The sequence below is a fragment of the Oncorhynchus tshawytscha genome, linkage group LG33 (assembly GCF_018296145.1).
Source record: "Oncorhynchus tshawytscha isolate Ot180627B linkage group LG33, Otsh_v2.0, whole genome shotgun sequence".
NCBI classification, from domain to species: domain Eukaryota; kingdom Metazoa; phylum Chordata; class Actinopteri; order Salmoniformes; family Salmonidae; genus Oncorhynchus; species Oncorhynchus tshawytscha.
Window position 1 is genome coordinate 6,311,619 of NC_056461.1, and position 121,633 is coordinate 6,433,251.

At 42.3% G+C, this 121,633-nt stretch overlaps 2 protein-coding genes and 1 long non-coding RNA gene across 8 annotated transcripts; 2 read left to right on the forward strand and 1 right to left on the reverse strand.

The window, feature by feature from the left end:
• Positions 1-22,846: 22,846 nt before the first annotated feature.
• LOC112230792 (TNF receptor-associated factor 2) lies at positions 22,847-52,103 on the reverse strand. 6 transcript variants are annotated; one of them, XM_024397092.2, is made up of 19 exons: positions 51,984-52,103; positions 50,537-50,627; positions 49,779-49,881; positions 44,207-44,446; positions 43,916-44,007; positions 42,924-43,008; positions 38,691-40,563; positions 36,462-36,672; positions 35,061-35,139; positions 33,347-33,385; positions 32,914-33,012; positions 32,489-32,650; positions 32,266-32,340; positions 31,984-32,058; positions 31,741-31,827; positions 30,548-31,024; positions 26,853-27,030; positions 26,468-26,616; positions 22,847-26,233 (listed from the first exon to the last, which is right to left on the reverse strand). In XM_024397092.2, the coding sequence occupies exons 8-19, from the start codon at positions 36,647-36,649 to the stop codon at positions 26,015-26,017; spliced, it is 1,827 nt and encodes a 608-aa protein (XP_024252860.1). In that variant the 5' UTR covers positions 36,650-36,672; positions 38,691-40,563; positions 42,924-43,008; positions 43,916-44,007; positions 44,207-44,446; positions 49,779-49,881; positions 50,537-50,627; positions 51,984-52,103; the 3' UTR covers positions 22,847-26,014. The 6 variants fall into 6 exon arrangements, with proteins under 6 accessions (XP_024252860.1, XP_024252861.1, XP_024252862.1 ...); XM_024397093.1 differs by lacking the exon at positions 51,984-52,103 and adding an exon at positions 51,018-51,109; XM_024397094.2 differs by lacking the exon at positions 38,691-40,563.
• A 6,518-nt stretch (positions 52,104-58,621) lies between these two features.
• Positions 58,622-65,775, forward strand: LOC112230549 (ankyrin repeat domain-containing protein 34A-like). The gene is made up of 2 exons (XM_024396821.2): positions 58,622-58,795; positions 63,809-65,775. Exon 2 carries the CDS (start codon positions 63,874-63,876, stop codon positions 65,590-65,592), a length of 1,719 nt encoding a protein of 572 aa, XP_024252589.1. The 5' UTR covers positions 58,622-58,795; positions 63,809-63,873; the 3' UTR covers positions 65,593-65,775.
• A 41,604-nt stretch (positions 65,776-107,379) lies between these two features.
• On the forward strand, positions 107,380-110,785 carry LOC121841686. The gene is made up of 4 exons (XR_006080725.1): positions 107,380-107,983; positions 108,366-108,512; positions 109,492-109,589; positions 109,741-110,785. It is a non-coding gene; the product is annotated as an uncharacterized LOC121841686 (long non-coding RNA).
• The last annotated feature ends 10,848 nt before the right edge of the window (positions 110,786-121,633 follow it).

A 121,633-nucleotide genomic window follows, 5' to 3' on the forward strand; every position in this document is an offset into this window, starting at 1 on the left:
TGAGCATTGAACATTGTTTAGACATAGTAACATTTTGTCAGTGTATAATGAGATGAAGTGATCAGTATATTTTAGGGAAATTGGTGTTGTTTCCTTCGATTAACAAATTGCTTGGGCCAGGGGTTCCATGGATAATAAAAATAGCAAAGCAGAAATCGGATCGCCTTGTCTGCTGCTTCTAGTGATTCTGAACTGAGCAGAACCGATATTGCCTGGTATAACTATGGCTAAGAGACTGTCATATATTATTTTAATCATATTAATGAAATTGGAGCCAATTCCAATATGTTCCAAGACAGACCAGATATATGACCATTCTAGTCTATCAAAAGCGTTTTCTGCATCGAGAGATAAAACAACCCAAGGAGCTATTGTTTCTGATGAAGCATTTAAGATATGTAATAGTTAACTAAGTTTATCCAACAACGTTTTTTTAACTGCTTTGGTCAGTGTGGACCAATTCGGGTAAATACGTTTCAAGACAGGATAACAACATTTTGGAAAACAGTTTATCTGTGTTTATCAAAGATAGGGTGTGATAGTGAGTACACTGGGTGGCATCCTTGTCTTAAAAACAGGTGAAATCTCTCCCAAATTAATAATTAAAAACTGGATGTAATAAATGTATCACCAGTCACTTTAAACAATGCCACTTTATATCATGTTTACATACCCTACATTACTCATCTCATAAGTATACTGTACTCTATACCATCTACTGCATCTTGCCTCTGCCGTTCGGCCATCGCTCATCCATGTACATATTCTTATTCATTCCTTTACACTTGTGTGTATAAGGTAGTTGTTGTCAAATTGTTAGATTACTTGTTAGATATTACTGCATGGTCAGAACTAGAAGCACAAGCATTTCGCTACACTCGCATTAACATATGCTAACCATGTGTATGTGACCAATACCATTTGATTTGATTTGAATTTTTACAACCAGGTAATGGTAGGGCCATTTCTGCCATTGATGATTGTTCTTGTGAGGAGATAACCACGCCTCTAAGTGATGCTGATTGAAGAGAGGAGGGTGCAGCCTTCAAATTTGACCGGACACTCAGCAAGACAAATAAAACAGACAGCAATCATTGGAAAATAGCAAATGGTAATGATAAATGATTGTATGGATTTTATTCTATGGTGACATTTGGCTCCTTCTACAGTGCATTCAGAAAAAATTCTGACGCCTTGACTTTTTCCATATTTTGTTACATTACAGCCTTATTCTAAAATGGATTACATTGTTTTTCCCCTCAATCTACACACAATACCCCATAATGACAATGCAAAAACAGGTTTCTAGAAATGTTTGCACATTTATAAAAAAAAAATTAAAAAAATGAAATATGACATTTACATAAGTATTCAGATCCTTTACTCAGTATTTTGTTGAAGCACCTTTGGCAGCAATTACAGTCTTGAGTCTTCTTGGGTATGACGCTACAAGCTTGGGACACCTGTATTTTGGGAGTTTCTCCCATTCTTCTCTGCAGATCCTCTCAAGCTCTGTCAGGTTGGATGGTGAGCTTTGCTGCACAGCTTTTTCCAGGTCTCTCCAGAGATGTTTGATCCGGGCTCTGGCTGTGTCACTCAAGGACATTCAGAAACTTGTCCCGAAGCCACACCTGCATTGTCTTGGCTGTGTGCTCAGGGTCGTTGTCCTGTTGGAAGGTGAACCTTCACCCCCAGTCTGAGGTCCTGAGTGCTCTGGAACAGGTTTTCATCAAGGATCTCTCTGTACATTGCTCTGTTCATCTTTCCCTCAAGCCTGACTAGTCTCCAAGTCCCTTCTGCTGAAAAACATTCCTACAGCATGATGCTGGCACCACCGTGCTTCACCATAGGGATGGTACCAGGTTTCTTCCAGATGTGACGCTGGGCATTCAGGCCAAACAGTTCAATCTTGGTTTCATCAAACCAGAGAATCTTGATTCTCATGTCCTTTAGGTGCCTTTTGGCAAACTCCAAGCAGGCTGTCATGTGCCTTTTACTGAGAAGTGGCTTCCGTCTGGCCATTCTACCATAAAGGTCTGATTGGTAGAGTGCTGCAGAAATGGTTGTGCTTGTGGAAGGTTCTCCCATCTCCACAGAGGAACTCTGAAGTTCTGTCAGAGTGAAAATCAAGTTCTTCCTCCCTGACCAAGGCCCTTCTCCCCTGATTGCTCAATTTGGCCGGGCTGCCAGCTCTAGAAAGAGTCTTGGTGGTTCCAAACTTCTTCCATTTAAGAATGATGGAGGCCACTGCGTTCTTAGGGACCTTCAATGCTGCAGAAATTTTTTGGTACCCTTCCCCAGATCTGTGCCTCGACATAATCCTGTCTCAGAGCTCTACGGACAATTCCTTCGACCTCATGGCTTGGTTTTTGTTCTGACATGCACTGTCAACTATGGGACCTTACAGTATATAGACAGGTGTGTGCCTTTCCAAATCATGTCCAATCAATTGAATTTACTGGACTTGATTGGTGGACTCTAATCAAGTTGTAGAAACATCTAAAGGATGCTCAATGGAAACAGGATGCATGTGAGCTCAATTTTGAGTCTGATAGCAAAGGGTATGAATACTTATTTGAATACATTTGCAAAATTTTAAATCGAAAAACTGTTTTCGCTTTGTCATTATGGGGAATGTCCAGTCTCTAGATAACAAGGTCGACGAAATTAGGGCACGGGTTGCTTTCTAGAGAGACATCAGGGATTGTAACATACCCTGTTTCAAGGAAACATGGCTCTCTCGGGATATGCTGTCGAGGTCTATACAGTCACCTGGATTATATGTATGTCGTGCAGACAGGAATAAACATCTCTCAAGGAAGAAGAAGGGCGGGGCTGAATGTTTTATGATTAACTACTCATGGTGTAATAGCAACAACATACCGGAACTCAAGTCCATTTGTTCCACAACGGTTCTCAAGGAACTTCACTGGACTTTATGCAAACTGGAAACCGTATATCCTGAGGCTGCAGTTATTGTCGCTGGGGATTTTAACAAAACAAATTTGAGAACACGGCTACCTAAATTCTATCAGCATATTGACTGTAGTACTCGCACTGGCAATACTCTGGATCACTGCTACTCTAACTTCCATGATGCATACAAGAACATCCCCCGCCCTCCTTTTGGCCAATCTGACCACGACTCCATTTTGCTCCTCCCTTCCTATAATCAGAAACTCAAACAGGATGTACCCATGGAAGGACAATAAGAGATGTAGTACCCACTGCGACTATTCACGCAAAATTGAAAGCGTGAACCACCTCATTTAACCATGGAAAGGTAACTGGAATTATGGCTGACTACAAACTATGTAGTTATTCCCTCCGCAAGGTAATCAAACAAGCAAAATGCCAGTGTAGAGACAAAGTGGAGTCGCAATTCAACGGCTCAGACACGAGACGTATGTGGCAGGATCTACAGACAATCATGGACTACATAAAGAAAACCAGCCACGGACACCAACGTCTTGCTTCCAGACAAACTAAACACCTTCTTTGCCCGCTTTGGGCTCTCCTTCTCCGTAGCCGATGTGAGTAAGACATTTAAACGTGTTAACCCTCGCAAGGCTGCCGGCCCAGAGACCATCCCTAGCCACGTCCTCAGAGCATGCTGGCTGGTGTGTTTACGGACATGTTCAATCTCTCCCTATCCTAGTCTGCTGTCCACACATGCTTCAAGATGGCCACTATTGTTCCTGTACCTAAGAAGTCAAAGGTAACTGAACTAAATGACTATTGCCCCATAGCACTCACTTATGTCATCATGAAGTGCTTTGAGAGGCGAGTCAAGGATCATATCACCTCCACCTTACCTGTCACCCTAGACCCACTTCAATTTGCTTACCGTCCCAATAGGTCCACAGACGATACAATCGTCATAACACTGCACAATGCCCTATCCCATCTGGACAAGAGGAATAACTATGTAAGAATGCTGTTCATTGACCATAGCTCAGCATTCAACACCATAGTACCCTCCAAGCTCATCATTAAGCTAGAGGCCATGGGTCTCAGGAGGTTGAAGAAATGAAGAAAGAAATGAGGCTTGTCACCTAAAAGCCACACAAAATTTTACAGATGAACAATCGAGAGCATCCTGTCGGGCTGCATCACCGCCTAGTACTGCAACTGCTCCGCCCACAACCGCAAGACTCTCCAGAGGGTAGTGCGGTCTGCAGAACGCATCACCGGGGGCAAACGCATGCCCTCCATGACACCTACAGCACCCGATGTCACAGGAAGGCCAAAAAGATCATCAAGGACAACTACCACCCGAGTCACTGCCTGTTCACCCCACTACCATCCAAAAGGCGAGGTCAGTACAGGTGTTCAATGCTGGGACGGAGAGACTGAAAAACAGCTTCTATCGCAAAGCCATCTGACTGTTAAACAGCCATCACTAACACAGAGAGGCTGCTGCCTATATACCGACATTAAATCATCGGCCACTTTAATAAATGGATCACTTGTCACTTTAATAATGCCACTTTAATAATGTTTACATATCTTACATTACTCATCTCATATGTATATACTGTATATACTGCTCTGTCATTGCTCATCCATATTATATGTATATATTCTTATTCCATTCCTTTACTTAGATGTATGTTTTTTAGGTAGTTGTGGAATTGTTAGATTACATGTTAGATATTGCTGCACTGTCGGAAATAGAAGCACAAGCATTTCGCTACACTCGCAATAACATCTGCTAACCATGTGTATATTGACCAATATCATTTTATTTGATTTCTTGTGTGTAGATTGATGAGGAAAAAACGTTTATTTAATCCATTTTAGAATAAGGCTGTTATGTAAGAAAATGTGGGAAAAGTAAAGGGGTCTGAATACTTTCCGAATGCACTGCATACTCTACTGTTTGAATATTTTCTTAACTTCTTCCAAAGGCATGATTGAGCCCTAGACTGATACCCACATAATCCTTCTGTCTATGATTCCAACCCAAGGACACACATTTTGCCAACGCAAGTCTATTTGGCAACCTTTCCCTGACAGTCTTACAGCGTCGGGGCTATGACTGGAAATCACCTCAGATGCCCTCTAACATCTCCCAGAGAGTGATACTCTAGCCTAGTAGTGGTTGGATGAGTCATGATTCATGATGAGACCGTGGAACTGAACTGGCAGTGCCAAGGCTTTCCTACAGGAAGTGATGGGAAGGGAAGAGGACTGGCCCACACAGATGTTGAGGCTCCTGTAACTTTATTATTGGCAAACCTCCCCATTGGCCCTGGACAGTTTTTGTCTCCCAGGGAGCAGTATGTTCATTGCCTAATTGAAATGAATGAATGAGTTTGAAAAATGTCTAAAGATTCATTTTTTCGACTTTGTTCTGGACATGCTAGAAAGGATGAAAGTACACTATATTACAAAAGTATGTGGCCACCCCTTCAAATTAGTGGATTCTGCTATTTCAGCCACACCCATTGCTGACAGGTGTATAAAATTGAGCGCAGAGCCATTGAATCTCCATAGACAAAAAATGGCAGTAGAATGGCCTTACTGAGGAGATCTTAACGCAACAGCATACAATTACCTTCTAGACGATTCTGTGCTTCCAACTTTGTGGCAACAGTTTGGGAAAGGCCTTTTCCTGTTTCAGCATGACAATGCCTCCATGCACAAAGCGAGGTCCATACAGAAATGGTTTGTGGAGAGTGGTTTGAAGAACTTGACTGGCCTGCACAGAGCCCTGACCTCAACCCCGTCGAACACCATTGGATAGAATTGAAAGTCCCCGCAGCAATATCCCAACATTTAGTGGAAAGCATTCCCAGAAGAGTGGAGGATGCTATAGCAGCAAAGGGGGACCAACTCCATATTAATGTCCATGATTTTGGAATGACACAAGCAGGTGTCCACATACTTTTGGTCATATAGTGTATGTGTATGATGCATAACTGCGGTGGTCTTGTTAATAGCGCCACTTCTGTCTATTCTAGCATGGCCTGTCTGTTGAGCCAACACCCAAGCCCTGGATAGGAGTCCAGTCCTCTGGCATTTTGTTGATGGGTAGGAGTCAGGGAATAATAAGGTTTGCAGGACTGCCTTCCAAAAAGAGATAAGAGTTTGCTGATGATAATTGATTAACTCTGTAAGAGACAAGTGGATGGAGGGGACAATGAACTCACACCTGGTACCTATCATTTACAGCACCAACTGGTTAGCAATGAGTCAGTAAGACATACAGTTGAAGTCCGAAGTTTACAATACACCTTAGCCAAATACATTTAAACTCAGTTTTTCACAATTCCTGACATTTAATCCTAGTAAAAATTCCATGTTTATGGTCAGTTAGGATCACCACTTTATTTTAAGAATGTGACATGTCAGAATAATAGTAGAGAGAATGATTTATTTCAATTTTAATTTCTTTCATCACATTCCCAGTGGGTCAGAAGTTTACATACACTCAATTAGTATTTGCTAGCATTGCCTTTAAATTGTTTAACTTGGGCCAAATGTTTCAGTTGCCTTCCACAATAAGTTGGGTGAATTTTGTCCCATTACTCCTGACAGAGCTGGTGTAACTGAGTCAGGTTTGTAGGACTACTTGCTCGCACACACTTTTTCAGTTTTGCCCACAAATTTTCTGTAGGATTGAGGTCAGTGCTTTGTGATGGCCACTCCAAAACCTTGACTGTTGTCCTTAAGCCACTTTGCCACAACTTTGGAAGTATGCTTGGGGTCATTGTCTATTTGGAAGACCCATTTGCGACCAAGCTTTAACTTCCTGACGTCTTGAGATGTTGCTTCAATATATCCACATAACTTACCTGCCTCATGATGCCATCTATTTTGTGAAGTGCACCAGTCCCTCCTGCAGCAAAGCACCCCCACAACATGATGCTGCCACCACCGTGCTTCACTGTTGGGATGGTGGGCTTGCAAGCATCCCCCTTTTTCCTCCAAACATAACGATGGTCATTATGGCCAAACAGTTCTATTTTTGTTTCATCAGACCAGAGGACATTTCTCGAGAAAGTACAATCTTTGTCCCCATGTGCAGTTGCAAACCGTAGTCTGGCTTTTTTATGGCTGTTTTGGAGCAGTGGTTTCTTCCTTGCTGAGCGGCCTTTCAGGTTATGTTGATATAGGACTCGTTTTACTGTGGATATAGATACTTTTGTACCTGTTTCCTCCAGCATCTTCACAAGGTCCTTTGCTGTTGTTCTGGGATTGATTTGCACTTTTCGCACCAAAGTACGTTCATCTCTAGGAGACAGAACGCGTCTCCTTCCTGAGCGGTATGATGGCTGCGTGGTCCCATGGTGTTTATACTTGCGTACTATTGTTTGTTTGAACGTGGTACCTTCAGGCGTTTGGAAATTGCTCCCAATGATGAACCAGACTTGTGGAGGTCTACAATGTTTTTTCTGAGGTCTTGGCTTATTTCTTTTGATTTTCCCATGATGTCAAGAAAAGAGGCACTGAGTTTGAAGGTAGGCCTTGAAAGACATCCACAGGTACACTTCCAATTGACTCAAATGATGTCAATTAGCCTATCAGAAGCATCTGAAGCCATGACATAATTTTCTGGAATTTTCCAAGCTGTTTAAAGGCACAGTCAATTTAGTGTATGTAAACACCTGACCCATTGGAATTGTGATACAGTGAATTATAAGATAAATAATCTGTCCGTAAACAATTGTTAGAAAAAGTACTTGTGTCATACACAAAGGAGATGTCCGAACCGACTTGCCAAAACTATAGTTTGTTAACAAGACATTTGTGGAGTGGTTGAAAAACGAGTTTTAATGACTCCAACCTAAGTGTATGTAAACTTCCGACTTAAACTGTATGTGGTTCTATGCTAATGATAATTGATACGCAGATCTGGTTTCCCTACTCTGGTTGGAGGGCATTCTACCAGCAGATTACACCCTCAGTGGGCAGAGGCCATATGCCATTATGTCATTATATCATTCATGTTTGTGTGTGTCTGTGTGTGTCTGTGTGCATGTCTGTGTGTGTTTGTGTGCATGTCTGTGTGTGTTTGTGTGCATGTCTGTGTGTGTCTGTGTGTGTCTGTGTGCATGTCTGTGTGTGTCTGTGTGTGTCTGTGTGTGCATGTCTGTGTGTGTCTGTGTGTGTCTGTGTGTGTCTGTCTGTGTACATGTCTGTGTGTGTCTGTGTACATGTCTGTGTGTGTCTGTGTGTGTCTGTGTGCATGTCTGTGTGTGTCTGTGTGTGTCTGTGTGTGCATGTCTGTGTGTGTCTGTGTGTGTCTGTGTGTGTCTGTGTACATGTCTGTGTGTGTCTGTGTACATGTGTGCGTACATGCATGTTTTGTGTGCGTGTTCGTGTGAGAGCCACTATGACAGTGAGTCAAATCAACATCAAATCAAATGTTATTTGTCACAATAAGGTCTACACAATAGGTGTAGACATGACAGTGAAATGCTTACTTACAAGCCCTTAACCAACAATGCAGTTTTAAGAAGAAAAAAAAGAAATAGAAATATAACAAATAATTAAGGAGCAACAATAAAATAACAGTAGCGAGGCTATATTCAGGGGGTTCTGGTACAGAGTCAATGTGCGGGGGCACCGGTTATTCGAGGTAATTGAGGTAATATGTACATCTAGGTGGAGGTAAAGTGACCATGGATAATAAACAGAGAACAGCAGCAGCGTGGGGGGGGACAATGCAAATAGTCCGGGTAGTCATTTGATTAACTGTTTAAGAGTTTTACGCCTTGGGGGTAGGAGCTGTTAAGAAGCCTTTTTGACCTAGACTAGGCACTCCGGTACCGCTTGCCGTGTGGTAACAGAGAGAACAGTCTATGACTAGGGTGGCTGGAGTCGTTGGCAATTTCCTGGGCCTTCCTCTGACACCGCCTGGTATAGAGGTCCTGGATAGCAGGAAGCTTAGCCCCAGTGATGTACTGGGCCGTACGGGGTTTCTGTGACAATGGTGTCGATGTGTGCCATGACCAGCCTTTTCACTAACTCTGTGCAGCCTATAACCTCTTCATCTCATGCTAGCGGACAATTATACAGGCCCAGTATGGCTGTGGAATGGAGCTTTTATTTTAATAGACATGTAAGTGGAGATGATCCTCCTTGTGCATTGTGGTGGCTATTGTTTGTGAAATTGTTCCATTCCATGACTTATTGTCCATATTCACATTAACACATATTCATCTTTTAACATCCAGCCAAAACAATGTACTGCAACATACCGTAAATCACCAACCCCATATACCAGCCATAGCAAATTAACCTGGGTTATATCAAGGCGCGTCCAGATTTCTTGCAGTGTAGCAAAGCTGCAGCCAGATGCCGGCCAATTACTTTTACTATTTGTTTCTGGGCAAACTTGAAAGGAGTTGGTCTGACCATCTGCGATGTATATTTCAAAATGACAATGTTTTATTAGAGAACAACGTAAATTGTTTTTTTGAGGGTGAAATTTAAACCACAGGATTATGTCATCATCAAATCAAATTGTATTTGCCACATGCGCTGAACACAACAGACCTTACAGTGAAAAGCTTACTTACAAGCCCTTAACCAAAACAGTTTTAAAGAAAATAAATGTTAAGAAACTATTTACGTAAAATAAACCGCAGTAAAAAATAAATATATAAAAAAGTAAAGGAGAAAATAGAACATAACTAATAATTAAAGAGCAACAATAAAATAAGAGTAGCAAGGCTATATACAGGGAGTACCGGTACAGAGTCAGTGTACGGGGGCACAGGTTAGTCGAGGTGATGCAACCATGCTCTCGATGGTACAGCTGTAGAACATTTTGAGGATCTGAGGACCAATGTCAAATCTTTTCAGTGTCCTGAGGGGGAATAGGTGTGTCGTGCCCTCTTCACGCCTGTCTTGGTGTTAGTTTGTTGGTGATGTGGACACCAAGTAACATGAAGCTCTCAACCTGCTCCACTACAGCCTCATCGATGAGAATGGGTCCAAACACACCAAGACAGTCGTGAAGAGTGCTCGACAACACCTATTGAGTGTGGAGTGCAATAGAGATTACATCATCTGTGGATCTGTTGGGGCGGTATGCAAATTGGAGTGAATTTAGGGTTTCTGGAATAATACTGTTTCTGGGATGTTGATGTGAGCCATGACCAGCCTTTTCAAACACTTCCTGGCTACAGATGTGAGTGCTACCGGTCATAGTCATTTAGGCAGATTACCTTAGTGCTTGGGCACAGGGACTATCGTGGGCTGTGCTTGGGCACAGGGACTATCGTGGGCTGCTTGAAACATGTTGGTATTACAGACTCAGTCAGGGACAGGTTGAAAATGTCAGTGAAGACACTTGCTAGTTGGTCAGCTCATATTCGGAGTACATGTTCTGGTAATCCGTCTGGCCCTGCGGCCTTGTGAATGTTGACCTTAAAAGGTCCCACTCACATTGGCTACAGAAAGCGTGATCATACAGTTAGTCGTCTGGAACAGCTGGTGCTCTCATGCATGCTTCAGTGTTGCTTGCATAGAAAGTTATTTTGCTCATCTGGTAGGTTTGTGTCACTGTGCAGCTCGCGGCTGTGCTTCCCTTTGTAGTCCGTAAAATTTTGCAATCCCTGTCACATCCAACGAGTGTCGGAACCGATGTAGTAAGATTCAATCTTAGTCCTCTATTGACACTTTGCCTGTTTGATGGTTTGTCGGAGGGCATAGCGGGATTTCTTATAAGCGTCCGGGTTTGAGTCCCGCTCCTTGAAAGCGGCAGCTTTACCCTTTAGCTCAGTGCGGATGTTGCCTCTAATCCATGGCTTCTGATAGTGGTATATACATACGGTCACTGTGGGGATGACATCATCAGTGCACTTATTGATGAAGCCAGTGACCGATGTGAAGTACTCCTCACTGCTATCGGAAGAATCCCAGAACATATTCTAGTCTGTGCTAGCAAAACAGTCCTGTAGCTTAGCATCTGCGTCACCTGACCGCTACCATATTGAGCGAGTCACTGATACTTCCCACTTTAGTTTTTGTTCGTAAGCATGAATCAGTAGGATAGAGTTATGGTCAGATTTGCCAAATGAAGGGCTAAGGAGAGCTTTGTATGCCTTTTTTCCCTCTGCTTGCACATGTAGCATGCTGGTGGAAATGAGGTAAAACAGATTTAAGTTTCCCTGCATTTCCCGGCCACTAGGAGCACCACCTAGGGATGATCATTTTCTTGTTTGCTTATGGCCTTATACAGCTCGTCAAGTGTGGTCTTAGTGCCAGCATCGGTTGGTGATGGTAAATAGACACCTATGCAAAATATAGATGAAACCTCTCTTGGTAAATAGTGTTGTCTACAGCTTATCATGAGATACTCTACCTTAGGTGAGCAAAACCTTGAGAATTCCTTAATATTAGATTTCGTCCATCAGCTGTTATTTAGAAATAGACACAAACCGCCACCCCTTGTCTTACTGGAGGCAGCTGTCCTATCTTGCCGATGCACAGAAAACCCAGCTAGCTCTATGTTATCCATGTCGTCGTTCAGCCACAACTCGGTGAAACATCAGATATTACAGTTTTTAATGTCCCGTTGGTAGGTTAGTCTTGATCGGAGCTCATCCATTTTATTATCCAATGATTGCACGTTGGCTAATAGGACTGATGGTAGAGGCGCGTTACCCACTTGCTATCAGATCCTTACAAAGCACCCCGACCTACGACCCCAATATCTCCTTTTCTTCTTCATGCGAATGACGCGGATTTGGGCCTTGTCCGGTGTCTGAAGTATATCCTTTGTGTCCGACTCGTTAAAGAAAGAATCTTTGTCCAGTACAAGGTGAGTAATCGCTGTCCTGATATCCAGAAGCTATTTTTGGTCATAAGAGATGTGTCACGCCCTGGCCTTAGTATTCTGTGTTTTCGTTAGTATTTTGGTGAGGCCAGGGTGTGACATGGGGATTTATGTGGTTTGTTTTGTCTGGTGTTGTTTGTAGTCATGGGATTGTGGTTAAAGTAGTACTCTAGGTAAGTTTATGGTTGCCTAGAGTGGTTCTCAATCAGAGGCAGGTGTTTATCGTTGTCTCTGATTGGGAACCATATTTAGGCAGCCATAATCTTTAGTTCTCTTGTGGGTGATTGTTCCTGTCTTTGTGTTTGTGGCACCAGATAGGACTGTTTCGGTTTTTTCACGTTTCTTGTTTTGTAGATTGTTGTATAATTCAACATACCTGGCCATCACACTTACTACTGCCAACTTCAAATCTAAGAATCTATGAAAAGAGTCACAAGATGGCGTTTCATGTTTAATTTCTACAAAATCCTACATTCTGTGATCAATTTGAAACAAACTAAATGAATTCATAGTGATCAATAAAAATTAAGTTGATGACCCCCAGATTCAATAGGAAGCCACCAAAGGTATAATAAAGAATAATGCAACTACATTTGCATCTGGCTTGAATAAATCACAATTAAAGAAGATAAAAGAATTTGAAATGTTAACTGCATTAGAGCATTCTCAACAAACACTATTTTCAGACCAGGTAGCTATTACTCTTTCCAAAGTCAAGACAGAACTTAATTTACTGATAAGACAGAGAGCAGCATTTTCCATCCATCAAGTTAGAAGACCGTCCTAGTCATTTACCGGCCAACAAGCTATGCAGTAATGATATAGTAATGATATAGCAACTATTGCATCTGAAACGGGGGAATTACTGATTACAAATGAATCAATCTAAGATTGATCACACTAAGCCAGACGAAGAATTTTCTAAAATAATTAAGAACACCTCTCTCAACAGAGGAAGCCACCTCACTGGGAACCCAAATCTCTCTCAATAAACTCCAAAGGGCATTGGATAGCATGAATAAAGGCAAAATGTTTTGTGCGTGTGTCTTTGAGTGTGTGTGTGTGTGCGCATGCGAGTGTGTGTGAGTGAGTGAGAGTGAGAGTGAGTGAGTGAGTGAGTGGTGAGTGAGTGGTGAGTGGTGAGTGGTGAGGTGAGAGAGAGAGAGAGAGAGAGAGAGAGAGAGAGAGAGAGAGAGAGAGAGAGAGAGAGAGAGAGAGAGAGAGAGAGAGAGAGAGAGAGAGACATTATGACATGATCTCACTTGGGTCCCTGCTTATACTCACAACGTGGCGTCTTCAGTAACAGGCTACCAGTGAGTCACTTCCTCTGTGCAGCCGACAACCTCTTCATCTCATGCTAGTGGACGATTACACAGGCCCAGTATGGCTGGGGAATAGAGCTATAGAGACATGTAACTGGGGATGATTCTCCTTGTACGTTGTGGTGGCTATTGTTTGTGAAATTGTTCCATTCCATGACTTATTGTCCATATTCACATTAACACATATTCATCTTTTAACATCCAGCCAAAACAATGTACTGCAACATACCGTAAATCACCAACCCCATATACCAGCCATAGCAAATTAACCTGGGTTATATCAAGGCGCGTCCAGATATCTTGCAGTGTTGCAAAGCTGCAGCCAGATGCCGGCCAATAGGTTTTACTGTTTGTTTCTGGGCAAACTTGAAAGGAGTTAGTCTGACCATCTGTCATGTATACTTCCATATGACAGCGTTTTATTAGAGACCATGAGAAGGAGCTCCCCACTGTCCACAAACTGGATGAATAAACATTGTTTCAATGTAATTTGTCAATGTATTGTGACGTGGAATCTACACGGATAATAAATTGGATTTGAAAAAAGTGTCGTTTTGAGGGTGAAATTTAAACCACAGGATTATGTCAACATGGTAACCAATTTTAACCATAGACACTTGTACAGAGAATTTGTACCTTTGAAAAAATGTCAGTTATTCAACGTTATATCATTATCAGAAAAAATCTATAGTCTATCGTTAGAATTAACTGAATTGCATCTGGTTATAGAGACAGACATGAATTCCATTTTGGATATGTGAGACAAACCTAATAAGACAAACTACAATCTACACGCAACCAAGGCTCTCTAGCATATGCTCTCTAATTACAACCTCATTGATGCCTGGCGAGCACATAATCCTAATGCAAAAGAGTACACTTTCTACTCAAACAGGCACAAAACATCCTCACGAATTGATTTCATGCTATTATCTTCATGCTATTATTTAATCAAGAAAATAGAAATTCAATATATGAGCTTGTCTGACCACCACGCTTCCTAAGGCCAGCTTAAGTCTTAGAATATACTAAAAGAGCCACAAAATGGAATTTCAATGTTTCATTTCTACAAAATCCTACATTCTGTGATCAATTTGAAATTGGACTAAATTCATTCACAATGATCAATAAAAATTATATGGGATGCTACCAAAGGGTTTAATTAATCAATCAAAGATTATCCCGCTTCTATAAAGAACTGTACACCTCTGATTGTAAATCACACCAAGCCAGACTTTCTAAAATAATTAAGAACTCCTCTTCTGTCAACAGAGGAAGCCATCTTGCTGGGAGCCCATATCTCTCTCAATGAACTCAAAAGAGCACTGGACAGCATAAATAAAGACAAATCACATGGATGAGATGAGATTCCTCCTGAGGTCTATTGACAATTTGGGATTCAGTTAGGTCCACTATTGCTCAAAATGATTAATACAGCCGTTCACAAAGGTTCATTTGGGAGAGATGTGAATACAGCACCAATTTGGCTTTTATATAAAAAAAAAAAAAGTAAGGATGCCACCCAGTGTTGTCATTAAACACAGATGTTAAACTGTTTGCCAAAATGTTGTCCTCCTGTCTCAAGACTTACTTACCCAAACTGGTCCACACTGACCAAAGCAGGTTTGTTAAAAAGTGTTTATCCTCAGATAACCTCCATTGACTATAAATTATCTTAGATGCTTCATCAGAAACAACAGTTTCTTGGGCTTAATATTATCTCTCGATGCAGAAAAAGCTTTTGATAGACTAGAATGGTCATATCGCTGGTCTGTCTTGGAACATATGGGAATTGGCTCCAATTTCATTAATATGGTAAAAAATGTGTATATATGTCAATCCCTCAGCTATAGTTATAACAGGCAAAATCTGCTCTGCTCCATTCAGAATCACTAGAAGCCGCATACAAGGCGATCCGATTTCCCCTTTGTTTATTACCCATGGAGCCTAGGCAATTTTTCAATCGATGGAATTTACAGCAATTTCCTCAAATGTACTGATCACTTCATCTTATTACACTCTGATGATATTTTACTATGTCTACACAATGTATCTCAATTGCTCCAAAACACATTGAAGATCATAGATACATGCAGCTTCATCTAAAATGATAAAGTTCATTTTACAAATTCTGCCCTACTGCCTCTCAAGACCCTCTTGGAGGACCATCTCTACTTAAGGAATCCCAATCGTTTCCCATTTTAAATATTTGGGAGTAGATGTATTTCCTTCCTAAGATAAAACCATTGACAGAAATAACAGAAAGCTCAAATCAATTAAATCCAACCTCAGTAGATTGAATAACATCCCATTTGTTTTACCTGGATAATACCTATTGACAAAATGTATTTCTTGCCAAGGCTGAATTTCTTTCGTTCAATGTTTACCATGGCTCCCTCTTCTGGCTATTGAGATGAAATTCATAGAAAAAAACAACTGTTATTTTCTATTTTTTTGTACCATCATCTTTGAAATGCAAGAGAAAGGCCATAATGTAGAATTCAAGCCCAGCTGCAATTTAAATTTGTGTCACTAGATGGCAGGAGTGTATGCGCAAAGTTTTAGACTGATCCAATGAACCATTATATTTCTGTTCAAAATGTTGTATCAAGACTGCCCAAAAGTGCCTAATTTGTTTATTAAAGGGTTGTTCAGATTCAGCTAGATCTGTGGACCATACTTGTTAAATGGCTAGCTCAGAGTATGAGCTTTCCAAAAGTTGTTTATATATTATAGAGATCAGTCCTTTCGGGTGCCCAGATAATTTATTTATAAATCCCATCATTAGATGGTTCAGGAGTTTGGTTTCTCAAGGGACTCCATAGACCAGCATAGCTGACCTAAGATGAAAATACAGAAAAAAAGGAGTTGCCTGGTAATGTGCATGTATCTTTCAAATCTTGGAATGTTCTTTCCATGACATTGGTATGGATTACACATTTTGACCATTGGGGGGATGCAAAAGGCCACCCTCCTGATCGCAAGGCATTATTGTGAAATATTGGAGTATGGGCATATCATTTAGAATCCGGTCTTATTAACTGGAACAGAAAATTGAAAAATCTGACCTTGGCATCCCATAATCCGAACCATAAACTTGTACATTTTAAGTTGCTTCTGGGGCAAAGTTGGAAAATGTATTTCGAAGTGCATGAATTAAAATATTGAATGCTTTGCATCTATTATGTTACTTAACGACATCAATCAATCAGAGAAGATGACTGCTAGCAGGTAGCACTGCTGCAAAGTTTTTTGTTGTTGACCAAAACCAAAAGTAAAACGTTTTGGTACACCAGCTTCAAACAGCTGTGAAAAACATATTTTTTTGTTATTGAAAATATATTTCACGGCGGTTTAGACTTTACGATGATTCCATACACTATTCAGTGTTTGTTTTCTCACATAAACTGAAATTGAAGTGTAGAATTTTTTCAAACAGGAAATGATTTCCACTAAATAACACAGTCACAAAGTCAGAACAGCATTCCCATTTTGACAACATATGATGCTCCGGTGGGAGAAATCTTTCTCTGAAATTACAATTAAAACATTTTTTAAATATTCTGTGTAGCACATTTAAAGAATAGGACTTAATCAAGTCAAACTTGATTTAAAGTGCATTTCAAGTTTGATTTAGAGAGGGGGGATACATGATGCTGTTTGGATAATGCATTGGAATGATAGAACCTTTTCAGCTAGTTGTGCCTGTTATACAGATCATGGGAAAAGAAAAGCATGTGTGTACGTGCGTGTGTGTGTGCTTGTTTGGAAAGGCAAATGAATAAGTGTGGAAATGATGTGTCTAGTTACACTATTTGATTCAAACTGCGCACTGTAAAGTTCAAACAAGTTCAAAACACCTACAGCAACTCATCCTCTTCAAAAGTGACATTTAAAAACAGCTACAAAAAGTGCACACAATATGAGACTGTATTGAAGAAGCAGTTGCTTAAAGTTTTCTAAGAAAATGTCCTTTCCTAAGGTTCTACACAAAACTTTCAGTCTCAAATCACCTTATTATGCAACACCCTCAGTCGCCAACCCCCATCTTTATTAGGGCAATAACCAGCCCCAGGTATGCTCATTAAGAGGCGCGGCTCCCTCTAACAAGCACTCTGATTGGCACTCAGAGAAAACGTGATATCACAGACTGCCCTCTATATTACTGCCAGGTCACAGGTCAGCCATGAAATTGGGATACAACTGAGCGTTTGTTTTCAAAGAGGTAGTTGTTTCTAAACTGTCAGCAGGTTTCTTGGAGTTGAGGGACCTTGGTTTTGGGATAGGAGAGATACCTAGTTGGTTTAGAGGACCGGTGTCTTTCATGAAATGGAGTTGAGGGACCTTGGTTTTGGGATAGGAGAGATACCTAGTTGGTTTAGAGGACCGGTGTCTTTCATGAAATGGAGTTGAGGGACCTTGGTTTTGGGATAGGAGAGATACCTAGTTGGTTTAGAGGACCGGTGTCTTTCATAAAATGGAGTTGAGGGACCTTGGTTTTGGGATAGGAGAGATACCTAGTTGGTTTAGAGGACTGGTGTCTTTCATGAAATGGAGTTGAGTGACCTTGGTTTTGGGATAGGAGAGATACCTAGTTGGTTTAGAGGACCGGTGTCTTTCATGAAATCAAATACAATTTTATTTGTCACATGCTTCATAGACAACAGGTGTAGACTAACAGTGAAACACTTACTTACAGGTCCATTTCCAACCATGTAGAGTTAAAGATAAGATAAAGAATTTAATACAAATAATACAAAAAAAGTGACACAAAGAATAAATAACCAATCAAAATGACAAGTGGAAGAAAACAGACTGAAACAGAGGACTACTGGATTTGTCCAATTAATTAACATACAGTATATATTTAATTTTTTTAAATGTTCCATTGCATGCCCTAATGAACACAATAATGGCTTGCTGGGTTTCACTTTCTGTTCGAGAGAGAGCGAGACTAACTTGATCTGCAGCAGTCAGAAGCTAAAGGCTCTACTAAATCCATTCAGAGTTACAGGATGATTTAAAATTAAAGGCAATGTTCCCACGTTAGACTGCATTCACAGCTGCATATGACGGCTCAATCGGAAATTACCTTTAAAGCGTCAATCAGCAGTTGAAACAATGACAAAGCTTATTCCCCGCCCCTGTTTCAGTAAAAAACTGAGGGATGGGGCTGGAGAAATGTAACCACTCATAGACAGAGCACTGGATGCAAAGTCTGCCCATCCATGATATCAAAATTCTAGTTTTTATCATGTTTTTAGGCTACATAGTGTTTGTTTACATTTACTTTGTTTACCAAAAATGGGAGTAAAACAAGCTTATGTTTTGGGTTCTGATGGGGCACGACAGTTTAACTAATCTCATAAATTATATTCTTCAAGAGTAAATGGGCACATTTCAATAAATGTATGTAGCAACTGCAGATTTCCCCTTTCAATCTGTGATGCTTCAGCGGTACAGATGAAATAGTCCCAAGTTCCATAGGAACACTTCTTGCAAAGCCATACTCTTCATGAAATCTCTATGTAACATGGTTAGCTGGCAAAAATAGGGATATCTTTGAAGTGTGCCGTATGTCACTATAATGAGACAGTCGGAAAATGGAAAAACAGAATGCGTGTAAGTCCCTAGTGCGATAATGAGCCCATAAGACTGCCATACATCTATGGTTCCACATGCAGGGGCCGGGTGGGAAACCTCAGTTTTTTCCCTGCATCCTAGACCTACGGGCCCTCCTCAAATTAATGAGTGGAGCACTGGGGTGATAGGCCCTGACACAGTCCCCCAGTCCTCATGGAAATAACACACGGTTACCCATAGCAACCACTTTTACAAGCCCTCTTCCCAAATGTAAAACACCTGGCTGAGTTTTCCAGTGCTTTGGGTCTCATTTTAGACCTCAGTAGAGAGAGGCGAGAAGGAGGGTCAGTCGCTCATACACTATCAGCGATTCCTAGACCAAAAAATGACATGTCAAAGGCAATAAAGCATGAGTTCCCCACTGTGAGGATTGGGTACTTGTTCAGGTCCAGGCACCAGATGTACTGTACTGAGGTGAGGAGGGCTATAGAGGGTACATTGTTGATTTATTTGCCAGCATTTTAAAATTGGTTTCACTGTCGATTATTCATACATGGCTATGTTCCAAAAGGAATTAAAATGTTTTATTTACCGTAGATGGTTATTTGAGAAATACTGTTTCCGTCTGAATTCTCAGTACAGTTGAGTTATTTAGGGAAAAATGAAGTCAATGTTTTTCCACTTCGAACCGACCGGTTCCTTGTCTTAATTCCCTGATAATTCCACCACCTTAACGGACAAAGGGAATTATGAGTCAAGGAACCTGTCGGTTCGAAGTGGAAATACATTGACTTTCTTTTTTCCGAAATAACTCTAATCTCCATGCACTGTCATTTTTAAATTGATAAGAGCTAGGTAAATGGGTAATCTGTTTGGATACAGCATTATTCTTTTCTCCTTTGAGAACTTTACTTAATTGTTTTATTTATTGATACCTTAAAGGGAAATCAACGTCATATTCATAATCTCCAGCACCAACCCTAAATCAACGTATGTGAAAATGTTTTGTATTAAAAAATATAGAGTATATACAGTAACAGTCAAAAGGACTATTCCAAAAAAGTTAACAGTCTGGTGGCCTTAAGATAGAAGCTGTTTTTCAGTAGGTCGGTCCCAGCTTTGATGCACCTGTACTGACCTCGCCTTCTGGATGATAGCGGGGTGAACAGGCAGTGGCTCGGGTGGTTGTTGTCCTTGATGATCTTTTTGGCCTTCCTGTGACATCGGGTGGTGTAGGTGTCCTGGAGGGCAGGTAGTTTTCCTCCGGTTATGCATTGTGCAGACCTCACTACCCTCTGGAGAGCCTTGCGGTTGTGGGCGGAGTGGTTGCCGTACCAGGCAGTGATACAGCTCGACAGGATGCTCTCGATTGTGCATCTGTAAAAGTTTGTGGGTTTTTGGTGACAAGCCTAATTATTTCAGCCTCCTGATGTTGAAGAGGCGCTATTGCGCCTTCTTCACGTTGTCTGTGTGGGTGGACCATTTCAGTTTGTCTGTGATGTGTACGCCGAGGAACTTAAATCTTTCCACCTTCTCCACTACTGTCCCGTCGATGTGGATAGGGGGGTGCTCCCTCTGCTGTTTCCTGAAGTCCACGATCATCTCCTTTGTTTTGTTGACGTTGAGTGTGAGGTGATTTTCCTGACACCACACTCCGAGGGCCCTCACCTCCTCCCTGTAGGCCGGTCTCGTCGTTGTTGGTAATCAAGCCTACCACTGTAGTGTCGTCTGCAAACTTGATGAATGAGTCAGAGGCATGCATGGCCACGCAGACATGAGTGAACAGGGAGTACAGGAGAGGGCTGAGAACGCACCCTTGTGGGCCCCAGTGTTGAGGATCAGCGGGGTGGATATGTTGTTTCCTACCCTCACCACCATGGGGCGGCCCGTCAAAGTCCAGGACCCAGTTGCACAGGGCGGGGTTGAGACCCAGGGTCTCGAGCTTAATGACGAGTTTGAAGGGTACTATGGTGTTAAATGCTGAGCTGTAGTCGATGAACAACATTCTTACATAGTTATTCCTCTTGTCCAGATGGTTTAGGGCAGTGTGATTGCGATTACGTCGTCTGTGGACCTATTGGGGCGGTAAGCAAATTGGAGTGGATCTAGGGTGACAGGTAGGGTGTAGGTGATATGATCCTTGACTAGTCTCTCAAAGCACTTCATGATGACGGAAGTGAGTGCTACGGGGCGATAGTCATTTAGCTCAGTTACCTTAGCTTTCATGGGAACAGGAACAATGGTGGCCCTCTTGAAGCATTTGGGAACAGCAGACTGGGATAGGCATTGATTGAATATGTCCGTAAACACACCAGCCAGCTGGTCTGCGCATGCTCTGAAGACGCGGCTAGGGATGCCGTCTGAGCCGGCAGCCTTGCGAGGGTTAACACTTTTAAATGTTTTACTCAAGTTGGCTGCGATGAAGGAGAGTCCGCAGGTTTTGGTAGCGGGCCGTGTCGGTGGCACTGCATTGTCCTCAGAGCGAACATGAAGTTGTTTAGTTTGTCTGGAAGCAAGACATTGTGGTCCGCGACGGGGCTGGTTTTCTTTTTGTTGAATTGCGACTCTACTTTGTCTCTATACTGACGCTTGTATGATTGCTTTGCGAAGGGAATAGCTACACTGTATTCGGTCATGTTTCCGGTCGCCTTGCCCAAATTAAAAGCAGTAGTTCGTGCTTTCAGTTTTGCGTGAATGCTGCCATCAATCCACAGTTTCTGGTTGGGGAACATTTTAATTGTCGCCATGGGTACAACATCACCGATGCACTTGCTAATAAACTCGCTCACCGAATCAGCGTACACATCAATGTTGTTGTCTGAGGCTATCCGGAACATATCCCAGTCCACGTGATCGAAGCAATCTTGAAGCGTGGAATCAGATTGGTCGGACCAGCGTTGAACAGACCTGAGCACGGGCGTTTCCTGTTTTAGTTTCTGTCTATAGACTGGGAGCAACAAATGGAGTCGTGGTCAGATTTGCTGAAAGAAGGGCTTTTGTATGATCCGCAGAAGTTTGAGTAACAGTGATCCAGAATTTTCCCAGCCCAGGTCACTCATTCGATATGCTGATAAAATTTAGGGAGCCTTGTTTTCAGATTAGCCTTGTTAAATTCCCCAGCTACAATAAATGCATCCTCAGGATATGTGGTTTCCAGTTTACATAGAGTCCAATGAAGTTCTTTCAGGGCCGTCAAGGTGTCTGCTTGGGGGGGTCGAGGGTGTACACAACTGTGATTATAATCGAAGAGAATTCTCTTGGTAGATAATGTGCTCGGGATTTGATTGTAAGGAATTCTATATTGTTCACCTAACTCTTATATAATTCTATATTGTTCACCTAATTTCAGTGTATGTGAAAAAACAACAAGCAATGTGTAGAGAATCATAGTACCATCTAAATCGCTGTGAAATATATTTTCAATAACCGAAAGTAAGACTGAAAAGTGTGGGAGGGGATGGGGAGTAAATCCAGGAGGGGGAAGAGTTCTTTGAATTCAGGTAAATATTGTTGCAACTTGACTAGCTTCCACAAGGGGCTGCGTGGAGACAAAGGGCTCTATTCAATCCACATCTTGGAAGTTCCGCTTTAATATGGTAATTTAACAGCAACGTTCCCGCTTTTGCAGAGATTACATTCCTGGTAAATGCTGCATATATCAATCAGCTCAATTGGATATTACCTTTACATTTCTATTGCATAATCTGTAACACCTCACTCAGTTTTACAGATTGAATAGAGCACATAGTTCCTTTAGAAGGTACAGAATACGGTCAAGGGGATATTTGCCTCAGAGTGAATCCGAGATTCTCAGAATCTCTGGCAGATGACCAAATCTCATCAAAAGGAATGAAATAATTCCTGTTTGAAGATGATGCATGATAACTGTAGTGATGGTAACCAGTGACAAATAATGGTGAGCAGCACCCCCTTCTGGTTGAATACAGGAACAGCAAAATCAATGACAACTACCTCCCTCTAACATGGAGGAAGAGATGGAACTCAGAGGCTGGCCTACTGTAAATGGCACCCTATTGGCCAGGGCCGATAGGGGTCAGATCAAAAGTAGTGCACTATAGTTTCCATTTGGGACACAGGCAGACAGTTGGTAAAAGACAAACAAAACCCAGAAATCCAAAGACAAATATATTGCATACTGCATGTTCTGTAAGAGCCTTTATAGCGTATTTAGAGAACATCAATGAACACATTAGAATGTATATAGATCTGTCTTCAAAGTTTACCAATCACAGAACAAAGTTGTACCCTGTGGATACCTTTTAAATTATACAAAGTGCACAATTACAGTTAATTCAATTCAGCTGCATCAACAACTGTTAAAACGGAACTGCCAAACTGTTTTCCCCTCACAGAAACAGTGGAGAGGACCACTGCATTAAGGCTTTACATTCAGACACCTAAAGATATGATTGTACTGTAAGGAGATATTTTGCTTAACATACTAAGTTGACGTCTCCATCAATCTAGCTGGTTCCAAAAGTGACCCATGCAGTATACTGGAATGAAACAAGAATACAAACCATAGACCTTAAATACACATTATTCTTCAAGCATATTTGGCACCATATTTGAGCATAGAATACAAGTACAACTTACAATACATCGTTTGTAATAATATGGAGGTAATATAGCATTTTGGCACAACACAAGAATAAGTATTTATGCAAAGGAGTGATCGTTATGTGCACTATACTTACTGATCAACTTCCCGTTTCAAGCTAAAAAGCTGTAATGAATGAACATGGTCAGAATCTACAGAACCAAACCCTGTCTATAACCATCAGAGGACCAAACAACAACGTATTCACTGACTGAGGCCAAATACTACCCATTTAACAACCAAAGCACCCTTTCTCAGAGGAAAATTATATCAGTGGTCCTCAAACTCTGGTCCGAGGACCAGCACTGCTCTCTGGGATGCTGCTGACTGGTCCCTCAGGTTGTTAGCTGACAACAACGTAGCCAGAAGTGCCTTCAAGGACCATAGCAGCTTGTCAGTTCTTGGTACAAGAGGGTCCATTGTTTTCCCAGTGGCATATAAAAGGTTGAGAAACAGAGTTAAATTACACAGAATTACTGCAGGAACCTTTAAAGGGTCATTTTGATGAATGTAAATATTGTGTTTTCCCCCACCCACAGTTAACCCAGAAGAATAGGGTGCCATGGTTGGTATTATGTGGCAGAGCTTTTGTTGTTGCACCATAATATGGCAATTCAACTTTAAGGGGGTTTCCAGACCTGTCTTAAACCATCTCATAAAAACAAAAAGTAGGTATATAGATATCATTAATAATATATTCAACAATACTATGTTTATTAATAACAATATGTGTATAGTAACATCAATATATTGAATTGCTCAACATTATGATATTATATGTATACATTCTTATGAATATATATAGGCATCTGCTTGTGTTATACAGAAGCAGTGAGAGATATGACATAATAATAACGCTATCTTTATTTATACTCCTCCAAACTAATGCAAATCAATGCGTTCGCCATTGGTCTACAAGGTAAGACAATAACGAACTGCGATACTGAATATGAATTGAACCCTCCCATGCACAGAGAGGTTTCAACACAGGTCAAGACTGGTTTCAAAACAGGTCTGTGAAAACCCTGACGCAAGTCCAGAGGGGGAAGACTATTGGGGTAAATCAGCACCCCCTGGTGGACATGCATAGAACCTACCTATATTCAGATCTAAAGGATTTCCTCTGATTTAGCATTTTGGTCAGCGTCATTTGTGGGGCTTCATGAATAATAACACCACCTAGGCTAAGAGGATTCACTGTCACCCACAGGTTAATGGGATTTATGTAGAGTTACATCAAACATCAATTAATGATTTTCAACCACTGTGGTCCAATGAAAAATTATACCATCACATTCACTTGTTTTCACTTCGAGGCTACATCCCTCATTATCCTTCCACTTTAACCTCTTCAACTAACGCTCAACTGTCTATGCTAAAATTCGCATTGATCGCCACACATTTGTTTTACACCGGAAACAAAGCTGAGAGAGCAGCAAAACTACATACAAATGTACCGTACTGTAATATGGACAGAAAACAAGGAACACACCATTCCTTCAGTTCATTGAACCTATATTGACCTCCATCTGTGGTGGGGCACAGCACTATGTGTTGAGATGTGAGCTACTGTACTAAGCATATCCTGGGGGGGAAAGCTCTTCCAGATTGGTGTATTTACCAGTGACAGAAATACACTTGTCGTATGCCTCAGGCTTTGATTGGCAAGCTGCCTTTTAACACCCTGATAACTCCACTGTATCTTCCACAGATGTACCGAACCACCAATCCCGTAACCCTCGACCCCTAAAGAGAAACAAGAAACGCAACACTAAGTATATGTAAAAAGTATATGCCTGGATACAAGACATGCAGGCAATGTCCACCATCACAGGTGGTTTAACTCACTAACAAGTGTAACAACTAACAAGGAAGAGCCCTCCAGCAACTCAATGAAGGGAGAGAGAGCACTTCGACACGAACAGGCCAATAAAAGGTAGCAGGCATGCAATTTGCGCAAAAAGGCAAACAAATGCCCATATTCTTATTCATAACATAACTCCACGTTTGTCTATGCAAATGTACTCAACAATGGCATTGAGAAGCTCACGATATCCACAATCAAAATCACTCGCGTTGAGATCGGAAACAAGAAAGAAAATGTTAATACCCTGCTACGCCAAGACCCAGCTCTACTTCTACGATAAGGGTCAGTTGTATACACTGACAGGGAAAACAGGGTTCATATCCCTCTTTTTACTATCCTCTAAAGGCTACAAGTCACTCACTCCAAGGTCTTATGAAAAACAAAGAGAGAAAAAAGATGCCCTCCAACCGCAACATATCCCCAATTCAATACCACAGGTTCTGTCCTACTCAATATTGGGACTATATTCTGGAGTTACTTGTTTGTTCAGTTGCCTTTTCCATGGATTCAAATAATATAGAGCTAAAGTGGGGTTCAAGCACCATGAGGAACCAATATGTAGAGCTACAACAGAATTGCTCTGCAAAGGACCGCCTTGTACAACAGTGCAAGGGCCTCCGGAGCTGGGCAATCTGGAGCCGCATGCAGCACACAGTAGCAAGCATGTCAGTCTCCCTAACAACTGGAGGGGACTGAAATAGGCCAGAATGGATCCCAAATGGACCCAAATGGAGCCAAAATGGTGACCAACAGCAGCCAAAATGGAGCCTGGCTGAATTGCCACAATGCTGCTTAGTTGCCTTGCACTTCCACTTCAAAGGTTGCATCTAAAGGCCTGTGAGATCCACAATGGCCTTGATGAAGATTATGTCATCGCGGATGTAGGAGTTCTTGGCGTCAAGCTTTGAGAGCGGGCAGAACAGCGGGCAGCCGCTGGCGATGTTCATCTCGCTCACAGGCCTCTGGAAGGAGGAGGAAGTGATGTCAGGCCGGAAGGCGTCGATGATGTGCTCCCTGCTACTCTGGTCCAGCAGCATCAGAGTCACCTGGTGAGAGGGAGAGAAAGAAAGAGAGAGAGAGAGACAGAAAGTGTGAATTCCACATGAGCATGTCTGATTTATTCATCAGAAATCTTCAATAAATCCACATCATTTTCCTTCCTCATAATCCACATTTATTATACATTTAGATTTATAAATTACAAGATTGCCGTGAATTTCAGTATGTAAAAAAATCCGATCAAATCTGTGCATTTTATAAATGAGTTCACCGGTCCTTGCCTTCTGGTTAAAGGGCCATTTTAGCAGAGCATCACTCAGTCCTCTCATCACCACAAAGAAAAGAGAAAGGTGACTGCCACGCCCTGTCCCGTCCCCATTCAGGTAGATCCGCAGACACATCTTATAGCCGTATTTACTGGTGTAGAATGCTGTTGGGGAAAAATACATATTTTATAGCCATATTTATTGGTGTGGAAGGCAGAAAGAGGAAAATTGGGATCGGAAACACAATAGACTACGTTGTGTGCTGTCCTCATGACTTGCTCTACTACGGAACAATATAGTCTCGAATTAGACTCCGTTTGTTCTGGCTCCAGTCTTGACTCGGACTGGAATAGCTCTGGTCTCACTTAAGCTGGTCTATAGCACTGGTTCTGGGAGATACCTGGTGAGAACATGGCGGGGGCTCGGCCAGCGATGGCGTCCTGTCTCTTCTTGGTGAAGTCAGAGATCCTCCAGACGAAGACGCCGTCGAACGTGGTGGCCGACATCTCTCTCAGCCTGCCCTCCATCTCCGCTACCGTCAGGTCCTTCAGTCCCACCGTCCTCTCCAGCTGCCGCACCTGAGACACACGCACGCACGCACGCGCGCACACACACAAACAACAGTGAATCTCAACTCTAAATCTCCAGCTTTATACCCCATTATACAACACGTGGTTTGGAATTCCTATTGTTAGAGCCTCTCCCACCCATGATATATGAGACAACATACACATGGCCACATTCATATTAAGTGACATCGTTTAAGTCGTGACCTAGAAACCCCACTACCACTAGTCTTAGCACCTGTAATTCGTCATGGATGATTTTAAAGTTACTTTTGATTTGTTTTATCTACTAATGTTTAATGAATGGTGCCAACAAGAAGAGGAGGAGGATTTTAAAAGAAATTAAAACAAGAAGAAGAGGAAGTGGACCAGCAACCTGAGCCTAGCGTTAACATTAGACATGCAGAAATCAGTAACATTAGCAGAAAAAGAGAGAAGATTAAGAAGCTAGCTACATCAAGACAGAACAACTAGGCAGTGTAGTGCTTTCTGGAATGGCTATCAGACAAGTTTGTTCTGGCTCCAGTCTTGACTCGGATTGGAATAGCTCTGGTCTAGCTACATCAAGACAGAACAACTAGGCAGGTAGTGCTTTTTGGAATGGCTATCAGACAAGGGAATAAACATCGATCTGGCAACCGTTTCAAAACATGAGATGGGTAATATTCTCCGGAGTTTCTACGCCACCTACTGAATAAGGTGTGGTTTGATTTGCAGTTGCACTTTGGCCGAAAAGGCAATGAAGGAAATCGCAAACTGAAGCCAGACTCATTCGTAATAAAAGAAGACAAAAATGAAGAAACCAGGAACCACAAAAATCCAAGAACCACAAAAATCCAATGGAAAGAGAGAGAGAATCGTTGTGCCTGCATGTATGAGAAACTAGGGGAATGAGCTCTGTCCCACATAGAAATGTGCAATTCAGCATCAGAAATAAAGCTGTCGATGCTGTGATCATCTGAAAAACGATGTCATTGTGGTTTCTTTTCTGATCTGCCTCATCAATGTCTTTGCTACAATGTTTCAGCTCTGTATTCAGATCCATGGTCAGCGCCCCCATAAAATGTTTCAAACTCGCATTCAATTTCCCTATGGATAGACCAGACGTGCACTGTTTTCAGAACCATGGACAGCGTCCGTAGAAACCAAAGTTCTGGAACTATCAACCAGCGCCTGGGTAGTTTTGCTTTACAGGACAGTCAACGAATAGAACTAACAACCAGAGAACGCCTAAAATGTCACTTGACAACCAGTGTTAGTGAATATAGCATCACGTATTGTTGAAAAATGTATGGTTTGGGAAATAATCTTGATTTTTAATGCTGGTAACCCATTGTATAAAAGCAATAACACACTCAATGCCATGTGTTATGACATTTTTATCATGGCTGTGGTTTGTACGCCCCTCGGCTTCGCCTCGGGACTGTGCTCATATCATTGCCATGATAAAAATTGTATAACACTTGGCCTCTCATGTATTATTGCTTAAGTGAGTCATGCCATTGAATTTAAAGTGGCACTGCAGTCCCCTTTCACCATATTTAACACCTGATTTACTTAACAAAAAGGCACATCTCAATAGTTGGTCCAGGTACAGTTGAAGTCGGAAGTTTACATACACTTAGGTTGGAGTCATTATAATTAGTTTTTCAACCACTCCACAAATTTCTTGTTAACGAACTATAGTTTTGGCAAGTCGGTTAGGACATCTACTCAGTGCATGACTCTGTGCATTCCAACAATTGTTCACAGACAGATTATTTCACAATTCCAGTGGGTCAGAAATTTACATACACTAAGTTGACTGTGCCTTTAAACAGCTTGGAAAATTCCAGAAAATTATGTCATGACTTTAGAAGCTTCTGATAGGCTAATTGACATAATTTGAGTCAATTGGAGGTCTACCTGTGGATGTATTTCAACGCCTACCTTCAAACTCAGTGCCTCTTTGCTTGACATCATGGGAAAATCTAAAGAAATCTGCCAAGACCTCAGAAAAAACATTGTAGACCTCCACAAGTCTGGTTCATCCTTGGGGGCAATTTCCAAACGCCTGAAGGTACCACACTCATCTGTACAAACAATAGTACGCAAGAATAAACACCATGGGACCACACAGCCGTCATACCGCTCAGGAAGGAGACGCGTTCTGTCTCCTAGAGATTAACATACTTTGGTGCGAAAAGTGCAAATCAATCCCAGAACAACAACAAAGGACCTTGTGAAGATGCTGGAGGAAACAGGTACAAAAGTATCTATATCCACAGTAAAACGAGTCCTATATCGACATAACCTGAAATGCCGCTCAGCAAGGAAGAAGCCACTGCTCCAAAACCGCCATAAAAAAGCCAGACTATGGTTTGCACCTGATCATACTTTTTGGAGAAATGTCCTCTGGTCTGATGAAGCAAAAATAGAACTGTTTGGCCATAATGACCATCGTTATGTTTGGAGGAAAAAGGGGGAGGCTTGCAAGCCGAAGAACACTATCCCAACCGTGAAGCACTGGGGTGGCAGCATAATGTTGTGGGGGTGCTTTGCTACAGGAGGGACTGGTGCACTTCACAAAATAGATGGCATTATGAGAGAGTAAAATTATGTGGATATATTGAAGCAACATCTCAAGACATCAGTCAGGAAGTTAAAGCTTGATTCCAAATGGTTCTTCTAAATGGACAATGACCCCAAGCATACTTCCGAAGTTGTGGCAAAATAGCTTAAGGACAACAAAGTCAAGGTATTGGAGTAGCCATCACAAAGCCCTGACCTCAATCCTATAGAAAATTTGTGGGCAAAACTGAAAAAGCGTGTGCGAGCAAGGAGGCCTACCTACAAACCTGACTCAGTTACACCAGCTCTGTCAGGAGGAATGGGCCAAAATTCGCCCAACTTATTGTGGGAAGCTGGTGGAATGCTACCTGAAACGTTTGACCCAATTTAAAGGCAATGCTAACAAATACTAATTGAGTGTATATAAACTTCTGACCCACTGGGAATGTGCTGAAAGAAATAAAAGCTTAAATAAATCATTCTCTCTACTATTATTCTGACAATTCACATTCTTAAAATAAAGTGGTTATCCTAACTGACCTAAAACAGGGAATTTTTACTAGGATTAAATATCAGAAATTGTGAAAAACTGAGTTTAAATGTATTTGGCTAAGGTGTATGTAAACTTCTGAAAGTCATGACATAGGACCAGTTAGGGGGTGGGGCCTGTTTTGCTCTTTATTTCTCCTCTTTGGTTCATCAAGTAAGGAGAAGGCTGATGACATCACAGATTCCAATCAGACCAACTCCTTGAATGCCCTACTGTTTGAGGTTTGCAGTTGTGTAAAAAAACAAAATACCTATTTTTCTCAAAAAAACTTTTTACCCTAGTGTGTGTACTTTACTGTATTTATACTTGGGAAATCGCTTCTCAACAATAAAAGTAAAACAAATCACTGGAGGACATCTTTAAATGTTGGAAAGGGACTCTATAAAGCAAATGACAATTTAATCTCTGCTTCAGGGTCCTCATTCCTACCTTGTTGCTCAGGGCCTCAATCTTATCCTGGTCCAGTCGATGCTGTCTGTTACCTGCCTCCATGGTGGTGGTGAAGCGTTCTACCTCTCGGTTCAACACACACACCACATTCTCAAACGTCCCCACCTTCACCTCCAGGTCAGTGCACCTGCGTCCCAGCTCCGCCACCTTGGTCTTCTCACTGTGGAGCTGCAGCTCCAGGGCCGCCCCCACCGAGCTAGGCAGGGGGGTGAAGGAGGTGGACACGGTCAGGGTTGGGACCGGGGCGGGAGGTGGAGGCAGAGGAAGAGCCGGGGTAGGAGGCCCCGGGAGACCTAAGGAGGAAGAGGAGGAGGTGACCCCCTGCACGGGAGGCCCGATCGAGGTGGTGCTGATCTGGGAGACGCGGACCTCCAGCTCCCTGAGGGAACGGTGGAGGTCCAGGAGCTTGTGTCCGGCTAGCTCCAGTCCCTGCGGCTGCAGGCCCTCCATGCTCACCTTCAGGGATACATAAGTAAACACTGAGAAAATAACCACTCCCTCAACAAAATAAAAAGGAGCTGATCGTAGACTATGAGGCAGAAGATACTGTGTATTTAAATACTGTATTCTCGACAAAGCTCATTCTAATACTTCTACAACTGTACATTGCATTTTAGTTACACTGTTTATACACACCAGATATTTATTTATATACTGTATTCTCGACATAGTTCACTCGAATATATCTACTGCGTACATACCATTTTTAGTATATCTTGGGAGAACACATCCGGTGTACATACATATAGATTGCATTTGGATTACTGTTACTGTGCTATTTCATGTTAATTCAATTTGTTTTCCGATGTTTCTTGATTTACAATTTTTTATTTTAATTATTTGTCTACGTCATTTACATTTTACTGCATTGTTAGGAGCTAGTAACAAACATTCTGCTGCACCCGCTATAACATCTGCTAAACTGTGTACACGACCAATAAACTTTGATTTGACGAGGCAAGTAAATGCTAAAGCTAATCTAAATGCTAACGCGAACGTAACTGCAAAGTAAATGTTAAAGCTAATCTAAATGCTAACGCGAACGTAACTGCTAAGTAAATGCTAATGCCACCAACCATAATTTAGCGTAATAGGTGTGTACACTGCTATTCACCAAACAAAAAGGTGTACAACCAGCATTTCCGCTCCACTACATCCATGCTCACCCTCACCTTCATGCCCATAATGTAGTGTAGCAGCAGGTTGAGGTGTTCGTAAGCGCAGGCCCTCTCGTGGTCGTGGATCCTCTCCTTCTCCACCTGCACAGAGAGCGGGGGAGAGGACAGCTGTTTTAACAGTAGCACCTTAACCAGGTATTAACTAAGAAATAACATGGTCAAATGGAAATTACACAGTAACAACCATGTTTGTTTCATTAGGAACCATAGCTCTGAAAAGATAAAAAATCTACTTACTGACATATCACACCCAACAACATGGAATCTGCACGGCGTTCTGAATTTGCTGCAGAACTTAATGTGGTCCACATACTTGGGGAAAACGCCAAAGAAGAAAAAAAGACAATGATTTGACAAGTTCTACAGCCATTTCAAACATCATCCTTCTTAAAATAGTGTGGATTATTTTTCTCTCAATACTGTGCTTCCTTTTCTGTCATGCATTTTCCAAATGCATTCAGTCACAAGTTCCCAATGACAATCGGCTATATTGTGTGTGTTGAAGATTTAAGAACTCACCTTCTCCCTGGGGATTTTCTTCTTGGCACAGCCTTCACAGATCATGGGGTACTTGGGGCAGATCTCGTCGTGGGCCTGAAAAGGACATGTTTTTGTATAGCTTCTTACACAAATTGATGCTAATACTCCTTGCAATCTTGACGCGATCATAAACCAGCCATTTGAGAGATTTAACAACCAACAGACGGATGGGTGTTCTCTCAGAGCCTGCATTATTTCTCACCTTGATGTTTTTGAAATGAAATGGTTCCTTGCAGTACTTGCAGTTGAGGGTTCTCTCAGGGCACTCTCGCTCGTTGTGGCGTTCCTGTTCGTTGAAGCGGATCCGCTCTTTACAGGAAGGGCAGGGGATGATCATGAACTCACACTTCTCTTCGTGGCTCAACTGTAAGAGACCGAAAATAAAGTTAGGATTCACTTGGCTTTAGTATACGTTCATAACAGTGTAACCAAGGATCTTCGGTCAAACTGATCGTGACAAAAGAGCAAAGCAAAACCCAGACATACACTACAGTACTGAGATGCATTGCTTACAAGCATTTCTGGCACATTGGTGGTGCTCCTTCTTTTCAATAATGCATGTCTGTCTAAATGCATCGTCTGAACGATGAAAAGGTTGATAATCAGTCTAAAAAACAGGCAACTAACCTCGTATTCTTTAATATTGCCTTTCCAAGTGCAACCTTCGTTGATGCAGACAGCAGAGAGGTTTTCGACCTCTCTTCGAGCTGCGTTGTCAGGAAAAGCCTGCAGAAGTGAGAGCAAACAAAAATGGAGGCTTTTGCTGTTACAGTTAATCTGTCCTGTTTTCCAAACGCATCATTTATGATTGTGGTGTGTGTGTGTGTGTGTGTGTGTGCGTGTTTGTGAGATAGAGATAAGTGCACACGCTCCAAATAGCGTGGACGCACTGGCACTACCTTTGCATTATACAACACAAGGAGAAGCTACTGTACACACGGATAACACCAGCTAGACATTACTTCTGAATGACAGGGCTTTTATAAAACCAGTGTAAACAAGGTCCGATTCAAAAGTTGAATGACATCACCAGTATTTAAAGGATACATTTAGATCTCACTTTTTCTTTGGGACGATGATCTGACACTGGAATAAAAGACTGAAGAAGAAGCTCCTAGAGATTAACATCTTTTAAATACATTGCATTTGAAAACCCCTTGATTTTTTCCCACATTTTGTTACGTTATAGCCTTATTCTAAAATGTATTAAATTGTTTTTTCCCCCTCATCAATCAACAAACAATACCACATAATGACAAAGGAAAAACTGTAAGATATTTTTGCACATTTCAAAAAAATGTTTTTACTGAAATATCACATTTACATAAGTATTCAGACCCTTACTCAGTACTTTGTTGAAGCACCGTTTGGCAGCGATTACAGCCTCGAGTCTTCTTGAGTATGACGCTACAAGCTTGGCACACCTGTATTTGGGGAGTTTCTCCCATTCTTCTCTGCAGATTCTCTCAAGCTCTGTCAGGTAGGGTGGGGAGTGTCACTGCACAGCTATTTTAAGGTCTCTCCAGAGATGTCTGATCAGGTTCAAGTCTGGGCTCTGTCTGGGCCACTCAAGGACATTCAGAGGCTTGTCCCAAGACCTCTTCTGTGTTGTTTTGGCTGTGTGTTTAGGGTCATTGTCCTGTTGGAAGGTGAACCTTTGTCCCAGTCTGAGGTCCTGAGCGCTCTGGAGCAGGCTTTCATCAAGGATCTCTTGGTACTTTGCTCCGTTCATCTTTCCCTCAATCCTGTTTAGTCTCTCAGTCCCTGCCGCTGAAAGAAATCCCCACAACATGATGCTGCCACCACTATGCTTCACCGTAGGGATAGTGCCAGGTGTCCTCCAGACGTGATGCTTGGCATTCAGGCCAAAGAGTTCAATCTGTTTCATCAGACCAGACAATCTTGTATCTCATGGTCTGAGTCTTTAGGTGCCTTTTGGCAAACTCCAAGCGGGCTGTCATGTGCCTTTTACTGAGGAGTGGCTTCCGTCTGGCCACTCTATCACAAAGGCCTGATTGGTGGTTGTCCTTCTGGAAGGTCACCCCTTCTCTACAGAGGAGCTCTGGAGCTCTGTCAGAGTGACCATCAGGTTCTTGGTCACCTCCCTGAGGCCCTTCTCCCCCGATTGCTTAGTTTGGTTGGGTGGCCAGCTCTAGGAAGAGTCTTGGTGGTTCCAAACTTATTCCATTTAAGAATGATGGAGGCCACTGTGCTCTTTGGGACCTTCAATGCTGCAGACATTTTTAGTACCCTTCCCCAGATCTGTGCCTCGACACAATCCTGTCTCGGAGCTCTACAATTTGTTCGACCTCATGGGTTGGTTTTTGCTCTGACATGTACTGTCAACTGTGGGACCTTATATAGACGTGTGTGTGCCTTTCCAAATCATGTCCAATCAATCGAATTTACCTCAGGTGGACTCCAATCAAGTTGCAGAAACATCTCAAGGATGATCAATGGAAACAGGATGCACCAGAGCTCAATTTCAAGTCTCATAGCAAAGGGTCTGAATACTTATGAAAATAATGTATTTCTGTTTTTTAATTTTTAATATATTGGTAAACAATTCTAAAAACCTGTTTTCACTTTTTCAATTATTGGGTGTTGTGTGTGGATTGATTAGGATTTTTGTTTTTCTTAACATCCATTGTAGAATACGGTTGTAACAAAATGTGGAAAAAGCCAAGGGGCCTGAATACTTTCCTAATGCACTGTATGTATTCAATAGCAAGTGTGCCTATATGTTCACAAAGACCAACATTGTAGACACTTACACAGCATTGTTTTAGAATTGACGTGGGCTCTTCAAAAATGTCCTCTTTGATACAAGCATTGCATTTCTGAGGTCCATCTCTGCAATGGGAATATGTTGTCAACAAACAGTACAAAAGAACAGTACAGTGTGTCATGTTGTCAAATGTGTAATATACACTGAGTGTACAAAACACTCCTTACATTGAGTTGCACCCCGCCCCCCTCTTTTGCCCTCAGAACATCCTCAATTCGTCGGGGCATGGATTCTACAAGGTGTCGAAAGCATTCCACAGGGATGCTGGCCCATGTTGACTCCAATGCTTCCCACAATTGTGTCAAGTTGGCTGGATGCAGTGGTGGAAAAAGTACCCAATTGTCATACTTGAGTAAAAGTAAAGATAACTTAATAGAAAATGACTCACCCAGTAAAATACTACTTGAGTAAAAGTCTAAAAGTAATTGGTTTTACATATACTTAAGTATCAAAAGTAAATTGAATTGCTAAAATATACTTAAGCATTAAAAGTAAGTAAAAATAATTTCAAATTCCTTATATTAAGCAAACCAGATGTCACCATTACATTTTTTTTTAATGTACGGATAGCCAGGGGCACACTCCAACATAATTTACAAACGAAGCATGTGTTTAGTGAGTCTGCCAGATCAGAGGCAGTAGGGATGATAAGAGATGTTCTCTTGAGAAGTGTGTGAATTGGACCATTTTCCTGTCCTGCTAAGCATTCAAGATGTAACTAGTACTTTTGGGTGTCAGGGAACATGTATGGAGTAAAAAGTACATAATCGTCTTTAGGAATGTAGTGAAGTAAAAGTTGTCCAAAATATAAATAGTAAAGTAAAGTACAGATACCCTAAAAAAAATACTTAAATAGTACTTTAAAGTATTTTTACTTAACTACTTTACACCACTGGCTGGATGTCCTTTGGGTAGTGGACCCTTATTGATACAGGAAACTGTAATGAGTGAAAAACCCAGCAGCGTTGCAGTTCTTGACACAAACCGGTGCACCTGGCACCTACTACCATACCCCGTTCAAAGGCACTTAAATATATTGTCTTGCCCATTCATCTTCTGAATGCCACACATACACAATCCATGTCTCAAGGCCTAAAAATCCTTCTTTAACCCGTCTCCTCCCCTTCATCTACACTGATTAAAGTGGATTTAACAAGTGACATCAATAAGGCATCATAGGTTTCACCTGGATTCACCTGGTCAGTCTATGTCATGGAACGAGCAGGTGTCCTTAATGTTTTGTACAATCAGTGTATTCATCAAGCATCATATGTTGGGGGGCATTTCAATAGTCTAAAGTTTTACCAGACCAGCACATACACATTACAGGGAAAGGAGACAATAAAGACGATTGTATACAATTGAGATACACTCTTTGAACTCCTACCTGACAGTCATAGTGAAGCAGTAGGAACAGAAGCGGTGTCCACACTGGGCTTGGAAGGGCCTCCGCAGCAGGTTGTGACAGCAGTTACACAGGTGCTTATCCTCCAGCTTATTGGCCAGTATCTTCTTGGGGAAGCCGGGTTTGTTGCTCTCCATGGACGATGGAGGGGATGGTTCTTGCGTGGCCATGTTTCACTCAGTACACCTCAGACCTGGCAACAACAATGTCACAGAGTCCAAATAAATATGAAAAAACTACTATGAGGTATTGACATGACAAGGCAGGTTTTTCTATGTGTTGATGACATGATAAAGCTAGAATGATCAGTGTGCGCAGGTCTCCATGTGCCATCTTCTTCTGGGTCTCTTTTTGAAATCAAACTATAATACTGTTTAATAAAGGTGCAGAAGGTACACTACATACTGATTTTTCTTGATATGACACTAGGGTCATTCCAACAATTCAGTGCCTTTTGAGAAGCATAACTTTGTCCATTTGTTTTCTAAAAAATACATTTTCCCATCAAGGGGTTAAAGAAAGAAAAAAACTATAGTAAGTGACAATTAAGTGCCGAAAAAAATAACAGGGTTGACTGTAACAGGTTTGACAAATTAATCTAAATAAGACATAAATCCCCTTGTGACAGGGGGAACGGAAGCATGTTGTGTGCAACAGGGAGGGGCAATAGAATGCAAGCTTCACAAACGATTGTTAAAACATTTATAGCCTATCTATAGGTAACAGGGTTGATATGTTATGCTCGACCCACTCAGCTTTCCACTGCTACAGGCATTGTGTTTTCCATGTATATGTTTGCACCACTTTTTGGTTTGCTTCCTGTCTTTAAGGTGTGGGTAATTATTTTGTTTGCCTGTTCTTGGGAACATTTTGTGGGTGCTTGTGGTAGGTCTTTTAGGTCCCAGATGTTGTTGCTAGTCAACTTCAGTGGATACCCACATGAGTCTATTAGAACTCCTCCTAAAACCCTACCTTTTCTGTTTTGGTTGTTGTCAGTGACTCTGTTGATAGTTCCTCCTTCTGTTTGAGTGACAATTTTTCATTTTCTTGCTGGGGAACATAATACCACAAAATACTAGAAAATGGCCAATATGAGTAGAACCATCTAACCTGCTTTTACACTATGATTTGACTATTAGATGTTCAATGTTTTTTTGAAAAACCAATTTAAAAATGATATTATAATGAGCAGTTCACGTAACTGGGTTAACCTTACAATGAGACAGGAGTAAATTAATCACATGATAAATAATACTCTTCAGAAATGACTCCAAGCAACAAAATAACCAGGGCTTTACGATGATGGTGAGAACTTGGGAGTTGGGATTCAAATCTTCCTAGAAGGTGCAGAGGGTGTGTGGAGAGACATGTCAAAATGCTGAGATTGTATTGAATTCTTCATGAGGTCTATATTAAATGGCACTTCATTTAATATAACATGCTTTTAAAATTCAAGAATTGTGCACAAGTTCTACTTAAAATATCAAAGGGAGGCAAAATGCACTCTTTTCGTGGAACGACCCACTAATATAATACTACTTCAGTTATGTCAGAGAGAGACAATTGGGCAGATCTGATAGGTTACAAACGCGAGCCAATATTGCTTGTTTAAATGGTGGCATTATAGCCAAATAACTGCAAGGTATGGCATCTAGCCTAATCCTTTGACATTCCAAAAAGCTTGTCATTGTTGCACTAGAAAATATAGAAAAAAATCATTTTAACACCCATTTGAAACATTACGGTACAACTGACACACGATCCATCACATGGTATGCTTGTACTAGTACATGCACCGTGCATTAAGACAGTCACTGACACTATCAACGACAACTTCAATGCAGCTAGCCAGGCCTATAGAGAGAGATGGCATAAGGCCCGTCTCCCTTTGTTTACATTTCGAGTCAGCAGTCATAGCGCCATGTCGCTCGAGCTACATTCGTGTCGGGAACAGTTGATCTTCATGTCACGCACAAACGAAATGCTCGGCGTAGTCAGACAATCCGAATGATGCTTACAAATCGTAAATCCATTGTTGTCGCCCTCCGCTTTCCCCTGTTGTCGTTGCTATAGCTATCAGCATCTTTAGCTGGAAGCGGTACCCTACACGTCTAACCGCCACGCCCCTTTAAAAAGCAGGTGCACAAACCAGTTTGATGTCGAAAAGGTTTCCTATTGAAAATGGACGAAGGGCAATTACATGACGTTTACCAGCGTTTTAAACCCTCATCGCTTGCAGGGGTAGTAGAATGCTCCTTCTCGTCGCAGCCCCGCGGGCGTTAAATGTACAAATGTTGCATGTGACTCTGCAGAAGAATGATTCAGTTTTCTTTAACGTTAACGACATAATACATATGGTACGGAGAAGCTAGCTAGGGCTGTTATTGTTCAACTTCGCCATTGCACTGTGCTGTGTGGGTGTTACGTCATGTGCAGCCTGAACATGGGTTGACCAATGATGTGTAGGCTACATATAAATCATTAGGATTGACTTGACAGCCAGACCAAACGTGAGCCTGTATAGGGGGGGTGCATTCCTAACCGTATTCCTTTTCTAAAAGTTTCATATTAGACTCAAATTAAAATATAGAGATGGATCAATTATACAGTTATAGATTTGCATAATTATATATGTTATACATTTTATAACTCTTGACTATTATTTCTACCAAATTCCAGTATAGTTACTATATAAGCATACCTCATGAGATACAGTTCCTCAAGTCAGCATTTGAGGTAGCTATAAATTGTAGGCCTAGCAACTGCTACCGCAACTGGTAAAAGAAAAACATTCAAAGTAATAGATCAACGGGACTATCTTCAGAAGTGAAACGTGACCTGTATCAAGGTTGTGTGAGGTGTTTCCCTGGTAAGTCAACAGTGCTCTGTGTATTCAGAGATATGGACACTGAAAGAGGATGCAAATATTTCATTCACTTGACACTGTCAAAAAGTACTAAGTCAATATGAAGCAAGTCTATAGTTTGCTCTGTGGGGTTGTTCAGAGGGGTTGTGTTAAATGAGGACAACATTTCAGTTGAATGCATTCAGTTGTACAAATGACTAGGTACCCCCCTTTCCCTGCTTTGCCTGAATGCAAATGCTACTCAAAGTAGGGGACCATTGTTGGTGAGGGAGCCACCTAACACTATTGAGATGCACCCCATCCTCCTATGCATCTGAGCCACTCCAGTAGAAAGGGGAGTAGTAGGGTCACTGACAGGACAGAGGTCCGTATCTGGGCTTTCACTCTGACAAAGATTTTAAAAGGAAATTAGGAAAGGAGTAATGAGAGAAACAAACAAAAAACATGAATAAATGAGAATTAGCCACATCTGCTGGTTCGGAGGTGCTACGCCTCGACACATGGCATTGCACTATTATGTTAAATCCTTAAGTGCTTATTGAAAATGCAAGCTATTCACCGAGTTATTAGTGGCATTTAGGCATGTTGAATGACAGTTTAAGATGAAAAATGAAGCAAGAACTATAAATATTGTATTGGCAATGCATCCGTAACAAAAGGGAACATGAACAGCAGGCATTACATTTTGTCTTTAGAAAAACATTGAAATAGATGGGTCCTTGGGACCTACTCATACCTGACAAAATCCCATTAATATTGAAAATGTTCAGATACAGTACTACACATAGGCTAAAGCTTATGGCTTGTCTTCACTAAGGGTTGCATCTTGACTTCAAATCTGCACACTAATCGCTCATTTAAATGACAATCTCCCATTGACCTCCAGGCATGATTTAAGCGAAATTCTGAGTTATTAGCCGCATGAGTTTGAAGTTAGGATTCGGACCAAACTAGCTACATTTGCTGAAATGTCTCGATTACTCTGGCACGCAATCAGATACAAAATAATGGGTTTTGTCCTGAGTAGAGAGAGAAGGAAGATACTGCTATTGCACAATTAAGAAATGCTCTCTTTTCCAAAGTGTCCGTCTGTTATTTGGCAACAGATTGCAGATCAAATCTGCAGTGTTTTCACCAGAGTTTTAAGAAGGAACTGCTTCGGTCCAGCGACGCGATCAGTCAGGTCTCTTCAAGTAGCTTCCTGAGATTTCACTGAATCTGGTTTGGTTGGATTATAGACAGGTTAAATGCATATAATTTGATAACAATAGAATGCATTAGAGGCTGATGAGCGAAGAACACTCCCACAATGGACTCTTGACAATCCCCAACAAGATCATTATACTATTCACCCATTATGTAACCTAATGGAGAATGGTCACACAAAAAAGATGCTATTGTGAAAGCAGAGCTATTGTCCCACTTAATTAAAAGTTGTTAGCTCAGTGACAGAGCTGACTGCGTGGCATGTTTGAGCAGTTTCATGGAGAGTGGCAAGGTGACAATGACAGTATTTACAGTACCTTCAGATAGTGTTCACACAACTTGACTTCCCACATTTTATTGTGTTACAGCTTGAATTTAAAATCTATTTAATTGAGATTGTGTCACTGACCTACACACATCATGTAAAAGTGGATTTAATTTTTTTTTTTTTTTTTTACAAATTTGTTAAAAATGAAAAGCTGAAATGTCTTGTGTCAAGTATTCAATGCCTTCATTATGGCAAGCCTTAAGTTCAGGAGTAAACATGTGCTTAACAAGTCACATAAGAAGTTGCATGGACTCACTGTGTGCAATAATAGTGTTCAACATTTTAAAAATTATGACTACATCATCTCTGTACCCCACACATACAATTATCTGTTCGGTCCGTAAGTCGAGCAGTGAATTTCATACAGATTCAACCACAAAGACCAGGGCGGTTTTCCAATGCCTCACAAAGAAGGGCAGATGGGTAAATGCGGCATGGTGTTGTTATTAAGTGCACATTGTATGTTGTATCAATACACCCAGTCACTACAAAGGTAAGCATCCTTCCTAACTCAGTTGCCAGAGAGGAAGGAAACCACTCAGGGATTTCACCATGAGGACAATGGCGACTTTAAAAAGAGTTCGCATTTAATGCCTGTGATAGGAGTGTTGGATTTTGGGTGAAACTTTGAACATTGTTATACTGAGAAGTATAGGAACATTAGGTACTAAAGAGACATGAGGGGTGCCATAAAGAAGCTTGGGAGGGGCTGAGTGCAGGGAACACCATTGCATGTGGCAGTACTGATAAGGGAGAAATCGTTGAAGGCTCATATGACTTAGCTCCCTGTTCAGCAATAATGATGCAATGTTTAGAGATAAGGAGGAGACTCCACCCAAAGTGGGGTATGAATGCCACCACGGGGGAAGCCATGTCTGTGTCTGAATTACAGCTGAATCGACCATTTGGGAAGAATTCAACTTGGTTAAGCTTCTCTAGTGTCCGTGAGTTATCTACTCTGAAAACAAGAACCTAACAGGAGAAATCAGAGGATGGATCAACATTGTAGTTACTCCACAATGCTAACCTAAATAACAGAATGAAAAGAAGGAAGGAAGCCTATTCCAAAACATGCATCCTGTTTGAAATAAGGCCCTGGAGTAAAACTGGCAAAGAAATTAACTTTATGTCCTGAATACAAGTGTTCACTTTGGGGCAAATCCAACAAAACACATCACTGAGTACCACTTCATATTTTGAAGCATAGTGGTGGCTGCTTCGTGTTATGGGTATGCTTGTCATCGGCAAGGACTAGGGAGTTTTATAAGGATAGAAATAAATGGAATAGAGCTAAGCACAGGCAAAATCCTATAGGAAAACCTGGTTCAGTCTGCTTTCCAACAGACACTGGGAGACAAATTCACCTTTCTGCAAGACAATAGCCTAAAACACAAGGCCAAATATACACTGGAGTTGCTTACCAAGATGACATTGAATGTTCCTGAGTGGCCTAGTTACAGTTTTGACTTAAATCGTCTTGAAAATCTATGGCAAGACTTAAAAATGGCTGTCTAGCAATGATCAACAAACAACTTGACAGAGCTTGACGGATTTTCAAAGAATAATGTTGTACAATCCAGGTGTGCAAAGCTCTTGCAGACTTACCCAGAAACACTCACAGGTGTATTCACTACCAAAGGGGATTCTAACATGTATTGGCTCAGGAGTGTGAATACTTATATAAATTATATTTCTGTATTTAATTTTCAAAAAAATTGAATTTTTTAGTTTGTTGCAAAAATGTCTAAAAACATGTTTTCAATTTGTCATCATGGGGTATTGTCTGTAGATTGAAATGTTTTAAATCCATTTTGAATTTAGGTTGTAACACAACAAAATGTGGAATAAGGCAAGGGGTATGAATACATTCTGAAGGTGCTGTACACACCCACCCAAACATGGCACAGGAGCTGGGTAAACCAGGACAAGCTAGATTAGTAACTATTAGCTACTCCCAAAGAGTAACTTTTAATGAAGTGGATGAAACAAACAGTAGCAAACAGTGAGCAGATGTTGACAGTCTTTTGTTGGCAAGGCGACTAACCTTTTCTAGCTTGAACAGGTTTGTCAACAACTCCCCATAGATTTCTGCATTGAAGTCGGCCTGTGATCTGTGTTGCACAACATGTCTGAAACAAAATATGCTCCGAATTAGCCTTCATGTCTGAATCCAGGTGAATTCAGTTTCAGCTCATTCCCATGGCATGATGCAAATGAAAGACAACAAACGCAAAGGTCCATTTTACTTTATCCCGTCATTAGGATACATTTACGTATTAAGTATTGTAAAATAGTGCTTAAACTTAAAACCGAAAGCAATTAACATTTAAATAGTATGGATTTTTAACACAAGTGGATTTTTACAATTTTCTATGGGAAATGTTTGGGAAAATGTCATCAAAACCCACGTATTACACATATTCATAACATGATATAGAATGACAGAGATTCTTGACTGACCAAGTCATTCTTTGGGTTTTCCAACTGTTTGTTAAGATACATTCCAGATTTATCATGCATTATAACGCCATCTACTGTATAGCAGGGCTAATATGGCTGGATTCTTATTGGATTGCAATTGTTAATATGTTAACTAATGCCCATTGCTGCACTGTTATCTCAGACAAAGCTCTAGTGGCAGCTCTTACTTGGTGCGTGCCCTACGGAACCCAACAAGTTCAACTGCTTCTCAAGAACCACAATCTTGAAGTCCATGTAACACGAGGACAAGACAAGGACACTTACTCTGCAAAGACAACTCAAAAACGTCACACACCCATACGAGGGCTGGAATCCCCAGGAACACTTTGGCTTTCAATAAGTAACAAGTTTTTACAATTCAACTCCCATTGTTGAATCATCTCCCACATGACACAAACACACAATCCCACAACCAAGTTAACACCCAGGCCGGGACAAAACGGCCAGGTCACTTGCCTTGTTTCGACATGCCTAGCGACAAGTGGAATGATTAGGGAAATGACTTGTCAGGTGACCTCGACACCACCTTATCACCCATAATGAGAGGTTACTCACAGGAACAAAAAGACAAGTAGATGGGTGTTCAATGATGTCGGCTGTGGCGATTTCACTTTGAATTCAACCCCCCTGGGCAGGCTTGGACAGCCCTACAGATGAGACACGATTAGTGCACAGGTCAGCGACACAGATGGACAGATTTACTAAGCTTTTGCACCTGTGAAATGTTTCTTTTTTTTCTCTCCAGAATGGATTAAAATCTCAAATAGAAAAAGCTAAACAAATCTTTATCGACACTTGCAGAACTGCATCTTTACGATCTTAACCTTTCTATTAATGTGTATTTACATTATGTTCCACTCTTCAGCTTCCTTTCCCTCTGGAAAATGATAGGTGCCTGGCCCGGAGAATGGATCGTTATCAAAAGAGTCTGTTTCCATTGCGTCGAGCTCATGCGTAGGGGCATCATGTAATTCTGGTGAGCGGCTCGGTGCTTTTGGTTCGGGGTCTAGAGGTGGATGTCCGCATGCACCGCCATCTCTCTGTTCTTCACCGCGCCCAGGAGCGTGCCTGGGATGCTGGGAAACTCTGCACAAACAAACACAGAATGCTCTCTGTGAACACTACAGGCCGCTAAGCATGTAAACATTATTAACGTCGCTTCTCATCTCCTTTCGATTCAATAGGCCTAACTACTAACATTACCAGATGTGGCCTTGTTAATGGGTATCTAATCCGGCTCGCTTGTGCGCACTGACACCATGTTAGCCCACTGAGCTAAAGCCTAGGCATTCTCTTGGGGGGCGAACAGGAGTCTTTAGGTCTCAGGCAAGATTACACTTCCCGTGCATGTGGCTCACTTAACCACCTTTGTGTTATACTCAGCCCTCCAATAAGCACATGCAGTGAACAGGTGAAATTACGTACAGGTCTTGATAGTTGTACGAGGACAATCCGCCTACAACCAATCAATACTTTATCTTTGCAAATAGATGTTATGGGTATGTATGGATGAGTATGGTAGATGAGGTAGGTAGATTGGGTGGGATATTTACAGATGGACTATGTACAGCTGCAGCGATTGGTTAGCTGCTCAGATAGCTGATGTTTAAAGTTGGTGAAAGAAATATAAGTCTACAGCTTCAGCGATTCCAGTCACTGGCAGCAGAGAACTGGAAGGAAAGGCGGCCAAATTAGATGTTGGCTTTGGGGATGATCAGTGAGATTTTCCTGCTGGAACGTGTGCTACGGGTGGGTGTTGTTATCGTAACCAGTGAACTGAGATAAGGCGGAGCTTTACCTAGCATAGACTTATAGATGACCTGGAGCCAGTGGGTCTGGTGACGAATATGTAGCGAGGGCCAGCCGACTAGAGCATACAGGTCGCAGTGGTGGGTAGTATGAGGTGATTTGGTAACAAAACGGGTGGCACTGTGATAGACTGCATCCAGTTTGCTGAGTAAAGTATTGGAAGCTATTTTGTAGATGACATCGCCGAAGTCAAGGAATGGTAGGATAGTCAGTTTTACTAGGGTAAGTTTGGCGGCGTGAGTGAAGGAGGCTTTGTTGCAAAATAGAAAGCAGATTCTAGATTTGATTTTGGATATGAGTCTGGAAGTAGAGTATACAGTCTAGCCAGACACCTAGCTATTTATAGTTGTCCACATATTCTAGGTCAGAACCGTCCAGGGTGGTGATGCTAGTCGGGCGGGCGGGTGCGGGCAGCGAACGGTTGAAAAGCATGCATTTGTTTTTACTAGCGTTTAAGAGCAGTTGGAGGCCACAGAAGGAGTGTTGTATGGCATTGATGCTCATTTGGAGGTTAGTTAACACAGTGTCCAAAGAAGGGCCAGAAGTAAACAGAATGGTGTCGTCTGCGTAGAGGTGGATCAGTGAATCACCCGCAGCAAGAGCGACATCATTGATATATACAGAAAAGAGTCGGCCCGAGAATTGAACCCTGTGGCACCCCCATAGAGACTGCCAGAGGTCCCAACAACAGGCCCTCCGATTTGACACACTGAACTCTGTCTGCAAAGTAGTTGGTGAACCAGGCGAGGCAGTCATTAGAGAAACCAAGGCTATTGAGTCTGCCGATAAGAATGTGGTGATTGACAGAGTCGAAAGCCTTGGCCAGGTCGATGAAGACGGCTGCACAGTACTGTCTTTTATCGATGGCGGTTATGATATCGTTTAGTACCTTGAGCGTGGCTGAGGTGCACCCGTGACCGGCTCGGAACCGGATTGCACAGCGGAGAAGGTACGTGGGATTCTAAATGGTCAGTGATCTGTTTATTAACTTGGCTTTTGAAGACTTTAGAGAGGCAGGATAGGATAGATATAGGTCTATAGCAGTTTGGGTCTAGAGTGTCACCCCCTTTGAAGAGGGGGATGACCACGGCAGCTTTCCAATCTTTAGGGATCTCGGACGATACTAAAGAGAAGTTTAACAGGAAGGTAATAGAGGTTGCAACAATGGCGACAATGGCGGCAGATAGTTTTAGAAATAGAGGGTCCAGATTGTCAAGCCCAGCTAATTTGTGCGGGTCCAGGTTTTGCAGCTCTTTCAGAACATCTGCTATCTGGATTTGGGTGAAGGAGAAGCTGGGGAGGCTCGGGCGTGTAGCTGCGGGGGGGGGGGAGCTGTTGGCCGGGGTTGGAGTAGCCAGGAGGAAGGCATGGCCAGCCGTAGAGAAATGCTTATTGAAATTTTCGATGATCATGGATTTATCGGTGGTGACCGTGTTACCTAGCCAACAGTGCAGTGGACAGCTGGGAGGAGGTGCTCTTGTTCTCCATGGACTTTACAGTGGCATTTACACTATTTACACTATTAGGCTATTGGATGCTGTTAGTACTGCTCTTTGTTAATCTGTATAGATAAGATTCCTAACTCAGGGACAATTTCTTCAATTTCTCTTTTAATCTTTCTCTCCACTTATGTAAGGGTATAGTCATCGTTTATTTCTGTCTCCATGATGTTGCATATCTCTGTCTTTGTGTGTTATGATTGTATTGTCTTTCACCCCTGCCATCATAGAGGGATAACCAACCGGCCCTTTTCTCTGGGGTCTGAGAGCCCGAGCTGCTGCTCTCCAACATGTCCTGCATCCTGTGGCGCACCACCCCATCTAGGTCTGAGAAGTCTCCAGAGAAATCTTACACACACACAGAATATTTACGTTATTTTGATCCAATTGAAATTTTTTTAAAGTTCAACTGTCCAGACACAGAGGGTACAATAGAACAATTACAACACACAAACACACTTTGCTGTATGGTCATATATGAGGAAGATTTGGGAGAAAGGCAACAGTCTCAGTACTGACCAGAGGAAGTGATGAGGGACAATCAGCTCTGAAGCTGTTCTCAGCAGAGGAAGTTATGGGGCTGCTCCCTGTATTGTCCCCCTACAATGGTGTCCAATGAGTTAGACTTGAAAAGGCCAACTGCACAATACTAACGCTATAGTTTAAGAATATGTTAAGCCTCACAATGCTGTTGTCTGTGACAAAAAGACTGTGAAATCATTTTAAAAAAGGGAGGAAGAACTTACATCCAGATGAATGCATCTGAAGCATGCACGAGAGCACCAGCTGTTCTGGATGACTGTGTGATAACGATCTCGGTAGCCGATGTGAGCAAGACCTTAAAACAGATTAACATTCACAAAGCCGGGCCAGATGGATTACCAGGATGTGTACTGAAAGCATGCTCGGACCAACTGGCAAGTGTCTTCACTGACATTTTCAACCTCTCCCTGACCAAGTATGTATTACCTACATGTTTCAAGCAGACCACCATAGTCCAAGAAAGCCAAGATAACCTGCCAAAATGATTACCGCCCCGTAGCACTCACGTCTGTAGCCATGAAGTGCTTTGAAAGGCTGGTCATGGCTCACATCAACAGCATCGTCCCGGATATCCTAGACCCACTCCAATTCACATACCACCCCAACAGATCTCAATCGCATTCCACACGGCCCTTTCCCACCTGGACAAAGGGAACACCTACGTGAGAATGCTGTTCATTGACTACAGCTCAGCGTTCAACACCATAGTGCCCACGAAGCTCATCACTAAGCTAAGGACCCTGGGACTAAACACCTCCCTCTGCAACTGGATCCTGGACTTCCTGACATGCCGTCCCCAGGTGGTAAGGGTAGGCAACTACACACTGATTCCCCATCACTAGGGCCCCTCAGGGGTGTGTACTTAGTCCCCTCTTGTACTCTCTGTTCACCCACGACTGCGAGGCCAAACACGACTCCAACACCATCATTAAGTTTGCTGACGACACAACCGTGGTAGGCTTGATCCCCGACAACGATAAGGCAGCCTATAGGGAGGAGGTCAGAGAACTGGCAGTGTGGTAACAGAACAACAACCTCTCCCCTAATGTGAGCAAGACAAAGGAGCTGATCGTGAACTACAGGAAAAGGCGGGCCGAAAAGGCCCCCATTAACATCAATGGGGCTGTAGTGGAGGGGGTCGAGAGTTTCATGTTCCTTGGTGTCCACATCACCAACGATCTATCATGGTCCAAACACACCAAGACAGTCACGAAGAGGGCACGCCAAAATCTTATCCCCCTCAGGAGACTGAAAAGATTTGGCATGGGTCACCAGATTCTCAAAGAGTTCTACAACTGCAGCATTGAGAGCATCCTGATCAGTTACATCACCGCCTGGTATGGCAACTGCTCGGCATCTGACCGTAAGGTGCTACAGAGGGTAGTGCGTACGGCCCAGTACATCACTGTGACCAAGCTTCCTGCAATCCAGGACCTATATAATAGGCGGTGTCAGAGGAAAGCCCATAAAATTGTCAGAGACTCCAGTCACCCAAGTCATAGACTGTTCTTTCTGCTACCACACGGCAAGCAGTACCGGAGCTCCAAGTCTAGGTCCAAAAGGCTCCTTAACAGGTTCTACCCCCAAGCTATAAGACTGCTAAACAATTAATCAAATGTCCAGCAGACTATTACATTGACCCCCCCCCTCCATTTGTTTTGTACACTGCTGCTACTCGCTGTTTATTATCTATGCAGTCACTTCACCCCTACCTACAAATTACCTCTAACCTGTACCTCCGCACACTGACTCAGTATCGGTACCCCCTGTATATAGCCTCGTTATTGTTATGTTATTATGTTATTTTTTTGAATTTTTTTACTTTAGTTTATTTGGTAAATATTTTCTTAACTCTTCTTGAACTGCACTGTTGGTTAAGGGTTTGTAAGTAAGCATTTCACGGTAAGGCCTACACATGTATTCAGCGCATGTGACAATAAAGTTTGATTTGATGTTGTCTCTCGGGACAGGAAGGATGCAAATACATGCTGGAAAAAACAGATGTCACATGACAAATTACAATGAAAGAATAATATTGTTACTAATTAAGAACAAACTTGACGATTGAATATCTACAAATAAAACTGGTCTAACCGCTCATTTGTGGTTGTGATAACGAGTGCATTTGGCACCAAAATAGCAGTTTTAGACTTTAAAAAAAAAAATTTTTATTTAACTATTTAACTATTCAAGTCAGTTAAGAACAATATCTTATTTACAATGACGGCATACCCCACAGCCACTGGGACTACCGATCACAGACGGCTGTGACACAGCCTGGGAACTAACCAGGGTCTGTAGTGACGCCTCTAGCACCGCAATACAGTGCCTTAGACTGCTGCACTACCGCTGCGCATCTATCGCTGTCCGACAGGCGATATTATTCTGCTGAAAGGCTCTGTATGATAAGACATGGGCGAACTAACGAAAATACACACTCGGCAATTTGATTCCACAAAAATTTGCTAACCTATAGACCGATAAGCATGACTGGTCACATGTATTTTCGTCGGCTAACCGATTGACATCCCTAATTGACTGTATAGTATTCCATTGTTATACCGTACCTTTAGTATCTCTGCCGAAGACCTTGGATTAAAAACTGATCCAGTTATCAGGGAAACATTTAGCCCTGATACAGCATGTTGATCTGCGGTGCACAGGTGTAACCTGAGAAGAGACAGAGCAGAGGATGTCAAGCAAAATGTATTCTGCAGACACAACAACACCGTGTGCAATAAGAACGCAGTTTCTTTTAAAGATGAAACTGGAGAAAATAGTCACCCTATGTCTTTTGTGTGTGAAACGGCATGATTTATTCATTGATTAACGTTTTATTGTAATTCAATGGACTCCTCCACTTACTTTGTCTGATTAATTCTTACTGATTTATTTGAATATGTCACTGTACTGGGAATTTGTCTTAAATATCTACATTTAGACAATACATGAAAATGTTGACAAATTAGACTTTAAAAAAAAAAAAAAATGTATAGGACTTTCTTTACACCCTAAAACCTAACTTTGCAAATGACCAAACCTATCGACATTGAGGTGCATGTGCAACTAGGTCTTGTCAAATATATCCACCCAAAGATCATTAGGGTTGTCAGTTAAACCTGGTCAGGATACCTTTATTTACAAAAAGACTATTGTGAGCTCAAATTTGTAATCAGTACCTCAACCTGGGATAGGGTTGAAACACAATGCTAGTTTTGCAAGTCGCTACTAAGCTACCATGCTAATTCTGAACAAACATATTAACATTGTGGAGACCAATTGAAAATGTGTGGATGGCCCGATATACAGTGCAGTATAAACACACCTGGTTGGACTGGGGTTTATTTCTTCCTTGAAACTTAGTTTCACTGTCACTTAGAGTTTGCATTGGGGAAAGCTGTTCCACAGCTTTAGATCTGAAAAGGGGGACAAGATTTACACACATAAGCACAGTGGCAAACCATACATCAAGTGCTTGGTACAAAAACAACGATGTAGACAGACAACTTCAGTAGAATAGCTCAAAACAAGTTGACTTGGCTGTGTCCTTACTCTCAATGACACATCCACTTTGAATGACATTTAAGTAAAATATTGTTTCCACTAGGTCTACTGAAGTCAAAAGGACTTCTCATGGGGACAGCCGGTCACGTCCCCTGCAGCATGGTTGTGTAAACGGTGTTGTTTTTAGAGCAACGTCAAGGCTCGTCGACACAACACCGGGCCAAGCTTCTGCAGGGTTGCGAACAGGTCACAAAAAAGGACATACAAAAAATGTGTGTTTCTTATTAGTAAAAACAACTCACACGTTTATGGTATTACAACAAATGAGAAAGTCATTGACTAAAGCACGTGTCAAAGTCATTCCATGGAGGGCCGAGTGTCTGCGTGTTTTCGCTCCACTTAATTAATCAATCAAGGTCACTAACTCCCCCAGGTCTTAATTGAAAGGAAAAAAGAAAAACACCTCTGTGGAATGAGTTTGACACCCCTGGGCTAAAGCAATGTTTCTGGGGTGTGCCCATTTTTATTCTAGACCAGGACTTTTTTACATTTATTTTTTTATTTTACCCCATTTTCTCCCCAATTTTCGTGGTATCCAATTGTTGTAGTAGCTACTATCTTGTCTCATCGCTACAACGCCCGTACGGGCTCCGGAGAGACGAACGCCCCTACAGCGCCCTACTATCTTGTCTCATCGCTACAACTCCCGTACGGGCTCCGGAGAGACGAGCGCCCTTACAGCGCCCTACTATCTTGTCTCATCGCTACAACTCCCGTACGGGCTCCGGAGAGACGAACGCCCCTACAGCGCCCTACTATCTTGTCTCATCGCTACAACTCCCGTACGGGCTCCGGAGAGACGAGCGCCCCTACAGCGCCCTACTATCTTGTCTCATCGCTACAACTCCCGTACGGGCTCCGGAGAGACGAGCGCCCCTACAGCGCCCTACTATCTTGTCTCATCGCTACAACTCCCCTACGGGCTCCGGAGAGACGAGCGCCCCTACAGCGCCCTACTATCTTGTCTCATCGCTACAACTCCCGTACGGGCTCCGGAGAGACGAGCGCCCCTACAGCGCCCTTAACCACTGCGCTACCCGGGAGGGTAGGACTTAAACACTTGATTAAACTAATCTACTGACACTTGCAGGGAGATTAGTTTAATCAAGTATGTCAGTGCTGGGCTAAAACAAAAATGTGCACCCAGTTTGCTAAAGCAGACATATTCACATAATTACACATAATATGGTATGACATATGAGTCTCACCTCATGAACGACAGTTTCTTCCTGCTCTCTAAAAGGTCTGACTCAGGAGCCAATGACAGCTGAGTGCCCCCAAACAGACCTCCCACTGGCAAGCGTCCTGGGCCTGTCCTCTCCTCCATTCTCTGCCTCAGACCTAGACACAGGATTGTGACAGTCAATGATATCTTTTAGCTAGCTGAACTCAGGTTGTTTCTCATTTCAGACCTGTAGAGATGTACTACTAAAACATTTAGCTACTTTTAAATCGTGGTGTTGAAAACAGGAGGGCAGAAGTGATAGAGATATGGCACCTTTGGATGTGGGACAACACAGTCAGTAAATGTCGAATCTATTTCACTTCTTGCATGGACATTGATTCAACTTACCATGGGGGAAACATTTTGAAAAAAAATCTCAATTTAAACTCTTTCAAAAAGAGGTTCAAATCTGTATACAGTGCATTCGGGAAAGTGTTTGTTACATTACACAGCCTTACTCTAAAATGGATTAAATCATTTTTCCCCTCATCAATCTACACACAATGCATCATAATGACAAAGCAAAAACAGAAATACCTTATTTACATAATTATTCAGACCCTTTGCTATGAAACTCAAAATTGAGCTCATGTGCATCCTGTTTCCATTGATCATCCTTGAGATGTTTCTACAACTTGATTGGAGTCCACCTGTGGTAAATTCAAATGATTGGACATGATTTGGAAAGGCACTCACCTGTCTATATAAGGTCCCACACAGTTGACAGTGCATGTCAGAGCAAAAACCAAGCAATGAGGTTGAAGGAATTGTCCGTAGCACTTTGAGACAGGATTGTATCGAGGCACAGCTCTGGGGAAGGGTACCAAAACATTTCTACAGCATTGAAGGTCCCCAAGAACACAGAGGCCTCCATCATTCTTAAATTTAAGTTTGGAACCAACAAGACTCTTTGGCCGCCCGGCCAAACTGAGCAATCGTGGGAGAAGGGCCTCAGGGAGATGACCAAGAACCCGATGGTCACTCTGACAGAGCTCCAGAGTTCCTCTGTGAAGATGGGCAACCATCTCTGCAGCGCTCCACCAATCAGGCCTTTATGGTAGAGTGACCAGACGGAAGCCACTCCTCAGTAACAAAGCTCCGTTGTCATGAGTCTGCGCAACACTGCCAGGACCTAGGATCAAAGGAGACACTCGAGGTTTTTAATCCTATATCTCTTGACACACTCGTGAAAATAGTCATGGCTTCAGTGAAAATGTTATTGAAATAACGGCGCCCAGTGAATTGAATGTTTCATTCCATTTGAGTTGTGGGTCTAGACCTACCCTCGGTAGTTTATACGGTCTAGAAAGGCAGGCAAGTCTGGCTGTATTTTAACTTCTGATACTGAGATGCACTGTCTGTTGTGGCTCATCATTCTCCCAAGTAATTCTATATAATGTGGCCACATATGCTCCCAGCAGGCCCAGTTATTCAGGAAAGCTTAGTAACACATGCTCTGCCTCCTCTCCAAAATGAGTGGCTATTCCTCACGCACCTAGAATCTAACATTTCAATATAGCCTAAATATTTGTCAGTTAACTTTGAAAACGTATTAGCTTTTTATATATGACATAAACACAACCGGTCACAATCTTTAAATCAGATTAGGTTCCTTCAAAAGTCCCCTGTAGGCTACCTGCACACGTCCGTCCAAAATACATAGCCGTGGGAATTAACAATTAACAATTCTTTTTTTTTAAATGGCTCAAAGGGTATTATGTTTTGACACCCCTGTTTTCAATACTTCACGAGGATAATTTTTTATTTTTCTAAAATGTCTTATGTGTTGGAGAATGCAGAGGGAGGGATCTCAGAACAGTCCTCCATACAGAATCCTTCCAGATCCTTGATATCCTTCGTCTGCATTTATGGACTGCCCTCTTCAATTCAAACCACTGGTTTTCAATGGGTTTCAAGTCCGGAGACTGAGGTGGCCATTGCAAAATTAGATTTTGTGGCCAATTAGCCCTTTCTTTGTGTATTTAATGTGTGCTCTGGGTTATTGTCTTGCTGGAAAATCCACTTGTGGCTCAGTTTCAGCTTCCTGGCAGAGGCAACCTGGTTTTTGGCAAAAATATCCTGGTACTGGGTAAAGTTAATTTAAGCAATAAGGCCCGAGGGGGTGTGGTATATGGCCAAGGGCTGTATCCAGGCACATCGCGTTGTGTTGTACATACAGTGCCTTGCGAAAGTATTCGGCCCCTTGAACTTTGCGACCTTTTGCCACATTTCAGGCTTCAAACATAAAGATATAAAACTGTATTTTTTTGTGAAGAATCAACAACAAGTGGGACACAATCATGAAGTGGAACGACATTTATTGGATATGCCAAAGTTTTTTAACAAATCAAAATCTGAAAAATTGGGCGTGCAAAATTATTCAACCCCCTTAAGTTAATACTTTGTAGCGCCACCTTTTGCTGCGATTACAGCTGTAAGTCGCTTGGGGTATGTCTCTATCAGTTTTGCACATCGAGAGACTGAAATTTTTTCCCATTCCTCCTTGCAAAACAGCTCGAGCTCAGTGAGGTTGGATGGAGAGCATTTGTGAACAGCAGTTTTCAGTTCTTTCCACAGATTCTCGATTGGATTCAGGTCTGGACTTTGACTTGGCCATTCTAACACCTGGATATGTTTATTTTTGAACCATTCCATTGTAGATTTTGCTTTATGTTTTGGATCATTGTCTTGTTGGAAGACAAATCTCCGTCCCAGTCTCAGGTCTTTTGCAGTCTCCATCAGGTTTTCTTCCAGAATGGTCCTGTATTTGGCTCCATCCATCTTCCCATCAAGTTTAACCATCTCCCCTGTCCCTGCTGAAGAAAAGCAGGCCCAAACCATGATGCTGCCACCACCATGTTTGACAGTGGGGATGGTGTGTTCAGGGTGATGAGCTGTGTTGCTTTTACGCCAAACATAACGTTTTGCATTGTTGCCAAAAAGTTCCATTTTGGTTTCATCTGACCAGAGCACCTTCTTCTACATGTTTGCTGTGTCTCCCAGGTGGCTTGTGGCAAACTTTAAACAACACTTTTTATGGATATCTTTAAGAAATGGCTTTCTTCTTGCCACTCTTCCATAAAGGCCAGATTTGTGCAATATACGACTGTTTGTTGTCCTATGGACAGAGTCTCCCACCTCAGCTGTAGATCTCTGCAGTTCATCCAGAGTGATCATGCGCCTCTTGGCTGCATCTCTGATCAGTCTTCTCCTTGTATGAGCTGAAAGTTTAGAGGGACGGCCAGGTCTTGGTAGATTTGCAGTGGTCTGATACTCCTTCCATTTCAATATTATCGCTTGCACAGTGCTCCTTGGGATGTTTAAAGCTTGGGAAATCTTTTTGTATCCAAATCCGGCTTTAAACTTCTTCACAACAGTATCTCGGACCTGCCTGGTGTGTTCCTTGTTCTTCATGATGCTCTCTGCGCTTTTAACGGACCTCTGAGACTATCACAGTGCAGGTGCATTTATACGGAGACTTGATTACACACAGGTGGATTGTATTTATCATCATTAGTCATTTAGGTCAACATTGGATCATTCAGAGATCCTCACTGAACTTCTGGAGAGAGTTTGCTGCACTGAAAGTAAAGGGGCTGAATAATTTTGCACGCCTAATTTTTCAGTTTTTGATTTGTTAAAAAAGTTTTAAATATCCAATAAATGTCGTTCCACTTCATGATTGTGTCCCACTTGTTGTTGATTCTTCACAAAAAAATACAGTTTTATATCTTTATGTTTGAAGCCTGAAATGTGGCAAAAGGTCGCAAAGTTCAAGGGGGGCGAATACTTTCGCAAGGCACTGTAAGAACAGCCCTTAGCCGTGGTATATTGGCCAGTTACCACAAACCCTGAGGTGCCTTATTGATATTATAAACTAGTTACCAATGTAATTAGAGCAGTAAAAATGTTTTGTCATACTCATGGCATACGGCTGTCAGCTAATCAGCATTCAGGGCTCGAACCACAGTTTTTTAAATGCAGTTAACCTTAACAAGGGCCCCAGGACTAGTATAAGTAAAATAGCCCCATAACATCCAAGGCTGTGACCCAAAATGCCCAGTTTTAATCAGTATTTGTTTATTTTACAACACATAATTTTGTACTTATGTGACGCAAGAAAAGTTTTCACAATGAACAATCAATGAATCAGAAGATAAATTGGGAAATATTTGCTGTAGGACCCTATATTGCCACCAGGTGGCACTATTGTCCAGTTTTGTGTGCTAAGGAAGATGACGTTTGCCCTGACAAACACTGACCTAAGGTCTGTTTAGGTTATTCAAATCAATCTATCTTTCTCTTTCTCTCTGTCATATCCAGAAGAAGTGTGAGGCTTCTTACGGGAGGGTACTATAACCAGTTCTCCAATGCCAAGTCCTCCAAAGACCAGACCTACTCAAGCATCTCCTACAGGGAGAGCCCAGTGAAGAAGTGGGTGTGTCAATGATATATATACATACACACACACACACCAGGAGGTTGATGGCACCTTAATTGGGGAGAACGGGCTCATCGTAATGGAATACATGGAATGATCATCCAACTCATCAAACACAGGGTTTCCATGTGGTTGATACTATTCCATTCCATTCACTTCATTTCAGCCATTATTATGAGCTGTCCTCCCCTCTGCAGCCTCCTGTGATGTACACAGCTATGTACCGCAAACTCCTGTGTGTGTGTGTCATGAAATCTACCCCAATCCCAGAATTATTACTTTTTAGTGTAGCATATAATTAAAGCCTCTAATTAAATCTCTCTATTTGGCCGAATTTGTGTGGTTTGATTATTGTTCCAATACTGCTGTGATTAAATCAGATTTTATCAACCAAAGCCCCAAAATATGCTAATTCCACTTCATCTGCTGAGGCAGCCAGGTGGGTGATTTTCATTCGGACTCACTATTGTTAATAATACAGATTACTCATTCATGTGTGATTTACATGTGGCTTTATGTGGCTGGCTGGCTGTCTTTTCAGAGTTAGTGAAAAGAAGGTGTTGTGCCTGTCAGGGTCTTTCAGCGGTGGAGCAACAGTTTCCACTGCATCATAGACACAGAGCAACAGTTTCCTCTGCATCATAGCCACAGAGGAACAGTTTCCTCTGCATCATAGCCACAGAGCAACAGTTTCCTCTGCATCATAGCCACAGAGGAACAGTTTCCACTGCATCATAGCCACAGAGGAACAGTTTCCTCTGCATCATAGTGACGGAGCAACAGTTTCCTCTGCATCATAGCCACAGAGGAACAGTTTCCACTGCATCATAGCCACAGAGGAACAGTTTCCACTGCATCATAGCCACAGAGGAACAGTTTCCTCTGCATCATAGCCACAGAGGAACAGTTTCCTCTGCATCATAGCCACAGAGGAACAGTTTCCTCTGCATCATAGCCACAGAGGAACAGTTTCCTCTGCATCATAGCCACAGAGGAACAGTTTCCTCTGCATCATAGCCATGGGGCCAACAAAGGACTGATCTTAGTCATGCACAGCACAGAGCACTGCCTGCCTGTCTGTCTGTTCATCCATATAGCACTATGCCAGTGAAGCCTTACTTGATATTGTCATGAGATCTCCTTGAAAACCACTAATTATTCACGATGACCTACCCACACGTGTCCAGGAAACCTTGAGGATCTATTACCAAAGGTAACCTACACATGCATGAGCAAACACACACACTACGGGCTCGAGTGTGTCTGGTAGAAGTCAAATATCAGTGAACACAACCTGCGAACACAATCTCCTTGCAGACTGTTGTCATGGAAACATTGATGAAATGTACAAACAAATGTCTTTTAGCCAGTATATTTCACCCCTCTACTGCCATTTCACCGCTCCAAGGGCCCTGCTTAATTCTAGGGCTGTAAATAGAAAGAGTAGTTTGGCCGTTCTGCTTTCAATCAAAAAAAACATGATGATGCTCTCTCAGGTGACAGTATGTCAATCACAGGAGGTTGGTGGCATCTTAATTGGGGAGGACGGGTTCGTGGTAATGGCTGGAGTGGTATCGGTGAAATGGTATCAGATACAGTACACCAAACACATGGTTTCCATGGTTTCCAGGTGTTTGGTGCCATTCCATCTGCGCCGTTCCGTCCACTACTCTGAGCCGCCCTCCCCTCAGCAGCCTCCACTGACATCCATCCATAACAGACACGTTTAATGAGATGGACTTACAGGGCAGAAGTGAAGTGCCCCTCTGTAGGTCTCTCTCCTGGTGAGTGCAGCTGTTTAATGCAGACCTCCAAAGGACAAGCCGGGATAACACTGTAATGTTGGTAGTGCAATAGAGCGTGGACAGAATACATTTTATATGAGTCTGAATTGATCGTCGTTTATCTACAGCTGGTACGTAGATGCCACAATTATTATCCCCCCCTCTTTTTTTCATTCTTCCGCTATTTCTCATCTCCTCCCTTACCTCATCACATCAATCTCTCTCTCTCTCTTTCACCCTCTCTCTCCCCTTCTCTCTGTTCTCCTGAGCAGCTCGCAGGCAAGCGATTGATTGCTTCCCAGACCTGACTAACGTCACAGCTGTTACTCTCTCTCTCACACACACACTCACTCAATCACTCAATCACTCACTCAATCACTTACACACACTCGCACAGAGAAAGAAAGAGGCACACACACACACATCCTCCTAACTATCTTCTCACGCATTTCCAGGTACACAGTCATACACACAGCACTGTCCTCCTCTCACAAACTGGATAGTTCCTGCAAGATTTCTACAGTGTGCACGAAGTGTCAAGGAGCGCTGCTGCCTGCTGCCGGTAGACTGGTAAGTAACAATAACATGTCACGAGCACAATGTTACTGTTCCGAATAATTCAGGCAATTGTTTTTGAGTCACACACAATAATTAGAATCTTGATGACGACTTGAGATTGAAAATATCCAGCAAAGCTTCCCATTGAGTTGCCCTTGTGTTGTACTTCTCGTTTTGTCCTTGGATAACCACGGTACAATTACATGTATATATTTACAGTTGTAAACGGCAACTGCATAACGTGTAATACAACTACCGCTGTATGGTAGTGACCACCATCCACTGGTGGAGAATGTAGTGAAACCCTGGGTGCTGATCTGCATGTTGTTGCCAATTGAATTGTTGTGTTGTGCCAATCATGACAACTACAAAGCAGTAGGCTATAGCAGAAAAGACTAGCAACCAGGCTAGTGAGCGATTCTCTCAGTGGCTCTGAATGCTATGCCTTTTGAGTTTGGTTAGGGAGAACAGCATGAGAGGGCTCTAGGGCCCTCTTTACCACACACACACACACACACACACACACACAAGTACACACACAAACTGTTTGGTGCGTTCTTCTAACATTAGAGCTGGCCTCTTCACTCTGGAGTGGATCTTCCCACTGAATCCCCTACAGAGGGGTGGAGCGTGACATTACTCTGCTGACAGGGCAGGTAGTCACACACACACACACACACACACACACACACACACACACACACACACACGGATGAGTGGAAGACACACACACACACACACAAACACATACACACGGATGAGTGGAAGACACTCACACACACACACACACACACACACACGGATGAGTGGAAGACACTCACACACACTCACACACACACAGGCCAACAGGGCTGGGGTCAATTTGAATTGAAGGCAGTCCAATTTTGGAAGTCCACTTAAATAACCGTTCAAAATAAATAAAAAAACAGCATCTATTTTCAATGACTTCTCAATAAACTGACCCTGCAGGCCAAAGAGTCCCCAGAACAGTCACGTAGCTGCATAACTCCATGGAAACCGGAGCACTGCTAATCGCAACATGTGTTATAAAAACAAAACAGTGTGCTGAACAGCATGTTCTAATGAAACATATTGCTATTCAACTCCAGTAAGAACATAGTGCGTCGGACAATGCGGTAAAACAACGCTGTGTCTGATTTGAACACCCACACACACTATTTGCTAATATCAAATATACAAGAGATGAAAGTCATCAGCAGCCATCACCCTTCTCAGAGGAGAAATAGAACTTCATTATGTCAATACTTAACTGCATATATTTCGGCAACGACTTCAACTTGCCTTTGGAAAATAGTGACAATAGCCTTTACATCGTTGTAAAATGATCATTTGACTTTTTTTTGTGTTTTCCCTGTTTAATGTTCAAGAATATAATGACAGAAATGAATTCACCGTTTTCAGGAGGAAGCATTACATAATAAGACAGGGGATGTTAGATATGTTTGTTTTGGTTGAATGTTGCTCTAGGCCAGGAGACATCAGTTCTGCTGGATAGCTTTGCATACAGGGCCTTCGGGAAGTATTCAGACCCCTTGACTTTTTCCACATTTTGTTACGTTACAGCCTTATTCTAAAACTGATTAAATTACAATCTACACACAATACCCTAACTGACAAATCAGAAACAGCTTTTTAGAAATTGTTGCTAATTTATAAAAATCAAAAAAATTAAATATCACATTTACATAACTATTCAGACTCTTTACTCAATTCTTTGTTGAAGCACCTTTGGCAGTGATTACGGCATCAAGGCCTGATCACCGAGAACAATAAGACCTATAGGGAGGAGGTCAGAGAACTGTCAGTGTGGTGCCAGAACAACAACCTCTCCCTCAATGTGAGCAAGACAAAGGAGCTGATCGTGGACTACAGGAAAAGGCGGGCCGAAAAGGCCCCCATTAACATCGACGGGGATCTGTAGTGGAACGGGTCGAGAGCTTCAAGTTCCTTGGTGTCCACATCACCAATGAACTATCATGGTCCAAACACAACAAGACAGTCGTGAAGAGGACACAACACAACCTTTTCCCCTCAGGAGACTGAAAAGATTTGGTATGTGCCCCCAGATCCTCAAAAAGTTCTACAGCTGCACCATCGAGAGCATCCTGACCGGTTGCATCACCGCCTGGTATGGCAACTGAGGGTAGTGCGTACTGCCCAGTACATCACTGGGGCCAAGCTTCCTGCCACCCAGGGCCTATAAAGGCCTACAAAGTGACAAAGTTTGATTTAAAGGGTATGACGCTACAAGTTTGGCACACCTGTATTTGGGGAGTCTCCCAGAGATTTTAATTTTTCCTTTATTTTACTAAGCAAGTCACTTAAGAACAAATTCTTATTTTTAATGACAGCCTAGGTAGGTTAACTGCCTGTTCAGGCGCAGAACGACAGATTTGTACCTTGTCAGCTCGGGGATTTGAACTTGCAACCTTTCGATTACTAGTCCAATGCTCTAACCACTAGGCTACCCTGCCGCCCTGGCAGATGTTCAATCAGGTTCAAGTCCGGGCTCTGGCTGGGCCACTCAAGGACATTCAGAGAATTTTCCCAAAACCACTCCTGCGTTGTCTTGGCTGTGTGTTTAGGGTCGTTGTCCTGTTGGAAGGTGAACCTTTGTCCCAGTCGGGAGCAGATTTTCATCAAGGATCTTTCTGTACTTTACTCCGTTCATCTTTCCCTTGATCCTGACTAGTCTCCCAGTTCCTGCCGCTGAAAAACATCCCCACAGAATGATGCTGCCACCACCATGCTTCACCTTAGGGATGGTGCCAGTTTTCCTGCAGACATGATGCTTGGCATTCTGGCCAAAGAGTTCAAACCTTCTCCCCCGATTACTCAGTTTGGCCAGGCGGCCAGCTCTAGGAAGAGTCTTGGTGGTTCCAAAATTCTTCTTGACCTTCAATGCTGCAGACATTTTTTGGTACCCTTCCCCAGATCTGTGCCTCGACACTATCCTGTCTCGGAGCTCTACGGACAATACGACCTCATGGCTTGGTTTTTGCTCTGATATGCACTGTCAATTGTGGGACCTTATATAGACAGGTGTGTGCCTTTCCAATCAATTAAATTTACCACAGGTGGACTCCAAGTTATAGAAACATCACCAGGATGATCAATGGAATCAGGAATCACTGGAGCTCAATTTCGATACCCAATAGCAAAGGGTCTGAAAATGTCCGTAAATAAGGTATTTCTGTTTCTGTATTTCTGGGGAAGGGTACCAATTCCTAAACCTGTTTTTTTTCGCTTTGTCATTATGGGGTATTGTGTATAGATTGTTGAGGAAAAAAATATTTCCTCAATTTTAGAATAAGGCTGTAACAAAACAAAATGTGGAAAAAGTCAAGGGGTTTGAATACTTTCCGCAGCCACTGGACACAGAGTGTCAAAAACATGAGGAACAGCATCCTAAAAGGGGTGAGGGCACCCCTTTTTGTCCTCAGAACAGCCTAAATGTGTTGGTACATGGACTACAAGGTGCAGAAAGCGTTCCACAGGGATGCTGGCCCACGTTGACTCCAATGCTTCCCACAGTTGGCAAGTTGGCTGGATGTCCTTTGGGTGGTGGACCATTCCTGATACACATGGGAAACTGTTAAGCTTGAAAACCCCAGTAGTGTTGCAGGTCTTCACACACTCAAGGCCTTGCGCCTGGCACCTACCATACCCCGTTCAAAGGCATTTAAATATTTTGTCTTGCCCATTCACCCTCTGAATGGCACACATAAACAATCCATGTCTCAAGTCTGTCTCCTCCCCATCATCTATACGGAAACGGAAAGAGCAGGTGTGAATCACATCTCTGTGTGCCCAGAAATGAGACAAAGGTGCCTTCCCCTCCTCTCCTCTCCTGACGCCCACACACGACACGGTGCCTGAGTCTCCTCCATGCTGCTTGTCATCCATTCTGCATAGGAAATAGTGATTACCACTTCTCTATGGCCTGCACAGACTCATGGCCAGAGAGAGCGAGAGAGAAGTAATGACAAGAGACACACACAGACACACACATATTTTGGAATGTCAATATCATAAAACAATAACTAAATTATCCAGATCTATCCCCTCATCAATCTCTCATTCTTGCCGAACTTAATTGGTATTTTTTTTACTTAAAAAAACAAACAGAATCATCTACTTATTTATTTTCAGTTCAAATGAAGGTTCTCCCACAATGCACAGTTTTCTCCCTCTAAAAACATGTCTCACTGCCATCCTTCAGACCCTCAGAAAAGGCAAGGACGAGTAGCACAATGGCCTATAGAAACCAGCTGCCTCTGGCTGAGGCTGGAGAGGACGGGCGCAGAGCTGAATAGGCTCCCCATGAAAAGAAGCTGTCGCTTCAAAGGATCCTTTCTGTCCAGGTTGGAAGACAATTAGCCCAAGGCCTCCGCATCTTATCCATCTGGGGTTTTAAACAGTAAACTGTTCTGACATGAACAGCTAATACATTGGGAGGTTTTGATTGTGGTTAAAGACTTGAATGATTTGGATACATAACCAGACAAGCAATGGGCACAGATGTAATTTCATCTAGTTTTCATTCGTTTTGGTTGAGTTGTCAACTAATGTGAATTCAATTTGAGATCAACAAAAAATGTCATTGTATTTAAGTTAAAAGTTGGGTAAAAAAAAAACACGACTTTTGACAAATCCAAACGGTTTTCAACATTGATTCAACGTCATCACGTTTCATTAGTTTGTTGAAATGACGTGGAAACAATGTTGATTCAGCCAGTTTTTGCCCAGTGGGAGACCATCGATTACATGTTGCACTCATAACACTGTCTACTTTTTTGTTTGGTAAGTATGTTTTCCAGCGCTGGTGATGTTTACATGATCTGATGCCTGTCTTCTTCCCTTTTCTCCCACCTCACTTAATGACCAATCAACCGAAAGACCTAAATCAGTTGAATCATGGCTGTTGCACCCAGAACCAAGGGTTGGTGATGTAAACTCTAATGAAACCAAACAGACCATTCCTTCTCTCTCTCATCTCCACAGACCACTGCTCTGTCTGAGTGTCCTACCTGTGCAGGTTGACTCCCCAAGCCAGAGAGCGAGAGATCATGGAGGGGGAGGAAGGTGTGACAGGGGACCCTCCCGAGCCGGGAAACCCCCTCCTCCAGGCCGTGTTCCTCTGCCGCCTGCGCCTTACACGTCTCCTTTTGGAGGGTGGAGCCTACATCAACGAGAGCGACGGGCGTGGCCAGACGGCCCTGATGGTGGCCTGTAAGACGCGGCACGCCGACCGGCAGAGCGCCAGCCGCACCCGCATGGTCCAGTACCTGCTGGAGAGCGGAGCCGACCCCAACATCCAGGACAAGGCGGGCCGCTCAGCCCTGATGCATGCCTGCCTGGAGAAGGCTGGGGCCGGGGTGGTGTCCCTGCTCCTGGCCAGTGGAGCGGACCCGGGCCTGGAGGACCATTCTGGGAGCTCAGCGCTGGTCCACTCGGTCACGGCCGGCGACAAGGCGGCTCTGAAGGTGCTGCTGGACACCTGCAAGGCCCGAGGGAAGGAAGTGATCATCATTACCACCAACACACTCCCCTGTGGGACGTCCAGGACCAAACAGTACCTCAACGTGCCCCCTCTCACCCCCCTCGACCAGGGGGGAGGGCTGCACCTGACGGCTGCTCCTCCTTGCGCCTCACCCTCTGAGATCCAGCTCCTCACCTCCCCTCAGTGCACCTCCTCTCATCCTCCTCACCAAGTCTTTAACTTTAAGGAAGACCAGTGTTCTGGGTGTGAGACAGTCAGCTCCCAGCCTGACCCCCAGTCACATGCTCCCGTTCTGGAGCAGAGCAGGGTGGAAAGGCTGATGCAGCCCCTCCAGAGGCTGAACTCAGAGCCCTGGCTGAGGATTCCTGCCTCTCTACTGGCCCTGCATCCTGACGCTGCTCCCTCGTCCTCAGATGACCTCCCAGACATCAGCCCAGAGGAGGAACTCTCCCTCATGACCAGCAGGTTAGGCTGGAACAACTACGACAACAGCACCCCTATCTGGTACAACTGCAGTACTGACCTGGATAACAACACTTCTAATGTTATTAGCTTTAGCAAGTCTGAGGGGAGGTTGAATGAGGAAGAGGTAGGGGAAAGGGATCAGAGGGAGGAGGAAGAGGGGCTGTTGGTGCGTAAGTTGTCCTTTGCCGGCCTCTCTTCGCCACACTCTGCCTCCAACCCAAACCTCCACTCATACAGCATCGGCACAGGCCAAGGTCCCCCAAACCCATCTTTCTCCACTGGTACCAGACTCCGCGGCTGCCCCCTCCCCCTTCCTATGTCCAGCCTGCGCAGCATCATCCAGAGACGCCACCTGGGTGCCGACCACTACAACTCTGACCCCCAGCTGGCTGTGCCTACCGGGGGCTTCCCCGAGGAGGGCCGAACCCCGCTGGATAGCAGGAGACAGGCCACTTCCCGCTCCTCCACCCTTCTGACCTCCAGGGAATCACTGGTGGCCCCAAACCTGACCAAGAGAGCCCTCTCTGGGCTGGAGCGTCAGGGCTCAGGGGCCCTCCTCCTGGGCCACATCTCCCAGACCCGCCCAGGGTGCCTGCCGCCCCTGAACTCTCACCACCACACCCCCATCCCTCACATCGTTGGAGTCGCCAACCCCAGCCCCTGTGTCCTGGGCAGCAGTCCCAGCAGTAGGGCTGTCTGCCGGGAGGTAGCAGGCCTGAGGCCCCTCCTCCCCTCAGCTCCCTCCGGCCTCCCCAGAGACCTGAGGACCAGGAGGATGCTGCTGAGGAGACACTCCATACAGACAGAGCAGATCAAGTAGCTGGGAGACTTTGATGGGATGTTTGGCCACTGAGATCCAGCAGTGTCTGATAAACCAGTTTCTCGATATTGATCCTGGGGACACATGAGTGGAGCCTATATCTGCTAACTTAAAGGCATTGAAAAACACCTACAGTGCATTCGGAAAATATTCAGATCCTTTTATATTTTTCACATTATGTTACGTTACAGCCTTATTCTAAAATTATTAAATTACATTTGTCTCCCATCAATCTACACACAATACCCCACGCTGACAAAGCAAAAACAGGTTCAGAAATGTTTGCACATTTATTAAAAATAAAAAACTTTATTTTGTTGACAGTGGATGTCAGAGCAAAAACCAAGGTCACCAAGAACCCGATGGTCACTCTGACAGAGCTCCAGAGTTCCTCTCTGGAGATGGGAGAACCTTCCAGAAGGACAACTATCTCTGCAGCACTCCACCAATCAGGCCTTTATGGTCGACTGGCCAAACGAAGCCACTCCTCAGCAAAATGCACACCACAGCCCGCTTGGAGTTTGCCAAAAGGCACCTAAAGTACTCTCAGACCATGAGAAACAAGAGTCTCTGGTCTGATGAAACCAAGATTAAACTCTTTGGCCTGAATGCCAAGCGTCACGTCTGGAGGAAACCAGGCACCATTCATCACCTGGCCAATACCATTCCTACGGTGAAGCATGGTGGTGGCAGCATCATGCTGTGGGGATGTTTTTCAGCGGCAGGGACTGGGAGACTAGTTAGGATCGAGGGAAAGATAAACGGAGTGAAGTACAGAGAGAGAACCTGCTCCAGAGCACTCAGACTGGGGCGAAGGTTCACCTTCCAACAGGACAATGACCCTAAGCACACAGCCAAGACAACGCAGGAGTCTATGAATGTCCTTCAGTGGCCCAGCCAGAGCACAAACTCTCTCCAATCGAACATCTCTGGAGACCTGAAAGTACCTGTGCAGCGATGCTCCCCATCCTACCTGACAGAGCTTGATAGGATCTGCAGAGAATGGGAGAAACTCCCCAAATACAGGTGTGCTAAGCTTGTAGTGTCATACCCAAGAAGACTTGAGGCTGTAATTGCTGACAAAGGTGCTTCAGCAAAGTACTGAGTAAAGGGTCTAAATACTTACTTAAGTGAGATATTTCAGATTTTTTTGCTTTGTTATTATGGGGTATTGTATGTAGATTGATGACGGGGGGGGACAATTATATCCATTTCAGAATAAGACTATAACGTAACAAAATGTGGAAAAAGTCAAGGGGTCTGAATATTTTATGAATGCACTGTATATTAAAAAATAAAACTTGACGCATGACACATCCTAAAGAGTGAGAACATTTCAAATACCTACCGTGTCACCATTCTACTGAGTCTTGTTAATGGGAGTAGCTGATTAATATGAGGACCTGTTTGTAGTGGGTCCCAGGACTGATTTGAGGAATCCTGTGCTAAACCAACCTGCCAGGGAGAGACTGTAGCAATGTCCAGCCTTGTGCGTAGATTCCAGTGGACTGTCACCGTGGTTCTATAAGTACCATTATGTTTACATGTAATGTATGTTGCAAATGATGAATTAAAGACCGTTTTAAAAACAAATTATGTAAGGATAGATGGTGAAATATTATGACCAATCACGGAACGCCTGAGCCCCGTTTATTTATTTCTGGTCCTGGTGAGAGAAAAAAGAACTGTCGGGATGTTCTCTTCTGCACTGTTCAACCAATCCAGTAAATGTGGAGGAGGAGTTAAGGTTGAGTGTCGCCTTGATAACGTCCTGAAGTGGAAGTCGCGTCACAGGCTCTCTTTCCATTTCCCCTGAAAACCGGATCCATCCGGTTGTTACCAAACCTTGTTACCGAACCCGCTGAGGGAGCCCTGACTCTAATCTAAAGTACATGGTAAGTATAGCGTAACAATCAGAAATTACAATATTTGAGGGCAGTGGAGGCTGGTGGGAGCTGCTACAGTATGATAGGCTCACTGGAATGGAATGAATGGAACGCTATCAAATGGCTCAAACATATGGAAACCACTTTTGACTCCCTTCCAATGATTCACTTCCAGCCATTACAATGAGCTTGTCCTCCTACAGCTCCTCCCACCAGCCTCCACTGCTTGAGGGGCACTGTAGTGTAAAGTGTAACCTCAAACAAGCTTAGATCTTACCGTGAAATGCTTACTTACAAGCCCTGAACCAACAGTGCAGTTCAAGAAGAGTTTAGAAAATATTTACCAAATAAACTAGAGTAAAAAATGATAAAAAGCAACACAATAAAATAACAATAATGAGGCTATATACAGGGGGTACCGGTACCGAGTCAGTGTGCGGAAAGACAGGTTAGTTGAGGTAATTGAAGTAGGGGTGAAGTGACTATGCATATATAATAAACATCGAGTAGCAACAGTGTACAAAACAAATTGAGGAGAAGGGGCAATGTAAATAGTCCGGTGGCCATTTGATTAAAGGTTCAGCAGTCTTATGGCTTTGGGGTAGAAGCTGTTAAGGAGCCTTTTGGTCCTAGACTTGGCACTCCGGTACCGCTTGCTGTGCGGTAGCAGAGAAAACAGTTTATGACTTGGGTGACTGGAGTCTCTGACAATTTTATAGGCTTTCCTCTGACACTGCCGGTCAGGATGCTCTCAATGGTGCAGCTGTAGAACTTTTTGAGGATCTGTGGATCCATGCCAAATCTTTTCAGTCTCCTGAGGGGAAAAGGTTTTGTCGTGCCCTCTTCACAACTGTCTTGGTGTGTTTGTACCGTGATAGTTCGTTGATGATGTGGACACCAAGGAACTTGAAACTCTCGACTCGCTTCACTACAGCCCCGTCGATGTTAATGGGGGCCTTTTCGGCCCGCCTTTTCCTGTAGTCCTTGATCAGCTCCTTTGTCTTGCTCACATTGAGGGAGAGGTTGTTGTCCTGGCACCACTCTGCCAGTTCTCTGACCTTCTCCCAATAGGCTGTCTCATTGTTCTCGGCGATCAGGCCTACCACTGTTGCGTCGTCAGCAAACTTAATGATGGTGTTGGAGTCGTGTTGGGCCACGCAGTCGTGGGTGAACAGGGAGTACAGGAGTGGACTAAGTACACACCCCTGGGGGGCCCCTGTGTTGAGAGGGAGGTGTTTAGTCCCAGGGTCCTTAGCTTAGTAATGAGCTTCATGGGCACTGTGGTGTTGAACGCTGAGCTGTAGTCAATGAACAGCATACTCACATTTTTAATTTTTAATTTAATTTTACCTTTATTTATACAGGTTTTTTCTCTTTTCCAAGAGAGACCAGTGTTCCCTTTGTCCAGGTGGGAAAGGGCAGTGTGGAGTGTGATTGAGATTGCGTCATTTGTGGATCTGTTGGGGCAGTATGTGAATTGAAGTGGGTCTAGGGTATCCGGGAGGATGCTGTTGATGTGAGCCATGACCAGCCTTTCAAAGCACTTCATGGCTACAGACGTGAGTGCTACGGGGCGGTAATCATTTAGGCAGGTTCCCTTGGCTTTCTTGGACTATGGTGGTCTGCTTGAAACATGTAGGTAATACATACTCGGGTCAGGGAGAGGTTGAACATGTCAGTGAAGACACTTGCCAGTTGGTCAGCGCATGCTTTGAGTACACGTCCTGGTAATTTGCCTGGCCCCGCGGCTTTGTGAATGTTGACCTGTTTAAAGGTCGTACTCACATCGGCTAACGAAAGCGTTATCACACAGTCATCCAGAACAGCTGGTGCTCTTGCGCATGCTTCAGTGTTGCTTGCCTTGAAACAGTAGGCTCGCGTCACTGGGCAGCTTGTGTCTGGATTTCCCTTTGTAGTCTGTAATAGTTTTCAAGCCATGCCACATCTAACGAGCGTCAGAGCCGGTGTAGTAGGATTCAATCTTAATCCTGTATTGACGCTTTGCTTGTGTATTGTTTTGTCTGAGGTCATAGATTTCTTATAAGATTTCTTATAAGAGTCCAGATTAGTGTGCCGCTTCTTGAAAGCAGCAGCTCTAGACTTTAGCATGATGCAAAGAGAGTGTTTGGACTGGAATTTCAAGTGATAGAACAACATGCACCTGCAATACTTGGAAGATCAGCTTGCCTACAAATGGGCTTAGTATAGAGAATATCCAAGCTAGAACAAAGGACAGAGATTGATCTTTTGAGTGACTTGGATGTGTTCCAGGAGTTCATCATACATAAATAGACCCAGAAGTCACACCAGGGGTTTACTCACCCAGAAAGGTGCCTGTAGCACTAAAAGAAAAACTTCAAAAGGAACTGAACCGCATGGAAAACATGGATGTCATCGCCAGGCAAACCGAGCCTACTGAATGGGTAAACAGCTTTGTGACAATAGTGATGCCCCCAAAAATATGGGTATGCATGGACCCACAGGATTTGAACAAAGCCATCAAGAGAGAACATTATGCTTTATGTACCATTTGAAGAGGTAGTTGCTGAAATGCCCAACGCCAAGGTGTTTTCAGTAGTTGATGCAAACCAAGGATTCTGGCACATCCAACTACATGAAGAGAGCTCCCGACTCGGCACGCTCAATACGCCATTTGGGAGGTATTCAATCAAGAGACTGCCGTTTGGAATTTGCGTCTGCTCCGGAGGTGTTCCGGAGGTGCCTCGCCAAGCATCTGGATGGTCTGGAAGGTCTGGAAGGTGTCGTCAACACCATGGATGACATTCTTGTCTGAGCAATACAATAAATGCCAGAGGCAGAGGACAAAGCAGCGATTCAGAGGTTCATGGGAAATGTTGCAGTATCTCGCAAAGTTCATCGCAAATCTCTCAGATGTCAGTGCACCACTGAGACAACTGCTGGAAGGAGTCATTCAGTGGCACTAGGAGTCTTCACAGGAACAAAGCTTCAAACGCTTGAAAGCACTTGTCAGCAATGTGTCGGTGTTAAAAGTACTACGACGTGGGGAAAAACTGTGACACTATCTGGGGATACAAGCTCCGAAGGCTTGGGAGCTGTGATCCTGCACGATGGTCAGCCATTCGCATGCGGGCCAGGATCCCTCACAGGCTGTCAAAAGAGATTTGAAAAACAAATTGAAAAACAGCCACTGGCGATAGAGTACGGCTGCGAGAAGTTTCATTAATACCTGTATGGAAAACAGATCCGGGTGGCGTCAGACCACAAGCCCTTGGAAACGATCTTCAAGAAGTTGCTCCAGAAAGCATCAGCCAGACTGCAGAGAATGGTGATGAGACTACAGAGATAGTCTACATGTGACATACAAACCAGGAAACGAGAAACACATCGCTGAGCTGGGCATACCTGAAGGAACAGAGAGTGAAATTGCTGGATGTAAACTACATCGATCATCAACTTCCTGTTTCAGAAGAGCAATTCAAAACTTCAACAGCAGAAGATGAAGAGTTAAGACTGGTCACAGTAACAGTTAAAAAAGGATGGCCAGACACGAGTGGGAAAGTTGCAAAGATAATACAGCACTACTGGACCTTCAGAGAGAACTTAACATGCTCTTATAGACTGCTGTTCAAAAGTTCAAAACTTGTCACTCGTCAGAAAATTTGAGAAGAAATTATGGAAAAAATCCACAAAGCACACATGGGAATTGTAAAATGTAAGGAGCGAGCAAGCGATGTTCTGTTGTGGCCAAAATGTGCAGTCTGCTACAAACACAAAAACAACAACCAAAGAGAGCCGCTCATGTCTCTTCCAGTCCCAGAGAGAGCTTGGGCCAAAGTTGGGGTGGACCTCTTCCATTACTGCGACACAGAATATGTACTATGTGTGGATTACTAGTCGAAATACCCAGGAATCTCCAAACTCAGTTGGACAACAAGTAAGCACATCATTAGAGCGGTCTGAACTGCTCTTGATGGTGCAGCTGTGGAACCTTTTGAGGATTTGAGGACCCATGCCAAATCTTTTCAGTCTCCTGAGGGGAATAGGTTTTGGCGTGCCCTCTTCAAACCAGTGTGTCTATGTATGCGGATGGCTCAACACTATACACATCAGCTACTACAGCAACTGAAATGACTGCAACACTTAACAAAGAGCTGCAGTTAGTTTCAGAGTGGGTGGCAAGGAATACATTTATCCTAAATATTTCAAAAACTAAAAGCATTGTATTTGGGACAAATCCTTCACTAAACTCTAAACCTCAACTGAATCTTGTAATAAATATTGTGGAAATTGAGCAAGTTGAGGAGACTAAAAACTGCTTGGAGTAACCCTGGATTGGAAATTGTCATATTGATACAACAGTAGCTAAGATGGGAAAAGTCTGTCGTGAATAAAGCGCTGATCTACCATCTTAACAGCACTGTCAACAAGGCAGGTCCTACAGGCTCTAGTTTTGTCGCACCTGGACCACTGTGAGGGACTTTGTGAGGGACTTTAAGAGGGACTTTGCCAAATTGCAATTGGCTCAGAACGGGGCAGCATGGCTGGCCCTTGGATGTACACAGAGAGCATTAAAGTAGAGGAGAGATTGACTTCATCACTACTTGTATTTGTGAGAGGTATTGACGTGTTGAATGCACCGAGCTGTCTGTATAAACAACTTGCACACAGCTCAGACAGCCATACATACCCCACAAGACATGCCACCAGAGGTCTATGCACAGTCCCCATGTCCAGAACAGACTACAGTACTACGTAGAGCCATGACTACATAGAGCTATTCCACATCAGGTAACTGATGCAGTAGAATCAGATTTAAAAAACAGATAAAAAAGACATCTTATGGAACAGTGGGGACTGTGAAGCAACACAAACATCGGCACAGACACACACACACACGATAACATACACATCTTATGGAACAGTGGGGACTGAAGCAACACAAACATCAGCACAGACATCTTATGGAACAGTGGGGACAATATGACAGCAACACAAACATCGGCACAGACACACACACACGATAACATACACATCTTATGGAACAGTGGGGACTGTGAAAGCAAACACACAAACACACGGCACAGACACACACACACACGATAACATACACATCTTATGGAACAGTGGGGACTGTGAAGCAACACAAACATCGGCACAGACACACACACACACACGATAACATACACAATATACACACACGATAACATACACAATACACACACACGATAACATACACAATATACACACACATACACATGCATTTTGTGTTGTAGATATGTGTTGGTGGAGTCTGGGTCTGAAGGCACACACTTAGTGTGTTGTAGATATGTGTTGGTGGAGTCTGGGTCTGAAGGCACACACTTAGTGTGTTGTAGATATGTGTTGGTGGAGTCTGGGTCTGAAGGCACACACTTAGTGTGTTGTAGATATGTGTTGGTGGAGTCTGGGTCTGAAGCCACACACTTAGTGTGTTGTAGATATTGTATAACTGCCTTCATTTTGCCAGACCCCAGGAAGAGTAGCTGCTGCCTTGGCAGCAACTAATGGGAATCTATAATAAACCCCAGGAAGAGTAGCTGCTGCCTTGGCAGCAACTAATGGGAATCTATAATAAACCCCAGGAAGAGTAGCTGCTGCCTTGGCAGGAACTAATGGGGATCCATAATAAACCCCAGGAAGAGTAGCTGCTGCCTTGGCAGCAACTAATGGGGATCTATAATAAACCCCAGGAAGAGTAGCTGCTGCCTTGGCAGCAACTAATGGGAATCTATAATAAACCCCAGGAAGAGTAGCTGCTGCCTTGGCAGCAACTAATGGGAATCTATAATAAACCCCAGGAAAGAGCTGCTGCCTTGCTAATGGGAATCCTTAAACCCCAGGAAGCAACTAATGGGAATCTATATGCCTTGGCAGCAACTAATGGGAATCTATAATAAACCCCAGGAAGAGTAGCTGCTGCCTTGGCAGCAACTAATGGGGATCTATAATAAACCCCAGGAAGAGTAGCTGCTGCCTTGGCAGGAACTAATGGGGAATCCATAATAAACCCCAGGAAGAGTAGCTGCTGCCTTGGCAGCAACTAATGGGAATCTATAATAAACCCCAGGAAGAGTAGCTGCTGCCTTGGCAGGAACTAATGGGGATCCATAATAAACCCCAGAAGAGTAGCTGCTGCCTTGGCAGGAACTAATGGGGATCCATAATAAACCCCAGGAAGAGTAGCTGCTGCCTTGGCAGGAACTAATGGGGATCCATAATAAACCCCAGGAAGAGTAGCTGCTGCCTTGGCAGGAACTAATGGGGATCTATAATAAACCCCAGGAAGAGTAGCTGCTGCCTTGGCAGGAACTAATGGGGATCCATAATAAACCCCAGGAAGAGTAGCTGCTGCCTTGGCAGCAACTAATGGGGATCCATAATAAACCCCAGGAAGAGTATCTGCTGCCTTGGCAGGAACTAATGGGAATCTATAATAAATACAAATAATTAAGGTGTTGAATACTTATTGACTCAAGACATTTCAGCTTTTCATTTTTAATTATTTTGTAAAAATGTCAAAATAACATATTTCCACTGAAATCTTGAGCAATCAGGGTTCATGTACATTTTTTTGATCAACTTTAATTAACTTGATTAAAATGCAAGATGAAATCAACAAGTGTTTTTATTATACTCCATTAATCTGTTCAAAGAACAAGACAGCTGTCCATTGGGACTGCAGACTGTTTTAAAAGTGACAAAAGGGTGACAACTCCATAGCTTACAGCAAAAAAAAGTATTATTGCTGTTGTCAATTATTTAATGTGACTATAAATCAAATGTAACATTTTTAAAAATGCATTTTTATGAGGACTTTAGTCTCTTTTTAAGAGAATTGTGTTGCATGTTAATATATGGCAATTCTTGTTTGTTTTGTCAACACGCGACATCTATCAACTAGCCGATAAGGAATCTTCAAGAATGACCCAGAGAAAATGGTGTGTACCTCCAGTAAAAATAATAGCCAATATCTTAAAACACATTTATGTCTGGACATAACTGTTTGGTAAATGAATTGTACCATTGAATATGTGAGGTTATTCAGGTTAACCTTAATTGTGGGGTGGCAGGTAGCCTAGCAGTTAGCGAGTTGGACTAGTAACCGAAAGGCTGCAAGATCAAATCCCAAAGCTGACAAGGTACAAATCTGTCGTTCTGCCCCTGAACAAGGCAGTTAACCCACTGTTCCTAGGCCGTCATTGAAAATAAGAATTTGTTTTTAACTGACTTGCCTTGTTGAATAAAGAAAAAAGAAATAGAATGTATCCCAAGAAGTCCAGTAATACATAATAAATTAGTAATACAAAAATATTCAGAATAATGGGATTATTTGAGTTTTGCACCTAACACATTATCGCTTCCCTGATGCATAAGTAGGAGTATCCTATAGGTGTATGAGGACAAGTAAAGCATCGACTCCAGAATTTTCTTGGGGGGGACTTTTGACCGATAGTAGTATCTTTCGATTAGTGTCCACTATGTGTTTCCTCTTCAGCCATATTGGTCCTGGTTTAGCCTACATCCCAGGCCCATTGGTTGTTGGTGTAATGCCATTTTCGTGCATTGGGGTAATGACTCTTTCATGTGTGATTTCAGGGCTCGATTTTTTGTTGACCCACATAATGATGGCAACTATAATGATAATCGCAGCCATGGCTCCAACAACAGCAATGAGCTTCCAGGAGGCCTTGACGTTGTCACATTTCATCTGCTTCTGCACCTTCATTGCGGTCTTGTGGAAGGACTTGCTCTAAACAAACAAACAAACAGACCACCCAATCAAGTACCAAAGTCAAAATACACTGTTATGACAATGTAATGTATGTAATATAATGTAATGTAAAATGTAATGTACATTACAATGTAATGTAACACCACTGTCTATCTTGAACAGCAATAAAGGACCTCAGGTTAGCGGCAGGCAGGCCAGACTGAGGTCTGAACAGCTTTTGTGTGAAAAAGTTCACCCTAAAACATTTATCTGAATTGGAAGCGTATGCCTAAAACAAATTTGCAATCCCAGTCTCACCTTCAGTTCCCCAGCCCTTTCGTCAAGGTCCTGCACTTTCTCCTTGCGTTCCTCAGTCTTCTCCATGTTGTCCATCATGATGACCTTCACCTCCTCTGCCTCCTCCTGAACCTTGCGCTGCTGGTTGTTATTCTCAGGCTGAGAGAGATGGAGTATGAAATAAATACAACTTTATTTTTTTTAAACTATTTTGTGGTGCAATATGTGGTATCCATGTTCAACCCAGTTCATATGAGTTTTCAGCACAAAAGGATTTTTATGATATTGAAAACATTGCGATTTAACAGAACTGTATGACACAAGCGCTTGTTTTTAACATCATAACAATCCTGTGTATTTTGTGTTGAAAAGTCATGTGAACTGGGTTGAAGCACATATGAACCGGATAGTGCATTTACCGCACCACCACAGCATGTTTATTGTAAACATAATGATGCCTCCTGCTTGTAATTGTCACCCTTTTTTCAGGACAATCTCATAATTGAATCAAGACATTGATATCATCCTCAGAAACGTTGAACAGCTCACTAAACCTGTAACCACTTGGAATAGAATAGCTAACACAGTTTAAATGTGCCTTGTGATTTAAGAGAACCTCTTAAGAAGTGGTAGAATGTGAGTTTCGCACCAGGGTGAAATGTCTCCTAGGTACAGATCTAAGATCAGCTTCCCCTCCCTCGATCCTAACCTTTACCATTAGTGAGTGAAATGCAAGAAACTGACCTCAGATCAGCATCTATAAGGGCAAATTCACCCTACTTTTTTGTTTCTGACAAAAAAGATTACTGTGGGCAAGGTTGGAATTTTGCACTCTAACAAAAGGAAGAACTATAAACCAGAGAAATCACATTTGTATTTATCACATGCGCCGAATACAACGGGTGTAGACTTTACCGTGAAATGCTTGTTTACGAGCCCTTTCCAACGATGCAGTTTAAAACAAGTAATAACAAAAACTATATAACTATATAAAAACTAATAACAAAAACTATAAAAATATATATATTTTTAAAGATAATAATGTATTTGAGGTAGATATGTACATGAAGGCAGGGTAAAGTGACTAGGCATCAGGATCAGATCTCCCTAAGCTTTAAGGTCAGATTCACAGATTACTGCACCTGTACATAGCCCACCTATAATTTGCCCAAACAACTACCTCTTTCCCACTGTATTTAATTAATTAATTTAAGCATCCCATTATTTTTATTTCTACTTTGCACATTCTTCCATTGGTAAAGTGACTAGGCATGGGATATTTGATAATAGACTTGTTTATAGGTATTATTTGTATGTTTGTTTTAGATATGTACATGTCAAACTGCTTTGCTTTATCTTGGCCAGGGCAATTGTAAATGAGAACTTGTTCTCAACTTGCCTACCTGGTTAAATAAAGAAATATAATAATTTTTAAAGATAATTTGTATTTGGTAGATATGTACATGAAGGCAGGGTAAAGTGACTAGGCATCAGGATAGATAATAATAAGGTATTTGAGGTAGATATGTACATGAAGGCAGGGTAAAGTGACTAGGCATCAGGATAGATAATAATAAGGTATTTGAGGTAGATATGTACATGAAGGCAGGGTAAAGTGACTAGGCATCAGGATAGATAATAATAATAAAGAACAGAGTAGTATTAGCATATGATGACTGGGAAAGTGTGCATGCGTGTCAGCTGTCATAATTTCTTTCAAACAATTTTATTTGTTTTACCTTTTTCTCCCCAATGAAACTCCCTAACGGGCTCAGAGAGGCGAAGGTCAGGTCATGTGTCCTCTGAAACATGACCTGCCAAGCCGCGCTCCTTAACACCCGCCAGCTTAACCCAGAAGCCAGCCGCACCAATGTGTTAGAGGAAACTCCATTCAACTGACGACTGCAGGGGCCCGGCAGGCCACAAAGAGTCGCTAGAGCATGATGAGCCAAGTAAAGCCCCCCCTGGCCAAACCCTCCCCTAACCCAGACGATGCTGGGTCAATTGTGCACCGCCCTATGGGACTCACGGTCATGGCCGGTTGTGACACAGCCTGGGAACGAACCTGGGTCTGTAGTGACGCCTCAAGAACTGCGACGCAGTGCCTTAGACCAACGAGTCACTCGGGAGGCCCTTCAGCTGTCATTTTTATAAATGTATTTTACTACAGCAAAATAATGCGTGGTGTGGTATTTATTTATGTTTTTAGTTAACTAAATATTAGGATAAAAAAATACCCCTTTCAAATGTATTGTATCTATTTATTTGTAAAATCAATTCTACATTTGATTGAAATGTGTTGGTTCTGATCTCAAGTTAATATTATCGTCAATATGTTGTCTGTGTTTAATTAACAGTAAGTAAATCAAATGATTACATTTGTGGTGTGGTAATGTGTCATCAACAACTTCCAGGTAGCCTAGGATAGATGCTGGGTTGTGTGTTAATAAGCTAAAGTGGCTTCCGCTGTCCATCTCCTCTCCATCATCTGCATAATGTCTGAAAACTAAAATGTAGGATAAAGCCAAAGATGAGTTCTTTGAACTCACTAGGCTACAGGCGAAGGGACGGGTGAGGAGAGGAACCCACTTTAGACTATTGAGATGCAACCCCAGATGAATGGTCAAAGTAGCATTTAGCCTAAAACACGCATTTATCACATGTAAATGGTGTTATCTAAACGTTCTATATTATCACAAAATATAAACTAGGCTCTATGCATCCTCTTTGATCTCAAATGTAATTTCACAGAACATTATTCTGTCAACAAAGGCAAAGAGAAAGTATAAGTAGCCCACGCACCTGAAGTTAAACTCAAAATTACAATAAGTTGGAAGGCCGCATAAAACATTGTCACTTTTCCTTTTTTGATTAATGTTGTAATGTTAATAGCTTACCATGTTTCTGCACGATTTTATTGTTATCCCGAGAATGGAAAACCTCTCTTTAAGTCAGTGCAAATTCCAGTAGAAATCGCATTCTAGTCAGGAGGGATCATGCAGGCCTTCGTGACTTACTCACCCAGCCTCGTTCGTGATAGTGAACTGTTCTGCACATTATTTTGACAACATCTTTTATATGTGGCCTGCCTTGTCACTAAAGGAAGAGGGCAACACCCCTCCCTGGTTGACCTTTCATAGGTGGTGTTCTATTGCAGCTTGAAAGACCCTCCGGGGGAAATGAAGTTGATCCATTCTATTATTTTCTATTGTATGAAGTTATTCCATTATATTACTGTCAAATGCTATCGCATATAGCCTAATATTTATAGTCTGAATGGCAAGGTTTATTGATGAAAAATGGTTTTCTATTTGTTGAAATTATTTTTGGAATTGTATTATTTGTGTACTTGTTTGACATTTTACTGCATTGTCGGGAGCTAGTAAGCATTTCGCTCCATCCACTATAACATCTGCTAAACTGTGTACATGACAAATATACTTTTATTTGATTTACTATTGCAGTAATCAAAGACGCAGGGGGCAATTGTGAAATGGAAGGATCTCAATAAGGTAGGCTAAAAATAATTTTATAATTCAATGAGAATTATGTCAACAAATAAGACGCTTGTATACATCACACAGAAAGGGGATTCACAGAGTGTTTACACTACAAGCGGCACGGGCCTACCCACGCGAGCCTCGTCATCATGTGGGTGCTAAAACAAGCTAACAAGCAAGCTAGGTACTGCTACGTATCAACAGCCATTGACAGACAATCCAGTTGGGGTTGGAAACTATGGTGAGCTTCAATTGGTCACTTCACATCACGGATTTGAATAAAGTTCAGCTTTCCCAACTGTTCAGCTCCCTCGCCCATGCTGACATTGTTCAACGGTCCCTTTTCCCACTCCACTTCTCTCTTTCCTTCCATTGAAAGTGAATGGCTTCCGATGTTTCACCATGTGATGTCGATGCCTAGAATAAACGCACGTCTGAGCAGGGGAACGCAACCTTTAACTTATGAAGTGGTTAGCTGATGCGTAAGAAATGTGCCCAACATGGGTGCGCGAACAGCCCAACCAAAGCGAACAAAAACGTAACACAATTGTCATATAGGCTCTTACTGTTCGACTGGGAAGCACGCGACAGGGTTAATACATATTCTACACTTTTAATTTAAGAATTAGGAAAAGAATAGCCTACAGTACATTTATATAGGCAAGCAAATAGGCCTATAACTACTGTACATACAGCGCATTCAGGAAGTATTCAGACCTCTTGACTTTCCACATTGTTACGTTACAGCCTTATTCTAAAATGGATTAAATCGTAAGGACAAAGCAAAAACAGGTATTTTAACATTTTTGCAAAAATAAACTGAAACATCAAATGTATATAAGTATTCAGACCCTTTACTCAGTACTTTGTTGAAACACCTTTGGCAGCGATTACAGCCTCGAGTCCTCTTGGGTATGGCACTACAAGCTTGACACACCTGTATTTGGGGATTTTCTCCCATTCTTCTCTGCAGATTCTCTCAAGCTCTATCAGGTTGGGTGGGGAGCGTCGCTGCATAGCTATTTTCAGGTCTCTCCAGAGATGTTCGACCAGGTTCAAGTCTGGGCTCTGGCTGGGCCAATCAAAGACTTGTCCTGAAGCCACACCTGTATTGTCTTGGCTGGGTGCTTAGGGTCATTCTCCTGTTGGAAGGTGAACCTTTGCCCCGGTCTGAGTGCTCTGGGGCAGGTTTTCATCAAGGATCTATCTGTACTTTGCTCCGTTCATCTTTCCCTTTATCCTAACTAGTCTCCCAGTCCCTGCCGCTGAAAAACATCCCCACAGCATGATGCTGCCACCACCATGCTTCACCGTAGGGATGGTGCCAGGTTTCCTCCAGACGTGACGCTTGGCATTCAGGCCAAAGAGTTCAATCTTGGTTTTATCAGACCAGAGAATCTTGCTTCTCATGGTCTGAGAGTCTTTAGGTGCCTTTTGGGAAACTCCAAGCGGGCTGTCATGTGTGGAGTGTCTGAGGAGTGTCTTCCATCTGGCCACTACCATAAAAGCCTGATTGGTGGAGTGCTCCTTCTGGAAGGTTCTCCCATCTCTACAGAGGAACTCTGGAGCTCTGTCAGAGTGACCATTGGGTTCTTGGTCACCTCCCTGACCAAGGCCCTTTATTTTTTTTATTTTTTTTAACCTTTATTTAACTAGGCAAGTCAGTTAAGAACAAATTCTTAGTTACAATGACTGACTACCAAAAGGCAATAGGCCTCCTGCGGGCCTCCATTCTCCCCCGATTGCTTACTTTGGCCTGGCGGCAAGCTCTGAGAAGAGTCTTGGTTCCAAACGTCATCCATTTAAGAATGATGGAGTGGTCTCCCGAGTGTCACGGCGATCTAAGGCACTGCATCACAGTGCTAGAGGCGTCACTACAGACCCTGGTTCAATGCCAGGCTGTATAGCAGCCGGCCACAACCGGAAGACCCATGATGCGGCACACAATTGACCCAGCATCGTCCGGGTTAGGGGAGGGTTTGGCCAGCCGTGATGTCCTTGTCCCATCGCGCTCTAGCGACTACTTGTGGCAGGCCGTGCGCATGCACGCTGACTACGGTCGCCAGCTGTAGGGTGTTCCCTCTGACACATTGGTCCGGCTGTCTTCCGGGTTAAGTGAGCAGTGTGTCAAGAAGCAGTGCGGCTTGGAGGGGTCATGTTTCAGAGGACGCATGGCTCTTGACCTTTGCCTCTCCCGAGTACGTACGGGAGTTGCAACGATGGGACAAAACTAACTACTAATTAGACAGCACGAAAAAGGGGTAAAAAGTAAGTAAAAATAAATCCAATGATGGAGGCCAATGTGTTCTTGGGGACCTTCAATGCTGCAGAAATGTTTTGATACCTTTCCCCAGATCTGTGCCTCGACACAATTCTGTTTCGGAGCTCTAAGGACAATTCCTTCGACCTCATGGCTTGGTTTTTGCTCTGACATGCACTGTCAACTGTGGGGCCTTATATAGACAGGTGTGTGCATTTCCAAATCATGTCCAATCAATTGTATTTCCACAGGTGGACTCCAATCAAGTTCTAGAAACATCTCAAGGATGATCAATGGAAACAGGATGCACCTGAGATATAGACTCTCATAACAAAGGGTCTGAATACTTATGTAAATAAGGTATTTCTGTTTTTGTTTTTTATACATTTGAAAAAAAATGTTACCTGTTTTTGCTATGTCGTTATGGGGTAATGTGTGTGGATTGATAAGGAAAATATTTTATTGAATCTTTTTAAGAATAAGGCTGTAAAGTAACAAGTTAAGGGGTCTGAATACTTTCCGAATGCACTGTATACATTAACATTTTGCTAACCCATAATGCAATTTCTCATCGACGCACAAATAGGAGAAGAAGAGTGCTCAAGCTTATGGCTGAGTTGTTCGTAAAGGAAGAAGAACCAAATCCTGCCAATTGTCTCGCCCTGATCCGAGACTGCCAACAAACATTGCCAATTTAGGAAATAACTACTGTATTTTGCAAAAATAAGGTTAAATGCAGTTGAAATCGGAAGTTTACATACACCTTAGCAAAATACATTTAAACTCAGTTTTTCACATCATTGACATTGATCCTAGTAAAAATTCCCTGTCTTACGTCAGTTAGGATCACCACTTTATTTTAAGAAAGTGAAATGTCAGAATAATATTAGAGAGAATTATTTATTTCAGCTTTAATTTCTTTCATTACATTCCCAGTGGTTCAGAAGTTTATATACACTCAATTAGTATTTGGTAGCATTGCCTTTAAATTGTTTAACTTCAACAAGCTTCCCACAATAAGTTGGGTGAATTTTGGCCCGTTCCTCCTGACAGAGCTGGTGTAACTGAGTCAGGTTTGTAGGGCTCCTTGCTTGCACACACTTTTTCAGTTCTGTCCACAAATTTTCTATATGATTGAGGTCAGGGTTTTGTGATGGTCACTTCAATACTTTGACTTTGTTGTCCTTAAGCCATTTTGCCACAACTTTGGAAGAAAGCTTGGGGTCATTGTCCATTAGGAAGACCCATTTGCGACCAAGCTTTAACTTCCTGACTGATGTCTTGAGATATTGCTTTAATATATCCACATAATTTTACTCTCTCATGATGCCATCTATTTTGTGAAGTGCACCAGCCCCTTCTGTAGCAAAGCACCCCCACAACATGATGCTGCCACCCCCGTGCTTCATGGTTGGGATGGTGGGTTTGCAAGCATCCCCCTTTTTCCTCCAAACATAACGATGGTCATTATGGCCAAACAGTTCTATTTTTGTTTCATCAGACCAGAGGACATTTCTCCAAAAAGTATGATCTTTGTCCCCATGTGCAGTTGTAAACCGTAGTCTGGCTTTTTTATGGCGGTTTTGGAGCAGTGGCTTCTTCCTTGCTGACTGGCCTTTCAGGTTATGTCGATATAGGACTCGTTTTACTGTAGATGTAGATACTTTTGTACCAGTTTCCTCCAGCATCTTCACAAGGTCCTTTGCTGTTGTTCTGGGATTGATTTGCACTTTTCACACAAAAGTACGTTCATCTCTAGGAGACAGAACGCGTCTCCTTCCTGAGCGATATGATGGCTGCGTGGTCCCATGGTGTTTATACTTGTGTACTATTGTTTGTACAGATTAACATCGTACTTTGAGGCGTTTGGAAATGGGTTCCAAGGATGAACCAGACTTGTGGAGGTCTCCAATTATTTTTCTGAGGTTTTGGCTGATTTCTTTTCATTTTCCCATGATGTCAAGCAAAGAGGCGCTGAGTTTGAAGGTAGGCCTTGAAATACATCCACAGGTACACCTCCAATTGACTCAAATGATGTCAATTAGCCTATCAGAAGCCATGACATCATTTTCTGGAATTTTCCAAGCTGTTTAAAAGGCACAGTCAACTTAGTGCATGTAAACTTCTGACCCACTGGAATTGTGATACAGTAAAATAGAAGTGAAATAATCTGTCAGTAAACAATTGTTGGAAAAATTACTTGTGTCATGCACCAAGTAGATGTCCTAACCGACATGCCAAAGCTATAGTCTGTTAACAAGAAATTTGTGGCGTGGTTAAAAAACGAGTTTTAATGACTCCAACCTAAGTGTGTAAACTTCCGACTTCAACTGTATGTATTAAAAAGACCTCGACTCAAGGAAGTGGTCCAGGTGATGAGGCAGCAAATCATCCCCAAACCATCACACTAGCACCACCATGCTTGACCCGTTGGTACGAGGTTCTTACTGAGGAACGCAGTGCTTGGTTTTTGCCAGACACAATTGGACCCATGTCGTCCAAAATTGACTCAAGTTTGCCAAAAAGCACCTGGAAGAACCTGGTTGATCATCAAGACTCTTGGAAGAAAGCTCTCTGAACAGATGTTAAAGTATAACTCCACAGTAAGAACCTCATTCCAACGGTAAAGTGTGGTAGTAGTGTGATGGTTTGGGGATGCTTTGCCGGGCAACTTGCCTAAATAGAAGGAGCCACGAATTCTGCTCTGTATCATATAATTCTGCAGGAGGATATCAGGCCATCCGTCTGTGAGCTGAAGCTGAAGCCAGCTCGGTCATACAGCAAGACAATGATCCAAAACACACACGTCTACATGAAATAGTTAAAAAGCAAGTGAAGTTTTGGAATGGCCTAGTCAAAGTCCAGACCTAATCCCAAATGAGAATTTGTGGCAGGACTTGAAACAAGCAGTTCATGCTTGAAAATCCACAAATGTTGCTGAGTTAAAGCAGTTATGCATGCAAGAGTAGACCAAAATTCCTCCACAGTGATGTGAGAGACTGATCAACAACTAAAAGAAGCATTTGGTTGCAGTCATTGCAGCTAAACGTTGTACAACCGGTTATTGAGTGTAAGGGGGAAACTTCACACTGGGAAACTGGGTGTTGCATAACATTGTTAATTAAATAAATAAAACATGTATCACTTTTTTGGAAACTCAGGTTCCCTTTATCTAATTTTAGGTTTTGGTTGAAGGTCAAATGACATTCAGTATCAAAAATATGCAAAAATAGAGAATCAGAGTGGGGGCAAATACTTTTTCACAGCACTGTATACACTACATGACCAAAAGTATGTGGACACCTGATGATTCCAAAATCATTGGTATTAATATGGAGATGGTTCCCCCTTTCCTGCTGTAACTGCCTCCACTCTTCTGGGAAGTATTTCCACTAGATGTTGGAACATTGCTTTGGGGACTTGCTTCCATTCAGCCACAAGCATTAGGTCAGGCACTGATGTTGGGTGATCAGGCCTGACTCGCAGTCTGCATTCCAATTCATCCCAAAGGTGTTTGATGGGGTTGAGATCAGGGCTCTGTTTATGTCAGTCAAGTTCTTGCACACCAATCTCGATAAACCATTTCTGTATGGACCTTACTTTGTGCATGGGGGCATTGTCATGCTGAAACAGGAAAGGGCCTTCCCCACACAGTTGCCACAAAGTTGGAAGCATAGCATTGTCTAAAATGTAATTGTTTGCTGTAGCATTAATATTTCCCTTCACTGGAACTAAGGGGCCTAGCCCAAACCATTTAAAACAGCCCCAGACCATGTTTCCTCCTCCACCAAACTTTACAGTTGGCACTATGCATTTGGGCAGGCAGCGCTCTCCTGGCATCCGCCAAACCCAGTTTCATCCGTCAGACTGCCAGATGGTGAAGCGTGATTGATCACTACAGAGAACTGCTCCAGAGTCAAATATCAGCGAGCTTTACACCCCTGCAGTGTTTTACACCACCCCAGCCGACGCTTGGCATTGCGCATGGTGATCTTATGCTTTTGTGCAGCTGCTCGTCCATGGAATCCCATTTCATGAAGCTCCCGGTGAACAATTCTCGCACTCGGCGGTCCCGTTCTATGAGCTTGTGTGGCCTACCACTTCACAGCTGAGCCATTGTTTTTCCTAGACGTTTCCACTTCCCAATAACAGCACTTACAGCTCGAGCAGGGCAGAAATTTGACGAACTGACTTGTTGGAAAGGTGGCATCCTATGACGGTGCCACGTTGGAAGTCACTGAGCTCTTCCGTAAGGCCATTCTACTGCGATGGTTGTGTGCTCGGTTTTATACGCCTGTCAGCAACGGGTGTGGCTGAAATAGCCAAATCCACTAATCCACATACTATTGTATAGATAGATAGCCCATCCCCCAGCCACCCTCACGTACTTTGTGCCCCCTCAGATTTTAGGGTTGCGTGACGCCCATGTTTGTATTCATTATGCTACCTCCCTTGTGGTTCCATCACTGTGAGATGAGATGAGGGTCTTCTGGAGTCTGGCTGTCCAAGCATTGGGGTCTTGCAAGCGTCCCATTTTGACCCTATTCAAAACAATGTCAAACATCAATCCACTGGGCACTAACTTGTTTCAACATAAGATGTCAATGTATTGTGACGTGGAATCTACTTGGAAAATGCTTTGGATTTGAAAAACTGTTTTGAAGGTGGAACTTCAACCACAGGACAATGTCAACATGGTAACCACATTTCCACAAAGACCAACCTTGTATTCAATATGTTACATTTGTACTGCACATTTTACAAAACAATGTCAGATCTTCAACGTTATATCCACTATCACAAAAAAGTATCCTACTGGAGAATTGATAAACTCAGCAAAAAAAGAAATGTCCCTTTTTCAGGGCCCTGTCTTTCAAAGATAATTCGTAAAAATGCTAATAACTTCACAGATCTTCATTGTAAAGGGTTTAAACGCTGCTTCCAATGCTTGTTCAATGAACCATAATCAATTAATGAACATGCACCTGTGGAACGGTCATTAAGACACTAACAGCTTACAGATGGTAGGCAAGTAAGGTCACGGTTATTGACATTTAGGACACTAAAGAGACCTTTCTACTGACTCTGAAAAACAACCAAAAAAAGATGCCCAGGGTCCCTGCTCATCTGCGTGAACGTGCCTTAGGCATGCTGAAAGGAGGCATGAGGACTGCAGATGCGGCCAGGACAATAAATTGCAACGTCTGTACCGTGAGATGCCTAACTAAGACAGCGGTACAGAGAGACAGGACGGACAGCTGATCATCCTCGCAGTGGCAGACCACGTGTAACAACACCTGCACAGGAACGGTACATCCGAACATCACACCTGCAGGACAGGTACAGGATGGCAACAACAACTGCCCGAGCTACACCAGGAACACACAATCCCTCCATCAGTGCTCAGACTGTCCGCAATAGGCTGAGAGAGGCTGGACTGAGGGCTTGTAGGCCTGTTGTAAGGCAGGTCCTCACCAGACATCCCCGGCAACAACGTTGCCTATGGGCACAAACCCACCGTCGCTGGACCAGACAGGACTGGCAACAATTGCTCTTCACTGACGAGTCAGGGTTTTGTTTCACCAGGGGTGATGGTCAGATTCTGGTTTATCGTCGAAGGAATGAGCGTTACACCAAGGCCTGTACTCTGGAGCAGGATCGATTTGGAGGTGGAAGGTCTGTCATTGTCTGGGACTGCGCTTGTTGTCATTGCAGGCAATCTCAACGCTCTGTGATACAGGGAAGACATCCTCCTCCCTCATATGGTGCCCTTCCTGCAAGCTTATCCAGACATGACCCCCCAGCATGGCAATGCCACCAGCCATACTGCTCATTCTGTGTGTGATTTCCTGCAAGACAGGAATGTCAGTGTTCTGCCATGCCCAGCGAAGAGCCCGGATCTCAATCCCATTGAGTACGTCTGGGACCTGTTGGATTGGAGGGTGAGGGCTAGGGCCATTCCCCCCAGAAATGTCCGGGAACTTGCATGGGCCTTGGTGGAAGAGTGGGGTAGCATCTCACAGCAAGAACTGGCAAATCTGGTGCAGTCCATGAGGAGGATATGCACTGCAGTACTTAATGCAGCTGGTGGCCACAACAGATATTGAATGTTACGTTTGATTTTGTCCCCCACCCTTTTGTTCAGGGACACGTTATTCCATTTCTGTTAGTCACATGTCTGTGGAACTTGTTCAGTTTATTCCTCAGTTGTTGAATCTTGTTATGTTCATACAAATATTTACTTGTGTTAAGTTTGCTGAAAATATATGCAGTTGACAGTGAGAGGATATTTCTTTTTTTGCTGAGTTTATATCTACAGCTACCCTTTGATCTTCCGTCAAGGGTTTTCACCAAGTCAAGCCATGCTTAGCTATGATATTTGTCACTGACTATTGTGATAATAACTGTTGAGAGATCTCCACTGAACTAAATAGATTCACTGTTGCAATTGAAGTCATTCCAAAAGGTAGGTTTAACAGAGCAAATTAAATGTGACCATACTTTATCACTTGAATATTATCAATGATGCTATTTAGGCCTCTATAGCATTCGCAAAGTCATCAACTGTCACACCCTGATCTGTTTCACCTGTCTTTGTGATTGTCTCCACCCACCTCCAGGTGTCTCCTGTTTTCCCCATTAGTCCCTGGTGTATTTATCCCTGTGTTTCCTGTCTCTCTGTGCCAGTTTGTCTTGTTTTTCCAATTCAACCAGCGGTTCTCCTAGCTCCTATTTTTCCCAGTCTCTATTTTTTCCTAGCCCTCCTGGTTTTGACCATTGCCTGTCCTAATGCTGAATCTGCCTGTTCTGACCTCGAGCCTGCCTATCCCCTTGTACTGGTTGGACTCAGACCTGTTCACTGAACCCCTGCCTGTCCTGGCCTCAAGTCTGCCTATCGCCTGGTACTGTTTGGACTCTGACCTGGTTTATGAACTCTCGCCTGTCCCCGACCTGCCTTTTGCCTTCCCCTTTTGCTATAATAAATATCGGAGCTCAACCATCTGCCTCCTGTGTCTGCATTTGGGTCTCGCCTTGTGCCCTGATATCAACAGCTGTTGTTTCAATTCAACCCAGAATTCTCCTGAAAATAGACAATACAATAGGCCTAGGGTTTCAAGCTCTGGTTGATTTCAAATGTAATGATGCTGTATTTAGTGATACATTTCAGGATATTTATCTTCTGCTTGGATAGTTCCATCTCTACCACTGGTTTTATTTGTCTACAAATTATTAATTCATATATTGAATTCACATCTCCATCTTGACCAAAAATGTACGATAAAGAATCGGACTAAAACAATTGAAACTTTATTGAAACTGCATTTCAAGTTTGATTTTCTTTTACTTGGATTTTTGGTTGAGATGGAGACATGAATCCAACATGTCAATTATACTGTACATTTGTAGACAAACTGGATTTAAAGGCAGAGTAAGTCAGTGGCACAGATGGAACTATCCAAGCAGAAGATAAATCTCCTTCAAATGTTGATATTTGTTTGCGTTGCATACTCGGTTTGGTTTGCTCCTAGTAGAACTCGGCTAGACGAAGTGAACCCATTTTTATGCCCATTTTTCCAAACTTTTTGCCTAAAATGACATACCCAAATCTAACTGCCTGTAGCTCAGGCCCTGAAGAAAGGATATGCATATTCTTGGTACCATTTGATTGGAAACACTTTGAAGTTTGTGGAAATGCAAAAGGCATATAGGAGAGTATAACACATTAGATCTGGTAAAAGATAATACAAAGAAAAAAAAAATGTATTTTTTTGTACCATCATCTTTGAAATGCAAGAGAAAGGCCATGGTGTATTATTCCAGCCCAGGTGCAGTTTAGAATTTGGCCACTAGATGGCAGCAGCGTATGTGACTGATCCAATGAACCATTGCATTTCCGTTCAAAATGTTGCATCAAGCCTGCCCAAATGTGCCTAATTTGTTTATTAATAACTTTCCATGTTCAAAACTGTGCAGTTTTTAAAAGACCTTCGCTTGAAAAACTAGAAAAAGAAGTGGCAGTAGTACTGTTGGTCCCTCTTGAGACGCCGTAGTAAGAATTTATCTGAATTATTGTAAAATATCTTAATAAACCTTTAATTAATATTGATGTTTTTGCTGAGGTGCAGTACTTCTCAAGTGAACAAAATGTGCATGAAATAGTAATCTCTTGTTGAATGATAACAAACAAACAAGAATTCCTACTGTTGACCAATCACCGACGAAAGGGCGTTCATTTCGGCTACTGAATTTCCGCTTGCCACAAGAAAAAAAAAAGGTGTACAGGAACAGCCGAAAAACACTTGCAGAAGACCAAACAAACAAAAACGTCACAAAATGTTATAATATATGCAAAAACTGTTTCGGTTGGGAAGCATGCGGATGCCTACTCACCACGCCTCGTTCGTGATAGTGAACTGTTCTGCACATTATTTTGACAACATCTTTTATATGTGGCCTGCCTTGTCACTAAAGGAAGAGGAGGGCAACACCCCTCCCTGGTTGACCTTTCATAGGTGGTGTTCTATTGCAGCTTGAAAGAACCTCCAGGGAAAAGCAGTTTCCCAAAAATAAAGTTTTCTACTGTACAGTTATTCTAATCTATTATAGAGCTATTGTATTATTATATTCAAATGCTACAGCATGTAGCCTACACTTTATATTTAGAATCACATGGTTTATTCATGAAAAATGACTTTTTCCATGGCAACTTATGATATACAGTATTCACATGATCGTTTTCTATTTGTGTGTTCAAATTATTTACTCTTGCAGGAATCAGAGACCCAGGGGCCAATTTATGAAATGGAAGGACCTCAATAAGGTAGCCTAAAAATACTTTCAGAATTCAATTATATTTATGCCAACAAATAAGACGGCTGTTTACATCATACATAAAGGTGATTCCCCGAGCGTTTACACTATACAAGCGGCACTGGCCTACCCACGCTAGCCTCACCCTCATGTGGGTGCTAAAACAATCGAGCAAGCAGCTTGGTAGTGCTACGTTTCAACAGCTATTGTCAGTCAATCCAGTAGGGGTTGGAAGCTACGGTGAGCTTCAATTGGTCACTCGTGTGGCGATATCACGGAGTATTTGAATAAAGTTCCGATTTCCCCAACTCTCGCACTGTTCAGCTCCCCAGCCGTGCTGCTCAAAGGTGTCCCGCCATCCGTTTCTCTCGCTGTCTTTCCATTGAAAGTGAATGATTTCTGATGTTTCAGTGTGATACTGCTTCCTAGTATAAACGCACTGTTATAAGATACCATCCTAATGCATGAGAAAAAAACAATCACCTAGAGGTAGAGGCACTTACAGAAGTTACACACATTTTTAGTAGCCTAGTGTCTGGGGAAAAATGTGGCTTTTATAAAGGCATTTCATGCCCAGTGGCGATTTTAGCATGTAAATCTTGATGGGGCAAATAAATAAAATAATAATAATAATAATTATGCATGCCAGCAAAGCCACTACACAACACAACACTAAACAATACATTAATTGCACTATAAAGTTGACAAACGGTGCCAACAAACTTATGGCCTACATAAAGGTGTCCCAACAGCAGAGTCCCAACAGCAGTCCCAACACCTTACCACTGCTACACCTGGCTATCAGATCCTTGTCTGGCAGCGAAACAGTTAATTCAGCCTCATTTACTGGCTTTTTTAAAAACATAGCTGATATGGCTGACTTGCTTCCACAAATGTGGTTTCTACTGACAATTGAGATGTACAAACTATGGCATAAGGGGACGACGAGCGGATCAGAGGCAATCCGTAATTTAGATTAAAACACTAGTGAGCGAGCTAGGACAGATGTAGTCAATATAACTATTTCAGTCAGAACCGTAGGATAAATAAAGGTGCCATATAAATAATTGTGATTATGACATTAATGAGCGAGATAGGACAGACATTGTCAACCTAACTATTTATTCAGCACTTTGAAATGTGCAGCGACCGAATTCAGAACATTGGGCCGTTCTTACAATATTCTCCCTGTACACCAAGTCAGAACCGTATGATAAATAACAGGGCCATATGAGCAGGCAATGAACGCTCTTACAATATTCAATAATTACATTTTCTCTAAAACAGGCTACAAGCTACATGTGCACGTGTACCACCAAGTCAGAACAGTAGGCGAAATGAAGCGGGTTAATGGACCAAATTATTAGGGTGAGGCAAATGGGCTACTAACACCTTACTACACAACATACACTTCCTTCCAAACCACTCATTGTTGAATTTGCGATTTCCAACTTGTTTTGTAATGTTTATGTCCAACGGCCGATGAGCACCGATATGATTTATCTATAATTACTCTTCATTATTTATCTTCATATGACAAGGATTGAAAAGGATTTGCCAGTAGATTGTCGACTTGATTCATGATGACTGCTAGCTAAGATTTTTAAAGTATGATGTTAACATGATCAGTCCAATCAAAACTACTGTGCATACAGATGAAGTCGGAAGTTTACATACACTTAGGTTGGAGTCATTAAAACTAGTTTTTCAACCACTCCACAAATGTCTTGTTAATTAACAAACTCGAGTTTTGGCAAGTCGGTTAGCACATCTACTTTGTGCATGACACAAGTCATTTTTCCAACAATTGTTTACAGACAGATTATTTCACTTCAAATTCCAGTGGGTCAGAAGTTTACATACACTAAATTGACTGTGCCTTAAACAGCTTGGAAAATTCCAGAAAATTATGTCATGGCTTTAGAAGCTTCTGATAGGCTAATTGACATAATTTGAGTCGGAGGTGTACCTGTAGATGTATTTCAAGGCCTACCTTCAAACTCAGTGCCTCTTTGCTTGACATCATGGGAAAATCTAAAGAAAGCAGCCAAGACCTCAGAAAAAAATCAAATCAAATCAAATTTTATTTGTCACATACATATGGTTAGCAGATGTTAATGCGAGTGTAGCGAAATGCTTGTGCTTCTAGTTCCGACAATGCAGTAATAATCCAACAAGTAATCTAACTAACATTTCCCCGAAAAAACTACTGTCTTATACACAGTGTAAGGGGATAAAGAATATGTACATAAAGATATATGAATGAGTGATGGTACAGAGCAGCTTAGGCAAGATACAGTAGATGGTATCAAGTACAGTATATACATATGAGATGAGTATGTAAACAAAGTGGCATAGTTAAAGTGGCTAGTGATACATGTATTACATAAGGATGCAGTAGATGATATAGAGTACAGTATATACGTATACATATGAGATGAATAATGTAGGGTATGTAAACATTATATTAGGTAGCATTGTTTAAAGTGGCTAGTGATATATTTTACATAATTTCCCATCAATTCCCATTATTAAAGTGGCTGGAGTTGAGTCAGTGTGTTGGGAGCAGCCACTCAATGTTAGTGGTGGCTGTTTAACAGTCTGATAGCCTTGAGATAGAAGCTGTTTTTCAGTCTCTCGGTCCCAGCTTTGATGCACCTGTACTGACCTCACCTTCTGGATGATAGCGGGGTGAACAGGCAGTGGCTCGGGTGGTTGTTGTCCTTGATGATTTTTATGGCCTTCCTGCAACATCGGGTGGTGTAGGTGTCCTGGGGGGCAGGTAGTTTGCCCCCGGTGATGCGTTGTGCAGACCTCACTACCCTCTGGAGAGCCTTACGGTTGTGGGCGGAGCAGTTGCCGTACCAGGCGGTGATACAGCCCGCCAGGATGCTCTCGATTGTGCATCTGTAGAAGTTTGTGAGTGCTTTTGGTGACAAGCCAAATTTCTTCAGCCTCCTGAGGTTGAAGAGGCGCTGCTGCGCCTTCTTCACGATGCTGTCTGTGTGAGTGGACCAATTCAGTTTGTCTGTGAGTGATGTGTATGCCGAGGAACTTAAAACTTACTACCCTCTCCACTACTGTTCCATCGATGTGGATAGGGGGGTGTTCCCTCTGCTGTTTCCTGAAGTCCACAATCATCTCCTTAGTTTTGTTGACGTTGAGTGTGAGGTTATTTTCCTGACACCACACTCCGAGGGCCCTCACCTCCTCCCTGTAGGCCGTCTCGTCGTTGTTGGTAATCAAGCCTACCACTGTTGTGTCGTAAGCAAACTTGATGATTGAGTTGGAGGCGTGCGTGGCCACGCAGTCGTGGGTGAACAGGGAGTACAGGAGAGGGCTCAGAACGCACCCTTGTGGGGCCCCAGTGTTGAGGATCAGCGGGGTGGAGATGTTGTTGCCTACCCTCACCACCTGGGGGCGGCCCGTCAGGAAGTCCAGTACCCAGTTGCACAGGGCGGGGTCGAGACCCAGGGTCTCGAGCTTGATGACGAGCTTGGAGGGTACTATGGTGTTGAATGCCGAGCTGTAGTCGATGAACAGCATTCTCACATAGGTATTCCTCTTGTCCAGATGGGTTAGGGCAGTGTGCAGTGTGGTTGAGATTGCATCGTCTGTGGACCTATTTGGGCGGTAAGCTAATTGGAGTGGGTCTAGGGTGTCAGGTAGGGTGGAGGTGATATGGTCCTTGACTAGTCTCTCAAAGCACTTCATGATGACGGAAGTGGTAGTCGTTTAGGTCAGTTACCTTAGCTTTCTTGGGAACATGAACAATGGTGGCCCTCTTGAAGCATGTGGGAACAGCAGACTGGTATAGGGATTGATTGAATATGTCCGTGAACACACCGGCCAGCTGGTCTGCGCATGCTCTGAGGGCGCGGCTGGGGATGCCGTCTGGGCCTGCAGCCTTGCGAGGGTTAACACGTTTAAATGTTTTACTCACCTCGGCTGCAGTGAAGGAGAGTCCGCATGTTTTCGTTGCAGGCCGTGTCAGTGGCACTGTATTGTCCTCAAAGCGGGCAAAAAAGTTATTTAGTCTGCCTGGGAGCAAGACATCCTGGTCCGTGACTGGGCTGGTTTTCTTCTTGTAGTCCGTGATTGACTGTAGACCCTGCCACATACCTCTTGCATCTGAGCCGTTGAATTGAGATTCTACTTTGTCTCTATACTGACGCTTAGCTTGTTTGATAGCCTTGCGGGGGGAATAGCTACACTGTTTGTATTCAGTCATGTTACCAGTCACCTTGCCCTGATTAAAAGCAGTGGTTCGCGCTTTCAGTTTCATGCGAATGCTGCCATCAATCCACGGTTTCTGATTAGGGAATGTTTTAATCGTTGCTATGGGAAAGACATCTTCAACGCACGTTCTAATGAACTCTCACACCGAATCAGCGTATTCGTCAATGTTGTTATCTGACGCAATACGAAACATATCCCAGTCCACGTGATGGAAGCAGTCTTGGAGTGTGGAATCAGCTTGGTCGGACCAGCGTTGGACAGACCTCAGCGTGGGAACTTCTTGTTTTAGTTTCTGTCTGTAGGCAGGGATCAGCAAAATGGAGTCGTGGTCAGCTTTTCCGAAAGGGGGGCGGGGCAGGGCCTTATATGCGTCGCGGAAGTTAGAGTAACAATGATCCAAGGTTTTTTCAGCCCTAGTTGTGCAATCGATATGCTGATACAATTTAGGGAGTCTTGTTTTCAGATTAGCCTTGTTAAAATCCCCAGCTACAATGAATGCAACCTCAGGATGTATAGATTCCAGTTTGCAAAGAGTCAAATAAAGTTCGTTCAGAGCCATCGATGTGTCTGCTTGGGGGGGAATATATACGGCTGTGATTATAATCGAAGAGAATTCTCTTGGTAGATAATGCGGTCGACATTTGATTGTGAGGAATTCTAAATCAGGTGAACAGAAGGATTTGACTTCCTGTATATTTCTGTGATCACACCACGTCTCGTTAGCCATAAGGCATACGCCCCCGCCCCTCTTCTTACCAGAAAGATGTTTGTTTCTGTCGGCGCGATGCGTGGAGAAACCCGCTGGCTGCACCGCCTCCGATAGCGTCTCTCCAGTGAGCCATGTTTCCGTGAAGCAAAGAACGTTACAGTCTCTGATGTCCCTCTGGAATGCTACCCTTGCTCGGATTTCATCAACCTTGTTGTCAAGAGACTGGACATTGGCGAGAAGAATGCTAGGGAGTGGTGCACGATGTGCCCGTCTCCGGACCTCCACAAGTCTGATTCATCCTTAGGAGCAATTTCCAAACACCTGAAGGTACCACTTTCATCTGTACAAACAATAGTATGCAAGTATAAACACCATGGGACCACGCAGCCTTCATACTGCTCAGGAAGGAGATGCTTTCTGTCTCCTATAGATGAACGTACTTTGGTGCGAAAAGTGCAAATCAATCCCAAAACAACAGCAAAGGAGCTTGTGAAGATGCTGGAGGAAACAGGTACAAAAGTATCTACATCCACAGTAAAATGAGTCCTATATCGACATAACCTGAAAGGCCACTTAAATCCACCATAAAAAAGCCAGACTTCGGTTTGCAACTGCACATGGGGACAAAGATCGTACTTTCTGGAGAAATGTCCTCTGGTCTGATGAAACAAAAATAGAACTGTTTGGCCATAATGACCATCGGTACATTTGGAGGAAAAAGGGGGAGGCTTGCAAGCCGAAGAACACCATCCCAACCGTGAAGCGCGGGGGTGGCAGCATCATGTTGTGGTGGTGCTTTGCTGCAGGAGAGGCTGGTGCACTTCACAAAATAAATGGCATCGTGAGGCACGGAAATTATGTGGATATATGAAGCAACATCTCAAGACATCAGTCAGGAAGTTAAAGCTTGGTCGCAAATGGGTCTTCCAAATGAACAATGACCCCAAGCATACTTCCAAAGTTGTGGCAAAATGGCTTAAGGACAACAAAGTGAAAAAGCATGTCCGAGCAAGGAGGCCTACAAACCTGACTCAGCTACACCAGCTCTGTCAGGAGGAATGGGCCAATATTCACCCAACTTATTGTGGGAAGCTTGTGGAAGGCTACCTGAAACGTTTGACCCAAGTTAAACAATTTAAAGGCAATGCTACCAAATACTAATTGAGTGCATGTAAACTTCTGACCCACTGGGAATGTGATGAAATAAATAAAAGCTGAAATAAATCATTCTCTCTACCATTATTCTGACATTTCACATTCTTCAAATAAAGTGGTGATCCTAACTGACAGGGTATTTTTTACTAGGATTAAATGTCAAGAATTGTGAAAAAAAAGGCCTCCTGGGTGGCACAGTGGTTAAGGGTGCTGTACTGCAGCGACAGCTGTGCCATGAGAGACTCTGGGTTCGAGCCCAGGCTATTGTCGTAACTGACCGCGACCGGGAGGTTGCACAATTGGCCTAGCGTCATCCAGGTTAGGGAGGACTTGGCCGGTAGGGATGTCATTTTCTCATCGCGCACCAGCCACTCCTGTGGCGCAGGGTGTTTCCTCCGACACATTGGTGCGGCTGGCTTCCAGGTTGGATGCCACGAAATTGGGGAGAAAAAGGGGTAAAATTCAAAACAAAAAAAAGAATTGTGAAAAACTGAGTTTAAATGTATGTAAGTTGTATGTACAACTTCCGACTTCAACTGTATAACGTGATTTGACGTAATTGTATCTGTGGCCAATGACCTTAAATGCATTTTTGGCTATGTTGTATGTAAACTTCCGACTTCAACTGTATAACGTGATTTGACATAATTGTATCTGTGGCCAATGACCTTGAGCCTTCTTGGATGTGCACTTCTAATGTATCTCTATGTCAGCACCCAAAGGGCTCAAATTTTCGAGGTCTCCCGTTACTAACAGTGACGTGGTTTCCCCATGAGTGACAGAACACTGGGCCAATCACGATGCAACGCTCCGTATTTTCTGCTGGCTTGCCCCACCACCACAGAAAGCACTGAGCTGGGCTGAAACACCTGCATTTTGAAGCTGCGTTATTCAAGAAAACAAAAAAAGAGACCATGTTTGTGTGTGGCTTTATTAATTCAATTATATATATATTTTTTGACATTGTTTTCAAACTGATATGTGACACGTATTAATGCCAAAATAACATGCAAAACAGGCAAGCCCCCACATCTGGTGGATCTGCCCCACCTGCTCTGAATGACGGGTTGCCACTGTCCATGCCATTCTACGGTATTATACATGACTTCTGCCAACGCAGAAATGATCAAAATGGCAGGCTACTTTGACAATGACAAACTGAGAATCTGAGATCAATAAAAACGACCAGCTAACTGTAACTGTAAATCGCCATATTGGCATTGTTGCCTCACTGGCAGGAGAAAACATTTTGGAACTCCCCAAAAATGGCTGAATTTACTGAGAAAATCTCTGAGTCTGAGTATATGGCAGAGGATGAAATAACATTAGTTAGGGAGCCAATATACTTATGAAGACGTTCATGTTTGAGCCGATCGTTGCCCCAGATCAGAGAGTTCATTCTCGTAGCAGTAGCAACACAGCTATGCCGCCTAAAACATCTCAGCCATGGAGGATCCGCATAGCGGTAACACAAACTGGTGTGAGTGCGGATGCTTCCAGATAATGGCTAGGGAGTATGAGTGTGTGTCGTAGAGAGATGTTGGCGATACAGCACAAAATCACAGCGGATGGTGGCTGAATTACTTCCAGCCCGAGGTTCTGTCTGTCTGGATGGCGATGTATTGGACATGTCACTAATCCTTATGGATTTCCTGGCAGAATAGGTTACTCGACCAGTCAGCAGCCGATATGGCAGTGAGATAATTGTTGAAATGTACCTTGATTCTAAATTGTTTAAAGCTAACATCAGTAGTGGGTAGGTGCTTAATACAGTCGTATGAAAAAGTTTGGGCTCCCCTGAAAATGTCCATGATTTCCATTTTAAATAATTGGGTGTTTGGATCAGCAATTTCATTTCGATCTATCAAATAACTAATGGACCCAGTAATATTTCAGTAGTGAAATGAGGTTTATTGGATTAACAGAAAATGTGCAATATGCATCAAAACAAAATTAGACAGGTGCATAAATTTGGGAAATAGAAATAGAAAAATAGAAAAATCACATCAATATTTAGTAGAGCCTCCTTTTGCTAAAATAGCAGCCTCTAGACACTTCCCATAGCCTCTAATGAGTGTCTGGATTCTGGATTAAGGTATTTTGGACCATTCCTCCTTACAAAACATCTCCAGTTCAGTTAGATTTGATGGTTGCCAAGCATGGACAGCCCGCTTCAAATCATCCCACAGATTCTCAATGATATTCAGGTCTGGGGACTGGGATGGCCATTCCAGAACATTGTACTTGTTCCTCTGCATAAATGCCCGGGTAGATTTTGAGCAGTGTTTTGGGTTGTCGTCTTGTTGAAATATCCAGCCCCGGCGTAACTTTAACTTTGTGATTCATTCTTCAACATTATTCCCAAGAATCTGCTGATATTGAGTGGAATCCATGTGATCCTCAACTTTAACAAGATTCCCAGTACTGGCACTGGCCACACAGCCCCACAGCATGATGGAACCACCACCAAATTTTATTGTGGGTAGCAAGTGTTTTTCTTGGAACGCTGTGTTCTTTTGCCGCCATGCATAACGTCCCTTGTTATGACCAAATACCTCAATCTTTGTTTCATCAGTCCACAGCACCTTATTCCAAAATGAAGCTGGCTTGTCTAAATGTGCGTTTGCATACCTCAAGCGACTGTTTGTGGCTTGTGTGCAGAAAAGGCTTCTTCTGCATCACTCTCCCATACAGCTTCTCCTTGTGCAAAGTGCACTGAATTGTTGAACAATGCACAGTGACACCATCTGCAGCAAGATGATGTTGTAGGTCTTTGGAGGTGGTCTGTGGGTTGTTTTTGACTCACCATGCTTCGCCTCTCCGATATTTTACTTGTCCTGCCACTTCTGGCCTTAACAAGAACTGTGCCTGTGGTCGTCCATTTCCTCACCATGTTCCTCACAGGGGACACTGACAGCTTAAATCTCTGCTATAGATTTTTGTAGCCTTCCTCTAAACCATAATGTTGAACAATCTTTGTTTTCAGGTAATTTGAGAGTTGTTTTGAGGCCCCCATGTTGCCACTCTTCAGAGGAGAGTCAAAGAGAACAACAACTTGCAATTGGCCACCTTAAATACCTTTTCTCATGATTGGATGCACTTGTCTATTAAGTTCAAGGCTTAATGAGCTCACCAAACCAATTGTGTGTTCCAATTAATCAGTGCTAAGTAGATACAGGTATTCAAATCAACAGAATGACAAGGGTGCCCACATTTTTGCATAGCCTATTTTTCACATCTGATTTAATTTCATACAAATTAATATTGCTAAACTAAAAATCTTTGTCTGGACAATACCCCAGTACTCAGCTTTTATTAGAAAATGAATGGCATGCCTCTGTGATCATTTTCTGTGACGACAGAGTAAATTATTATGCAGCCTCAGAGGGGTGCCCAAACGTTTTCATACGACTGTATACACTGCTCAAAAAAATAAAGGGAACACTAAAATAACACATCCTAGATCTGAATGAATGAAATATTCTTATTAAATACTTTTTTTTCTTTACATAGTTGAATGTGCTGACAACAAAATCACACAAAAATGATCAATGGAAATCAAATTTATCAACCCATAGCGGTCTGGATTTGGAGTCACACTAAAAATTAAAGTGGAAAAACACACTACAGGCTGATCCAACTTTGATGTAATGTCCTTAAAACAAGTCAAAATGAGGCTCAGTAGTGTGTGTGGCCTCCACGTGCCTGTATGACCTCCCTACAATGCCTGGGCATGCTCCTGATGAGGTGGCGGATGGTCTCCTGAGGGATCTCCTCCCAGACCTGGACTAAAGCATCCGCCAACCCCTGGACAGTCTGTGGTGCAACGTGGCGTTGGTGGATGGAGCGAGACATGATGTCCCAGATGTGCTCAATTGGATTCAGGTCTGGGGAATGGGCGGGCCAGTCCATAGCATCAATGCCTTCCTCTTGCAGGAACTGCTGACACACTCCAGCCAAATGAGGTCATGCATTGTCTTGTATTAGGAGGAACCCAGGGCCAACCGCAACAGCATATGGTCTCACAGGGGGTCTGAGGATCTTATCTTGGTACCTAATGGCAGTCAGGCTACCTCTGGCGAGCACATGGAGGGCTGTGCGGCCCCCCAAAGAAATGCCACCCCACACCATGACTGACCCACCGCCAAACCGGTCATGCTGGAGGATGTTGCAGGCAGCAGAACGTTCTCCATGGCGTCTCCAGACTCTGTCACATCTGCACAGTGTGAACCTGCTTTCATCTGTGAAGAGCACAGGGCGCTAATGGCGAATTTGCCAATCTTGGTGTTCTCTGGCAAATGCCAAACGTCCTGCACGGTGTTGGGCTGTAAGCACAACCCCCACCTGTGGACGTCGGGCCCTCATACCACCCTCATGGAGTCTGTTTCTGACCGTTTGAGCAGACACATGCACATTTGTGGCCTGCTGGAGGTCATTTTTGTATGAGCAGTGTCTAATCAGTAACTTACAGCGATATTATAACAAGTGCTGTTTGGTGCGAGGGTAACGCATTAACCTTTTGATTAGATGACTAGTTCGAATCCCAGACAGCATCGCGATTCATGAAATCTCATTCTATCCATTAATGGGGTGTGCTCATTATGAATACATTGTGATTTAGTTTCGGTGTCAGAATAACTTTTCTTATGATTTTGTTTGCAGAGCATACAGACTGGCAGTTTATCGCCAGTTCACCCTATGGGTACATGGGAGAATTGGACGAGGTGTACGGCATGCCATCCCTGTGCGCATACCCAGAATTAAGTGGCATTTATTCAATTTGAAAACCAGTTCATTTAAATCTAGAATGCTGTAATTTTTTCAAGCCATAGGCCTTGTTTAAAAATATAATTAGTTAGATTGGCCACTATAACAACTGGTTCAAGCCTAACCAGAGAAACTTGCTTTGAAGATTAAACTACCGTGAACACTCACTAATCCCCTGCCCCTGTTGCTAGAGTAGTGACTTCAACTAACTTTGGCTGCCATCTATTGGAAAGGAATGGTAACTACACTGGGCTGCAAGTTGACAGAGTCAAAGGAGACTTCAATAATGTATGCCATTTAGCATATGCCTTTATCCAAAGCAAACTGGGTACATGGTAGTAGAAACAGATCATAGAAACAGGATTACAACAATACATAGTCAATTACAGGGTTATTAAGGTTCCAATGAAACAAGAGGATTCACAGGAAAGTCTTGTAATTGTCTCAAGCACAAGATCAATAGACACTACAACTGTAGCTTACCTTAAAGGGGCAATCAGCAGCACTTATAAATGAATGATATCTAACCATTGATTCTTGAATCTAACTTATAAATGCCTCATGAGCATAGTTCAACTTTCCTACAAGATCGAAACCCAAAATACCCAATGTTTGTAAACAAAGAAAATAGAAAGAAACACAATATAACCTCAACATGGTCAGTCCTTGCATCCATAGCTCTGTCTATGAATGTGAGAGTGGTTCCATTTCTCCAGCCCCATCCCTCAGCTGTTTACCGAAACAGGGGCGGGGAGGACACTTTGTTATCGTTTCTACTGCTGATTGCCACTTTAAGAAGTTGTTGCAGATTAAGTACACACCAAAATATGTTACAGATACTATAAAAATGGCACATCACGCAGACAGTTAGTGAATACACAGCACGCAGACAGTGAATACACAGCACGCAGACAGTTAGTGAATACACATCACGCAGACAGTTAGTGAATACACAGCACGCAGACAGTTAGTGAATACACAGCACGCAGCACAGCAAACAATCAAATTATTTTTACAAAGCCCTTTTTACATCAAAATATTAACCACAGTGGTTATAGAGGGTGCAACACTTCGACACCTCAGGAGCAAATGTCCGTTGGCTTTTCATAGCTGAGCATTCATAGGTCGAGGCAGCAGGTCCGAGAGAGCGAGTCAAAACAGCAGGTCCAGGACAAGGTAGCACATCTGTTGAAACGGGTAAAAAATATCTGTGAAAAAACAATTCCACTCCGATTCCCTCTATGGATGGGTCTATCTTTGAGTTCACTGTTGAATGGCCTCCTTCTCTCCATTTTCGGAAACACCAGCCCGCTCCCCCAAAGTGACCGCCACTCTCTCTTTGGGCACTCAGGAGAGTCTGCTGGTCCTAGAGCCAGGTATAAGTTACACAAATCATTTTAGGTCATTTCTCTCTCTATATGTCTACATCTGACATCATATGTTGAGCAGTTACCATTGGCACATTGGTCAACAATGCCATGTAGAATCTCAGACAGGGAACACCATGTCTTCTCCTTGATGGGTTTCACCACAAACAACCTGGCAGCAATTTTGAACTTTTGCTTGAAACTGAGCACTCTCTCCTTTCTTGTAGCCTTCTGTCTGTCCACTGAATAATTGTGGTCCAAGTCAGCCACTTGGAGTCTTGCGGCCATCCCCTGCTGGCTGAACTTGTTCCTCTTGGGCACATATTTAGTGTATAGGGCATGTACACGCTTGAGTTCAACTGTCTGAACACACTTCATCACCTACAAAATGAAAGATCTAATTCATGTAACTAGAGATAAATAAGTACTTTTCTTTTAGCACCTGGACGCTCCCACCAGCAGTGGAGGCACAGTACCACAGGTGGTGCGTTAATGCCCTCACCCATGGCAGTACCTGAGACGCAGGGAATAAATTAGACACCTGGGTCACTGACTTGAATCATCATAATTATATAGTTCTGATTTTACTATAAAATATATGACAGTACCTCTGGCTTCCCGATGGTCACCAGCCGTTTCCTCACACCTCACAGCTATATGACTGCAGTTATTCCACTTTTACTGCAGTTTCAAAACTGCAATATATATTTTCAGGGATGAACTGATGACACCTGCTCGACATTGAACAACTCCTTCAGCTTGCTATCAAAGACTATGTATTTCGGATCTTGCAAACACACTCTTCGAAAGTATCTCTTGGCTCGCACTGTGATGATTGTGATTCTGAGCACTCAGGTTCATACAGTGAGTCCTGGTCTTCACTCATCTCACTCAGCTCCATCTGTGGCCGATAGGGGCAGGACTTGGGTGTATACTGATGGTCGTGAGCGCAATCTAGCTGGGCCACGAGCTCTTTAGTGATGGTCCCAGTGGACCTCTTCTCCACCGCAGCACAGGAACACTCAGTTTGGCATGCTGTACTAACCGTTCTTTCCTGTTGGTAGAAAGAATTAAGACATCTATTAGGCTATAGTTATATTCAGGAATCACTGCATATCGTCCATTTTATATCCAAAATGGCCTAGGGGATAACATGGATTTGAATGTAACACCTTCAGTATAGCTAGATGAGGTGGAGATATCAAAGCGTTCCAAAAACAAATCTCCGTAAAATGTAGTTATTCTGCCCTTGAGTTGCGTTCCCATGCAAAACTAGACAGATAGCTAACAACTAAGTCTTCAATAAAACTCCCAAGGCGTGACTTTTCTTGAATGAATATATTGAAAGCGTTTATGTTGTGAAACTGCAAAATACAGAAAATAATATACTTTAGTATTCAATTCACACCGACATACTGTAGCTGTACATTAAACATTTGAAGTTGCATAAATACAAAGCACGCGCTAAGGTACCATGCATCTGGCATGATGCCAAACCATATAGCTAATTGTTAACCATATGGTAATTGGCTCCTTTCATTACTCTAATAATGTACAACCATCTATGTAGAATAACAAAGCATATTACACTAGAAACATTAACAAAACTACAGTATTGTATATTTTACAATTCGTTTGCATGACGCACGAGCAAAGTAATACAGCTAACGACATACATGAAAGGCATTGCAATTTGTGAGTAAATGCAACCAACATTGATATGTAAGCAACTCTATCAATAACAAGATTATCATAATTAGCTAAATGCTTGAATCGAATTTACAAACAAATATTTTCCAAGGCTGAAGCGTGACAAGAAATAACTACATTGAAAGACCTGCACCGTTTGTAGCTGCTTCTATGCGTGCAGAACAAATTCTCTACTTCCTGTTTGCGTAGTCTTTCTAAGTACCAGAAAGCTCCACTAGGGGGCAAATAACACCATTGAACACAATGAAAATCCAATTTAACCATTGTAATAAAATAATCTGTTACCTTCTAACAGGATGGCAGCACAGTAGTACTTGATTATCTGAGGTGGAAGCTAGCTACAGTAGCTACCTAATAACAGGGCTACACGGAGAAACTGTTTTGCAATTTGCTTGCTAATGTTGCTTGCTAACTTTAGTTGCTGGGGCGTGTTGCATGAGAACACTTCCGATGCAATTAGCTAGTTACCTTCAACTAGAGTTGCAACAAAGTTGTCCAGTGTCTAACGCTAGCCTGGTCAACAACAGTCAGACTCAGATAGCAGCGTGATCTGCGTCACAAATAGAACGGACTTCTATTTAACACGGAACCCAAACCGGCTGCGCCATCATACATCAATTAATGTTGTCCCCGCACACCAAACGCAACAACACGCAGGGTAAAATAACAAAACAAACTCTGAGCCAATTACATTAATTTGGGGACAGGTCGAAAAGCATTAAACCTTTAAAGCAATTTAGATAGCTAGCTTGCACTTGCTAGCTAATTTGTCCTATTTAGCTATATTGCTGTTGCTAGCTAATTTGTCCTGGATTATAAACATTGAGTTGTTATTTTACCTGAAATGCACAAGGTCCTCTAGTCCGCCTATTAATCTACATATAAAACGGTCAACCGAATCGTTTATATTCATCTCTCCTCCCAGGCCTTTTCTTCTCTTTATATTGCGATTGGCAACTTTCATAAATGAGGTGCATTACCGCCACCGACCTCATTCATCTTTCAGTCACCCAGGTGGGTATAACCAATGAGGAGATGGCACGTGGGTACCTGCTTCTATAAACCAATGAGGAGATGGCACGTGGGTATCTGCTTCTATAAACCAATGAGGAAATGGGAGAGGCAGAACTTGCAGCGCGATCTGCATCAGAAAAATAACTGACTTCTATTTTAGCCATTGGCAAAGCAGACGCTCATTGGCATGCGCGAGCAGTGTGGGTGCAATAATTGAATAATACAGATTTTTAAATGTATTTTGCAATGCTCGCATGTAGTCAGCCTATCAGCCTCCTCCGTTCAATTCGGCTTTGGCTTGACTCCGAAGTCAGTGATGTTGATGATGGTCGGTCAGTAACCCTTACACACTAACCCTCGACGTTGAAAATGGAGGGGCAAGCAGAGGGCTTCAAGGTAGTGTTGCCACATCGAAAGTGCCCTTCATCGCAAAGTCTTCCTCCGCAAAGTGCTGGCTGCAGATCCTGCTAGCTCGAGCTGAAACATCCTTCCTCTTCAGGACATGGAACCACTTCTTCAAAAGTTGTGGGTCATTGGGCAGCCGATGATAGCTTTTACTTCTTTTTTTTCCGCTTTTTATTAAGGGATTTTTTTTGTTGACAATTCGTACAGTCTGGCACTATACAGTTCGTTTGAATAACTACTTGTTGTTGTCCGCACCTAACCCCACCCTCTTCGATTCACTCTCAGTGCTAAACTCAATACCACAGAATTAGCTGATTCCTGCCAGTGAAACACAGGCATCAGTGGTTGCTATGGCAATTTAAAAAGGCGCTGACCATAGCTCAAATACACCTTGTCGACGATCAAAATACTAAATATAGAGATGTTATGTTAAATGCACATGTTTGGTATTAGTGAATTGAATTGATCTATTTTCTAAGATTTACTTCCTAAAGTGTTTCTATTCTCCTTTAAAGCATAAACTTTGTTAGTATCTTTCTCACACTTGCTTTAGCCATGGAGGGATCAGGCCTGCCAAGACAGTTGCCTAGCAACAACTGTCACCATTCACTGGCTCCATATTTCACCTGTTCACATCTCATTGCACTTCTTTCAGTTTTCACAAGCAGCAACTGTAGTTTAGACAATAACCACAACTACAGACCACAACCACACAACTAATGACCACAAAACTGACCAAAACAACACAACTACTGACCACAACTACCAAACACAACTCCTGACCACAAGTATTATTTTCTGTTGTCGCTATGACAATGAACACACCCTGAAGCACTGAATGGTCTGTATTACCACCTTATTAACAGGCATGCAGTAGGATGCTTTGATCAGTTCACTGACAGGTGTAGGCTACTGTAGAATGCTTTGATCAGTTGACTGACAGGTGTAGGCTACTGTAGAATGCTTTGATCAGTTAACTGACAGGTGTAGGCTACTGTAGAATGCTTTGATCAGTTGACTGACAGGTGTAGGCTACTGTAGGATGCTTTGATCAGTTCACTGGCAGGTGTAGGCTACTGTAGATGGGTGAACTTTGTGTGTGTTATAGCCATCAGGCCTTGTGAAACAGTTAGTGGTGTGTGTTATAGCCATCAGGCCTTGTGAAACAGTTAGTGGTGTGTGTTATAGCCATCAGGCCTTGTGAAACAGGTAGCTGTGTGTGTTATAGCCATCAGGCCTTGTGAAACAGGTAGCTGTGTGTGTTATAGCCATCAGGCCTTGTGAAACAGTTAGTTGTGTGTGTTATAGCCATCAGTCCTTACGACATTGAGTAATGTAATGGTTATCACTCGCGTTCAGGCCGTTTTGTGTGTACTATTCGCCTTACCAAAATAACTGTGTTTTGCTGTGAATTTATGGTTGCAGTAGTAGGATGGTTATTCAGTCCTTCCTCTCTGGTGACAACTTAATTTTGGCATAGTCGGCAGGATCCCCGATACACACAGCCAACATGGATGATCCACAGCCCCAGGCTGAGGTCAATGAAGATGGGCATAATGATAATGTAGTGGCACAGCATCCTCATGCTAGGGCAAATTCTGTGAATTCAGCAGTGATGCCTTGGTCCATGGGGGCCCATGTTTGATAGTAAGGAAGGAGAAGTACATGTTTTACATTTGTTTATTTAACCTTTATTTAACTAGGCAAAATGATGATGTGGTGCTGAATGCTTTAGATGGAGAAGCCAATAGAGAGGTCATGCTGCTCCCAACATGTGATCGAGACACAAGACATGTCTGAATACCCATACTAGCATACTACATACTATACGTATACTTGATATGACTACTAATCGTCGCATACTATTTAGCATGTAATGTTTAGTAAAAGGTATGCTGTATGTCACGGCTGCAATGCAGTCGCAGCTCCTGATTGGCTGAGTAGGTGGGGCGGGGCCGAGTGTGGGTGAATTTGTCCAAATGCAAAAGACATGCATCTCATTAACCAGCCTGATAATAGCTCATTTCTAATTGTATTAATTTCTCTAAACTCTGAATAAAACTACCTACTCCACAGTAGACCTATACAGTAGTAGACCATATAGACAATCTACCCTATTTAAAAACAGACTGAAGACAGAAACAGACCATTTGGTTCCATTTCAACATATTTATTATTTTATTAGTTCAACGTTTTTTAAAGTGTTTAAATCAAAAGGCTATTGGACAGAAAAACTTGAGCATTCGGTGCATCGCGAATTAGGAACCGCTGGACAGCAACGTAATAAACGAACGCGCTGATCATTGGGAACGAGATCAGAATGACTGCTAAGGCCTGATCCATAAATTAAATCATTCAATAGGTAGCCTAGCCTACAAAACTAAAACAAAAGGCCTGATTCACATGACATCAATACCACAGCAACATCCCAAGTCCCCGGTGTCGACACGTTCAGAAATCAAAAGATAATTTTAAAACTCTGACGAAGACCAAGAGAACAAGAAACACTTTTCAGAGAGGAAACAAAAATCCACTTTGGGTAAGAATAAAATAAAAAATACTTCTGTTTTCAAAGATGCAACCTACAATGCAATACTCGTGATAATTTTAAGAAGAACAAAAACTACTTAGCCTACATTTGAACACCACTGCAGAATCTTTGGGCATCTTCCCAATGAAGTAGCCTAGTTTTGTTGTTGAAGACTCGCAGTCCACCTCTTCCAATGCATTGTGGAAAAGTGTGCAACGAAATCTACTAGATGAAGAGACAAAATGAGTATAACATCCTGGTATTTAAACCATGCTTGATTTTCAAAATGTTGCATACTATTAAACATACTATTTTCGCATACTGAGAATGTGTCATGCATGATTGCATTTTTTCCTGCTATTTGTTGATTTCGGTTGTGCTTCTTCCCCAGGCAATTAGGAGTCACAGCCGCCTCTCCCCCTCCATGGATGAGGCAGCCAGCTGACAAGGCTGCTGTGGTTCCCGCCAATGGCGGAGGTTGGACTATGGCTGGCAAAAGAAGCATCCAGATTCAGACTTACGGGGTTCCATGGCCAAGGTAGAAGGCTGATCTTGTCGGGGTACCATGCCGGAGCAGACAGCTGCAGCTGCAGACACGATTTTTAATTGCATGTTGAGTGCCCAGTGGGTGGATGCTGTGTTGCCCTTTTAACATTGAGTAACTTTGTGTGTTATAGCCGTCAGGCCTTACTATACATTGAATAATCTAATGGTGTGTTATCATAGTTGCTCTGGCAGTTTTGTGTGTACTATTCATCTTACCAAAATAACTTTATTTGTTATTGTACACCCTTTTTCTCCCCAATTTCGTGATATCCAATTGCAATCCAACTATGATCTTGTGTCATCGCTGCAACTCCCCAACGGGCTCAGGAGAGGCAAATGTCAAGTCATGCGTCCTCCGAAAAATGACACACCAAACCGCGCTTCTTAACACCTGCCTGCTTAACCCGGAAGCAAGCTGCACCAACGAGGAAACACCGTTCAACTGACGGCCGAGGTTAGCCTGCAGGCGCCTGGCCCACCACAAGAAGCCGCTAGAGCGCAATGAGCCAAGTAAACCCCCCTGGCCAAACCCTCCCCTAACCTGTGCGCCGTCCTATGGGACTCCCGGTCATGGCCGGTTGTGACACAGCCTGGGATAGAACCCGGGTCTGTAGTGATGCCTCAAGCACTGTGATACAGTGCATTAGACTGTTGCACCACTCAGAAGGCCCCCAAAATAACTGTGTTTTGCTGTGAATTATGGTTGCATAGCCAGTAATGAGCCAGTATATTCAATTCACTAATACCAAACATGTGCATTTAACATAACATCTCTATATTTAGTATTTTGATCGTCGACAAGGTGTATTTGAGCTATGGTCAGCGCCTTTTTAAGGAGGGAGGTGATAGAAGGCTCTGTGTACCACAGTCTTTCAGTTTGTTACGTGATATTGCTTAGTTTATCATTTGTGTCAACTTTGAATTAAATCTAAGCCACAGATTGTTAACTCCTTAATTTTGTACCTTTATAGACAAAGACCCGAAGACATTCAAGCAGCACTTTGAGAGTAAGCATCCCAGTACTGGTTGATGTGCTGGCCTAAGTGGACCAAATGGACCTACTGCTGGGGTAAGATTCTTCCATCATTCACACACAGTAGACAGTGTAAACCACCATGCAGTAAACAAAATGCTGTCCTCAATGCTTAAGTTGTATTGAGTTTGGCTCAATCTGTGGAAATGCTGTGATAAATCATCGTCTTAAATGTTGTGATTTTAAGACAGACGATGACCACGATTTGAAATCTGCAACTGAGATGGAATAACATTGAGGGACACACGCTGACACCGAGTATGACTGGACATGGGCCGGATATTTGGGACAACAACCTGAAAGGGGTGCATAAGCACACCAGCACCCCAATTTATGTTATTCCATGGCCAACCATCCCACTAGCTACCCCTTATTCCACACTATGCCGTGTATGCCCCCTCAACTCCAGACACTTTGGAACTATCCACCTTCCCAACCTACCTTCACTGATTTTCGCTATGCTGCTTCCTTCACTTGTTCTTCTAATAGCATCTAGAATCAGTAACACCTTTAAATGTGGTCCTGCTTTAAATGACGTTCTGCTTATAAAGCCTTCATAATGCCGTCATAAGCACAACACAAGTGTTGCAAAGCATCTATAACCGTATGTCATGCTTTATAAAGGGTTCATAAATGTGGCATAACTGTGTTACATAATCACCCATGTCAAATGTGACAACACTTATGTTGAATATGATACAATCAAGTGCTTTATAACGGGTGACATGTTGTGTTGCGTTGGCACAGGATGGCACATGCGCTACAGTGAAGTCATGTTAGCCACATTACACCTAATCTCGATCCCAGACACCCAAATGCACAGAAGGTCTAGTGGACCAATGCATGAAACTTGGCCTTCATTAGTTAGGGTTGGGTTTCACATGAAATTTGAATCAGATTGATTGAGGAAATGGGCAGTGATTAGCCATAATTATGACTCTGTGGCTGTACTTCATAAGTCATCAGAACCTTAATGACCTATTTAAGGACACTTTATCTGGTGTCCTGTAATACTTTGTTTGAAGTGATACAACTTCGGTCATTCATAACACATCCGTAAAGACTCTATATCCCATAGCGCTGTACTTTAAAGTCTCCTTTAGTCATTCATAGCACATACATAAATGCCTTGTATCATATGACGCTGTACTTACTATAAAGTCAGACACATTTGGTCATTTCTAAACACACATAGATGCCTTGTATCATATGACGCTGTACTTACTATAAAGTCAGACACATTTGGTCATTTCTAAACACACATAGATGCCTTGTATCATATGACGCTGTACTTACTATAAAGTCAGACACATTTGGTCATTTCTAAACACACATAGATGCCTTGTATCATATGACGCTGTACTTACTATAAAGTCAGACACATTTGGTCATTTCTAAACACACATAGATGCCTTGTATCATATGACGCTGTACTTACTATAAAGTCAGACACATTTGGTCATTTCTAAACACACATAGATGCCTTGTATCATATGACGCTGTACTTACTATAAAGTCAGACACATTTGGTCATTTCTAAACACACATAGATGCCTTGTATCATATGACGCTGTACTTACTATAAAGTCAGACACATTTGGTCATTTCTAAACACACATAGATGCCTTGTATCATATGACGCTGTACTTACTATAAAGTCAGACACATTTGGTCATTTCTAAACACACATAAATGCCTTGTATCATATGACGCTGTACTTACTATAAAGTCAGACACATTTGGTCATTTCTAAACACACATAGATGCCTTGTATCATATGACGCTGTTCTTACTATAAAGTCAGACACATTTGGTCATTTCTAAACACACATAGATGCCTTGTATCATATGACGCTGTTCTTACTATAAAGTCAGACACATTTGGTCATTTCTAAACACACATAGATGCCTTGTATCATATGACGCTGTACTTACTATAAAGTCAGACACATTTGGTCATTTCTAAACACACAGATGCCTTGTATCATATGACGCTGTACTTACTATAAAGTCAGACACATTTGGTCATTTCTAAACACACATAAATGCCTTGTATCATATGACGCTGTACTTACTATAAAGTCAGACACATTTGGTCATTTCTAAACACACATAGATGCCTTGTATCATATGACGCTGTACTTACTATAAAGTCAGACACATTTGGTCATTTCTAAACACACATAGATGCCTTGTATCATATGACGCTGTTCTTACTATAAAGTCAGACACATTTGGTCATTTCTAAACACACATAGATGCCTTGTATCATATGACGCTGTTCTTACTATAAAGTCAGACACATTTGGTCATTTCTAAACACACATAGATGCCTTGTATCATATGACGCTGTACTTACTATAAAGTCAGACACATTTGGTCATTTCTAAACACACATAGATGCCTTGTATCATATGACGCTGTACTTACTATAAAGTCAGACACATTTGGTCATTTCTAAACACACATAGATGCCTTGTATCATATGACGCTGTTCTTACTATAAAGTCAGACACATTTGGTCATTTCTAAACACACATAGATGCCTTGTATCATATGACGCTGTACTTACTATAAAGTCAGACACCTTTGGTCATTTCTAAACACACATAGATGCCTTGTATCATATGACGCTGTTCTTACTATAAAGTCAGACACATTTGGTCATTTCTAAACACACATAGATGCCTTGTATCATATGACGCTGTTCTTACTATAAAGTCAGACACATTTGATCATTTCTAAACACACATAGATGCCTTGTATCATATGACGCTGTTCTTACTATAAAGTCAGACACATTTGGTCATTTCTAAACACACATAGATGCCTTGTATCATATGACGCTGTACTTACTATAAAGTCAGACACATTTGGTCATTTCTAAACACACATAGATGCCTTGTATCATATGACGCTGTACTTACTATAAAGTCAGACACATTTGGTCATTTCTAAACACACATAAATGCCTTGTATCATATGACGCTGTACTTACTATAAAGTCAGACACATTTGGTCATTTCTAAACACACATAGATGCCTTGTATCATATGACGCTGTTCTTACTATAAAGTCAGACACATTTGGTCATTTCTAAACACACATAGATGCCTTGTATCACATGACGCTGTTCTTACTATAAAGTCAGACACATTTGGTCATTTCTAAACACACATAGATGCCTTGTATCACATGACGCTGTTCTTACTATAAAGTCAGACACATTTGGTCATTTCTAAACACACATAAATGCCTTGTATCATATGACGCTGTTCTTACTATAAAGTCAGACACATTTGGTCATTTCTAAACACACATAGATGCCTTGTATCATATGACGCTGTACTTACTATAAAGTCAGACACATTTGGTCATTTCTAAACACACATAAATGCCTTGTATCATATGACGCTGTTCTTACTATAAAGTCAGACACATTTGGTCATTTCTAAACACACATAGATGCCTTGTATCATATGACGCTGTTCTTACTATAAAGTCAGACACATTTGATCATTTCTAAACACACATAGATGCCTTGTATCATATGACGCTGTTCTTACTATAAAGTCAGACACATTTGATCATAATCATAACGCATACCTAAAGGCTTAATGATGTAAACACACATGTATTAACACTTAGGGAATTATCACTAACAGCTAAAACAAATAAATTTAAGACAAGTTTAAACCATATATTTCCTTTTATTTGTATATATTTTTTTATACAATACAAATACATTAAGTTTCAAAAAGCCCAGCAATGCAATAACATTGACCATTATACAGGGCAGCGATTCGTATGATCATTCATTTACAAATCTCATGACGTGACTATTAGACGTGGCTGTTTCTAGCGGGACTTTTATTTAGCTGAGCCTGCTAAAGTAGCTAGCTAAATTTAGTTAGCTAGCTAGCAATTGTTTTGATGTCATTGAAATTATTTAAAATAACGATTGAGGAAGCAATGTAATCTAACTTAACTCGTACAAACTCATTTCAATTGCAATAAAAGGTTAGGCTACTTGTTTTTGCTACTCACAATTGACACCAGCAACATGGACCTGTTAAATTGATAAGAAGGGTGTTGATATAGATGCGTTTAGGCACGGCTTCCTTGTTTTGAGTCTGTAAGTGTTTCTTATTCTGCTGGAGTTTACCTAATGTTTTATATTAAACATGCCTTAAGCATCAAGTTCTTTCTCCATTAATAACTCACCCACAACAAATCACAAAATGCTGGTTTTACATTTTGTGTTATTTGAGCTGGCCTAATTTCTAAAATGGAAAAGCTAAAGAATCGGTGCTCTCTCTGATAAATAATAGCTAATATGGTGCATGCCTCTTTAATGTCCAAGATTTGTGGCATTGATGAATAAATAACGTAATCTTTACTTCAAGTCAGATGTTTCCATGTATAAAAGGCAGTGATTGACATGGCCTGTAATAGGTGCCTGTACTGTTTATACAGTATTTAGGTGCAGGAGCTCCAGAATACTATTGAGCTAATATTCTAAGAGGAACAGCAGCTCAAACAGAAGACAATGTGAGGTGCCGGTAATCAGCTCCGTTGAGCTCCTGCCTAATCATGCACTGATAAAAGGCATATGTATGCATTGTTACCTACTTTGATTTGTTTAAAATAATAATTGTTGGATTTCAGGTGTTTGACATGATTGATGGGTGACTAGGTACATTCTTGTCAAATAAATGCTTATTCATTCATGATTATGGATACATTCTGAAATGAGTTTATCTGGCTTTGACTCTGCAACAGAACTAAACGCGTATGTTGCTAATATCATCTAGGTAGCTAGCTAGCTTGTTTGCAAAAAAAATAGCCTAGTTGTCACGCCCTGGCCTTAGTTATCTTTGTTTTCTTTATTATTTTAGTTAGGCCAGGGTGTGACATGGGTGATTTATTGTGTTTCGTCTTGTCTAGGGGTTTATTAGATTTATGGGGTTGTGTTCAGTTTAGTTGTCTAGGTAAGTCTATGGTTGCCTAGAGTGGTTCTCAATCAGAAGCAGGTGTTTATCGTTGTCTCTGATTGGGAACCATATTTAGGCAGCCATATTCTTTGGGTATTTTGTGGGTGATTGTTTCCTGTCTTTGTGTTTTCTGCACCAGATAGGACTGTTTCGGTTTTGCCACGTTTTGTATTTTGTTCATGTTAAGTTTCTCTTATTAAAGAACCGTGAACTTTAACCACGCTGCGTTTTGGTCCTCCTCTCCTTCCCAGGAAGAAAACCGTGACACTAGTATTCATGGCACATCGTAAATATCTGACTGCAACTAGGATAGTAATTCTGTACAAGCCAAGACCAAACGTATAAATAAGCCAACAGATATTAGTTAAATAAAATATGGAACCGTAAATTCAAATGTTCAATTTATCTTTAGTTTTGAATCAAGGTAGCTAGAAGCTAGCTAGCTAACAGCAAATGTGTCAGCTAGAGATGATGTGCAGGAGCTTGCAGGGATTTGTAGTCTTGCATGATAATTAGCATTTTCAAATCAGAGTAAATAGGGACGAATACAATAATGAGTCACCTTATCTGAGAGAGATTTCCATGGTTATCGAAACGTCACACTAGGGAAAGCCTACAGGAAACACAGACCTTGTTTGAAGTGGTTCTAAAAGCCCCTATGGGAAAAATGTACGGTGAAAAAAACGATTGGAACCATTTGTTTGACAGCTAGGTTTTATGGGTATTATGATACATCCACTATTGTGCTCTATAAAGACCTTCACTTGAAAATACTGTAATATGGCAATATTACTGTGTGTCCCTCTTGAGGTGCCATAGCAACAACATAGCCAGTAACACTTCCTCAAAATAGTCTGAATTATTCTAAGATAAATCAACGTTTTTGCCAAGGTCTTACAATTTTACATGTTTGGAGCAGTATTTCTCAAGTGACAAAATGTGCATTATTAAAACTAGTCCTCTAGTTGAATGACAAACACTTAATAGAAGAAGCCCATCCATAGTTCCAACTCCTACTAGGAGTAATACTGTTGACCAATCACCAACAAAGGGAAGTAGACTTTGGGCGTGTTTGAGTGGTAAAGCTAAAGCAACTGACTGTAGACGAAAGTCGAGGAGTGAAGTCGGGGGAGGTGCATCAGCGATAGTCGAAAGTCAGAGACTAACTGATGTGGTTTCCAACTGCAAGGCTCAGATCAACATGGCAGTGTTGCCATTGTTTATAAAAGGTCTCCAATTAAGATGTAGCATTGTATTTGGTCAAACATCAGCTTGCTGCCAGCTCTTAGCAAACTGTTGGAAGAAATTGTGTTTGACCAAATACAATGCTATTTCCATCTAAACAAGTTAACAACATACTTTCAGCATGCTTATAGAGAAGGGCACTCAACATGCACTGCACTGACAAAATAACTGATGGTTGGTTGAAAGAAATTGATAAGAAGATTGTGGGAGCTGTTAGATTTCAGTGCAGCCTTTGATATTATTGACCATAAGCTGTTGTTGAGAACTTGTGATATGGCTTTTTATCCTCTGCCATATCATGGATTCAGAGCTACAGTATATCGAATTGAACTCTGAGGGTTTTCTTTAATGGAAAACCCTTGGGAGGCCTGTCCAGAACAAATTCAAGGAAATGTACAGGATTATACAGAGCCCTGAGTGCATGGAACTCCCTTACATCTTATATAACACAAGTGAACAGCAAACCTGGTTTCAAAATACAATAAAGCAACACCTAACGGTACTACGCCTATTCCCCCATGTGATCTACTTGTTGTGTATATGTTTATTTTATTTAGCCATTATTTAACTAGGAAGGTCGGTTAAGATCAAATTCTTATTTACAATAAGAAGAAGACAGTGGCCTCCATCATTCTTAAATGGAGGTTTGGAACCACCAAGACTCCGAGAGCTGGCCACCTGGCCAAACTGAGCAATCAAGGGAGAAGGGCCTTGGTCAGGGAGGTGACCAAGAACCCAATGGTTTCTCTGACAGAGCTTCAGAATTCCTCTGTGGAGATTGTTGTCCTTCTGGAAGGTTCTCGCATCTCTGCTGTACTCTACCAATCAGGCCTTTATGGTAGAGTGGCCAGACAGAAGCCACTCCTCAGTAAAAGGCACATGACAGCCCGCTTGGAGTTTGCCAAAAGGCACCTAATGGAGACTCAGACTATAAGAAACAAGATTCTCTGGTCTGATGAAACCAACATTGAACTCTTTGGCCAGAATACCAAGCGTCACTCATGTCTGGAGTAAACCATCCCTACGGTGAAGCATGGTGGTGGCAGCATCATGCTGTGGGGATGTTTTTCAGCGGCAGGGACTGGGAGACTAGTCAGGATCGAGGGAAAGATGAACGGAGCAAAGTATAGAGATACTTGATAATAACTTGCTCCAGATTTCCCAGGACCTCAGACTAGGGGTGAAGGTTCACCTTCCAACAGGACAACAATCCTAAGCACACAGCCAAGACAACGCAGGGGTGGCTTTGGGACCAGTATCTGCATGTCCTTGAGTGGCCTAGCCAGAGCTCGGACTTGAACCCGATCGAACATCTCTGGAGAGACCCGAATATTGCTGTGCAGCGACGCTCCCCATCCAACCTGGCAGAGCTTGAGAGGATCTGCAGAAAAGAAGGTGTGTGAAGCTTGTATTGTTATACTCAAGAAGCCTCAAGGCTGTAATCGCTACCAAAGATGCTTCAACAAAGTACTGAGGAAAGGGTTTGAATACTTATATAAATGTGATACTTCATTTATGATTTTTTTTTGCTTTGTCATTATGGGGTATTGCGTGTAGATTGATTATGGGGAAAACAAACAATTGAATCCATTTTAGAATGAGGCTGTAACAAAATGTGGAAAAAGTGAAGGTGGCTGAATACTTTCCGAATGTACTGTATGTGTAACTGATACACGCACACACACACGTTAATGTTTTTAAATGTATGAAAATTCTAGTCTTTTTTTGTCTGGCTTTTTCGTTATGTGTCAGACCCCAAAAAGACAGGCTTTCTCCATTGGCGTTGTGTAACGGGGATCGTAATAAATACAAATTGAATCCAAAACATATCAAAAACACTCACAAACTGAAATCATGTGTACATTATACAATCAAATAGTGAGAGCCTCAAAAATCACATGTATTTTTATATACAGTATTTACTGTACACATGGTTGACAGTTGAGCCTCCCACAATGCAGGTGATGGCTGCAATATTAAGTTGGTGAAGAGCAACTGCAAAACCTTAACAGTCGACTACAGTCAAAACTCCATGACCTTTGAACACATGATTTTTGTACAGGTAATGCAGTCGACATGTAAATCTGACCATTTTTGCCCCAGAATGCAACCCACTTTGAAAGGTGGTGACCAATGACGGTCAACAAGTTGACAAAAGAGAACGCGGCCTTTGGCTACCAAAATGTTGACTTATGTTATTCGAATAAAAGTTTCGCAATGGTTAGGTTTTTATGAATGTACTGATATAAGTGTGTAACCTGTACAAGTGTGTTGTGAAAATGGAAATGTGTTTTTTGCAAATCCCTCTGCCTGAGACACCCTCAGAGTGGGGTCACGGCCAGGGATAAAGGCGAGTCCTCTATCTGTTGTTCTCATTCTTTTCTGCCCTCTCATTGGTTAGAATGGTCCCACCTGATCTCTCCTCCTCCGCCTGCATTCCATCTTTGAGGACATGCATTTCCATTGTGAGACGGTCACTTGACTACCTTGTCAATATAATAGACAATCAAAAAAAAAAGTTGCATTCCCTGCTCTGACGTTGCATGCATCAAACAATGTTTGCGTGCACGTCATCAACTGACAGATTGCTATAACATAATGTGATTAGCTGATACATTGATATCAAAATATTTACCCCTGATATGAACCTTGGTAGAGCATCCTACTGGAAGCTAAATAGCTCATTATTAAATAATGATATAGTTACATTTGAGGTTAAAGATCAGCTCTCATCACTTTTGGGAAAGGGCTTGTGAAGAAAAATCTTATTGCAAGAACTGGGAGCTCTTTAAATTTGAGGTGTCCAAATATCTTAGAAAATATGGTAGTAATCTTGCTAAGACCAGAAGAGCTGAGGAGGAAAAGGTGATCATTAAGATAACTTCCCTTTCTCAGAGGTCCCCAGCCGACCTATCGGGGAGGAGAAGATGGAACTAATTGAGTTACAAAATAAACTGGATAATGTATATAAATTAAAAGCAGAAGGAGCCTTTATTAGATCTAGGAAAAAAATGGATTGAGGAGGGAGAACAGAATTTATCCTATTTCTTTAGACTTGAGAAATGTCACTCTAAAAATAACACTATCCATATGTTAAACATTGATGGTGTTATTACAGATGACCAAAAATGAATTGCTAAATACTGTAGCAATTTTTACAGAAAATTGTATAGCTCTACGTACTGTCAGGAATCCACAGATATGTTTTTTAACTCACTGAATAATGTTCACTCTATCAGTGATATAGAATCTAAACAGTGTGATGAACCCATCAAGGTTGAAGAGATTATAGAGTCAATCAAACATCTAAAGAACAATAAATCACCAGGTGTTGATGGAATTACATCAGAATTTTACCAATGATTTTCTGAACAAGTAGCCCCTTCCTATTTGAAGTCTTTTTAGAGAGTATTAAAAACAATGTTCTCCCTCCTACAATGAGTCAAGGGTCAATAACACTGATACCTAAGCCTAAAAAAGAAGTGCTGCTCATCGATAACTGGCGTCCAATTTGTCTTCTTAATAATGACTATAAGATATTAGCCTCACTACTTGCAAAAATAATTAAAGAAGTCCTGGATGCAATCATTCATGAAACACAGTCTGGTTTCATGAGGAACAGATATTTCTAACAATGTCAGACTAGTATTAGACGTACTTGACTACTCAGACCTAATAACTGAGGATAGCTTCATATTATTTTTAGATTTTTATAAAGCATTTGACACAGTAGAGCATCAGTTCCTCTTCCACTCCCTTGAGAGACTTGGCTTTGGGGATTTTTTCTGTAAGGCTATTAAGACTCTCTATGCAAATGGTAACAGCTCTATCAAATTGAAATATGGCACCTCACCTAGATTTGAGTTAAAGAGAGGACAACCTTGCCTATTTCCTATCTCTTTTTATTAATCACCCAACTGCTTGCAAATTCTTTAAATAATAGTTCTGTACAAGGTATTTCCATAGCTGGTAAAGAAATTATTATAAGCCAGCTGGCTGACGATACCACACTTTTTCTGAAAGACGCTAACCAAATTCCCATATCGATCAAGGTGATACAATCCTTTTCCAAAGCGTCTGGTCTATATCTTAACATTAATAAATGTGAACTCATAGCTGTCAAAGATTGTGTGACACCTTCATATTATGGTATTCCAGTAAAAGAAGAACTTACATATTTAGGCATAACCATTACAAAGGATCAGAAGTCTAGAGGCTTACTACATTTTAATCCTCTTATTAAAAATACCCAGAAGAAACTAAATCAATGGCTACAGAGGGACTTATCTTTAAAAGGTAGAGTCCTAATAACCAAGGCTGAAGGCATCTCTAGACTAACATATGGTGCTCTATCTTTATATCTTGACAGTAAAATAAGCAAGGAGATAGACCAGATGCTTTTCAACTTTCTTTGGAGAAACCGTACCCATTACATTAGGAAAACTGTTGTAATGAACACTTATGAGAATGGTGAATGGTGGACTGAATTTTCTGGACTTTACTACTTTAAATAATACTTTTAAGATCAATTGGATAAAACAATTCCTAAGAAGACCCACTTCTATCTGGAATTTTATTCCTCATCATGTCTTCTCTACTTTTGGTGGCCTTAACTTCATGTTGTTTTGCAATTATAATATTGACAAAGTTCCAGTGAAACTTTCTGCTTTTCATCGGCAGGTTTTCTTATCATGGTCCTTAATTTATAAACACAATTTTTCTCCACACAGATATTATACATGGAATAATCAGGATATATTGTATAAAAATACCTCTCTGTTTTTAGAATATTGGTTCTGAAATAATATCCTATTGGTGGGCCAACTGGTAAATGCAGAGGGTCTTTTACTCAGTTATAAAGAATTCTTATCACTTTACAAGGTCCCTGTAACACCTAAAGATTTTGCAATTGTTTTAGATGCCATTCCCTCAGGTGTTGCTATGTTATTCAGGAACATGTCAAGACCTGACCCTCAGAGCCTACCTTCTGTTGACCCTGTTGACTCATCAGTAGGGGAGATTTGTTTCTCTTTTGGTCCATTCAACAACAGAGCGATACGATCCTTGTTTCAGCAGGATGTTGTATCTATACCTTATGTCATGCCTTATTGGAATGGATTTATTGATAATATCTGTTGGAAAAAAGTTTGGATGTTGCCACACACATACCTACTTGTTAACAAATTTAAGGAAGTTTCCTTTAAAATTATTCATAAATATTATCCTGCCAACCACTATATGAAGAAGTTTAAGGAAAACATCAACTCAAATTGAGATTTTACACTATTGTGGAGATGTACTGCTTGGATTCTTTACATACAATAGAAATAAGCGGAATCCTTTTTATGTAATTAATTTCATTATTCTTTTGGACAAATTTCATATACACAAATGTAAATTTACAAACAGAAAACCACATTTTCGTACCCTACAAAAAGAAATTGAACTGTATTTTAAGACGGTTAAATGCTCTACTAACAAAAAAGCTGCTAGAATTGTAAGTAATATATATATAATAAAAATAATGTGATTAGATGATACATAAAATTCATATCCAGGCATTGTAAGATCTAGCAGGCGTCAGCAACACATGGTCAACGCACGGGCAAAGAAACGCGCCCAATATGCTGTGTGCAGTGAACAGCCAAACAATAAAAATGTTCCGAACACCAAAACCAACAAAAACGTCACACAATATTTGCGTGAACTGTTTCGAAAGGGAAGCATGCGATAACCTTAATACTTAAGCTAATGGAGTGTTCCCAGTTTGAACCATCTCATGTGTCTGAAGGTACAAATTCCGCCTTCCTGGAGAGCAAATCAAGAGCACCTATAGGCCTA

Excerpts from the sequence above, each read along its gene's own strand:
- LOC112230549 (XM_024396821.2), top strand. The coding sequence starts at position 63,874 with ATGGAGGGGGAGGAAGGTGTGACAGGGGACCCTCCCGAGCCGGGAAAC.
- LOC112230792 (XM_024397094.2), bottom strand. The coding sequence starts at position 36,649 with ATGGCCACGCAAGAACCATCCCCTCCATCGTCCATGGAGAGCAACAAA. Across the intron at positions 33,013-33,346 it reads ATCATCGTCCCAAAGAAAAA|GCTTTTCCTGACAACGCAGC; the intron begins GTGAGATCTAAA and ends TCACTTCTGCAG. Across the intron at positions 31,828-31,983 it reads TTGTTGGGTGTGATATGTCA|GTGGAGAAGGAGAGGATCCA; the intron begins GTAAGTAGATTT and ends CTCTCTGTGCAG.